The sequence below is a fragment of the Macaca nemestrina genome, chromosome 7, assembly GCF_043159975.1.
Source record: "Macaca nemestrina isolate mMacNem1 chromosome 7, mMacNem.hap1, whole genome shotgun sequence".
Taxonomy (NCBI): Eukaryota; Metazoa; Chordata; class Mammalia; order Primates; family Cercopithecidae; genus Macaca; species Macaca nemestrina.
In genome coordinates, this window is record NC_092131.1 from 13,835,081 (window position 1) to 13,961,085 (window position 126,005).

Here is a 126,005-nt window from a genome sequence, read left to right on the forward strand (position 1 = left end):
AGGGCTGGCACAATGCGTACTTAGCCTGGAGCTGGTAGAGTTCCTGCCACAGCCCTTGAAGATCCTCTTCCTTGTCACCAGGATTGCTTGGGCCAGCTCTCTGGCCTGTGTCCATGGCTGCCATCACCCCACTGCCACAAGCCACGCAGGAGGACAGGAGCCACGTGAGCCAGGCAGGATGAAGACAGACCAAAAAGGAACAGTCACAACTGCAGCTTCTTCTTCGGATCCTCGGAAGCCAGGGTTAGCATCCCCACCTCACAGAAAAGGAGACAGAGGTTCAGAGAGGGGCTATGACCAGTTCAAGGTCATCTGGCAGGACTGGATGAGGACCCAGGGCTCATTAAATCCCAAGTCCAAGGTCTTCGGGCTGCATCCCCAGCTCTGGAGAGGTTGAGGGTGCCATTCTGTAGGGGCCTTGTTTCCCTTGCAGCCCTATAACTGGTACAGCCCCATCACCCCCAAGTCTTCAGTTCCTGGCCACCAAGATGCCTGGGAACTTTCAATAAGTGCTGGCTTCCAACAAATTCTGGAAGGAGTCATAGGGTCAGAGCCTGAGCTGGTTCAGAAAACAGCCTGCTTAGGGAGGAGGCAGCTTCATTATCATCTCTGCCCACCCACCCCCATCCACGCATTTATTCACTTAACCAACATTACATGCTCTGAGCTCGTACAGTGCTTGCAGAACTACAGTGGAGACTAAGCAGAGATGCTTCGAACAAGCTCATGGTCAAGCTGGAAAGATGGTCTAGTTACAAGTAGCTTCAACACAGCCTTGCAAACAGTTCCTGGGCCACTCGCCCAAGGCTGGTACGAAAGCATGACCCTCATTGGTCAACTGCTGAACCAGCCCAGTGCGTTGAGGAGAGAAGGTGAGGGGCTACAAAGTCAACCTTTCTAGGCCTAAGCATCAAACACAGGTAGACAGGCACTATAGGAGGAAGGGGCCTAGCTGACTCACCTACAGCTCCAGGAGCACAAAGCCACAGCCAGGCTGTGACATCACAATGCTGGCTTCTGTCCTCATGATGTGTCCATTGCAGGTTCCACCTGTGGAGGGCCAGATTCTCCATGGTCCTAAAACCTCCCACCCCCACCGCCCAGTCCCGTTCCCAAGAAGATGGGGAGGAAGGGCATTGGCAAACCCATGGGAAACTTGGGCTATTTTTGTCCTTTCTATCCAGGCTGGTCTGCTTTATGGGCTGCCCAATTCCCATTGGCCTGTCCTGGGACTCTCCCTCGACCCCATCCCACCTGAGTTTGGTGGCTGCAGCTCAGGCATTTCCCCATCAGCCACCCAAGGCTCAGCCCCCCAAGGCTCAGCCCCACCCATGGCTCAGGACCAGGGCTGGCTCCGTGCAGGGGGTGGGAGCAAGCTGAAGGACCCACGTCTGGGAACTGCCCCTGCCTATGGCTTGGCCCTGAACCTCCTGTTGGAGCTACTGGACCTGTGCCACCAGGGACGGTGGGGTGGAGAGGGCTGGGCCTCATGCCCACCCTGACATCCCACCCCCACCACACTCACCACCATGCTGGCTGGCCTGGCCTTCCCTCTCAAAGGCTTCCATTGGCTCAGAGCTGGGTCACCTCAGATGACTCCTGGGAAGTCACAGCTCAGTGTGGGCTCCACTTGGGAGGAACGCTGTGGGTAGGAAAGGTCCCCAGAGAGGGTGAAGGAGGTAGGAGATAGGGCAGGGCCTGAGCTGGAGAAGGGGCCAGGAATGAGGGAGGGGCTGGGGTCCATTCGGGGGCAGAGCAAGGGCTGGGGTTTCAGGTCTGTGGCTGGAGTTGGGGCAAGGCTGGAGCAAGATCTGGATCAAAGGCTGGGGCTGGGGCCAGGGTCGGGGCTGGGCTGGGGGCAGGAGCAGGGATTTGGACTCATCCCCTTCACGACCCCTCACCAGCAGGCAGTGAGATCAGCCCCTGCCAGCTCAGGAGTCCCTGACAGGTGCCCGGGGCTACCTCCCCATGGTCCTAGAGCCCCTTGCTTATATGCTGAGCACCGACTGAGAATGAAGGTGAAGGGTCCTGGCTCTGGCCTTGGGTTCAGACTCAGAAGGGAGGTGGATGCAGGTGTGGGCGGCATGGATGCAGAGGGAGAGGAGCTCAGGGGCTGGGGTTGCCCAGAGAAGGAGTCGGCCCAGTTCGAGGAGGAGTGGGGGAGTCCCCCAGAATCGGCAGTGTCCGAGGTGTTTCACGAGGATAAGAATGAGAGGAGAAGGTGGGAAGGGCATTCTGGCAGAAGGAATGGCAGGGACAAAGGTTCGGAGGCACAGAATAGCTTACACAGCCTGTGCGAACCGTAGGCAGAGCCTTCAAAGCAGAAGGGGGCTATCAGGGTGGGAGTGGTTTGGACCGTGGCTGGTGAAGGTGTTGGCAGGAGCCAAAGGGTATCAGCCAGCAGCAGAGACTGCCCGGGTTACTCTGGGCAAGGAGGGATGCACAGGAGGCTGTAGGCAGGCACAGAATCGGAAGAAATGCTGAAAATCCAGCTGCAAATCCAGAGAGGACAGCGGCCCAGGGCAGCCCTGGAGATCCACGCAGCAGGAACTCAGGGAGGCGCTCCCAGAATGAATCCTTCCCAACCCCTTTTCATCATCTCCTCCGTTCTCAAGAATCAAGAGAGGGTGCCCAATTGGCTGAGCCTGGGCCATGTGCCCACCCCTTGGCTTGACTGACACTCATATCCTAAGAGCCTGCCGTGGGGCCCAGAAGTTTCCCAGTGCAAACCCTGGCGCTGTTCCCAGGGAATCAGGACAGCTGAGCAACAGAACCCACAGGTGCTCCTCCGTGGAGGCTCAGGGACAACTGGGCTGCATCCCCAGCTCTGGAGAGGTTGAGGGTACCGCTCTGTAGGGGCCTTGTTTTGCTTGCAGCCCTATAACTGGTACAGCCCCATCACCCCCAAGTCTTCAGTTCCCGCCACCAAGATGCCTGGGAACTTTCAACAAGTGCTGGCTTCTAACAAATTCTGGAAAGAGTCACAGGGTCAGAGCCGGAGCTGGTTCAGAAAGCAGCCTGCTTAAGGAGGAGGCAGCTTCATCACCATCTCTGCCCACTCAGAAATGTTCAGAGCATTTCTGAGCATGCTCTCTGGCTCAGAGTAGGGGTGAGGCCGGCTGCGTGGCAGCGGGAGTGACTCATGTTTGTGTGGCACAGGTCTAAGCACTTCCATGCAGGGGTTCATTCATCTTCATGACACACTGAGGTCAAAGCTATTATTTCACAGAGGGCAACACTGAGGCCCAGAGAGGCTAAGTAACTTGCCCAAAATCTCACTGTTAGAAAATAGTTCCGATATTAATCCAGAAAGTCAAGATCCAGAACCATCTGGGAGGTTGAGTTGTTAGGACCTTGAAGCTGATTGATAGGGGATCCTACAGCAGGAGGCTGTTCTTGGGAAAGACTCCATTAGCACCTCTGGGTATGGGACCTTCACTGGGGACAGGCAGACCACTGACCCTCCTCTGGCCAGAAGCAGATGCTGGAGAAGGCGTGCCAGACCCTCGTCCCTTCCCACGCTCAAACATTCCAGGACTTTACTTCCCAGAAGTTAAAGTCTGTAAACCACTTGACCCCATACAGCCATAGGTGGGGGAGGGAAGGTAGGTTTGGAGTGGGGATGGTGGCACTATTTGCTTTTCAGTGACAATTGCATTTTTGGCCTGAAGTGTCCCATAGGTGCTGAGAGAGCACAATAGACAAGGCTGGCAGAGGCTGCGGCTCCTTGGGAGACGTTTCTCCCGCTCAGGCCCCTAGAGAGTGACTGTCACAAGCACCAGGAATTGAGTCCTGTCACGGATTCACCACTGCCTGACTCTTTACTGGGAGTCTCTCGTTTCGTTCTCGGAACAGTCCTCTAGGGTGGTGGTAGCACTGCTCCGTTTTGCAGACGAGAAAACTGAGTCTATGAGGCGAAGTAACTTGCCCAAGGGTACACAGTTAACACAAGGTAACAGGGCTGGCTACACAGTTTGTGGGGCTCAGTACAAAATGAAAACGCTGGGCTTCTTGCTCAAAAATTATTAAGAATTTCAAGATGCAATAGCAGAAGATAAAGCCAAATGTGGACTCTTGTGAGTACAGATCCTGCATAACTGCATACGCCCCTCACTGGGATTTGGACCCAGGTCCAGGGTTTCTAGACCTAATTACTCTCCATTCTGCTCCTTAAAACCCACCAGCCTGCCTCAGACACCTCTTCACCACCCTGGTTCTTCCTCTTCTTCCTTGCCCTTCCCCAGCCTCACCCAACCAGCAGACCCCACCCTTCCCTAATTAGGGGAAGACTCAAGCACTTACATGGAGGTGAAAGGAACTTAAGAAAAGGAATGATCAAGGCAGAGAGACAGGAGCTGCCATGGTTACACAGCGGTGAGGGCACAGGTCTCCCAACTCCCAGACTAGCCTCTACCCAGGGCCTTGGGCAAGAGAAATCCAAGGCAAGTCTGTCTGTTACAGACAGCTGGGAATCTTGGGAGCTGGGAACCTGCTTCAAGGACAAAACTGCAATTAAATGGCAATAGAACCCCTTTTCTTTTCTTTTCTTTTTTTTTTTTTTTTGAGACGGAGTCTCGCTCTGTCACCCAGGCTGGAGTGCAGTGGCCGGATCTCAGCTCACTGCAAGCTCCACCTCCCGGGTTTATGCCATTCTCCTGCCTCAGCCTCCTGAGTAGCTGGGACTACAGGCGCCCGCCACCACACCCAGCTAGTTTTTTGTATTTTTTTGTAGAGATGGGGTTTCTCCGTGTTAGCCAGGATGGTCTCCATCTCCTGACCTCGTGATCTGCCCGTCTCGGCCCCTCAAAGTGCTGGGATTACAGGCTTGAGCCACCGCGCCCGGCCAGAACCCCTTTTCAAAAACCTTAACAAGGACTCCTGGGGCTGGAATCTGCCACCAGGCTTGGGTCACCAGGCACAGCAGAAGGAAGGGCCTGATCAGGCCTTCTGCAGAATTCATCCCATCTGGTCTACAACCCCAAATGCCCCCAGACAGGGCCAAGGCCAGCCCTTCCTCAGCCATTGACGCTCAGGATGCAGAGTGGGGCTGTGGGTTGAGGCAGGGCTACCAGCTGTGTGGCCTCAGGAAAAGCACTGACCTCTCTGAGCTTCAGTTTCCTGAAAGGTAAAGTATGGGTAATAGCACCTAGGGATTAAATGAGATAATCCATGTAGAACACTTAGCATCTTCTCGTTTTTATGAAATTAACCCAAGTGTGCATAGGAGGAAGTCTAGAAAGATATAAATGAACATTTTATGTCTTAGGGGCAGGGAAAAGGGGCAACTTTTAAACTAGCACAACTCTTTAAGAGAGTGTCTGTTCTGACCCTTTAGGAAAGCAAGCAGCCCAGAGCTGACCCGTCGTAGGGATTCGATGGACGTTAGTTTTGTTTCCTGCGCATCTCTTCTCTTTCCGTCCAGAGGATCACAATGGCCTGATCTCCTAACACAAGAGCACAGGAGCTTCGACAGAGGTTGCTGGGGTTGGCTGGCAAAGGTGGCTCTGGTGGGAAGGGGTGAGAGGGTGCAAGGAAGACAAACTTGGCCTGTTGATTAGGCCAGAATTTTACTAAGAGCTGGCACGACATAACTCCTCCCCCATTGAGACAGAATCTCAGCAGTCTACCTCTGTCCCCTCCTTCCATTTCTGGCACAAGAGGTAAACCCAGGGCATCCTGGGCCCAGGAAGCTGTGCTGGGGCCCCGCCTCCTCTGAGGCCCCCAGCCTGGCCCAGCACCCACTTCCCTGTGCCCCTAACCTCATCTTTGCTCTGCACCAGGAAAAGCTCCAGGTCCCAGAGCTGGGGAATCACCCAAGCAGGTCCTAGGACACTGCGAGGCTGTCTCCAGCTCAGTACTCCCAAGACAGGGCCTTCCCGTGGGAGAGGACGGAGGCTCTGGTCATGGTCCCAGGGGCCACAGTGGAGATCTGGGCCTTCCGGTGTCTATGATACTGACATCCTGCCACCCCTCACCTCCATAGAGTAGCTCTTAGGAGACGCCCTCCCAAGAGGCAGTGTGGGAAGGGGCTGCTCTGACCAGAGGGAGCCAGGGCTGAGGGGCAATCATCAGCTGTTTTCTCTCGTCCCAGAACCGCCACCTTCCTAGGAAGAATCACTGAGGTGTGACCACAGAATGAGTTTACGGACCCTGCAGGCCTGGGTTCAAGTCATGCCCCTCCATGCCACCTTGTCACCTCCTGCTATGAACCTCTTGGTTGAGGTTGGCCCGGCAAGGCTGTTAACTCTGCCTCCAAAATCTTTGGAATCTCCTCACTTCTCTTCACTGGCCCACTCTTGTTCCACCTGGAGCAAGCACTGGCTTTCCCTGCTGTTCTCTCTGCTCCTGTCCCCTGCAGGCTACTCTCCACCTGGCAGCCAGAGAGAGCTCGTCTTAAAGCAAAAACCAGATCTCCCCCATTTCCCTGCCAAAACCAGTGATGTTCAGGTCAACAGTGAGTGGGAGAAAAGCCAAGATTTATGGCATCCATCAATTTCTGTAGTGTCAATCCTCCCGCCATGGCCGATTTCAAGCTACTAATAATTTAACAACCGGTTTGCAAAATGCCTGAAGACTTAACAGTGGCTCTTATGAGCTGGTCTGAGCTGGCTGCAGCACACCACCACTTTAAAAAGTGACAGATGAAGTTCACGTCCTGGCTGACGAGGCTCCAAATGCTCTGGCTCCCCCTTGCCCATTCTTCTCCCAGTGGCTTTTCTGTTCTTCCTGGCCGAGGGCCGTTGCACCTGTGCTTCCCTCGGCCTGGAGCACAAGTCTCTAAACTCTTTATAGTACTCTCTCCCTCTGGTCTTCCAGATCCCAGCTCAGAACCCACCTCCTCAGAGTGGCCTTCCCTGACCATCTCAGGTCCCCCGACCCACCTTACTCCGGGTGACCTCACCCCTGTGTGGCTCTATTTTAGCACTCCTTACTGTGGATTTTCTCCCTCCTCACTGGAATGTGATCTCCATGAGGTCAAGGACTGGGACCAAATTGTCCCTGCTTGAGTATCAGTGTCTAGAAGGATAGTACTGGACACACAGCAGGCGCTCAATAGATGTATGCATAGAAACAGAGCTTTGGAGATGCACGGCTTTGGGTTTGAGTCACAACTCTCCCACCAACCACCTATGTAACTGTCATGAATCACTCAATCTCTTTGAGCCTCTGTTTCCTCATCTGTAAGTGGGGGACAACAACAGTGCCTGTGTGATGGAGCTGTGAGGGCCTGATGATGACACAGGTAAGGCACTCAGCACAGTGTCTGTCCTACCAGGACCTCAGTCAATGAGAACGGCCTCTTCACTTCCTATATTCAGTGATGGGCAGCTCATCCCCTCCCAAGGGAGCCTCCTCATCCACCTCTGGGTCACTGTGACCACTAGAACATCTGCCCTTTCTTGTGTTGAATGCAAATAAGTCTCTTCCAGTGTCCCCTGCCTCAGTCCTAGTTTAACAACTTCCCACACGGCAAGTGTCTTGCTAGTAAAACCACTTTCTTAATGTTGGCATGAAGGTTGATGGAATCGTGCTTCAGGATGAAAGGAACACTAAGGGCAGGTCAGGCATCCCTTGGCAGCTCTCATCAGTCATGAGCTATCTGGCCTTGGGCAAGTGCCTCACCCTCACCCAGCCTCAGTTTCTTCCTCCATGAAATGAGATTAGCAATAGTACCTACCTCCTTGGGCTGCTGTGGAGATGAAATTAGCTGGTGTACATAAAGCACTCAGCATCTAGCTCAAAGAAAGTGCTCAAAAGACGTCACTATTGTCACTATTACCACGCCTGGTGCAGGCCCACAGCCAGATCTAGTGTCTGTGGCCTTTTTCTGCCCCAAAGGCCAGGCCTCTCCTGAATGTTCTCCAGCCAAGCTGGAGAAAGAGCCAGTTCTGGCTCACCCACCTCAATCTGCACCCCGATCTGTCAGAGCTGCCCCCTCACAGTCCACAAGAGGGTGACTCGGAGCTTCCAAAATCTCCCATGGGACTACCTGACCCTGGGCAGTCATTCTATCTACTGGGCTTGGAAGGAGATGCCCCCAGCTCCTGGAAAATAAGCTGGCCTGGAGTGGGAACTAAGAGTGGCTCAGTCCACTCCGTGCTGGGGTGGCTTCTGCCAGCTCCCTGGGTGGCCTAGACCAGCCCTCTTTCTTATCTTTTTTTGATGGATTCCTGATGTTCTTAAAAATGCTGACAGTGGCCGGGCGCGGTGGCTCAAGCCTGTAATCCCAGCACTTTGGGAGGCCGAGATGGGTGGATCACGAGGTCAAGAGATCGAGACCATCCTGGCTAACACGGTGAAACCCCGTCTCTACTAAAATTTTTAGTAGAGACGGGGTTTCACCGTGTTAGCCAGCGATGGTCGCGGTCTCCTGACCTCGTAGTCCCACCCATCTCGAGGCCTCCCAAGTGATGGGATTACCCAGAGCCTTGAGCCACGCGCCCGGCCACTGCTCAGCATTTTAAGAACATCAGGAATCCATCAAAAAAAAGAAAAGAAAAAAAAATGCTGATGGTGGTAGGAGAACACGGCTGAGGAGATCACGTAGGAGCTGAAGTGAGGAAGGAGGAGGACCAGGAGAGTGGTATTCCGAAAGCCGAGAAGGAAACAGACCGGAGAGTGTCCAGGAAAGAAACAGATCTAAGATGCCACCAGGATTCCCCTGAGTCCCTGGGGCTGTGAATGTGGTGAACAGTCACATCTATGATCATGTCACCTTTCATGGCAATGGGGATTTTGTAGATGTTGTTTACCAATCAATTGACTTTGAACTAGGAAGATTGCCTATGGGTCTAACTGATTACACAAGCCCTTTAAAAGCAGAGTATTTTCTCTGTGGCTGGTAGAAGAGGAAGTCAGAGATTGGGTGGGTGGGAGGGATTCAATGGGAACAGAGAACAGAGGTTCTCATTGCTGAGATGGCAGGGGTCATAGGGCAAAGACCGGAGAAGCCACTAGGAGCTAAGAACAGGTCCCCACCAGCAGTCAGAAAGGAAACAGGGACCTCAGGCCCATTCCCATTCCCTCCTCCTATCCCATCTCCCACCCCCTCTCCCATCCCCTATCCCACCCCCTCTCCTATCCCCTCCTCCTAACCCCTCTCCCATCTCCTCCTCCCATCCCCTCCTCCCATCCTCTCCTCCCATCTCCTCCTCCCATCTACTCTCCTCATCCCCTCCTCCCATCCCCTCCTCCCTTTCCCTCCTTCCATCCTTTCCTCCAACCCTCTCCTCCTATCCCCTCTTCCCATTCCCTCCTCCCATCCCCTCCTTCCATCCTCTCCTCCCATCTCCTCCTCCCATCTACTCTTCTCATCCCCTTCTCCCATCCCCTCCTCCCTTTCCCTCCTCCCATCCCTTCCTCCCATCCTCTCCTCCCATCTCCTCCTCCCAACTACTCTTCTCATCCCCTCCTCCCATCCCCTCCTCCCTTTCCCTCCTCTCCTGTCGGGCCCCACCCCTCCTCTCACTCCTCCTTCCAGATGCCCCCACCCCCCTACTGTTTCTGCCTGGCCCCTCCCCTCCCCCACTCCCTCCTTTCCACCTCCCTCCCACTCTGTCCTCCCTGAGGCTGTACCTCCTGTGGGTAGGAAGTGTATATTGCAGGAGCTGACACTGCTTCTGGCACTTAGCAGGGTTCGTGGCATTTAATTTGTGCCTTGAAGATAAAAATAATAATAGTTCCACTTATTGGGCACTCGCCTCCTGCAGCCCCTGTCACGGACTTGCTGGAGTGTTACCTCTTTGAAGCCTCACTGCTGCCTGTGAGGAAGCTGCTGCTGTCCTGACTCCTGCATCACAGGTGAGGACCTGGGGCTGCCCGCATCACAGGTGGAGGGAAGAGGGAGGGAGCCAGGCTGCTGGACCAGCGCCCACACCAACCCCACGCCAGCCGCTCCCAGGGCCCACACGGCCCAAGGGAAAGGGCATTCCAAGCCCAAAAGGGTTCAACAGGCCAGCCACGGATGGACAGACGGTGGGGCAGAGGGAGAGCCATGAGGAAGAGGAGGCTGTGCAAGTCGTCTGGGGCTGACCACAGAGGCCACAGAGGCCCTACCAAGATCTGGCAAAATGCAGTCACCTGTAGCCTGCTTTCATTCTCTCCAGGCCAGCCTTTCCCAAAACGCGATGCAGCAGCCCTCGGGTTGAACAGAAAACAGACCTCTGGGCACTGCAGCCTGGAGATCATCTGAAGGCCTCTGCAGTCCTTTCCTGGGACATGTGGCACAGCAGACATTTGATCCCACTGGGCCAGGCAATGCTGTTAAATATAAAGCCAGAGCCCCTGAGGGCAGGGCAAAGACAGAGAGGCCAGCTGGACCGCCAGGAGGGCTATGGGCAGGCCATGCACCAGCATCCAGTCAGCACTCGTCCCAGGAGCCCGGGGCTGGCAAGTGCCCTGTGGGCTGCAGGGCACCCTTGGGGCACAGCCCTGGCTGTTGATGTGACTGCCCAGGTCACACGCTCTTCAGGAGCCAGGCCAAGAGCTATGACAGTGCAGTTTGGAGGGGATGTGGCCGGCTTCAGTGGCACCAGGAAAGGTAGGAAGTAAGGGAGAAAGGGCAAGGAAAGAGAAAAAAAATCTGGACCCTGCATTAACGGACTGAACCTAGAAACATGTTTTGAAGTCTCTGTGCTTCCATCTCCTTAGCTGTGAAGTGGAGATGGCCACTTTGGACCATGAGAAATATCAATATCAAATGCCCTTTCTTTTCATGCCCTCACCTTCTTCACCCAGTGTCAGCTCATACCAGGGGGCCCTGAGCTTCCTGGAAGGTCACCTTACCGGGTGTGTACAAGACCATGCGTGTGCACGAGTGTGTATGAGAGTACCTGTGTGCACAAAGATTGGCAGCAAACATGTATGTTAATTGAATTCTTTTTTTTTTTTTTGAGACAGGGTCTCGCTCTGTTGCCCAGGCTGGAGTGCAGTGGCACAATTTCAGCTCACTGCAACCTCCACCTCCTGAGCTCAAGTGATCCTCCCACCTCAGCCTCCTGAGTAGCTGGGACTACAGGTACACGCCACCATGCCTAGCTAATTTTTGTATTTTTTGTAGAGATGGAGTTTCACCAGGTTGCTCAGGCTGGTCTCAAACTCTGTCTGCCTCGGCCTCCCAAAGTGCTGGGATTATAGATGTGAGCCACCAGGCCCAGAGGCTGAATTTTATCCAACAACCAATTATTTTGAAATGATATGGGACAGGAAGTTGCATCCCAGGATTCACAAACTCTTCCAAAATAATTATCCCATTTTTTATTTCTGTTTTTGAAAATATTTAGGTACACTTGATTTAAATTACAACTGACTTATGATTAGAATTTTTGTTCTCAGAGAAAAAAGATTGGTAGATGCAGCAACTTCCAGTTGCTCATCTGGTGTCAGAGGCACTCAGAGGGTGGAAGGGCTTGTATTCCTACAAGCTCCACAGTGCACTCCTTCCTCCATTTCTCAGGGATCTGCAGAGGGGAAAGGTTTGCATAGGGTCAGAACTTTCCAGAAGGGTGAAGAGCAGCACACTGGTGGTTAGGCTCAAGTTCTTTCCAATGTGTGAGGTGCCTCACATGCCTGCAGAGTTGTTAGTTTACACATCTCACATGTGCTCATACGTGCACACACTGGGGCATCCACACACGCACCTGCACACATGTGCACCAAGAAAGAGATGGAGTGCTGTATTTGTAGAAAACAGGAGACTTCAACAGGTACTTAACATTTTTATAAGACTAGTTTGGCTGGGTGTGGTGGCTCACGTCTGTAATTTCAGCACTTTGGGAGGCTGAGGCGGGCAGATTACCTGAGGTCCGGTGTTTGAGACCACCCTGGCCAAGATGGTGAAATCCTGTCTCTACTAAAAATACAAAATTTAGCTGGGTGTGGTGGCAGATGTCTGTAATCCCAGATACTCAGGAGGCTGAGGCAGGAGAATCGCTTGGACCTGGGAGGCAGAGGTTGCATTGAGCCAAGATCGCACCACTGCACTTCAGCCTGGGCAACAGAGCAAGATTCTGTCTCAAAAAAAAGACTACTTCATTTGTCCACTGTTGTACTAACTCTTCACTTAAATAGTGTAAACTATGTGTGTGTGGTGTGCTGTCAGCTAAGCACCATCTGTGTGTGTGTATGTGTGTGTGTGTGTGTGTGTGTGTGTGTGTCTGAATGCACCAGCTACAAGCAGGGCTGAGACTTGCCTAGGACTCCCCTTTCCTGCTTGAAGGAGGACCCCAACCTGCACGTGGTCACTATGGCTGTTCTTTCTGTGCTGCTCAAACCACAGCCACATGTTCCCCTGCTGGTGGCCTTCAGAGCTGGTTTACGAGCCCCATTCAGTGAATCATCCCATTATATAACAGTCACAAGGCGCTGGAAATCCGCTCAGTTCTCCTGGTGGCAGCTATTCCCGAAATCCAAAGCTGCCTCTTTGTCAGCTTGGCCCAGGCCCCGTTCCACTCCCTAAGAGCCACTTCCCACTGCCCCTGCTCTTCAGCCAGGCTTCCTCCCCATGGCACTGTGGACGTTTGGGCCCTAATTCTATGGGGTGGTGGGGGGGGACAGGCATGGGTTCTGCCTGGTGCATTGCAGGATGTTTAGCAGCATCCCTGGCCTCTGCCCACTAGATGCCAAGAACATCCTCCCCTTTCCCCCAAGTTGTGGCAACCCAAAATGTCTTCAGGAATTGTCCCCATTTAAGAACCACTGTCTCCAGCTGACCACCATCCCCTCTGTCTCCGTCAGCAAGTTTAAGCTAATAACAACCTCTAACATTTATAAGTCTTTATTCTAAGGGATATATACATATACGAATATGAACATACATATATGGATGTATACATATATGAATACTATATATAAATTATATATAACTTGTATTGTATACTATGTATATATTATATTAATATATACACATATTGTATATATATGAGTGTATACATATACAATACACATACACATATATATACACAGAATGTTTGGGGGTACTATGTCATAAAATCTTTGCAAACTTCCTGTGAGCTATGGATATTATTCTCCTCCTCCCTGCAATGTGTATCAGGAAACCAAGGCAGAGAAGTTGAGTAGGCTCTCTAAGGTCACACAGCTAGCAAGCGGTTGCGCTGGCAGATGACTCCAGAGTCTAGGCTCTCAGCCACTGGGTTCTGAAGAGGGATCTGGGGCAGTCACATTACCAGCGAGTCTGTGCTGGGAGTGGCCCTCAGTCTGATCTCCTGTGGCTGGGAACAATGAGGCACAATGATATTGACACCCGAGTTGCCTGGGCTTGAAGCCCCTGGCTGCTTCCTGAGGTTTGTGATCCATTGCAAACCACAGCCTCCTCACCCCTAGGCATTTCTGGGAGTCTCCAGGAGGTAGCAGGCATCTTGAATGTGCCCATGAGGAAGTCCAGCCTGCCATCTGGGCTCAACCTTCTCCAGTGTGGTGAGGTTCCTGCCAATGTGCCCCACAACCTGAATTGAAGGTCTATGGCCTGATGAGATTATCATGGGAGGAAGCTATGGAAAAGCTTCCAGACTTCCAGAAACCCATGGCTCCTACAAAGGCTTGACAAGCCCCTCTTGTTCCCCAGACTCGCTTCCCTTTTCCTCAGGAAAACAATGTTGGAACATGAACTGCAAGGAGCTCCCAGATCTGACATTCCTGGCTGTTCTGATCTTTCAGTCCTCTGCAGGATGGAGGCTGCGTGGCTGGAGATCCCACCGTCACTGAGTTCAGGCAAGTCCCATGGGGCCTCAGCTCCTCATCCGTAACATCAGGATGATAAAGCCTCCCTCACAGGATGGCTGTGCAAGTGCCCAGATCCCAGGAGAGGGCTGGTAAATGGGCGTTCCCTGCCCCATCCCTTCCTACCTGCAGGGAAAAGGAGAAGTGGCCCAGCTGCAGGTCATCAGGACCCTTGACCCAACCCTGCATCCCAGCCCTGCCTCACACCCAGAATGCCAGCCTTCCTCACCAAGGGTCTGGCTGACACCTCTGCGATGCTCACCACTGGTCACTTGGGATTCCCCGGTGATATGGTTTGGCTGTGTCCCCACCCAACTCTCATCTTTAATTGTAGTTCCCATAATCCCCAGGTGTCTTGGGAGGGACGGCGTGGAGATAATTGACTCATGGAGCAGCTTCCTCTGTCCTGTTCTCGTGATAGTGAGTTAGTTCTCACGAGATTTGATTGTTTTATAAAGGGCTTCTTTCTTCACTGGGCACTCATTCTCTCTCCTGCCATCATGTGAAGAGGGTCTTTTCTTCTCCTTCACCTTCCATCATGATTGTAAGATTCCTGAGGTCTCCCCAGCCATGCAGAACTGTGAGTCAATTAAACCTCTTTCCTTTATAAATTACCCAGTCAGGTATTCCTTCACAGAAGCGTGAGAATACACTAGTACACCTGGGGACTAGTACACCAAGGGTGAAAGGCGAAGCTGAGAGCAGTTACCTTCCAGCTGGAGGCACCCCCCACCCCCAACACAGGTGCCAAATGGGTAACAGCTGCCTGTCTAGAGCAGGTGAATCATTTTGCTCCCTGCGAGCTCAGGCTCCAGAATGGCTGAGCCAGGGACTATGTCCATGAGGCACCCTCCTTCCCATCTGCCAATCACAGTTAGTGCTGGAGGAGACTGGTCTGACCTCAGCTCTGCCCACATGGCCCGGAGCTGTTGCATCCAGCAGGATGTGTAGGGTCCGACCCAGCCACAGAGCATCCCAGGAGGCTAGGCTGCTGCACTCTAGCCTCCTGTGGGAGAGGCCTTTCCCCCCAGCCAAAGGGCAGCAGAGAGCTCCAGCTCGTGGAAAACCTGTTCTCAGCAGCTAACTTGGGCCTGTGGGCCACTCAGGGTTTAATTTTGTCTGTGAGTTCCCAAGGGTGATTCAGGCAGGATGAGATTGAGCCCTGGAGGGGACCAAGTGACTTGGCTTGACAATAGAGCCAGTGGCCTCCAGGAAAGTGCAGCTCAAGTCCTGAAGACGGCAGGTGGGGAGGAAGAGGTATGATTAGTGGGTATCTACTGCTGAGTCCTGGGATCTCATTTAATCCCCTAACAACCATGGGAGACAGTCATCACTCCCCTAGTTTCAGAAGAGGAAGCTGAATCCGGAGAGTTGCAGGGCGGCAGCTGGGGACACACAGCATTCAAGGAACGGACTGGGATCATCTGACTCCGGTGCCTGGGCTGGAAACTGGATGGGGTGGTGCTAACGCGGATTGCACATGGGTGTCTTCAATAAGGAAGACAGCATCTGCACGGGGTTCGCCAAGTACATCCCCAAGCGGGAAGCCCAGGACCAGGTAGGCACTCCCACCAGGGGCAAGGTATTCATGAGAGACAGTCCTGGGCTTCGCAGGCCAGGGCTTCTGCTGTGGAGGGGTCCTTACCAAGGGCTGAAATGGGCAGGGATAGTGACTAAATCAGACAACTTACCAGTCAAGAATGGCTGGAGATTTGTACGAGCGGCTGGGGTTTACAGCAGAGGCTTGCAAGGAAGGCTGAGGTCATAGCTCTGCCCATTCTTTCTGTCCCACTCTTCTGTCTTGGCTACTCTCGTCTGAAGGAAACCCCCAGCCAGCTGCAAACAGCCCAATGTCCTGCAATGGACTTTGCTCCTCAGATCTGCTAACTTGGGTGACACCCTTATGAAATCCTGTTGGTGCCCCCCTCTACATGCATGTGGGTGTTGGAGAGAACAGGGCCAGGGTTAGGCCTGGTGGGGCCCGGGCACAGCAGGAGACACAGGAGGGGAGGCCTCCAATGCCACCCTGAGCCAACTGCAGGCAGCCCTTTGCCGGTCCCTAGGGGACATTGCTGGATAATGGAGCCTCACCCTAGTGGGTGTCTCCCTACATGTAGAGTGCCATAGGCTGGGAGGCTGCCCTGCCCCTTCTCTCCCATCAGAGGCATATGGGTTCTTCCCTTGCTCTGCTCTCGATAAATGGGGAACACTGTCTTCTCTCCCTGGGACCTGGCTTGGCTCTCTGGGACCTGGCTTGGCCCTCTGAACTGGGAGGTAAGCTGGGGGCTGGTTCCTGATTGCTCCAGAGCAAAGGCCCATTTTGAAGAAGGAAGAGAGGACGTCTCACTCTTTCCCTGGATCCTCTCCTCCCCTTCCATGGACACTCCTTTCTCCCTCCTAGGACTTGGGGCCTTTGTCTGGCTTTCCCCATGCCTTGCTGTCTGCCTCTGCCCATCCCCCTTCAGAACACTGCCCAGGGTGAGGATCAGACTCTTGTCTGTCCATCTTCATCTTGGTTATTTGAAACCCAAATAAACCGATAGCAAGAGGCAACCAGGGCTGGGAGCCAGGACGCCAGGACCGCAGGGGTGCTTATTTTAGCGGATGATGTTCCATTGCTGGGTTGGAGTCCGCCCAGGACTTGGCACTGACTCACAGCTCAGCTCCCAGGGGCTCTTGGCTGGCTCTTCCTCCACCACTGTTTCCTTCCCTCCTTCTGGAAGAGGTGTCACTGTCATAGAAACATATGCTGGTCTTGGTTCCCCCTAGACCCGACTGGGTATGGGGCCCTGCAAATGGCCCCTCCAATACATACACGCACCCCTTTATTCCTGGGCATTCAGGCTGAAATAAACAGAGAGGGATGTCTGGAAGGGAGAGACATAAAGTGTGTGTGTGTGTCTTTGTAGCCACCAGCCAGGCTCAGGCTGGCAGGCAGAACCAAGGCCCTTCCCAATTCTGCCCCAGGGGCCATGGGCTTGAGTGTGAGCACACATGTCCAACAGTTTAGGGAATGAGCATCTTTTATGTGCCAGGCACTGCTATAGGCACCGACACACAGCAGTGAACAGAAGGACCAAGTATTCTAGATGGGAGAAACAGGCAACACACATATGGGACATAAACATAGGATAGGTCAGCAGGGAGGATAATGCCGGGTGAGGGGGTAGAGTAAGGGAGGGCAGGTTCTATTTAGGCTTGGGAGAGTGAAACCCACATTGGTGCCAGGTGTGAGTCCTGGGGCTTTCCTGTGGTGGCCACATTCTTCTTCCCACTCCCTTGCAGGTTGATCAGTTGCATAGTTTCTGCCTTTGCATTTTTATTTCTATTCCCTTTTTTTCCCCACAAAAACCCTCCCTGGAGGGCTGTTCCCAGGGTGGCCTGTGAGGCTTGTGCAAAGTTAGGGACCCCAAAAAGGCTCCAGAGATCACTGAGGTCAGGGCTGCTCGAATGCTCACTGTAATTTGTCATCAGGGGCGTGCAGATTAAAACTGCAACAAGATGCCACGGATGCCCATCAAAATAGATAATATGAAAAAAGATGGAGGTTGGGTGTGGTGGCTCATGCCTGTAATCCCAGCACTTTGGGAGGCTGAGGTGTGCAGATCACCTGAGGTCAGGAGTTCAAGACCAGCCTCGCCAACATGGTGAAACCCTGTCTCTAATAAAAATACAAAAAAATTAGCCGGGTGTGGTGGTGGGCACCTGTAATCCTAGCTACTTGAGAGGTCGAGGCAAGAGAATCGCTTGAACCTGGAAGGCAGAGGTTGCAGTGAGCCAAGATCTCACCACTGCACTTCAGCCTGGGCCACAGAGCAGGACTCCATTTAAAAAAACAACAAAAAAGGAATCTACCAATTGTTGGTAAGGATATGGAGTGACCAGAACTCTTATGCATGGCTGATGGGAGTGCAAATTGACACAACTTTGGAAAGCCATGTGACAGTTTCACTCAAGTTGAACGAAGGCCTAAACTCTGACCCAGTGATCCCCATCCTAAGTGTATACCCAAGAGAAAGGAGTATGAATATTTACCAAAAGACATGTACTAGAATATTCATAGCTACACTCTTCATCATCGCCCAAAGCTGGGAACCACACAGATGTCCATCAACGGTAGAATGAATAAACTGTGATATACTCAGCATGGAATACTACATAGCAATTAAAATAACAATCTACAATTCCATGAAACAATATGGGCAGATCTCGCAATGTGTTGTTAAATGAAAGGAGACACAGTGATTTCATTCACATGAAGTTCAAAGGAACCTGTCCTGCTAGCAGTCAGGAGAGTGGTCACCCCTGGCAGGAGGTGGTGGGTGGTGGGGTAAAGGCTGGGGCTTGTGGGGAAGGGGAGCTCTTGGGGTGCTTGTAATATTCTACTTTTGATTCCGATGTTGGGTGTGTCCAGTCTGTGAAAATGTACTGGGCTGTACATTTGTGAAAGTTGTACTTTTTTGTGGGTATATTTAACTTTAATAAAAAGTTTTTAAAAATTAGTCCTGTTTGGGCCTCGACACAGATGATTTAAATCAGAATCTCTGGGGTGGGACAGGCATAGGTAAGTGTAATATGATTATAATGAGCAGCTAGGGCCAGATCCCAGCACAGTTCTCTTTCCGCTGGGTCACACTGCCTGCCCTCCACAGGCTCTAGTCAGAAGCTTGAACGCTGTCCCCACCTTTGCCAGGAGAGGGTCTCTGCTTTAGCACATCAGTGTCTGATCCCATGGGGCATGGTTCCCGCTGGCATGGTTTTCAATGTGTGAATTATTCTGCTCCCAAATTGCTGGGTGATGTCAGAGAAGTCACAGAACCTCTTGGGGCCTGAACTAGTAAACGAGGGCTCTGAACATCAGGATAGCCAAGAGTCCCTCCAGTTAGAGGGATCACAATACCCTCGTAAGACAGAATTTCAGCCAAAAGAAGCTTCTGGTCTGATAAACCCAAGAACTGGGAAATGACTTGGGAATATATTCTTTTGTAAAGAGTGAGGTTAAAAAAAAAAATCAGTTTGAATCTGTTTTTCTTTTTGTAAATGGAAACAAAGACAAGTGGAAAGTCAGAAAAAAGCTCATGGATAGCACACGAGAGCTGAGGAGCATGCAGCTGAGACCATAGTGAATATTTGGCGACTGTCTGGGTTGACTATTACTACGCATCAAACTACCTCAATCCCCAGTGGCACGAAACAACCGTTTTATCATCGCTTGTGGTTTGTGGGTCAGGAAGTTGTGGGTGGTTTGTCTCCGCTCCACGTGGCATTAGCTGTGGCAGCTTCAGGTGGAGGATCCACCTCCAAGAGGGCATCTTCACCCCTCTATCTGGTGCCGGATGCTCCAGGGGCCCTGGGTGTTGCTTGCTTGGGCTTCCTCACAACATGGCAGCTACAAAGCATCTCATGACCTAGCCTTGGAAGTCTCAGGACATCATTTCCACTGCATTCTATTGTTAAATCAATCACTAGACCACCCAATATTCAAGGGGAAGGAAGAAATACACTCACCTCTTGGGTGGAGTTTGGTGTGTACGTGTGTGTGTGTGTGTGTGTGCATGTGTGTATGCCCATGCACAGGCACACATGCATGCATGCATGTGAAGGGAAGGAATGGATGGCAGCCACCTTGGAGATAAGCTATTATGTTGGCGCACCAACCCAATACCAATGTAAGCTGATGAATATCTTTCTTTCCCCTGGTCTTCAACTCATCCCGGTCTTAGGAAGCTTGCTGCTGCCAGTAAGCGTCCACAAAACTCAAGACAAAGACAGGATTGGCCTGTCTATTGACAGTCACAGAGGGAATTATGAAATAGACTCTAGGAGGACACCCTTGTGAACGATGGTCCATCTTGGTAAGAGCTGGGCCCTACTGCCCAACCAGAAACTCAAATCCAATCAATTACCTAAATAATATTGCCATTTTTTTCCACACTGTAATTGCTGAAAATTTTGAAAACACAGAGGCGACTTATTAACATGAAGCATTTCCTTCTAGATATTTTTCTATGCACACTTGCACAAAAGAGGGAAGCTTTGTCTTTTCCACTTAACATATTGTGACTGTTTCCCTGTATATTTCATTTTAATTTGATAAACACTCTGCTGTTGCCCCACAGATTTTGTTCCAACTTCATCACTTTGGGAAAGCCACATGTACTTTTGGATACAGTTCAGATTTACCAGGGACTTGGAGGGGCAGTAAATGTGGGGAAAGGCTTGGTTGTGGTTGAGTAAGACAATAAACTCTATTCTCCCATTTAAGAGTGGGCATTGGGGTCCTTGATTGTGGTCACTTTTCTGATACCTCGCAGTGGCCTGTGGTTTGGCCCCTTCTGTGGAAAGGCTCGGATGGGAACGTGGCCCAGTGAAGGAGGCGGGGCCTTGGCTCATCCCCTGTGGCATACTTGGTCTCCTTATCTGGACACTGGGGATAGCACACCCAGCCTGTCCACCTGACAGCTGCCCTACGTCTCAGATGAGGAAAAGAATGGGCTAGGCGAGGTTTCCATCCCTACGTGATGCACCCCGGCAAAGGTCCTTCATGCTTGAATTGACAGCCCTGGCTGAAACCCCACTGCTGAATTATGAGCATGGGAGGAGCCCAGAGGAGAAGAGGACAGAGTGATGCTGGATTCCTTGGTATGGGGACAGGGGAGCAGAAGTCCTCAGCCCGAGGACATGTTGTCTGCTGGCCTACAGGACAGTATGTATCCAGGGCACTCTTCTAGCAGCTTCTTCCCAAAGGAACCACTATCAGCAACCTAGACTTTCGGGAATTTTTCCATCCTCCTTGCGGGGTTCCTTGTTCTGCCCCAACACTTGGATCGTAGGAGATACAGCTATGGCTAAAAGCAGTGGTCTTTGTGTCAGACATAACTGGGGCAGATAAACTAAGCCATCACTTACAAATTGTGGCACCATAGACAAACCATCCAACCTCTCTGAGCCTCAGTTTCCTCATCTGTCATATGCGGTGATGCTTGGAAGGTTGTTGTGAGTGCGGCAAGATAATGCCTTCATGTTGCAATCAAACTGTGTCCGGCAAGCCCCCATCGTCTGCTGTCCACCCCCACCCCCAAGTGCATTTTCTGTGCTCTGTGACTCTTATCCACAACTTGGGTCTTGATTTTCTAAAGCTGAGCCCAAGTATAAGACTCGGGATCTGGAGTCTGAGTTTCTCTAGCTCTGTTGACCACAAGAGCTTTGTCTGGACTGAGCAGGTAAGGCAGAGGGCGACCTAGGAAGGGCCTTGTGTGATTATGGCCCACCTTCCAGGTCGGACTGGGGAGGGGCAGGCGGTGGGCAGGAAGCAGAGGAACCTGTGTTTTGTCTCCAGCAAGGAGCCCAGGAAAGCAGCCCGGCCTCGGGGAGCTGTCTCACAGAGGCCACTGGAACGTTCTACCGGGGAGGAAACACCCCCAAAAGTAAAAAAAATCTGACAGCCCCTTCTCTGCCCTTCTCCTGCACTCCCTCCATAGCACATGGGTCTGGAAGGGACTGAACCTGAGCTAACTTTGAGGGGCCACCCAGCCACAGTGGCCTGGGAAGACTGTCCCAGCTGGGGTGATGAGCAACTTGGCAGGTACCAGGGAAGCTGGGGGACTGCCTGGGGACCACTAGTGTCCCTCCTGTCTTTAGCACCAGTCATACCTCCAGAACTTTGACCCAACCCCATGGCACCTTGTATACTGAGATGTATTTCCTTGTGGAATATTCGAAGTGCATGTAAAGGCATCCTGAGGTTTCCTGAGTTTTAATTGGTGAGAAATCATGCTGTGGCTGTCATAAATCCCACATCCTCCAAGGGGAATGGGCCACTGAAATGAAAATGATTCTCCACATAGAGGAACAGACCAAGTCATGTTTCTGGACCCCCAACCCTGAGGCGTGAGATGTGAATACACAGGTGGGAGTGTAGGTGCCTGGCTGAGTCCCATCACATCCCAGACGCTCAGTGCGTGTGGCTGTGTGTGTGTTGTCTTTGACATTCGACCTATTCCAGAAATGGGACATTCTTCCCTAGACCAGGAGGAAGGGCTCCCTTCTGCTGTGTATCTCTGCCCAGGACTTGCCCGCATGCCTCTCTGTTTGTTGGCTCATTTGTACCTTGGCCCTTTGTATCCCCAGCCCCACCCCACAGTATCCAGCAGCCAGACACCTGGTATCCCCAAATGCTGCCACAAGTTCAGCACCGAACCTTGATTTCTCCAAAGCCCTTTTACATCAACTCCTTCATCTCCTCTCTCCCCCACTTCCCTCCTCTTTCACTCCATCCTCTTCCTTTCTGCCGTCTTGCCTTCCCTCCTTTGTTGCCTTTTCTTCTCCTCTTCCCCTTTCTTTCTCCTCCCCTGCTCCTCACTCTTTGTCTCCCAACTCTGCGTCTCCTCATCCTCTTTCCCTGCCTCTGTCTCTGACCCACTGCATCTCTCTCCTGTTTGGCTCCCTCCTGGGTAGTTCCAGAAACATACCCATATATGGCCTCCATGTCAAGGATCACAAATGATGACATCACGTGAGGGCCAAAGCTCCGGGATCCTCTCTGAAGTGAGAGTCTGTATTCGATGCACCCAGAGGAACGGAAGGCAGGATCGCAGCTTCCTCAGTGCAACCTCCAAACAGGAAATCTGAGATGCATAACATCTTATAGTTTGGCTTGTCAACGTTGGTCATGCGGTGGCCCCAAAATAAACTCCCTGCTTCAAAGGAGAGCGTTTCAGAACTGCCTGGCAGAGCAGCCAGAAGCTTGGGGCCAGGGCAGAAGGAAAACTCGGGGAGCATGTTCTGAATTCAGACACTCTCAAGAAAATCCTTTGTATTACCCCTGAATTGTACCCTTGTTTCAGAGCCTAACAGGTAATGCATGCTTTCAACTTTCTTATATAGATCTTGCAAAAGATTGTTTGGCTGGCTGGGATTTTCAACTGCAGTACTTACTGGAAACCTCTTGTAGTCAAACTGCGATGTTGCTTTTCCCTCTCTCTCGTATTTTCTTGAGTTATACAGCATGCTGGTGACTTTCATTTTGGATGCAATGAACAGAGGCTCAGCAATTTGCACATACTTACCCATTCTTCTGGAGGACTCTCGCTCAGAATATCACTCTGCTGTGCACTTCTAAAAATGGAAATGCAAGAGGAGTTATCAATGATGCTATTGTTGGGTCCGTAGGTCTTGGGCAATATCTGTCAGACAAATGACTTTCAGAAATGCTTTCGGGTCAGGCGCACAGATAGAGGTTTTCATGAGTGGGAGTTAATTTAATGTAACTGTTGCAGAGTGCCTAGGCATGCACGGTATTGTGGGAGACCATAGCAACCAAGGTGCCATGGGCTCTGCTTTCAACTGCTTGGGGTTAGGAGAGGAAATGGAGGAATGTTATTTATGTGAGATTTAACAAAGCTGTGGAATGCAGGGATGCAAGAATACCATGCATGTGTGTGCACACGCATATGCATGATGCATTTAAGGAGGCCATGGCCTTTGAAAGGATAGGTGGGATGCCTCAGGGTGGAACCAGAGACCTCTAGTTGGAGGAGCAGCTTGGGCAAAGGCTGGGAAGTCAAGGGACCTGGGGTGATGGTAGAAAGTGAAATGTGGCTCTGGCAAAGGGTCCTGCACGTGAAAAATGGGGGTGAGGCTGGAAGGGGAGGCCAGAGGGAGAGGCAGATGCTTCCAGGCCAAGCAAGAAGTTGGAACACTTCCTGAGAGTTTTTGAGCAGAGGACAGCACACACATAGCCACACGCACTGAGCATCCGGGATATGACGGGACACAGCCAGGCACCTACACTGCCACCCGTGTGTTCACATCTCAGGCCCCAGAATTGGAAGCCCAGAAACATTACTTGGTTTCTGGTGCCTCTAGGTGGAGAATCATTTTCATTTCAGTGGCCCATTTCCCTTGGAGGATGTGAGATTTGACTTCGGTGGCTCTTCGGGAAGCCAGGGGTATGAACTGGAATGAGGAGGCAAGGAGGCTGGTGACTCCGAGGGAGGGCAGGTAAATGAGGAGGGCCTGAAGCAGGGCAGAAGCTGAGCCTCTGCACAGGACAGGAGTGCTCTTCTAAAGATAAGCTTGTTTCGTGAGGTGAGGGCTTGAGGGGGCTCCGAGGGGCACAGACAGATCCAGCTGGGGCCAGCTCCCCCGCCACAGCCCTGAACTCTGCCTGGGCAGAAGCACCATGAGGCAGCCAGTGGCAGATGCTGGAGGCACTTCCAAAACAGTTGGACGGGTCCTGACAGCTGATGGCAGGCCCATGTGCTGCACAGTGTCCCCAGAAGAAGCTGGCAGCGGCTCCACTGGGCGCCATGGTAGTTTGCATCATCTGTTCTTGCACAAACAGGCCGGGTCATGAGTGCCTTGTGGTGGTAGGGGTGGGGGACGCTGTATAATCCACCCACCATGACCTTACAGTGACAACACAGGCCATACCAGCAAGCATTCGTTGAACACTAACCCAAGCATGTGTGCAGGTTTCTCTCATTGACCTCTGTCAAGGCCGCCATGAGTTACAGGTGATTGTTACTCCCATTTTCAGGTCTGGAAACAGGTTATGAGAGCTTAAATGTCTTGGGTAAAGCTGGGCGGCCGTTAAGTGTTGGAGTCAGGAATCTGACCTCTTGGTCTGCAAGGTCCACATTCAAAGCCACAGTGTCCTGTGGCCTCTTGAGGTGCTGTGGCAGTGGTAAACAGGACCATCGTGCACCCAGGGGAAATGTCTCTGGCACAGTCAAGGCATCATAAGGTGCCCGTATATTGTGGACAGGCTAGATCCAAAGAGTCTTCCCAAAGGAGGCACAAAAATATCTCTGGGTCCGCCCAGTGTCCTTCCATTTCTGCGCTGCAGAGGGTCAGTCTGCCCACAGGAGGCGGCTGTCGCAGGAGTGGCTTGTGTCTGTGGTTCTCTTTCCTTAGCACCATCTTTTGGAATAATTAATGCCCAGGAATATGAATGAAGTTATTAAGAGCTTTGTGGTTGAGAGGAATGTTTTGGGGAGGTGGTGCTGAAATAAAAATAAATTGATTCCTAAACTGCCTGTTTTAAAGAATGGGACATAGAGGAGTAAAAAAGGAGAGAGGAAAGCAGAGACAAGAGAAGAGAAAGATTTAAATAAAGGCGGAGTCAGGGGAACTCAGAGGAGAGAGGATAAAAAAAGGAAAAAGCACCTCGCCGATTTGGGTGAGATCTAGCTTAAAAGATTTCCAGCCAGCCCTGCAGGTGAGGAGGGGACTATGGAGGATTCCCCCTGCCCTGCCCGAGCCTTCCCGCTCTGCTGCCTGGAGTTAGAGCCACAGAACCCCCATGTGTTGTGCCACTAAGGAACCAAGGTGAGGGTTCACCGTCTTTGGGTGCCCAAGGGACAGAACAGGGCTAGGTGGGCTGCACTAGGACTGGGGTGCTGGGGAGGCTCAGAGGTGGACTGACCAGCCCCATCCACCCCTGTCACCCCCACCTCCAGTCACTGGCACAGATGACAGAGCCTGGCATTTGTAGAGCCCAGGCAGAATATGGGTCAGGGACCTGGAGTCCTGTGTCCTGAGCTGTGAGTGTCTGAGCCACACAGATGCGGGGAGGGGCCAGCCTCTGGCAGGGCCAGGAGGCAGCAGAAGGGCCCTTCACTCAGGAGGTAGAGAAGAAGGTGACCCGTGAGCCTAGAGACTCAATAGCTCAGGGACCCAAAGAAGTAAACTGGAAGCTTGGCCTTTGTGGGTGCTTTTCTTAGCTGGTGGTGTTGGCACTGCCGCAGGTAGTGGGCATCTGGGCCTGTGCAGAATGGATGCTCATCATTGTAACAGGGCACTTTCCACATAAAAATGGGAGGTTTCTCCTGAATTTTTCCTTCTTCCCTCTCTTCCTCTCACCGTCATTCTTGCTTTCTTTATGTAGTGGCATCGTCAATGTACATCAATAAGTAAATAAACTACCAAGACTTTTCATTAGGGTCTTAGATTATTCGGGAGAGATTCACCCAGATTTGGGTCAGCAAGAGGCGCTCCATTTGAGATGGAGCCTCAGTCTCCTCCTCTATACAATGGGCACAGAGTGTCTGCTGGCGTGGGAGCAGAGCCAGCTTTGGACAGGTTCAAATCCCTGGTTGTCACCTCCTACGGGGTGATGTAGGGGCAGTCAAACCCCCACTCCGTACAGAGGGGAGAAGAGCCTTGTTTTGTGGAGTTAGCTGGGCCTGCAGCCCTGAACGCACCTCTTGAGTTCCCTCCAGCGGCCCCAGCCCAGCCTTGGAAGCCACAAGGCCCTGACTCGAGAGCCGGGAGCTTGAAATCAGCATCAAAAGGTCTGAGATGACAGAGCCAGTGGTGGTGGTGGCCAGGGGTAAACTGGAAGCTTGGCCTTCGTGGGTGCTTTCCTTAGCTGATGGTGTGGGTCCAAGCAAAGGCTCAAAGTCCTAGCAGCTGTGAGGCCCTAGACACCAGGCACCAGGGCAGCCGGAGGCTTGAGAGCACTGCCCCCACAGCCAAAGGCCCACCCTGGCTATGACTTGGCCACTCATGGGGGTCAAGGGCAAGGTGGCTGGGATTCCATTCCCCTTTCCTTACCAAGGTCAGACCATGTCTTAGCCAGAGCAGAGAGGAAATCTCCACAGGGATGAGGTTTAGGGTCACAGAGGAACTGACTCCTTGCCATGGCCCTTAATATTGTGTCAGAGGGCCTGATGAAGACGGGGCGGGCTGGCGTGGTCTCAACCTCTGTACCACATACATTCCAGGCCTTAGTCTCCTCCTCTGCACCGTGGGAAGGCCATTCTTCTCCCTGGTACTGAAAAAGTAAAATGAGGCAACCTGTGAAAGTGGCTTGGATGGAAGCAGGACAAGGACCCACAGGCACCAGCTCAAGTTTTATTGATTAGGTTTTAAAACAACAGGACCCGGGAAGGGGAGAGAACAATGTCCTACACCCCCGAGGCCCCCAGCTGGAAGCATTTCCTTAGGTTTCCTAGGACCACTCTGGATCCTGGGGGCAAAGGCAGATCAGAGAGATCAGTTTCGGCAGAAGGAGAGAGCATTGCAAGGAAGGAGGTCGAGTGCCCTGGGTGCCAAGTAACAGCCCGGTTAATTCCCAACTCCTCATGTGTCCCCAGGCTAGCCCAAGCAGCCAAGTTTTAGGATTGCCTCAGCTAAGGGTCATGTGATACTTGGGAGACCCTGAAGCTTTTGGAGTACATTTATAGAGAGTGTGTATATTATATGTATTTTATTATATAATATATGATTATATTAATCATATATTATATGATTATATATTAATAATTACATATAATTATATATAAATTATATCACATATATTATAATATATAATATATGATTATATTAAATATAATATGATTATATTAAATATATATTATATGATTATATATCAATATTATATATACTTATATATTATTAATATTATATGTAATTATATGTTATATATTAATATAATTCTATATTATATATTATATTAACATATAATAAATTATTATGTGTATATTATAATATATATAATACATGTAGCGTGTATATAGTCTTTTTGAATATGAATACACACACACACACACACACACACACACACAGTCTTCAGTTTGATTCTGGACTTCACTCAAATCTTGAAAAACATCCAGAGGTTGCTATTCGTTGTGTGGGATGAAAATTTGTTGTAAAATCAGATGTAGCCTCTAGTCTCTTCCTTGTCACTTTCTCCCTCAGCGTGCCTCAGTTTCCTCATCTATAGAATAGGAACAAGAATACCCTTATGATAGATTTATTATGTGGTTCAAACTAAAAACAAAGCTGAGAGAGAAATTCACTGCAAGGGAAGGTGTTGTGGTTCCGATTCTCCCCATACCTGCTGCAGTTGGATGTAGTGACCTGAGGTTGACACGTGGATCTGAACTGCAGGCTTTGCATAAGAGCCAAACCTAAAAGGTACAAGTGAACCCTAACCAAAATACTCACGCAGCACTTGCTCTGTGCCCAGCACTGTTAAATGAATTAAGTGCTCACGAAATGGCCACTCTTGTCATTTGTTGGCAGTCACCTCGTGCAGAAATTCAAGCTTCCAAAGTCTACGGCAGCAGATGATGTGAGCAGAGAGGGCAGGGGGACAGGAGGGTTCCTGGAGAGTGGGGAATTTGAAAGGAGTGGCAGAATCCATCCACCACCCAGGCTGGCTTCGGGGCAGGGTGTGGAGCTCCCCTTCCTCCCCAAGCTCCAGCCCCATGATTGACTCTTGGGGCCACTCAGCAGGCTCTGCGCACAGCCTGGGGAGCTGACAGTCACAGCGGCAGCTTTTGACCACAGCTGTCACGTGAAGGCTGGGCTCGGGACTCATTTTCACTTTCACTCTCAGTCTTGTTAAATGGAAGAGAGCTTGTGGGAGTCCCAATCCCTTGGATGGAGCCTCCTAGAGAACCGCCAGCTGGGCACGAGTTTCAGGTAGCATCCTCCCAGCAGGAAAGGTTTAGGCTGTCTCACTCACTTTCTGGGGTCATGGCAGAGAATCACAGCCTCTTGGGACCTGTGGAATAACACGAGCAGATTTTTAGGGGCCACCGGCTGTGTGCCTGCCAGGTGCTCCACATTTATCCTCATCACCTCAATTCTCCTGACAACACCTCCATAGACCGGATGCCATTATTATCTTCCTTTTATAGATGAGTAAAGTGAGGCACCGAGTAACCTGCTCCCCATCACACGGCCAGGAGGTGGCAGAGCTAGGGCTGAGTATAGACAGTGGGGCACTGGAGCCGTGCCACCGTCTACCACTGTGCAGTAAACTTCTCCATGACAGCTGTGCTTCCAAGGGTTTGAAACACTGTCATGATCCTATGGTTCATTCACCTGTCTGTCCAGCATTTATTCAATACCTATTGTGTACCTGGCTTTGGGTTAGTTCCTGGGGTTACAACATGAGTGCAACATAGTCCTGATCCTCAGAAGTTTCTGGACTTTCTAGAGAGACAGGCCCATAGCAGGCAGTCCAAGCAGTAGAATGCGAAGGGGGCCCTTGGAGGCAGCAGAGGACTCTCAGCCATCAGGGAGGCTTCCTGGTAGAGGAGATGCTCGAGGTGTTTCTGGAAGGGCACCTTCAGGGCAGGGTAGGCTGATGAGTAGTTCCATCCACAAACACAGCCAAGGATGCCAAGTGGCTTGTGCAGCCTCACACGCCTGACCCACGCCCCTGGCATGACCCAAGCCTCTGGTGGAGCTTGGTGTGGTGGAGGATGGCTGCCAGCCTCCTTCTTGGCCCCACCCTCCCAGCTGTGCCTCCTCTAGCCCCAGTTTTCTGCTAAGACATCTGGAGAGTGACCACCTTCCACCCCAGCCCCTCAAACAACCGCATAGACCCACCCCATCCACTGCCAGTTCCTGGCAGACCCTGGCTGCCTGCAAACCTGGGTTGGTGGAGAGGGGAAGGTACTAGGAAGAAAAGGACCACTTTTCAAATGTGATTTTGATCCTCACTATAGCCCTGCCAGGGTCCGTGCCTCTTTTCCCATTTCACAGATGTAGAGACTAAGGCCCAACTTAGAAGAGCACCGGCTCTGAATGAAGCAGGCACTGCTCTGAGTGGATTTACCCAAGTAATTTACGTGGATTAACCTAAGTAACCCTGTCACAGCCACTTTACAGTTGTCACCTGGGGAAAGGTGGGGCTCCTCAAGATCCAATGTTTGGGATGCTGCAAAGAGGGCAGAAGAGGCACTCTTGAAGGCCCTGGGGGGCCAGGCCTCCCCTGCTCCGCACAGGCCTTGGACTAGCCCCTCCCTCTGCAGGCCCCTGGCCTGGCTGGGCAGGGCCCATTAGACTCCTGCTTTCCTTGGGAAAGGGCTATTTTTGATTCCAGTCGGCCTCCCAGAGTGTCCCTTGAGGCTGCTGGCCTCCCTCCAAGACTTAGGCCCAGAAGGCCGCCCAACCCCCAGGCAGAGGCCTCAGAAATCAAGCTGGGCAGCATCTTCATGACAAGGGGAAACTGAGGTCTAAAGAGGGGCAAGGCATCACCCGAATCATTGCCCTCTCCCAAGAAATAGGTGCTCTGACTATGTCCATTTTACAGATGGAGAAACTACTATTCCGGGGGCTCTCCCGGCTAACAACCAGCAAAGCTGGGGTGTGAACTGAGTCAAGCTGGCTCCACCCACTGCTTCATAAGCTCCCCCTCACGCTAGGGCTGAGCAGCACCACCTGTCCCCCAGCAGATGCTGCCATAGCATCCCTGACAGTTGTCACCAGCCTACGATTGCATCAGTTCAGGGACGGGGAGTTTCCTGTCCTGAAGCAGCCCGTGCATTGCACACTTACTAACAGCCAGACCCATTGCACACTTAGAGCCAGACCCACAGCTGAGCCTGTACACATGTGAGCCCTTTTGACTCTACCACCAACCCCATAATAACACTTGCTAATATCTCCACTTTATGCATGAGGCAACTAAAGATGGGTAACTTACCCAAGAACCCTTGAAGGCTGGGGACCTCCGTGGGAAAAGCAAGAGATATATGTGGGTCCACAGTGGGGTGGGAAATTTGCCTCCTCAAAGGCAGAGGCCCTCTCTCTCAAGTAAACTCCATAACAGCTGTGCTTCCAAGGGTTTGAGCACTGTTGTGGTCCTGTCATTCATTCACCTGTCCATCTAGCATTTATTAAATATCTATTGTGTTCCCAGCCTTGAGTTAGGTCCTGGGGTTACAAGTGTGACATAGTCCTGCTCCTCAGAAGTTTCTGGAGTTTCTAGGGAGACAGGCCCATAGCAGGTAGTCCAAGGAGTAGACCTTCTCAAGGTCCTGTCAAGGTTAAGCCCTTCTCCTCCTTCTGCATGTACCTTCCATGCAGCAGGCAAAGAGGCTGGTGTGGTGCCCAGGGCACAGATATAGGCCAGGGGGTGCTGGGCAGCTGGGAGGATAGCTGGCTGCAGCTGGATGAGGGCGGGTCTGCTCCAAACCCATGTGTGTACCAGTTGCTTGGGTCAGTGTTCCTAGAATTGCCAGAAGGAGCATTGGATTTGAGGTTGGAAGATCAGCCTTTGAATCCCAGCTTTCTAACTGTCTGTCCTCCTATAAACCCCTCACCTCCCCCTCTAAACTTTACCTGCCTCATCTGTAAAATGGGACAAATAATGTAGGAACATCAAGGTCCTTTTGGAAGGAGAGGGGCTGTAGAGGAATTAATTCAGTGAAAAAGCTTCCTACTTTCCAGGACTGTGTGAGGGTAATGACATGGATAATTGGCCAATGTAAAGTCTCTGAGTGGTGTCAACCCATGGGAGAGGCTTGGGAAGGGCCTGGTGAGTCTGGAATGAGCTGCGAGATTGGTGATTCTGGGTGACCATTACCTGGGTGCCTTCGCCTCCAGGAAGCCACGTGGTCAGGGCAGGGCCTTCTCTGATGTGGTCAGGGAAGGGCCACTGCAGCCGCGTGCTGTCTATGAGTCTCTGGCCCACACCAGGCTGCAGGGCCAGCAGCTGCCTGGAGATGATGAGGGGTCCTCATTAAAAAATCATGTTACCCCTTACAAGCCGCCTACACATCTTAGCTCACATATGCTTCTATAGCATAGCGAAGAAGCTTGTCTCGTTCGCATTTTTATTGATAAAGGAACTGAGGCCCAGAAAAGGGGAAGTGACTTGCCTCAGGTCATACAGCTAGTAAGTTGCAGAACTGAAAGTAGACGTAGGGATCCTGACCTCCAGATTCGAGATCCCTCCACTCTCCCCGGTCTTCTGTTCCCCCTTGGCCAATGCTAAGGTGTTTTCATCGACATGGCCATAGGGGATCCCCAGGGACAGAGAGTTTAAGGTTTAACAGCACAGAGCCAAACCAAACATCTCACTGAGTTGCCGACTCTTCAGAACCGAAAAATCTGCGGAAACCTTCCAGCGCCAAATCCTCCTTTTGCAATGAGAAAACTGAGGCCCAGAGTGGGACAGGGACTTAGCCGAGGTCACAAAGCACTTTGGCATTAGCATGGCAATTATAGCTCAGCCTATGACTCTTAGTGCAGTGCTCTTCCCCCTTGTGCCCTGGCTTTGAGCAGACACCTTTAGATGGTGGCACCAGGATGCCAGGCCAGGTCCTGGGTACCAGCACTTCCTGCTAGTTTAGCACCATGTGCACTGAGCCCCTCCCTTGCACCAGGCGGTGGGGTATGTCAAGCCAAACCAGCTCTAGAGAAGAGGAGTGTGTCATACCTCATTGGGCAAAGCCCATTCCCCACCCCTCTGAAGGCAGACCTAGGCCAACTCAGACCTGGCAGGGACCCCAGCCACACAGATGCAGTGAAGGGGTGGGAAGACAGACCTGGGTCAGCTGGAGATGGGGCTCCACCCAGCTGCACAGGTACCTCCTGCCAGTACCAGAGTGCCAGAGGACAGGCTCTACTGTACCCTGCCATTTAACAGATGGAAAAAATGAGGACTCAAGAGAGGAAGAGAGGTGCTCACGGCTGACTTGGGACAGAAACCCAAGTCCCTCAGTTCCCTGTCCTGGGATCCTTTGACAATAAGTAAAACTGCTGCTGCTATAAATAACAGTACTCCAAGTATCAGGCATAAAATGATTATGAGGTCATGACCCTTTCCCTCCCTTAGTGTGGACCACAGAGTGGCCACCTGACATATTAATCTCATTGAGCAGTGTGGTTCTCAACCCTGGCCACACACTAATATCACCAGAGAAGCCTCTAGCATTGCAGTGCCTGGGTCCCAGCCCTGAGGCTTTGAGTTCATTGATACAGGGCTGAACCAGGGCCTTGATATGTTTTCAAGACTCTCAGCCAGGCCTGAGAGCCATCTGTTAAGACGATTTTAACTGTCTATAAGAGAAAACCCAACTGACATTGGCTAAACCACAAGGATCTTCAGTACCTAACAAGGAGGCTAGGGTGGGCAGAACCAGCATTGGTTCAGCAGTTCTGCAACGTAATGAGGGATCCAGAAAAACTATTACTCATTATGCCAAACTCATTGTATCAACCTGTCATTCACTGTCCCCCTCATGGTCACGAGATGGCTGCTGCCACTCCAGGCATCAAGTCCTCCAAGCACAAAGCAGAGGTTGGGGCAAGGAGTCATTTTGTTCACTACTCTCTCTTTTATTAGAAAGGAAAGTCTTCTGTAGCAGCACCCCAGCAGACTTTCTGTTTTAACTCTTTGGATAAAACTAGGCTATATTCCCACCCCTGGACTAATCACTGGCTGAGGCGGTGAGATTGTCCCACCTGGCTTGAAGCAGTCATAACTCATCCATGGGACAGGGCACCCTGTTGCCTAGACAAAGTCAGGTTCTGCTATCAGGGAAGATGGGGGAAATGGCCGTTGGGGAGGACCATCTGCAGGATCTGCCACACCCTATGAAAATGGAGCTGTTTGGCCAGCCATACAGTGAACTTTGACCTCCTCACATAAGGTGCTGGCCTTGGAAAGAGGATGCAGGGTCAAGTCCACCCATGAACTACTGACCACAGCTCAGGAGAAGTTCCTCTTCCCAGAAGGATCTGGGTAGGCTTCCCAGAAGAGGGCACTTTCCCTGGGCCTTGAAGAAGGAGAAGGCTCCTCTGAGGACGTTGGGCTCAGGTGCCCAGGTGGGTTCTCTCTGGGGCCGAGGCTGAGGGGCAGCAAGCTCCAGTGGGAAGCTCTTCTCTTGGTGATGGCAGAGGAGCAAGAGCAAACCCCAGTGCACACACTTGTCATGTGTCTCCTTGACGCGTGTCCATCAGCACTCATAGGCCAGGGCAAATCATGCAGACTTGAGGTCCATATCAGTAGGGAAGGGTGGGGAAAGATCTGCCTTTAGGGAAAGGGAGTGAATATTTGCTGAACAAATCAAAGTAATGCACTGGTATTCAGGGTATTTTGTAGAGGGCCATGTGATTCAACGTTCAGCCAGGACCAAGAACCGTTGACCCACACAGTGTGAGTCAGCCAGCCAGAACAAAAATCAAGCTTAGTTGATTCCACTTCATTTTCTTAGAGCAGTTGGCACCCGACTGGAGTCCATTACTCTTTGAGGCATTTTTAAGAAAAGAGTCACTAGAATTAACATGGAACATTATTTTAATGACTGATTTTAACTAGATCGTGTGATTTCAAGTAATGGGTCTGTGTCTGATTCATCTCTGGTATTCTCAGGCTGGCCACAGTGAAAAGAAATGGAGAAATGCCAGGATCTATGCTCTTGGTAACTGGTATGCAATCCTGTGTAAGCTCCATGAGGGCAAAGATTTTTGTCTGTTGGAATCATCGTTGTATCCTCAGTGCTTAGAAGAGTGCCTGACACAGAGTGGGTGCTCGACGAGTGACCTTTTAGTTAATGTATGTATAAATACATGGATAAATAGGTTATCTGGAATGGAAAAATAAACAATGGATGAGTGGATGATTGGCTAGATGAATGTATGGTGGGTGGATGGGATGATGCATGAATAAATGGATGGCTGGGTGGATAGACAGGATAATGGAGGGATGGGAGGACAGTTGGATGGATGGTTGGATGGATAGAAAGATGAATGGATGGATGAATGATGAGTAGTGATGATGAGAGAATGACAGATAAATGGTCAGATGAGTAGAGAGATGGACGGATAGGAGGATAGATGGAGGGCAGTTGAATGGGTGGTTGGACAGTTGAATATATGGATAGAGGGGTGGATGGATGGGAAGGTAGATAATATATAGGTCGGTGGGTAGATGGATGTGTGGGAGGATGAATAAATGGATGGATGGTGAGATGGGCTGGTGGGTAAATGAAGAGATGAGTGGATGGATGGATATATAGATGGATAAGTGGTTGGGTGGGTCATGTGACCAAATGAATGAATTTTTTTTTTTTTTTTTTGAGATGGAGTCTCGCTCTGTCCCCAGGCTGGAGTGCAGTGGCCGGATCTCAGCTCACTGCAAGCTCCGCCTCCCGGGTTTACGCCATTCTCCTGCCTCAGCCTCCCGAGTAGCTGGGACTACAGGCGCCCGCCACCTCGCCCGGCTAGTTTTTTTGTATTTTTTAGTAGAGACGGGGTTTCACCGTGTTCGCCAGGATGGTCTTGATCTCCTGACCTCATGATCCGCCTGTCTCAGCCTCCCAAAGTGCTGGGATTACAGGCTTGAGCCATCCCGCCCGGCCCCAAAACTGTTCATGACCAGGATGGTTTTGGTTTCCTCACAGGGTTTTCTGATTTGCTGTTCCCTCCTCCCCACTGGGTGTCTGTTCTGGAGGCCAGGGTGAGAGGTGGAGGAGGATGGCCACGCAGATCAGCACTCGGGGCAGCCAGTGCACCATTGGGCAGGAGGAGTACAGCCTGTACAGCAGCCTGAGCGAGGAGGAACTGGTGCAGATGGCCATCGAGCAGAGCCTAGCGGACAAGACAAGGGGTCCAACCACTGCTGAGGCCACCGTGTCTGCATGTGCCAACCGCCAACCTGCCCATTTCTACCCATGGACCAGGTGAGCAAGGCGAGGCTGATGAGGGGAGTGGGGCCATCCAGGACATCCACAGACTGCAGATCCCAAATGCTGTTAATCCAAAACAAAGGTATCCTGGTCTCTAGGTTGCCTTTTGCACCTTTCTGATTTACATTTGTTATCTGAACTTACTGAGCTCTGGCTGTGCCAGGTACTGCAGTGGGTGCTATACACACTCTGCCTCCTTTCATCCGCTTAGGAACCCTCTCAGCGGGCTCTGGGTTATAGACCCGTTTAGAGGAGGAAACTGAAGCTCAGGGCTGAAAAACAGGCCCAAGATCACACAGCCAGTAGATAATGCTGCAGAGATCGGAGCTGCCTGGCTCCCTATCTTGCAGCGCAGCCTCCCTCGAAAAACATGTCTGGTGAGCAAGGGATGTCTGCCCACAGGGCCATCCTGTCTCCTCTTCCGGCTCCCCCTTCTCAGCACCACCTCATCCTCTCAGTCACAGGACTTTCTAAAGCAGTGCCATCCAAATATGACACCAGCCACAACTGCAATGCACGGATGCAATTTTAAAGGTTCCAATAGTCACAGTTAAAAAGTAAAGAGAAACAGGTGAAATTAATTTTCATTGGTATTTCACATCTGAAATATCACCATTTCCATCAATATATTTGTATTTCCATCAATATAAAATTATGAATGAGATTGTTATCATTTCTTTTTGTCCAACAAGTCTTTGAAATCCAGTGTGTATTTTACACTCACAGCGCATCTTGATTCAGACCCACCACATTTCAAGCCCTCCCCAGCCACATATGGCCAGTGACTACCTTATTAGACGGTGCAGATCTAGAAGACACCTTCTTTGTAGGAGGTGGGAGCTAGAGAGATGATGAAGCAGAGTGGTAACTGATCTTAAACTGCATTTGGAAAAGACCTATATAAGCCATAAAATTGCTTTTGCTCCCCACCACCCCCAGCCAAGGTCAAGTGTGTTTGGGCATGAATGGCAGGGCATGGGAATTGCTGTGACAATTGTGTTGATGGGCCACAAATCTCATTGTGTACAGCAGCCAGCTAGCTCCCTGCGTGACCTCAGGCAAGTCACTTAACCTCTCAAAACCTCAGCTTCCTTCTCAAATAACAACAACAATAAACAGACTTTTTCCGATGCACAGTCACAGTTGACAGGGGATGAAGGTGGGTGATGGTGCATCTCAGCCCTGTCCCCTAAGGGACTTTGCCCTTACCAAGGCTGGACCATCTCTGTCAGGCTGGCTGGGCGGAGGCCCAGAGCTGAGGAGCCCCTTTTAAAAGGGAAGGCGGGCAGCTGGAATGAGTACGAAGACTCCAGGTTACTAAGCTCCCCCGAGGGCGTTCCATTCTGAAACCCAATCTGAAAAACAGAAACCTGAAGCCAAGGACTGGGTTCATCTTGGCTCGTGCTCAAAGTGGCCCTGGTTCCTGTTCTGGCTGGTTCAGCCAAAGACAGACCACAAGTTCCTCTTTCTCAGGAGGGGGTCAGATAAAGATAGGGCATCCTCCCTCTGAAGACGGCCTGCTGCATGAAGCCAGCACGTCCCCCCAGGTGTCTGCAGCCTTCTCCCCAGCATAGGATCCCCCTCAGGAGTCCCAGGGATGCTTGGAAACATTAGAACAAAGTGCGCCCTCGGCCTCCAGACCCTGACTCTGCCTTCATCCGGTGGGTAAGGAAATGGAGGCCCACACTGGGCCATGAACATTTATTTAACTTCCTGCGGAAAAAGCTCTCCTGGAGAACTGAGACCATTTCTCCCAGGTCAAGCAGCCCTCATCTGAGGTCCAGCCCCACAAGCAATATAGCAGAAGAGGGTCAACCTGCATTTTCTTACTCTACGAGTGACCTGAAACCTCCTAGGTTCGGTTCTGCACCTTCGCTTCTGGAAGGAGGCTGGGCTTGGGTCCTGCTGGGAAGAAAAAGCCCTTAGATAGAATGTTTAATGCAATTCTCCTCCCCCCAAATGCACATTGAGCACCTCCCATGTGCCTGCCACACATTCATTCAGTTAATGTTTACAAAAGCCACCCAAAGTGGATGCTTTTGTGTTCATTTTACAGACGACAAAACACGCCCACAGCAGGGCCAGGGCCGGGCATGGAACCAAAATCTGTCCCGCTCTGAAGTTCAGACACTTCGCCAGGCTCTGCTGATGCTGTGAAGGCCTCTGTTTCCTTCCCCTACCCCATCTTGAGGTGAGGTTTTGACCTCATTACGTCCGTCTCCTACTCACAGAGGCCCAGGGTCCCCAAATTCACCCAGCACACACGCACGTGTGCTGTCACACCCAGACACGCATTACAGTGAGTGCAGGACCCGAGACAGTCCTTGTTCACTTTTATCTGTCCAAATAAATCCACAGCAAGTTTAGCAACAGGATGTCACCCTTGTCCCCAGGCAATCCACATGGCAGCTTCTTCTCATCTTTGGGTCTGAGATTAAGCATCACCTCAGCCAGTCCTGCCCTGACCACTGTCCCAGGCCAACTGGTTTTTCACCTCTTACTTGCTCTCATGGTTGTTCCCTTGTGGCCTTGACCTTGACTTACAATTCTTATTTATTTGTCTGCTTCTGCCATTAACCTATGCTTCCAGTGAAGTGCTGTGTCTGACCTGTGGCAGGCACCACATGGCTATCTGTGAACGAGTGAATGGGTGAGTAAAGGAATAGATGAAAAGGCAGCAGAGTGGAAAGAGAAGTAGGTCTAGAGATTCAAATTCTTCCCCTATCACTGGCTGTGCAACCTTAGGTGAGTTGCTAGCCCTATCTGAGCCCCAATGGCCTCATCTCTACAATAGCAACAGCGAAAATGTGCTGTGCTCCCCTTGCAGTATTCCTGCGAAAAGCAAACACGATGAGGCGGGTGTTGGAGCTTCCCACATCTTGCAGCTGGTATGGACCTCCCTGGCCCTGTCGGAGTGCTCCAGCACCAACCTCATGACGGCCTCTGCTTCACAGACAAGCTTCTCGGGTCTTCCTGGGACGCCCTCCTGAGAGTGTTCCCAACTAGACTGTGACCTCCTTGGGGACAGAGAGCTGAGCTGATATTGTTTATTTATTTGTTTATTTTTTAATCTCCAGAGCCCAGCTTAGAGCCTGGATCATTGTAGCTACCTAATAAACGGTTTTAAACAAATAAATACCTTTGAAACCAATAAAATGCTCTGGCAATGTAATTGGTCATTATTATATTGTGACCAAAATGGAGTCCACTGAGTCTTTGGGATCTTAGAAATGAAAGTCAGATCAGTACCCCGGAGAAAACAGAATTCTGTTGAAAACCATTTCCCAATTTGCTTCTGTCCCACCTCAATGTAAGGGACAGAATGTGATGAGAATCAAATGAGGATCATTTGCCAAGCTTTGGTCCCCTGAGGGAGCCCAAAGAGACAGACCTAGCTTCCTGTTCCACGGAGAAGTGCGGTCCTCGAACCCATGAGGTGCAGAGCCCCAGGTTTCCATGAATGGAGCAGTCAGAATGAGTCCAGGAAGCTGGGTCTTCATAATCTTTAAACTTCTGCATTTTATTTAAGATACATTTCTGAGAAGACAAATGAGGAAAACATGAAGCAGGAACTGGCTGAGGCTGATGTGTGCACAGCTTCAAACAATTCAAATCAAGCCACCCACACTTACTGTGCACTTATGATATGCCAAGTTGTGAATCAGGGCTGGGCCCTGCTCTTCCTAAGATCACAGTCTAATGAGGGTGAAGGCCCAGAACTACCTGATGACACAGCAGGGAGAGCACAGCTTGCTGAGTTACAAAGGGACACTACAAAAGGTCAATTCACTTAGTCAAGGAAGTAGGCTTTGCAGGATGAATAGGAGTTCGTCAAGCAGACTAGAGGAAGCAGGCCTCTTTGAGCCTCAGTTCCCTCATTTGCAAAGGAAGCCAATTACATCTCCTTCACCAAGTGACTGGGGAATTAAATGAGATGCTTGGCGCAATGTGCCTGTTATAACAAGTGCTCAATGAATCGCAGCTATGGATAGGAAGGCAGAGTCACAGCAGCTTGGAATTCATGTTCTCCTCCACATGTGATTCTTCTCTGGTCAGCCCAGAAAGGATGGACTGGCTGGTGGGTGAGGGAGAAATAGAAACCTCATGGATGGGAGGCCGATTCCAGAGACCGTGCAGGAACCAGGGTGGGGGTTAGTTACATGCTATGAGCTCTTCTCTCTACCTAAGAGGGCAGGGGACTGGCTCTCCAGGAGTATGAGATCTTGGTCCACAAACACACAATACCAAGATTGCCATATGGGGTTTTAATCCTTCAAAGACTTTTGTTTGTTTTGTTTTATTTACTTAAATGTATCAAGTGCCTGTGTGCTACTACTCTTGACATCTGGGCTTGATGTGGGTTGCCGTGAGGCTCTGGTGAGAGAACAGAGGGCCTGGCACAGTGGCAGGCATGGGGTGGACTCTCATGGCACAGTGGCGGGCGTGGGGTGGACTCATGGCACAGTGGCGGGCGTGGGGTGGAATCTCGATTTTGTTAGCTTCCTCCTCTATTAAGGTGCTTACTTGCCCCTGCATTCAGCCAGGCCCAGCCCAATCGCTGCCTCCCTGGGGCTGACCTGGGCTTCTTACTAACTCAGACAGAGCAGCCATCCATTGACTCACCGAGCAACTAGGAGCACTGTCCTCCCAGTCCATTCTCTGCTCTCACTGAGCCTGACTGTGCCTGAATTTATGATAAGCTGGACTCCAGGGTCAGGTGATGGTGACACACTCTCCCCAGAACCTGCCCAGTGACACGCAAAGGACAGAGGCCCTACCTGGGGCTCTTCCAGGGCATGACCTGTACCCACATCCTGCCGAGGCCAGGCTCCTCTCGCCTCTGATGACTCAGCCCAGGAGTTTTGCTCTGTTGGTAATTCCCCTGCTTGGGGCCCGAGGCGAAATGGGGCCTCCAGCCTTGATTGGCAAGCGCACGAAACCCAGCCAGGGGCCCTGGCTCCCCAGCCAGCCCTGAGACTCACGGCTCAGTAACTCTGAGCAGTCGCCTTGCCCAGTCACCAGCTCCAAAGCCAGTGGACGCACCCCAATCTCAGTGCTCCCAGAATAAGCCCTTCTGCCTTGATCTCACCCTGTCCTCCGTGACTCTATGGCTGTGTGTGGCCTTGTCTCCCTCCCTGCTGGCTTCCAAACATCCTCAGGATCCACAGAAAGATACATCTTAATGAGCTGCATCGCTACACAGAGCTGGGCTCTGGGACCGAGCCAGAGCTGGGAAATCTTTGTTGAAGGCAACTCAGTTTGTCTGTTTCCTCATCTGCAAAATGGGAACAGCACACCCACTGCTTCCATCAATGGTGGCAGGAGGATGGAAATGAGGAGAGGCTCAGCATGCCTTCGTGAACATTTGCCCTGCACAGTTGTCAGAAATTGTCATCATCACCGTCTCCCTCCACGTCCATCAGCCTCAATATCCCGGCCATCACTGCTGCTGCTATTATTATGCAGAGACAGGTCCTCGTTTAGGACAGTGCAGTGGGCTTTTTCCCAGTGCTTTATTATCCTGCTAAAAACATTCTAACAATGGCAGGTAATCAGAGGCCACGGATGCACTAAGCATGAGGGTGGCTGCGACCCAAGGATCCTGGGAGGTGGAAGCCCAGGGCCTCATCAAGACAACAGGGCTGGAGACAACCGAGGTGAGCCTGGCCCCAGGCTGCCTCCACCTGCCCGGCTCTCTCTCCTTCTCAGGACCAGGCACTAATGCAGAGGACGCTGAACCCAGCAGCTGTTAGGGCTAAGGAGGGGCCTTGGCTCTGGGATCTGTTGGACACTGAATCTCTCCACAGCTACAGAAGCAGCGAGGACATCCCCAGTCTGGTCCTGGTCCCACTTCTCCATTTTGCAAATAAGGAAACTGAGGCACAGAGCGGGGATGGGGCTTGTTCAAAGTCACAGGGCCAGTCGGTGTGGAGGTCGGAGAGCTAGAGAAAGGATGAAAAGGCAGGAAGAGGCCAGGCCTTCAGAGGACAGGGTGTCATCAGGAGCTGGGCAGACAGTGGCGGTCTGAACCTCTGCTCCACTCGCTGCCCCACTGCAGGTGACCCTGTGCAGTTACGTCCCCTCTCACAGCCTCCATGTCTTCATCTGTAAAAGGCACCCCCATCTACGGTCGATGGATGCGGATAAATGAGGGCATGTGCCCCAATGTGGGTCAGTAGAAGACCAGGAGCAGGGGATGGGAGAAGGAAGGCGGGAGGGAGTGACGGCGGCGAGGATGAGGAAGGCAGCCAGGCCTGCAGCCAGCCCTGAGAGGTTGAAGCAGAGGAGTGAGCAGGTTCCCCTCCTCCCACTACCCTTGCTCCTCTCTACCAGACCCTGGCCTTGCGGGGGTACCCACAGAATCTGTAGGCTGTGGCCCGACCAGAAAGAGTGTGGGTGCTTCTCAGGGTCATAATTACCCCATGCCCCACAGGCTGTGAGTCACTAGTAGCAGAGTCCCCCCCAGTCCCCCCTAGAAGAGTGTAGTGAAAGGCCAGGGCCACTAGGGTGTCGAGAGCGCCAGGCCTGACCTACTGGGTGTGGGGTCAGTAGGGGCCACATACCCTGTTTTCACGACAACCTCAGGCCAACTCAGATTTGTGGAGTGGCCATCCCACCTCCTTCCAGCTCTTCCACTCTCACAAGAGCCTGGTGGGGTGGGAAAACTGAGGCCATAGAGGCAAAAGCATGATAAAATGAATAGTTAGCACGTGTGGAACACCCTCTGTGCTTTACACTCCACTAAACTCCTCACACAATTCGCTTACTCAGGCCTCACCGGCCATCGAGCACAGGCTCTTTTCATGCCACCTTGCAGATGGGGGGACTAAGGCACAGAGAAGGTCAACCCGTCCCATGTCACACGGCCAAGGAGTGCCAGAGCCTGGATATGAACCTGTGTCTGACTGCAGCCCTGGTTCTGACACCCTTCCTCGTGCATCCTATAGTAACACTGTAGAAGTTACTATAGCATCTGCTCCCACCCCTAGGACAAGATCCCCTAATGAGGGGCCGGCAGGTGGGCGTGGGGGCCACAGGCACAGCTTGGTTTCTCAGCTTTGCTCCCCTATCCTCTGCTTCCCCATGAATCTCTCATCCAGCCCTGCAGGGATCTGCCTGGCCAGCGGTGAGCCTGAGCCCCTTTCATCCAGGGACCTGCCGACCTGCCGTCCGTGGCTCACATCCTCCTGGGTGAAGAATGTCACCTTGCTTCCTATCTGCCTCTCTCGTGGTTGGCTGGGGAGGGGGACGAGGGGGTGGGGTGAGGTTAACCTCATTGTTGTCTTATATGGTCATTTAAATCTCCCAGGGCTTCCTCCAAGGGCCAAAAATAATCCGGAGACACAGCAGCTGTGTCCAGCACACAGAGAGGACCCAGCCATCTGCTTTGGTTCAGAGCCCTGTGTCTGTCTGTCAGTCAGTCCCTCCCCGGCTCTCCCTCCATCCTCGTTCCTGCCTGAAGCCATGACTCGCTTCTCCTATGCAGAGTACTTTTCCCTCTTTCACTCCTGCTCTGCACCCTCCAGGTCCACTGCACCTCCTGAGAGCTCACCGGCCCGGGCCCCGATGGGCTTGTTCCAAGGGGTCATGCAGAAATACAGCAGCAGCTTGTTCCAGACCTCCCAGCTGGCGTAAGTGACTCCTGTCTGGCCCCAGGACCATCCAAGTTCACTCCCCTAATTGGGATGGTAGGGAGGGTGGGAAGCAGGCCCCCAGCCCCCAGGAGGGCAGAGGGCACTATGGAGGCACCTGCCGTGCAAGCCCCTTCTAGGGGCGTCCCCTTGGGGCCCCGCTGCTCCTGCTGAGCTGGGCTTGGTGGCCACAGACTTTGGTCCTCAAGGAACTGCCAGCCAGGCATGCTGGTGATCCTCCCTCAGATGCCCCCAGCACGGGACCTGAGTGCTGGAGGAGCCCCACGGGGCTCTGAAACTGGGGACCCAGCACGAGGGAAATTGGGGAGATGGCCTTAGCACTCCTGAGGCCCAGAAGAGCTTGGAGTTGAACTTGATGAGTTGGCTGCACCCTTGTTTGTCCCAGTCTCACTTTCCTCCATGCCATCACTCTGGGTCCATCCAAAATGCCCACACCCACAGCCTTTGTTTTGTTTTGTTGTCCTTGTTTGTGAAGTGCCAGGTGCTAAAATCCAGAACTAATCTAAGCTGCAGGGGTTCTGTTTGCCTGGCACCAGGGGCAGGGCTAATGGGTTCCTTAGAAAATAATTCTGCCTCCCTCCCCTCTCTGTACCGCTGGAATAGTGACCCCGGAAGCAGCCAAAAGCAAAAGAGGGGCCCCATCACTGGAACCGCATTTCCTCACTCAGTTACGTTGTAGAGAAGGGAGGAGGCAATTGGTCAGTATTTTCTTTCTCCTTCCCAGCCTTTTTCAAATCCTGCCGCCCTCCACTTCCTTGGTGTGGTGGGTGTGTGGAGTGGTTGACAATCTGGAAAAGGGAAACCCAGTGCTGGTCTCAGCTACTGCTACCTCCCACGTGACTGCCTGAGAGTTGCTGGCTCCTCTGAGTCTCCCTTCTCTGTAGGACACGGCAACGTGACCTCTAGGGTCCCATCCAGCTTATTACTTTCTGATGGCCTGACCCCCCCAGCACCCTCCCCCACCCACAGGGCAGAGACTATGTCTGAGGTCACAGAGAAGCTGTGAATGTGTGGGCTAAGAGCTCCAGGGTCCTTGCATCACAGCTGGAGAGACCTAAGCTGGGCGGCAGGTCCTGAAAGTGTTCTCACGACACTGCACCGCGTCCTGCTCACCAAGGCCACGAGAAAAGCCAGCCCTCCTCCCTTCCACTTCAGCTGGGGTCCCATTGAAGACCCTCCAGGAAAAGGGGGGCACATACCCCCACTGGGCTTTTCCTGATGCTGGCAGGGGCTGCTCTGGCTGCTCCTAAGTGGAACTCGTGAAGGTGGCAGTGACGGTGTTGATGGGGACTTCAGGACTTATCTGGTCAGTTTCCCATCGTCCTTGCTGGGTCTGTTGCTTCACCGGCATCTGTGCTCTGATGCTATTAATAACCAGAGAGCCTGAGAGCAGGAAGAAGTGCTGCTCACGCTGGAGGAAGTGGCTGGGAGGGTGCAGGGGCTGGTGGCAGAGACCCCCAGAGCCCATCCTAGCCCAACATGGCGTGGGGGTCCTGGGAATGAGGCTTGCCTCCAGCCTCACCTTCTCCATCTGGGAAATGGGACTATTGATGCAGAACCCTCCCCAAAAGTGGATCAGAGAGCCACAGCCATCGTGGTTCTCATGGACTCTCCAAGGACGGGACAGGGAGCTCAGCGAATGAATGAAGGAAGGAAGGAAGCAATGAATGAACAAAGGGACTTTAACAAGCCAAGCAAGGAATGGCTTCACTTTAGCCCTGAAGTCTTTTTGACATTCAAAAGTTTTAAATTGTGAAAGCTTCAAATTTATTAATCCTTCCAGTAATTTTTTTTTCTGCAGCTGGATGTACTGGGAGTGGGAATAAGTGACGGGGCAAGGAGAGGAGTTGGAAGACCCCAGAGAGAGGCTCAGGGTTAAGAGGGGCCCTCGAGGTGGGCATGCCTGGTAAACGTTAGAGCGCTATACTCAGGGAAAGCATTTAATTCTCACAAGTGCCTGGCATGTGGGTGGTTAGCCACCCCTTAGGAGGCTGGCACTGTGTGCCTGAATCCTCTTGGTAAAAATGGTCTTGGTATAACATTCACTGCAGCCATAGAAAGCCACAGGGATTAAGGGGTCCCCCAATCCTCTTGCAGCCACTGGGCTGCAGGGGGCTGAGTGCTCATCCTAGAACCAGCGGGGATGAGGACCGAGTGACCCCACTGCCAGCACTCCCTGGGAGAAAGGACCCCTGGTCTGGCCTTGGCCTGACCTTGAGGACTGACCCACTCCTTGCTCTCACAGGCCTGTGGATCCCTTGATAAAGGCCATCAAGAATGGCGATGAAGAGGCCTTGAAGACCATGATCAAGGAAGGGAAGAATCTCGCAGAGCCCAACAAGGAGGGCTGGCTACCGCTGCACGAGGCCGCGTACTATGGCCAGCTAGGCTGCCTGAAGGTCCTGCAGCGAGGTGAGGGTTGGGCTCTGGATGTGGCAAGAGGTGGGAAAGGGACTGGGGGAAGGGCTGCTGCTCCTGGGGCTTCATGTTCTTTGCCCACAACCACCTTGGTGAGAAGGACAGGCAAGGCTGTCACCTTCGTTTGTCAGTTAGTCACAGAGTTAGGAGAGGGGAGATGAGTTGTCTCCACCCCCGACAGACACCCCCTGCTGCCACCTCTCCAGGCCTCTGAGGACAGGAGAGCCTCATTCCTAGAAAAGGAATGAGGGAGGGCTGACTTTTAGGAGAGCTGCTGCCAACTTGTTCCAGAATGTCCCAGGGGCTGATTTGGTATGAAAAATACTGCAGCTGTGCCTGTACCCGGCCAAGGCTATCCCCCACCTGCTGTGGGGCCCTGGGCCAGCCATGCCTCCTCTCTGAGCCCTGTCTTTGTGCTGAGCCAGGCTTAGAAGGACAACTCCTGCAGGCAGGTGTCACCTCTGCCCTGAAGCAGCACAGACCCCAAACGGTCCCCCACACTCCAAGAAACCACAGCATGTAACAGCGGGTTTCCAGCAATGGCTGGTGTGAGTTCGAGGGAAGGACAGGAGTATTAGAAGAGGGAGGGGCTCAATTAGGGAAGGCTTCTCAGAGGACGTGGCATCTGAGCATGGACTTGTACAACCAGGAAGCTAAAATGGCCCTGTGAAAGGGCCAGATGAATACAGTCTGTAGTTGGTAAATTTCAGAGGATGTCATAGATTGTTCCTGAAATTGGGAGGCAATCTGGAAAGCCTCTGTGTTGCGGGATCGAGTATCTTCTTCCTACATGAATTTCCCGGTCGGCCCTCCCTAGCGTACCCAGGGACCATCGACCAGCGCACCCTGCAGGAGGAAACAGCCGTTTACTTGGCAACGTGCAGGGGCCACCTGGACTGTCTCCTGTCACTTCTCCAGGCAGGAGCAGAGCCGGACATCTCTAACAAATCCCGAGAGACACCGCTCTACAAAGGTGAGGTCCCCACCCCGGAGTGGGCTTTCCTGAGGAAGAATCCAGAAGGTGGGTGGGCAACAGGGAATGTTGCTCCCATAAGTGCATAACCCCCAATGTGGCCCTGCTCAAATTCACAATTTATGTAACTGAATCATTCATTCCTGCATGCATTTTTTTTTTTTTTTGAGACGGAGCCTCGCTCTGTCACCCAGGCTGGAGTGCAGTGGCCGGATCTCAGCTCACTGCAAGCTCCTCCTCTTGGATTCACGCCATTCTCCCGCCTCAGCCTCCCAAGTAACTGGGACTATAGGCGCCCGCCACCTCGCCCGGCTAGTTTTTTTTTTGTATTTTTTAGTAGAGACGGGGTTTCACCGTGTTAGCCAGGATGGTCTCGATCTCCTGACCTCATGATCCGCCCGTCTCGGCCTCCCAAAGTGCTGGGATTACAGGCTTGAGCCACCGCGCCCGGCCTCCTGCATGCATTTTACCAACATTTTCCAACTGCCTCCCATGGGCCAGGATGCTGAGGGACACTGAGGGCTCGGAGCTGAAAAACTATAGTCCAACCTGTGCACCCTCCCAGCCCTGTAGGCACCCACACACAGACAGCAGTGAAGAGCTTGGCAGGGGATATTGTGGGAGCATGGGGGAGGGGCACCCAGAGGAGGGGTGCCTGAGCTGAACCGCAGAGGAGGAATTACCCACTGGCCAAGCAGGGGGAACCACACAGGCAAAGGCATGAAGGAGTGCGAGAGCATGTACCTCTGGGACATTTGTTTAAGAAAAGCAAGGCCTCCTGGCTTACTCAGTACATCATCCATGGACATTTGTTGGCTGCCCTAGCAGTACCAGAGTCAAAATCTAAATAATCACAATAGCATTGATCGAGTGTTTAGTATATGCCAGGCACTGTTCTTTTACGGAACCCTCATGTCTATCTACACATGAGGTAGGCACTGCCAGTGTCCCCTTTCACAGATGAGGACCTAAGGCACCGAGACATGAAATGGGTTGCCCAGGATCACACAGCTAGCAAGGGGTACCCCAGTGGTTCAAACTCAGGGAGGTGGATGTCACACTGCACTCAACCACTTCATTCTAAACATCCTGTCCATGCCTACATGCTGAAGCAATCAGCTGGGGTCTTGCAAAAATGACCAGGCCTTTGTACTTGGAAAAATTACAGATATCCTTGATTTCCCATGTGTCTGCTATCCAGTACTTGGAACAGCTTGGGCAGCAGGAACTGTGTAGTAGGTCTTTGGATCCACTGCAGACCCACTGTGGAAGTGTCTTCCCTGGAATCCGTGTCTGCCAGGGCGCCATGGTTATCACCTGGAACCTCAGCTGTCCAGAGGGAGTGCCCAGGAAGCTGGACAGCCCACAGCCAGAGCTTGGCCCTGGTCTAGCAAGCACACCTACTATGTGTCAAGCACCATGCTCATGCCTTACACACAGTCTCACTCCCATAGCATCCGCTCGAGAAGGTTTTATTCTCTCCATTTTACAGGTGAGAAAATCAAGGCTTAGAGAGGTAGAAGGCTTGGGCTATGGTCCTGTTTGAAACAGTACACAGGCAGCCCACCTCCTGCTGTTGCCAGTCTCCCTGACCCATTCCTCACTCCTCCTCCCACTGACACACAGAGAAGCTTCCAGGGCTGGTTAATTTGGACAAGTGCCCAGGTGACTCCAATACCACCTGCAGCTCCTGGTGAGAACTCTAGGGCCAGAGCCAAGGGCACGTTTGGGGTCTAGAGAGAGATGAGGCTTATAAAGGAGGTTAGAGTGGGTCAGGAAAGACTTGCAGAGCTGTACTCACAACCTGCATTTTACCCTGAACTAAATTAGTAGCCTTTGCTGGAGCAGGGGGAGTTTCAGTCGGATGATGACACTGTCCACTCCTCATCTAGAAAGAATCTCCCAGCGTTGGTAATGTGGAAGACTGAAGCAGGTACCATTGGAAGGGGAAATCATAGGGACATCCTGGGACATCCCAGGGGACAGAGACCTTCAGCCTGACTACCTGGGTTTGAATTCCAGTTCTGCCACTTAGTATCTGTGTGACTTTGGGCAAATCACTTACCCTCTCTGTGCCTCACCTTCCTTATCTGTGAAAGGGGATAACATCACTACATCCTTTAAGGGAATTTGGGAGGATTATATTAGTTAATCCTGTAAAATGTGCTTAGAACAGAGAGCCTGGGATAGAACCAGTACTAAATATATGAATCAACAAGTATTCTTGCTAATATTAGTATCAGTATTACTTTTAGTCGTCTATCAGGTTCAATGCACAGATTGGAACTTAATACACATGCAGTGGAAAGCTGAATGAGTGGATGAGTGAATGGACAGGTGAATGAAAGCAGTCTCTGCTGGCCAGTTCCTGCCAGGCCCTGCTGACCATCCCTGCTTCCCCCTGAGCACAGCCTGTGAGCGCAAGAACGCGGAGGCAGTGAAGATTCTGGTGCAGCACAACGCAGACACCAACCACCGCTGCAACCGCGGCTGGACCGCTCTGCATGAGTCTGTGTCTCGCAATGACCTGGAGGTCATGGAGATCCTGGTGAACGGAGGAGCCAAGGTGGAATCCAAGAATGCCTACGGCATCACCCCCTTGTTCGTGGCTGCCCAGAGTGGGCAGCTGGAGGCCCTAAGGTTCTTAGCCAAGTACGGTGAGTGGCCAAGTGTCCCTAGGTCATAGAGTCCCCAAAGGGCACACGGGAAGGATGTCAGAGGTCAGCTCTAAGGGAAGGCGAGTTAGGGGTCATCTTGTGGGCACACTGACGGAGTGAGTTTCCTTCTAGAGTACTGTGTTGAGAAAGATCCTGAGGCTGTGTCCAGGCTCAGTGGGAAGAGCGTCGGGATCCACTAGTGACATCTGCCATTAGCACAAATATGGGGGTGTGGCCCATGAACCACCTATTTGCCATTTATAATCTAGTCCAACATTTTCATTTTACAAACAAGGAGTCTGAGGCACAGAGAGAGGAAGTGACTCATCTACAGTCCTATAGCAAATTAGTTGTAGAACTAGCTAGACTCTTGGTCTCCTGACACCCCAACCGCTTCTCTTTCCACCACATCACACTTCAGGGCCAGAAGGAACCTCAGGCAACATTTAGATCACCTCCTCCTCCTTTTATGGTGATGAACTCAAGGACCAGGATGGGAAAGTGATTTGTCCAAGGTCACACAGCAAATTAGTGGCAGAGCTGGGACTTGAACCCAGGTCTTTGCCCTCTTTGCCTGTGAAATATCTTAATGGGAGAAGATAACACAATACGGCCTACATTATGATGGCCCAGTAGCAGAAGACCCCTAGACATGGCAGACTTGCTTTTGGTTTCAGAATATTATATCCTCATCTTCCCCAAGAACGCCTTTGATTTCTTTTCTCTCTCCATGGGAAGTAACCCTCTCTCTCTAGCAACAGAGAAGCCAGAGGTAATCCAGACACGGAGGCTGAACTGTAGTAATCTGTTGAGGACTTGCTAAGTGTGAACACAGACTGGGTCCATGGAGCTTTCCCCATAGCCCCATATGGTAGGTAGTGTGCTCGTCCCATTTTATAGATGAAGAGACTGAGGTTCAGAGAGGTTAACTAATCGGTCACAGTCCGAGCCTGGATGCTGGTCCACTGCCATCTGACTCCAAACTGCATGTGCTTTGTGCTCTACCAGCCACCCTAGCCTGTGAGAGTCAGCAGCATGGGACTCTGCCCAGGTAAGCATCCATGCACTCAGCACATGCCCAAGCAGTGAGGAACATAGAGGCAGGCCCTTCCCTGCAGCCAGGAACAAATCTGGGCTGCCCAGCGTAAGAACAAAGGGGCACAGGCAGGGTCCTGGGAGCCCAGGCCGGGAGTCCTGGTGAAGGACAGCACGCTCAGCGGGCAAGGGTGACCTCACTAACTCCAAACATCTGTCCGGGTCTCCCGCCGACACTCTGAGTCAGGGTCTGTTCACTTTGTGGGCTGAGTCTATTTTCCAACCCAAATATTTGTCTTGTGTGAGCACGTGGCTTTGCTGGTGGGGTCCAGGCTCTCCAGGGCACCTGCCTCTGAGAGCCCGACAGAGGGTGAGGGCGGCTCACTGGCTTTCCCTCAGGCTGGAGGCAGAACGAAGCCCTCTGCCCAGCTCCTTCCATCCCGAGCAACTGGCATTTGCTGAGCAGCTTCCCTGTGGCGGGCACAGAGCTGAGAAATGTGCTTACATTATTCTGTTCATTCCCTGCAGTAATCCTGAGGGGTAGGTACTATTATTCCTGGTCAACAGATGAGAAAACTGAGGCTCCTAAAGGCTTTCTGAGACTGCAGAGCTTGTGAGCCATGAAACAGACGCCTCAAGTGATTCTCATCTGATGCCAAAGCCTGTGCTCTTTCCACTAGACCAGAAACTGATCACACCATCGTCAAAAATAAGAAACTACCAGAAAGCCTGGGATCAGCAACATGCTTAGAGAGATGACCTGTGGTTAGCAGACGCTTTTGATTTTAGCCCCACTGACATCTTCCAGCATCTTAGTTCCATGTCCTTCCAGAGCAAGGAAGGACTGCTGAACTCTCTTTGTGCAGAGAAAGCTGTGTGCACATCGGTTCTCTCCCTCACCCACCAGGAGATGAAGCAGGTGTAGAAGATTAAGCTGAAGGCAGATTGTCACCAGACCTGATTACTCCTCCTAACAGCATGGATTAATGTTTTCTGGGTTTTGTTTGTTTTTGTTTTTGTTTTGGGGACAGGGTCTCACTTTGTTGCCTAGGCTGGAGTGCAGTGGTGTGATCCTGGCTCACTGCAGCCTAGATCAACCTTCCAGGCTCAAGTAATCCTCGCACGTCAGCCTTCCAAGTAGCTGGAACTACAGGCATGTGCCACCATGCCTGGTCAGGGGCTACTCAGTAGGTGTAGAGAACAAACAGAGTCTCATTAGGTTACCCAGGCTAGTCTTGAACTCCCGGGCTCAAGTGATCCTCCCGCCTTGGCCTCCCAAAGTGCTGGGATTACAAGTGTGAGCCACTGTACCTGGTCTAGTATTTTCTTGGGAGGAGACAGAAAGTAATTATCTTATTCCTTGAAGTGAAAGGCAGAGAATTAGCAGTTAGCAAGCATTCAGGGAATACTTCGCACAAAGAGCACTAATGATAAGAGCTAGAAGTTATTGATAGCAATAACGATCAATATTAATAGATGGCAATATTAGCAATAATAATAGCAATATTAATAGCAAATTGCAATTAGTAACATTTTTGGGATTTTCCTTTATTAGGGGTTCTGTGCTGTCCTAGACCTGTGAGGCCTCTGTCAGGGCAGAACCCAGGCCCTCTTACATGGAGTGAGGGTTAAGAGCATGGCCTCTACCATCAGAACATCCACCATGGCCTCTGCCATCAGACCATCTGGGTTCAAGTTTGGCTCCATCTTTATGAGCTGGGAGGTCTGAGGCAAGTGGTCTAGGTGTTCTGTGCTTCACTGCCCCCGTCTGTAATCTGGAGATAAGAGCAGTACTGACCTCACAGGGTGACTACCCACTGTGAATTCAGATATAGCCTGTGGAAAGCACGATGCTCAGCACGGAGTAGGTGCTCAGAAAATGCCAGCATCATCGTGGCTGCTTGTATCCTCTCAGAGGTCTCTGTTCGGGCTGGCAGGCCCCTGGGTTTTTTTTTCTCCCCCAGATGGAGTTTCACTCTTGTTGCCCAGGCTGGAGTGCAATGGCATAGTCTCGGCTCACTGCAGCCTCCACCTCCCGGGTTCAAGAGATTCTCCTGCCTCAGCCTCCTGAGTAGCTGGGATTATAGGTGCCCACTACCATGCCCAGCTAATTTTTGTATTTTTAATAAAGACAGGGTTTCACCATGTTGGCCAGGCTGGTCTTGAACTCCTGACTTCAGGTGATCTGCCTGCCTCGGTCTCCCAAAGTGCTGGGATTACAGGCATGAACCACTGCGCCTGGCCAGGCCCCTGGGTCTTGATGTTGTTGAAAGAAGCTGGGGGTGGCCCCGGGTAGACTCCTCCTTCCTAAGGGTCGTTGTTAAAGATCCGACGAACTACCATGGTTAGCACTGCAGGCCCACCACGCGGTGGCGCTACACTGAGTACAGCAAATTCCTGGTCACTTGGTCACTTGGTGATCTGCTTCTCCTTCCCCAGGTGCTGACATCAACACACAGGCCAGCGACAGCGCGTCTGCCCTCTACGAGGCCTGCAAGAACGAGCATGAGGAGGTAGTGGAGTTTCTGCTGTTACAGGGTGCCGACGCCAACAAGACCAACAAGGATGGCTTGCTCCCACTGCACATCGCCTCCAAGAAGGGCAACTACAGGTCAGCCCAGGCTCTGCCAGCACCCAGGCAGCTCTCCAGAGACCCACACTGGGAGTAGTGGATGGGAGGGGTGGGCCTGCCCTGAATGTCCCACCCAAGTAGCTGGAGAGGTCAGAATGGACATCACCTTTCTCATGGAAAAGAGGGAAACCCTTTAGCAAGTTAGCAAGCATGGAGTGAATGCCTATAACAACAGCAGCAGCAATAATAATAGCAAACCCTTATGCAGCACTTACCAGAACTTCACATCAGAAACTTATTTAATCTGCTTAACAGCTCATGGAGGTGGATATTATTATCTCTGTCTTTTAGATGAGGAAGTAAGACACAGAGAGGTTGAGTGACTTGCCCAAGGTCACACAGCTCATAGGTGGGAAGTACTCATCTGCTCCAAAGGTCACATCTACAGGAATTCTATCCAGGGGGCAGATGTGAGTCTGAGCTAATGAATATTTTCGGGAGTACAGGAATGCAAAGATAACCTCCCACGCAATTAGCAAGCATGCAAGGAAAACCTACAATAACACAAACAGCACCAATGATAAGAACTAGCAGTTATTGAGCAATTACTATGTGCTACATACTCTGAGTAAGATGAGAGAGGCTTGAGTTCCCAAGGAGCAATCTGGAGGAAGGGAAGAAGCACAGATATGTGAATTAGTGACATCATGCAAGAGCATGCCGAAGAGCTGCATGGCTGCTGTGGAGAGAGATGAGCCGGGGCTAGAGGCAGAGGTGTGCTAGAGCCAGCTCGTGCCAGTTCTCATGAACCTACTGCACACCTCTTCCCAACTCTGTGTTTGTTGACCTCACATTGGTAGCTTAAATTTGGCCATGGAATATTTACAGCATGGAAATTGGCAAATGCTACAAACCAGAGCCCTTTCCCCCTTCTCTGCCCGTGCTTGAGCCAGTTTTTAAACATTCCCAGCAACACTGCTACATGGGGAAGCCTGGGCCACAGACGTGGAGCTCCAGCTGCCCTTGAAGGATGGACAGGGCTTGGTCATTTCCAGAGTGTGACTCATCTGCCTGTCATGTGGGCCGCACGCTGTGCTGTGGGTATGCGGGTCAACCGGATTTTCATTTTACAGGGCAGGAAGCTAAGTCAAGAGACTTGCCCCTTGAAAGCCCTGTCCCCAGGGCTGGGACTTAAACCCCAGCACCTGGCCCTTTCTGATGGACAGTGCTTCCCAAACTTTGTCCATTCACAGATTTTCTTCTTGATTTTAAATATCTATATTCTCATTGTTTAGTATTTTTTCCTTTAAATAATGTTTTTACTTACAATGAATTTATTTTGAAGAGGAAACATTTATCACACTAGTATGTTATCCATTTACAATCAATTTTAAAAACATTTCACTTAAAATCCCATCTCATGTACCCTGATGACACCTGGGAAAACACACCCCAGTCTTCCAGACAGGGAGGAGAGTGAGAAGCACAGATTGTGTGTGTTGGGGTGTGTTTGTTGTCTTCACTAAGGCAGAGGGAAATGGGGTGAAAGAGACATTCCAAAGACTGAAATGAAGACTCAAGGCTTCAGAGGTGGCCCTTAAAGCTCCGGCCCCTTCTGCGCAGGCTGCCAGCACCAGACCAACCAAAGATGCCCTCCCCACTCCCCACCCTCAAGGACATACACAGAGGAGACCCGGCCTTTTCTGGACAGCATAGCTGTCCACAAGGCTGACAGATCTGGGTGTGAATCCCTGCTGAGGCCATTGGGAAAGTTGTTCAACTTTGCTGAGCCTCATTTTCCTCATTTATAAAATGGGAAATGGTTACAGCTGGCTCATGGGGTTGTCAGAGGACCAGTAAAATGGATATAATGGACATGCATGGATATAGAATGGAAATAAAGCACCTAGCAGAGCGCCTGCACCTAGTGTGTGCCCAGGCATTCTATGCTCACCCACTCTTACTTAGGGAGAGTGTATTCCATGGTTGTGCAGTTACAGCTCAAGCCAGGCAGTGGGCACGGGCAAGATGGCTCCTTTCTCTTCAGTTCCACAAATCATCGGGCATCAGTCAGAGTTGGGCAAACACAGTTTACCTTGAGCCTGACCCCAGACAGATCCAGAGTGAACATGCGGGAAATGTGTGCACTTTGGAAATCTCCTGGGCCACTACCCCCCAATTCTAGCCTGCACATCCATGTCCCTCTGGGCTATTTTTAAAATGCCATGTCAGATCCAGTGAACCAGAATCTCCAGGAGAGAAGGAGCCCCACTGTCTCTTTGAAAAGCTCCCGGAGAAAATCAGATACAGCCTGTCCATAGCTGCAGGGGCCATTGATCTAACTCAGGCCCTGGTTTTACAGAGAAGGAAGCCAAGGCCAGATATGGAAGTGATTTTCGAGATAGCAGCAGGGCTGGGACGTTCATCTGGGCTGCCTTCAAGTGAACCCAGAGGTGTTGGCAGTCTGACCCCAGCTGGAGGAGAAGCTGAATGGGCCCTAGGCGGCCTTGGGGATGATCCAGGAACACTGTATACATGGTTGATGTTCCCCTAAACTCACCTACCCTGGATTCATGCAGATTCCCAGGGTGAATTCCCTGGTTATTCAACCTCCCCTCTCAGGCCCCATTTCCCTCTGTCCCCCAAGGCTCAGAGGGCCTGGGCCACTTTTTAGGGCTACCCAACAAAGGGTTAAAGCCTGGTTCCCAGCAGCCTCTGCCACGGGGCAGGGCCCATGGCCAGCAAGCCCCGAGCTCATCACTCCCTCCCTGGGCATACAGCATTAAAGGCCCTCTGCTCGGGGATTTGATGTGACATTCCATAGGCATTCCGCATTCTGCCACCTGTCAACACACCCTAGCCGTCCCAGGCATAGAAGGCAGCACCAGGAGCCGAGGGCTGTTTGCCACATGGTGTCTTCTCGTCAGCACACTTAACCACAGCGGGTGACATGTGGGTGTGCTGAGAAAGGAGCCCTAAAGTCCTGATGTCCCAGTCACCTCCAAGACACACATTTTCCTGTTATTCATTTCCAGTTTAGCAAAGCCACTGTATGAAATAAAAGATCAACACCAAAGATAGATTTATTCAGAAACTGTATGAGTTAGCCCAGAGCAGATGGCCCAAGAATAGCTCCCCAAACAGTAGTTTCCAACCTTGGCTGCTCTAGGAACCCTGATGCCTGGGCCCCACCTGACAAGATGGTGCTGCCACTGGCCTGGGCTGTGCCTGAGGCTTCAGGGTGTCTAAGAGCTGCCCAGGAGATTTTACTGTGCAGCCTGAGTAGAGAATCAGGATCTCAGAGCCTCTTCTGTGGCCAAGAGAAAACACAGACTTGTGTTCTGGGCCTTACTTCTGACTCCCTCGTTTTAAAATATTCCTTCTCCTTTAACTCCAATATATAATACTTTTGCTGTATTTTATCAATCTTTGCAAGCCGGTTGAAATTCTTTCTGGAACAAGGCAAAATACAGAACACTTAATATATTAAATTAAAAAGCAGTTTATAAAGTACATTGACAAGCAAGTTAATATCCCCATTAGTTAAAAGAGAAACTGAGGCTCAGAACTCAAGACTTCATAGGAAACAAGTCAGAGTGGCACAGTGAAGCTCAGAAGTGTTGGCAATGGAGCCGTCTGTGGGCAACCAGTTCCCATGTCAATCCTCCAGCCAATTTGTTGTTGTTGTTGTTGTTTGTCTGTCTTTGAGACCAAGTCTCTCTCTTCCCCCAGGCTGGAGTGCAGTGGCACGATCTTGGCTCACTTCAACCTCTTCCTCCTGGTTCAAGTGATTCTCCTTCCTCAGCCTCCCAAGTAGCTGGGATTACAGGTGTCCACCACCACACCTGGCTAATTTTTGTATTTTAGTAGAGACGGGGTTTCATCATGTTGTCCAGGCTGGTCTCGAACTCCTGAGCTCAAGTGATCCACCCGCCTCAGCCTCCCAAAGTGCTGGGATTACAGGCGTGAGCCACCGCACCGGGCCCTCCATCCAAATTTACACTGAACACTGACAAAGGTCACACCACAGTGACCTGGTGACTCAGAATACCTCTGTGTTTAGGGTCGCAGGGTCAGTAGGCTGCAGTCATTGTGGTGGTCAAGATACCAAGAGCACTGTTTATTCACTGCCGACTACAAGCCGATCAGATTCATGCGTAAGATCTCATTTTATACTCAAAAGCAGCCTTGGTGAAAGATTATTACATTGTGCTTTGTAACCTGGACCTGGGATTGTAAGCAGTCCTACCTTGCTGGACTGTTATGAGTAAATGAGTAAATGAGATTAAGTTCTTAGCTCTGAGGGTCATGCTAGGATTAAATAAAGTAAACACATGTGAGCACCCCTTTAAATGGTACCTGGCACATAGTAAGCGCTCAGCAATATTAGCACAACTATGACTTAGGAAGGTAAGGGGTAAAGTGCTCACAGCAACCCATTGGAGCTCAATAAAGGGTAGCTATAGCCATCGTCATCATCATCATCATCATCACTATTATTACAATTAATTACCCCTCTGCTTTAGGTGTGGTTCAGAGAGGTTAAGTGACTTGCCTGTGCTGGCCCAGTGCTGAAAAGCAGAGCTGGTGTGTAACCCATGTACCCCTGACTCTGAGCCTCCTGGTTTCCCCAGTGCCCGTGCTGGGCCCCTCTCTAGCTAAGGACAGCTTGCGTTGGCTCAAAGCTCTCTGCCCGTTCCCCTGCTGTTGGGCTAGATTCAGAAAGGACATCAGAGCCAGGGCCAGGTGGTATGGCAAGGCTGCTGCTTTGAGGAAACTAGAATCCTGGCATGGGAGCCCGGGCCTGGGGCAAGGATGTCAGGCTTCAGACACTGATGAGTCCCGGGAACAAGACAGGAGCCCAGTGATTCGGAATGTGGTCCAAGGTCAGAGACAGCTCAGCACCTGCCACGCTGCTGCACTGGGCCTTTCTGGAATGACCCTGAGCTGGATCTGCTCTGGTCTCAGGGCCTAGACAGGCAAAGCTAAGCTGGTAGGTGTGGCCTCTGCATTGGGGAGGGGACAAGGAAGGGGTAGGGAGCCATCCTTCCAGACACCTACGGCTCTGTCAGGCAATGGTCACCTTTGATCCTCTTCATAAGGTGCCGCTTGAGCAATTGTACTCTGAGATCCCAAAACATGCCTGTGGGAGAAGTGGGGAGTCAGACTGTTTGGTGGGGTCACCCCCTTGTCCTCCTGTCCTCTGCCCCACAAAATGGGCTGGGGAGAGGAGTGATGATGTGCAGTGGGGCTACCAACATGGCCGCTCCCATGGTTGGGAGGAGTGGGGCATCGTAGAAGGCGTGACCCTGGGCATCCAGAGACCTGCATTTTGCTCTTGTGCACCACCCACCTTCTGTCCAACCTCACTCTATTCCTCACCCCAAGTCTGGGCTTCAGTTTTACCCTCTGTAAAATGGGAGAGCTGGACACACTGATCTCCAGAGCCTGTCCGGCATTACACATTTACTTTCTGATTGGCAGAGTCCTGCCACAATAATATGATTCACTGCATTACTGAGACAATGCTCAAGTTCCCACATTTCTGCCACTTTCCCTTGGTTCGTGAATTGCCAGAGACCAGCTGTGACCTGCCAGAGATACCAGCCCCATCTGGCCAGTGGCCCCAGGGCAGCCCCTCTCACTGTTCTTTTCCGTGCTTGGGCACGTTACAGCTGTTAGCGGAGCATTTCTTGGCTGTGGCTGCCATCCAGGGTGAGGCCCAGGCCTGCTTTTGACCAGCACCTCTGCAGAGCAAAGTCAGGCCTCCTGTGCCTACACAAATAGAAATTAGGAGGCAATTAGCCCCCCTGGGTGTGTGAATTTCCTTTTGAGGTTTTAGAGTCAGATTTTAGCCAAACACAGCATCACTAACAATAATAATAGTTTCCACTGAGATCCCAGCAGGAGGTCACTGGCATCAGATTTCCAGGAAGCCAGCGTGCCAGGAGGCGAGAGGCGTGGGAATGGGCCTGGTGGCACCTGCTTCTCTCCCCTTCACACCCCCCGCCCCACCCCCTGCAATGGCCACCTCCTTGGAGCCCCACAGGAGGCTGTGAGGTCACCTGTCAGCAGGGATTGGGCGGATTAGGGTCTGGAATCATATTGGTGGCAGGAGCTTGTTCTTGCAGGTGGCAGGGGTCTAGGAGAAGAGAGCCAAGAGAAGGGGTCAAGAATCCTGGGGTTGAGTCCCCAGAGTTGTCTTATGACTCCTGATTAGTCACCTCAGCTCTCTGAGCCACATCTGTTAAAAAGAAGGCCACAGGCCTGCTCCGGCCACTCCCACCCAGGGCTGCAGTGAAAGTAAAATGGGCAGGCAAGTTAACACATTGTGAAGACTGCAAAACCCCATGATATGTTAACTGTCACCCTGACTGCTACACAAGAGGTAGGGGAGTTGTTAAGAGTGTAGCTTTGGGGTCAGACTGCCTGGGTTTAAATCCTGGCTCCATCACTTACTGGCTGTGTATCCTTGGAGGAGTCACATACCTTCTCTGGGCTACTGTCTCCTCACCTCTGAAGTGAGGATATTATAGTACTCACTTCAGAGGGCTACTGGGAGGATTTCATAGATTAATAGAGGGAAAGTGCTGAGATCAGTGCTCGAGTTTTAGGACAGAGAGGAACTGGTGGTTGCAGGGAGCTCAGGCTTCAGCAGTGGCTGACCAAGTTCTCCACATCCAGAAGGTGAGGCAGAGAGACTGGGAGAAGCTAGCATCAGCCTTCAGGACAGGAGGCAGTGAGACACACAGGAGAGGAGTGTAAGTAACCTCATGGTCACAGTGGGCTGGTTGGGGCCTGGGGCAGTAGTAGTTGGGGCCAAACACATTTGTCCCCTTTTGTCCTCAGGATCTCGTGGCTCCACTGGGGTCCCAGGACAGCAAGATAGGGATGTAGGACAGCTCAGCCCTGGAGTCAGAGGAGGGCACACACCCTGGTTCCCCTCTTCTAACTGTATGGCTGGGCAAGCCCCTTAGTCTCTCAAAGCCCTGAATCTTCTCATCTGCAAAATGGGAATGATGAGCCTTGCTTTAGGAGTTATTGTAAAGATTGAACCCAATAGCACTTGTAAAGCCTTTAGGAGCCTTCTGGCACATAGTGGGCTCTGGGATCTGGCTGTCCCTGTCCATCCTCCCCCAGAGAGAGCAGGGTCTGGTTCCAAACTTCGCCACATTGGATTTGGGGGCCTTCCAGTCAATTCCTCCAGATAACTGAGCTGGCAATGGGCAACAGCGCTTAGCCTGAAATAAATCAGTGGCAGCTTCTTGAAACCCTGGTGCAGTATGGCAGATTTTTAAGAACTCAGACTTCCGAGGCCAAGGGTTCTGGGTCTGAAGCCCAGCTCTGCCCCTTACTGGCTATGTGACTTTGGGAGGGTGGCTGAAGCTCTCTGAGCCTCCGTTTCCTTATCTGTAAAGCGAGGACGGCAGCCGACCCCATCTTCCCCAATGGGGTGAGAATGGTTGACCCGCGGCGCCCCCTGCCGGTGGGACCCGCGCCGCAGCCCGCGGTAAGGGCGAGCAGCCAGGCCTGGCTCCCGAGCGCTCCCTGCTGGCGAGGCCTGCCCCACTCCGCCCCTCCCCTCACCCGCGCCCGCCCCTCCCCTCACCCGCGCCCGCCCCTCAACCTGGCAGGATCGTGCAGATGCTGCTGCCGGTGACCAGTCGCACGCGCGTACGCCGTAGCGGCGTCAGTCCGCTGCACCTGGCGGCCGAGCGCAACAACGACGCGGTGCTGGAGGCGCTGCTGAGCGCCCGCTTCGACGTGAACGCGCCGCTGGCGCCCGAGCGCGCGCGCCTCTACGAGGACCGGCGCAGCTCCGCGCTGTACTTCGCCGTGGTCAACAACAACGTGTACGCCACCGAGCTGCTGCTGGAACACGGCGCCGACCCCAACCGTGACGTCATCAGCCCCCTGCTCGTGGCCATCCGCCACGGCTGCCTGCGCACCATGCAGCTGCTGCTAGACCACGGCGCGAACATCGACGCCTATATCGCCACGCATCCCACCGCCTTCCCCGCCACCATCATGTTCGCCATGAAGTGCCTGTCGCTGCTCAAGTTCCTCATGGACCTGGGCTGCGACGGCGAGCCCTGCTTCTCATGCCTCTACGGCAATGGCCCGCACCCGCCGGCGCCGCAGCCCTCCAGCAGGTTCAACGATGCGCCCGTGTCCGACAAGGAGCCCAGCGTGGTGCAGGTGGGCGGCGCGCGCCGCTGGTGGGGAGTGCTGCTTTTGGATGTGGCCTGGGGACAAGCGCGCATGGGCGGTGGTGGGGCCGGGTGGTTCGCGCTCCTCGGGAGCAGCGTGGACTAGTGATTAACACCTTTGGGGGGAAGTGTGGACAGCTTTGGAGGCAGCAGAGCACAGTGGTTAACCCGCGTCCTGGGTAGTGTGGCTTAGCGGTTAGGGCGCTTTGGAGGGAGCTTTGGAAGGAACTAGAAGTTAGCACACTTTAGAGGCCGCAGAACTTAGTGGTGCATTGGAACAGTGAAATCCTTATTGTGGTCCGCTGAGTTGGGGAATTGAAGGAACCAATAGCGGAGCGGAGAACTCTGCCAAACTAAGAGGCTTGTCACCTCCAGCAAACCTACACCTGGACTGCGATGTGAAATAAGCACGATCCGGAAAGGGATGTCGAGAGCAGGCTGGTGTAGGGTCAGGTCAGAGCAGAAACCAGCGACCCAGAGGCAGGACATGTCCATGTTGTTACTTTAAAAGTCAGAATTGGGCCGGGCGCGGTGACTCACGCCTGTAATCCCAATACTTTGGGAGGCCCAGGCGGGCGGATGACGAGGTCAGGAGATCGAGACCATCCTGGCTAACACGGTGAAACCCCGTCTCTACTAAAAATATAAAAAAATTAGCCGGGCGTGTTGGCGGGCGCCTGTAGTCCCAGCTACTCGGGAAGCTGAGGCAGGAGAATGGCGTGAACCCGGGAGGCGGAGCTTGCAGTGAGCCGAGATCTTGCCACTGCACTTCAGCCTGGGCAACAGAGCGAGACTCCATCTCAAAAAAAAGAAAAAGCAAAAAAAAAAAAAGAGTCAGAACTTAAAAGGAATTTAGACACACGCCTCTCCTGGAGATCATTATTTTAATGGTTAATGGGGATCATTCATGAGCTGCCTACTGTGTGCAAAGTTTATGCTCATGTTACCTAATTCTCATGTTAAATCCCCTTGGAATTGGTTTCATGTACCTGTTTTATAGACAGGGAAACTGAGGCTCAGAGGTGATGTGACTTGCTCAAGTTGTCCATCTTCCACTTGGGGCAGCAGAAGCCTGTGTTGAGGTGACATGGTTCAGGGGATCCTAGCCTGGGTATGCACAGTGTCTGTGCTTGGACACATCCCCTGTCCTCCCTGGCCGCAGGCTCCTGCTGGTCGAATGAACTCACTTCTTGGTCCCGGCGTGTTCTCTTTCAGTTCTGTGAGTTCGTATCTGCCCCGGAGGTGAGCCGCTGGGCAGGGCCCATCATCGATGTCCTCCTGGACTATGTGGGCAATGTGCAGCTCTGCTCGCGGCTGAAGGAGCACATCGACAGCTTTGAGGACTGGGCCGTCATCAAGGAGAAGGCAGGTAGGAACTTGCTGCTGCTGCCGAGGCTGGCAGATCTCCCTGCCTGACTCAGAGTCCCAGGCCTCAGGGAATGCGACTGTTCCTAACCCCGTGACCATCTGCTCCGTGCCAGGCTCTGTGCCTCCTTGGATGAAACATGAGGAATCTGCCCCTCACAGAGTTGTGCCACCTGGGCCAAAGTCACAGTTAGTTAGTGGCAGAGCTGGGATTGAAACCCAGGTTTGACCAACCCCAGAGTCTCTCCACTACATCTTTCCATGATGTTTAAAACAGCTACAGCTCCCTGAGGGGTACCGGGACCTTCAGAGTAGGTTGTGAACGATTTGGGGCCACCAAGAGGCATTGTAGGAGGGGAGAGGGGAGGATGGTGGTCTAGAGTGTCTGAGACTAAAGTGCACATGAAGCACCTGGGTGTCCTGTTAAAAATGCAGCTTCTGATTCTGCAGGTCTGGGGCGGGGCCGGGGAGTCTGTATTTCAGCAGGCTCCCAGGTGGCGCCAAGGCTGTTGGTACACAGAACACCCTGGTGTGGGAGACAGGCCCCTGAACCCTGGAGCCAGCCTTGCCAGGGCCTTGCTGGGTGAGGCCTCTCCCCACCTGAACAGACATGCCTGGGCAGGATCATTGTCCAGCCCCTTTCAGCTCTACCGGCCTGAACTGTGCCAGGCACAGTGAAGTGGGGTTCGGCCACTGTCCCTCTGATGTGTGCAGAGTAGATGGGGCTGCCTGGCTAAGTCAGGCTGAGGAAGCCAGAATCCCTCTTAGGCATTGATGGAGCTCACCTGGGCAAACAGGATTTCTGCCACCGGTGACAGAAATGGGTATCTGTGCAGTGGCATTCCAGCTACCCTAGGGCTTTCTCTGGCTCTGAGGGCACAGTCCTACCCTGGCCAAGTGTTTGTCAAAGGAGGCTGACCTGCAGCAGGTCATTGTCATTCCACCACTACTGTTCCTGTCCCCAGGTGAGACTGTGCAGCCTCGGGGGCCCACCCCTGTGCCCTAACTCTGACTCACCACGTTCCTCCTTGATCCTCACACCCCTGTGATCCCAAATGTGCTGTAGGATTTTTCATTGGCACAGGTGCATGGAAGGCACTTGAACTGAAGCCTTTGATAAAGTTTCTGGGGCAGTAACGGGGAGGGAGGTGTCAACTTGCGCATTCACTCAGGGCTTAACTCTAGATGCATGATAAACCTTCAGGGAATTAATGAATAATTGGTTGCTGTCACCACGATCCTTGGGCACTAGAGGGTGGAGCAGTCTATGCCTAGATATCAGTCCCACCCATTCTGTTACCTTCTCCTGCCTTCCTTAGAGAAGGGTGATCCCTCACAACTAAAGCATGCCCCAGGGAAATCCCTGCAGAGACCTTAGTGTGCAGTACACATTTGTTAGCCAGTAAAACAAGTCGTTCTTAAGCAATACCTGTTTGGGTTACTTTAAAGCCCACTTTCCACCTGCAAGATGGTCCCCACGCGCTTGTTTGTTTAATGCTACAACATCGACATCCTTATTCTGGGAAGGACACCCAGAGCCCATGGATTGGCCAGCCCAGCCCTCATGCTTCCATGTCCTCTGCTCACCAACAGCCTGTGCTGAGTTTCCCAGAGGGGAGGTTATATTCTAAGCTTATTACCTAAGGGTTTTCCCCATCTATTTTCTGGACTGTTAAAAAAGTGTCCTAACTGGCCTCAATGCCTATAATTAATTATTCCAATTCAGCCATTAAATGAATATATGTTCAAGACCTTCTATGTACAAGGTAACCACGTTATTTTTTTATCCAGACCACAGCGTTTAAGAGATAGAAATAGGAACTAACCAGACAAGATGCCTGGACAACAGGAATGATGCTTCCCTGCTCTTTGCGGTACTATGTAGTAGAAACATCTGAGCTCAGAAGGCAGTGAACTCAGAGGGCAGCTCGGAGGGCAGTGGAAGTGTCAGAAACAGTGATGGGTGTGTGGATGCTTCGCTAGGCAACACTGCCGCTGCCTGGCCCTCCGCCTTCGCTGCACATCCCACCTGCCCCTCCAGCCCCGGTCTTGCATGACTTCCTGGCCTTGCCACTTGCTGTTTTCCCTGCTTAGAATGTCCCTGTCTCCTGTCCTTACCTGGAAATTCCTGCCCTCAGCCCTCAGGACCCACTCAAAGGGCACCGTCTCTTGTGGAAGCCTCCCCTGGAGCCTCTGGGCAGGCACCTCTGCATATCTGGCCCAAGCACAGAGTCAGGTGCAGCAGAGGGGCTCAGCATGTGCCTGGGGAATGAATGAATGAATGAGTGAATGAATGAATGAATGAATGAATGAGTGAATGAATGACATTCTGTGATTCTACAAGCCCTTTCTTTGTATCCGACCCTTTGCTGAGGATTGAAATAAATTACTCCATTACTGGGTGCATTCATCCCCTGCTCTTACCTCTACCCACTCCCCAGCTCAGAAAACTTCACTACATGGCTCCTGGGGGAGGCAGCCAGGTGGGATTCTGGGGCCTGAGGGGAGCTGCCAGTCTCTGCCCCCTTACCCTGGCCTCTCAGCACCACCAGGAGCTCCAAGTTGAATTCCACATGTGGGAGCACTTAAGAGGTCAAACCTCTGACCCCATTGCTAAGGCTGTGTTTGGGGGCCCAGCTTGTGTGTGAAGAGGAAGAGGCTCAAGAGGAGGGAGACACCACCACTAGTCCCAGGAGGGATCCTGGGCAAGGCTCAGAACCTTGCTAAGCCTCGGTTTCCTCACCTGTGAAATGGGTGTGCTAACCATGCTGTCAACTGCTTGAGCTGTGCAGATCAATGAGGGGTGAACAGTGGGAAGGTGCCTTGCTGGGTCTCTTTAGTTGGCAGGGACTGGGGTGACCAGCAGCGGGCACCCCCTCTCTTACCCATCCACATCAGCTGGGCTCCTCCCATAGGCTGGGGTCACAGATGCAATCCCTTTGCTTATTGCAAATGATAAATCAGCCTCTGCCTTTCCCTCCTTTTTTCAGAACCTCCAAGACCTCTGGCTCACCTTTGCCGGCTGCGGGTTCGAAAGGCCATTGGGAAATACCGTATAAAACTCCTAGACACCTTGCCGCTCCCAGGCAGGCTGATTAGATACCTGAAATACGAGAACACCCAGTAACTGGGGCCACGGGGAGAGAGGAGTAGCCCCTCAGACTCTTCTTACTAAGTTTCAGGACGTTTCAGGACGTCGGTGTCCCCAACTCCAAGGGGGACCTGGTGACAGAGGGCTGCCTCCCTCTCATCCTGGACAGCTACCAGGATCTCACTGGGTCTCAGGGCCAGAGCTTTGGCCAGAGCAGAGAACAGAATGTGTCAAGGAGGAGAAGAATCATTTGTTTACAAACTGACGAGCAGATCCCAGACCTCCTCTGCCTTCGGGAATGGCAGAAACCTCCATTCCTGGGGCCAGGGCAGAGCTTGAGGTGTTCTGGGGAAGGCGGGCTCAGAGCCTTCCCTGCGCCCCTGCACTCGCTCTGGAAAACTCACCACTTGACTTCAGAGCTTTCTCCCCAAAGACTAAGATGAAGACGTGGCCCAAGGTAGGGGGTAGGGGGAGCCTGGGTCTTGGAGGGCTTTGTTAAGTATTAATACAATAAATGTTACACACGTGACACCTGCCCAGTGATGTCCCTCTCATCAGACTTCCTGATGCCTGAGGTCCTCAGCCTTGCTCCTGGCAGTAGTGGGAGCAGGGCAGGTGTGGGGATGGGGCACAAGGACCCCTGAATGTGTCACCTTTGTTTGGGCTCCTGAAAGACCCCAGAGGCTGTGTTCTTCACTCCCCAGGCGAGGCCCAATGATGGCCCAGTGGGTTTTCCTCTCCTCGTTCAATCACCATGGAAACAGGCACACCATCACAAACAGCCTCAGGGCCCACATGTCTCCCGACACCTGGGGATGTCTTACACGTTTCCTGGCACTCTGTGTTCACACCCTGCTCACCCCTGTTTTGCTGGCTGTTGAGAAACTGGGGAAAAACATTAAATACTGCCTACCGTGAGCAGCAGTGCTAGAGTGATGGCCATGGTCAGCCCTTGCAAAGGCACCAAGCCTAAGAGTGCATGGAGCTCTGGCCCCGGCGTGCCTCCCTCTGTCCTCATGTGGCCCTGTGGGATGAGCAGGACAGGAATTGTCATCCTGTTTTCAGGCGGTGCAGGGCAGAGCTAAGGCTTGCCACCATGTGGCACTCTCTGGGGGTCTCTCCAGGCCCCGAGGGCTGAGATGCAGCAGGCCCTATTTCCATGGAAGCTGTAGTGACTCATTGGCACTCCCTTTACCAGTGTGAGTGAAGCCACCGAGTCCAGGCTACTCTGCAGCAACACTGGAGCAGGCCACCTGGCCCAGAGCCTGTACCAGGCCAGTCCCAGGATCTAGTAGAGTCTCAAGCAAGGTCAAAGGTAGTTTCTGGCCTTTGGAAATTAAGCAGCTAGAGTGATGGAGGGGAGCACTGGTTCCAGGCTCCGCCTGCCATTGGCTGGCATCTCTGGGGCCTCAGTTTCCTCATCTGTATGGTGAAACATGATGGCCCCTTGCTGGCTCTGACACACTGGGTTTCTTTTCCTTTTTTTTTTTTTTTTTCGAGGCAGAGTCTCACTTTGCTGCCCAGGCTGTTGTGCAGTGGCATGATCTCGGCTCATTGCAACCTCCGCCTCCTGGGCTTAGGTGATCCTCCCGCCTCAGCCTCCCAAGTAGCTGGGACTATAGGGGCATGCCACCATGCCTGGCTAAAGACACACTGGGCTTCTATGGAATCAGTAACTCCCAGAGAAAACGTCTTCCAAGCAGCACTTTCTGGCCACGGGTCAAAGGGGGCTCAACCTGGTCTTGCCCGCTCCTTCATGATACAAATGAGAAACTGGCCCAGAGAGGGGAAGGGACTTGCCTGGGCACACACAGCAAGTCCCTGGGGTTCCAGCTTAACGGTGCTTGGCCACAGTCCTATGCGGCCTTGCTGTTCACCAGGCAGAACCTGCAGGGACCCTGAAGAAGCCCCAAAGGAAACCCGCATGCTCCCCCACTGGGGATGCTCAAACCCAAGAGCCCAGGGTAAGTTGCCAAGGCGGGTTCAGCTCCCAGGGGAGAATCCGATGGAAGAACGCCTTTGCTGACCCGGAAGCCAAAGGGAGGGCATTTGCATCTTGGGTGACGGCTGGTCAAACTGACCCCAGGGGTGGCAGGTGGTGATGGGATGAGGCATGCAGGGCCAGTGTGCGAGTTGTTTGGTGTGTGTGGACTGAGATGGGTATTGGGCAGACTCTTAACCTACAGCATCTCGTGGACCACATTATGTCCTAGAGAGTCCTAAGGCAGCAGCCACAAATCTCCCAGCCCAGAGACGCAGGCACTGAGCAGGGCAGTGTGCCAGTCTGAGGGAGGTGCCACCCTGGGGGAGATGGGGCTGAAGGGGTGAGTGGGAGGTATAGGGGAGGGGTTTGGCCACTGTTTTCTCTATAGTCGCCATTTGCAGGATGTGGCACCTCCTTGGCCTGGGACGCACCAGTGCTACATTTGGGTTCTTAGAATATTAATGTACAAGCGTCCATGCCACTTAGTCAAACACTGCTCGGGACCCCTCCCTGCAAGCGCCATGCCTCCTTAGGTCCCTGCCCCCACCTCCCCACAACCCAGCAACTAAGGGGTTCATTCCTGGCCTGGGACTGCTCCGGTGGGTTGGTTCCAGTTGGTCAGTGCTCACATTGTGCCATTCGTTTTGCATTTTGACCATCACTCCTGTGTGGAGCACTTTACAGCCACCTCCCTCTGCAGAAGCAGGCCCTCCTGCAGCCGCACCTGCCCAGTCCCAAGAGGTTTGCAGCCTCGCCTCAGGGACGTCTCACAGCATTGCAGACACAGCCCTGAAAGTCTGGCAGAGATTCCCCTTCGTGAACTTGACCCAGTGGTGGGTGTCGGGGATGACGAAGGGGTGCGGGGGGTGGGTGCCTGGACTGGCTCCGGGTTTTACTTTGAACCAGTGCCGTTCACTTTGTGATTAGGGGAGTATCTGCTGTTGTTACTGCAGCAGCATTTAAAACTGATTTTTTAATACCAAAGCTTTCCTAAATGCATGCTTTCTGCCTACCTCGCTTCCACGTGGAGGCATCATGTTGCCAGGGGCTTCTCTCAGGCCATGTCTTGGTAGAGGTTTCTGCTTCCAAACGTTTGAATGAATGAATCGTCAGGTACCCCCGGGGGCTGTGAGCAGGGACAGGCCAGTCTTACCAGAGAGACCTGAGCTTTCTCCCCAAAGACTAAGATATCTTAGTCTAAGACTGGAGCTCAGGTCCTCTTCTAGCGGATGTGGTTGGTTGTGTGGTCCAGGCACATCATCCCCTGGGCAGCACAGCCCATAAACGGTATTAAAATGTCAGCATGACAGAACCTACAGACACCACCAGATAACTACAAGAGGTGACTTGTGGTTGGTGGAGCTTTTGAGCATCTGGGTAGCACAGTGGGCCAGGCACTCATATTGGCCTCACAACAACCTATACAGCAGGTCTATTATCAATCACATTCTTCAAATGAGGAAATTTCAGTACAGAGAGGTTAAGTAACTTGCCCAAGATTGCCCAGCTGATAGATGGCAGGCTAGGATGCAGGCATTTAAACCCCTCTTATGCAGTTTGCAGGGAGCTGAGGCTCATCGACATGGATCCAGAGGGCCTGTGTGATGCCACACAGAGGGCAGAGGAGGGTACCCCACCCCCCAGCCCCTTGCTGCTCTTTAAGACCAGAGCAGTCAGAGGCTGAGGGTCCAGGTTGAGGACTGTCCCCATCCCATGGGCCAGATAATGACTCTGAACAGCTCTGCCCAGGCCATTCCTGTTTCTGTGGCTCTGAAGTCTTCAGAGGCCATTGGACAGAAACCACTGGCTGGCTTCCTGGTGAGGGGGCTGCCCCTCCAGGGGACTCCCCACGCCAGGGGAATCCTGGAGTAAAACAAGGCAAGTAGGAGGGGCCCTTGGTGACCACCGATTCTGCAGCCTGTATTAGTGAGAAAGAAACAGAGGCCATATCCGGGCTCCAAAGGAGGGAGCCTGTGACCAGCCAACACTTGCCTGGGGTGCAGAAGAGGTAGATGTACCTGTTTCCTAGTCCTCCGTTGTACAGATGAGGAGACTGAGGCACAGAGTGAGGATTAACTTGTCCAACGTCACACTACTGATGAGAACACCATAGTCCCCAGCCAGGACTGGCCCGCCGCACCCTTCTTAGTTGTGAAAACTGTGTTCTGATAAAATAAGCAGCTCGGCAGGCCAGCAGGCCCACCCTCTCTCAGCCATGGAGCCACGTCCACAGCAGCAGAGAAAACCTGGGCCTGTGTGCAGGTGGAGGCCTCTCAGGTAGCTTTGCTAGTAGGACACTAAGAGCAAAATCCAGGGCCACTTCCTGCTACCGGTACTCCCCTCTGCACTGTCACAGGCAAAAGCCCTCAGCATTCCATTGATGGGGCACCTGGTATGTAACAGGCCCAGGGAGAGACCCGTCGGCGGGTAACCCGGAAGCTGAATTAGCTAGAGAGGATCCTTTTGTATGTGCCAGAGAGAACGAGGTTTAGGGGAATTTGCTATTATTTTTAAAATTGATTTATTTTGCCCGTGGACATAGACTCCAAGACCATGATTTGGAGAAACAATTTGGTCAAACCACCTGTTTTGTCCACAAGGGACCAAACTCCTGTTTGGCCTGATTTTCCCTCTGACCAGAGTTGGGCACAATCACCTTGGCACAGAGGCTGCCCTGAGGCTGTGCACAGAGCAGAAGGCACTGCAGAGAGACTCATTCTCCTCTCATTGTCCTGCAGGTGGGTCAAGGAGACCCCCAGAGGAAGTGTCCGGCCCCACAGCACAGGGCGGCGCTGGACTGCAGCCCTACCTCCCCTGGTTCCAGCGCCTGTTCCCCGGAGCATGTTGGACGCCCTGGGGGGTCCACGCCAGCATGTCTTTCCCTAGTGGCTCCTCTCCTCCCCTCCTCACCTTCCTTCCGTTGAACCAAGCTCTTGGCCCCCAGCGCCCATTCCCAGATATCTCAGAGGTTTCAACCACTCCTGGCCTCACTGAAACCAACCACATCTGCCAACAGCCCTCAGCCTGGGGCTCATTCAGCTTCATGATACCCAAGATATGGAAACTCCAAAAGAAATGTCTTTATTCGTTTAACTTTCTCAATATTTACAAAGAACAAGAACAACAACAACTGAGATTGGCTTGCAGAGCGGGTGGCAGGTGAACAGATGTGTCACTCTGGCTTCCGGGGTGTCTGCAAGCAAGGGCAACATCCTAGCACCCATGGTCTGCACAGGGACAGCGGGACAAGCTGCTGGGCCCTGGCCTGCTTGGGGAGGGGCCAACCAGCCCCCCAGCTTCCAAGGCTGCAAGACTGAAGGGTGACTGCTTGAGGAGCCCCGCCCCAATCCTGCCCTCCACTCCCATACGCACAGAAATGGAAGAGGCCACACTGTGGCCCAGCCACCTCCTCACAGGAGAGCACCTCGGGGACCTTGACACTCCTGCAGGCCAGAGGTGGGGGCCGAGGCCCTCTCAGCCCAGCTAGAGGTAGCCAAAGACATTGAAGATGGGTGGGGGCACGGCCGGCTTGGTCGGAATGGGTTTCAGCACCACAGGCCTGCACACCTTCTGCCCCAGGCCGTCCGCATCCTTGCAGAGGTGCGCCAGCTCCCCGGGAAAGGCTGGACTCTTCTTCCACAGGCCCAGGCTGGGGACAGGACTCTGAGGCAGAGCCCCCAGCGGGCCCGGGTAGATGGGCTGTCCATGGTACTGGAAGGGGCAGCAACTCCAGGCATTGACGCGGCCCACCAGGGAGACCCCAGGCATCTTGAGTGGCTCCTTTTCAGCCAGGGCCCTCGGGGACATGGGCACTGGGACAATCTCAGGCCCCAGGGGCTCCAAGCCCTTGCAATTTTTCTTACCCTCGTAGGGAGGTCCCTCCCTGGGGCCCAGTCCCCCCTCCAGCCCCACATGGTAGCTGTGGGTGGGCCTCGGCTCTTCCCAGAAGGAAGCAGGCAGCTGTCTTTTCCTCATGGGCACCTGGCCAGGCTGGGCAGCTTCTGGATGCTGCCCCTGTGGGAGCTGCTCCTTAGCAAGACATTCCTCCCTGTAGGGGTTCCTCAGCGCCTTCTCCTTGCAGCCCCCACCCCCGCCGGGGCTGGAATCAGGGCCCAAATCGAGAAGCAGCCTCCCGGGCCGGTCCTCAGACCCCCTTTTCAGGTAGGGCTCAGCGGCTCTGCCCGGAAGTCCCCGCGGGAGCCGGGAATACTTCTGGGAGAAGCGCTTGAGCTGCTTCTGCAGGTACTTGCGATGGTCCACGGAGCGGCGGCAGGGCGCCGACTTGTCCAGGGCTGCCTTGATGTCACTGGACGCCAGGTTCACGAAGTTCAGCAGCATCTTCACATCACTGTCGGATGCCATCACCAGGGGGCCACTGCACGAGGCTTTCCATGAAGAGGGTGGGCTCTGCTGGTGGCCGGCAGCTCCAAGGAAGGGCACCAAGCTGACCTGGGGGACAAAACAGGCCATTGGAGTCTCTCCGAGCAACCACACCCAACACTGCCAAAAGACCACAGCACCTGTCTGCAAACGGTGTCCCCACCCCAGCACCCCTCAGCCTTAAACAGAGTCCTGGGTAGAGGGATGTGGGTGCAAGTGGCTGAGCACTTCCTGCACACCTGGGATGCAGCAGGCGCCAGCAGAGCCTCACCCAGCCTGCTTGCGTCTGGTGCCCTCTTCTTGCAGCCAAGGCTCAGAAAGGTCAAGCAACTTGCCCAAGGTGACCCAGCTACAGGTGGCATTACTGGGGCTGGCACACATTCCCAGCCTGCCCCGTCTCCCACACACCGCGCTGCCAACTTGCCAGCGAGGTGTTTATTCTCTGAGCTGAGGCAACTGCTCCACTTTAAAGCAAGGCCAAGCCCCCTTCCTCCCTGGTGGTAGCCTCCCCCTCCCACCACTCCCGTCCCCGGCATGAGGAGCGCCAGCCCCCCCTCCTCAGTCCCCACGCTCCACCCCCAGCTCTCACGCAGGACCAGGCAGGACCCCTGTCTGGCACTTAATCGAGACCTGCCTTGCAGGCTGATCTCAGGCTGCGGGCAGCAGGGACTCCCCCGAAGAAGCATCTGCAGCAATTTCATGCCTCCTCGGCCGCCACCCACAGCACCTCGCCCCTCCCCCAGGCCCCAGCCTGCTCCACACCCGCCACCCAGTCGGGCCAGAGCCACTGGGCCTCCACACTGACCGAAGGTGCGGCCAGGGCCCAGCCAACGTGGCCCGGCAGGTTCCCCACTGCAGACCTGGGACAGGCCCCGGCGCAGCCGGCTGAGCTCCGTCCGGCTGGAAGCAGTTGTGCAACCCTCGAGTGGGCTGAATGGAGGACAACTCCCCGGAGCTGGGGGGCCCCTCAGGCCAATCAGGAGCGCCTCTCCAGATACAAAGCATCCCAATCAGGCAGCGGCGCCCCGTTCCCACATTCTTTGCCGTCACAAATTGTCACCATGGGGACCATCACAAAAAAGACAGCTCCCAAATGCAATCATTTCCCGGTAAATTTTTACCCTTCAGCCCCACTCTCCTGGGCCTCCACGCTCCTCCTCCCCTTGACCTCGGTTCCCTGGTTTCTCAAGGGGGTGGGGTGTGTGTGTGTGTGTGTGTGTGTGTGTGTGTGTGTGTGTTTAAAATGTCCAGGATCGAGAAGGGGCTGGGCCTAGTAGAGACAGGCTTGCAAACCTCCCCCAAAGACTCCAGGCCTACAGCTGCCATGCTCCAGTGCGGACAGACAATCGGACGGGGTAAGCTGGGGCGGGCTGCTTTTCCCGCTGTCCTTGAGTGTTGAGTGTCTCTCTCTCTCTCACTCTCTCTTCTCCTCTCTCTCTGTCTCTCCATCTCTCTCTCTCTCTCTCTCTCTCTCTCTCTCTCTCCCCCACCTGCCATCCCCACCACCCTCCCTGCCAGGATCCCCAGGGATCGGGGATGGAGGGCCTTCGTGGTCGGGAGGTGCGCTGATGCCTGTCGGAAAAGGTGGCCGAGGAAGGACTCTGTAACGAGGTGCTGGGATATCCATGGGAAGGGAGCTGGAGCTCTCAGGAATCTTGTCTTTATGTTTGCTTCCTCAATTGAGCTGCACAAAGCCTGAATTGCCCATTCAGCGCAGCCGGACAAAAGGTTGGCGTTGCACGGTCCCCTTGCATTTGTAGTCAAACAGTTAGGGACTTAAATCGAGTCGTCATGATGGAGAAAGAGGTGGACAAAGCCCATAGAATTGCCATCAGCAAACATTTTCCTGTGTCATATTAGCCAGTTTCCATGGCTCCCCCTGGCCTGCGGACAATGGCACAAGTTTGCACACTTGGCTACTGTCACCGTGCCAACGCCGGCGGGGCTGCAAGCAGGGCCGCTCTGAGCAAGCAAGGGAGCCCAGAGCCGGCGTTGGCCCTGCCCACCAACTGGCCAGAGGGAAGGTGAGGCTGAAGGCGAGGGCGGCTGCCTGGGAAATGCTAATGGTCGTGCCTCCGTGCCAGCCCAACTCATGGGCCCCTTTCAAGCCTCATCGTTTTTCTGTCCAGGCTCAGCCTCCTCTTCCCTCCTCCTCTCCTTCCCCTTCCTTTCCTCTTCCCCTTCTACTGCCTTGTCCTCCTGTCTCCCTCATCAGCCAGATGGCTGACGGTCTATGCGCCAACCCACGCCTCTGTACTGCAACCTAAGATTTGGCATCTTAGGTTGCAGGACTCCTCTCTGGAGTCTCCCTACCCAGACTGGGGGCATTGGCAGGGCAGGGCCAGGGCCTCCATCCAGGAGGGATGGCCCCAACTCCTTCCCACTGGCCAATAGACAGCTGCTGTGGTCTGCCTCCAAGCCATCTCCCCTACCCCCAGCCTGAGGGTCCCTACAGGCAAAATGAAGGGTTTGGAGGAGATGGCCTGTGCTGACAAGCTGTAACTCAATTTAGGCCTTGAAAGCCAGCACTGTATTCTCCATGCTCCTATCCTGCTGCGGGGTCGGGGAAGTGTGGACTGAGACGGAAGCGCCGCTGGACTGACGCATCCTAGATTGTCGGCCACTACGTGCCCTGGAGAGTTGCTCCTGCCTGTGGCAACCTTTGCACGGGTGAGAGCCAAACCATCATCATTTTAAGTGCCAGAGATTCGAGGGCTATGTGTTTCTGCAGTAACTCCCAGCCCATCCTGACTGGTACAAGCAGGAAATATCCTTTCTGCTCCAAAACACCTGGCACACGTGGCTGGAGAGAGTGTCCTGAGGGCCTGTGGCCACCAGGGCCAGCTCCCTGCTGCCTACTGCATGAAGCCGGTGTGCACAGCCAAGAGTTCGAACCTCTCTGGCAGCCAGCACCTGACCACATAACAGCCTGCTTTGCTGTGCCCTGCCTTTTTCTCCCCGGGCCTTCTGTGCTTTCTGTAGGCTGCATCATTCCTCTCTCCAGAAGATCTTTTCTCTTCTAAGGGCGTCAAGACATTTTAAAGCCACTCAGCTCAGCTCCCAGAGTCCTCGAGATCCCACGGCACCTGCAGCCCTGCCGGCCCATTCCACACTGCCAGATCATGAAGATGACTCTCATTTCTTAGCTAGTAGTGAGTCCCCACCAGGCCCGTGGACTCCATGGGAGGTGAGTCGGTGTCTTATGAAAGTCTTTCCAAGGCTCTGAATGTGGGCTGTTCTTCCACCAAACACTTTTTGAGGAAAGAGAGAAGGAAGAAAAGAGGGAAGCGAGAAAGGAAGGGGAGAGAAAAGTGGAAGAAAATGGATTCTTTGCAGACACTCAGCATGTGCCAAGAGCCATATTCGAGCCACATGAAGACCTCACGTGACCCTCGGGGCAGCTCCGTGAGGATAGTGTTTCGGTTGCCCTGACAAGTGAAGTGAGGTTGAGTTACTTTCCCAAGGCCTCACAGCTGTTAACCAGCAGAGCTCGAACTTGAAGCCAGGCCTGTCTGCGTCCAAAGGCTGAGGTGGATCTGCCTGGCCACATTGCCTCCTGGCGCTCCCATGAGCACCAGACACTGCCTAAATGCTGCTGGCCAAGACCAGATTTTTTCCACGCGTCCTGGGTTCCACTCTTCTAGCCCAACGTTGGACCTTCCTGACTCAGGAATACGGGAGCTGCAGCTTTGGGAAGTGAGGAGCGGGGAGAGGAGGCAGCTATGGCTTGAGGCCAGGCCTCTCGGTGCCTCTGACCCACACAAGGGAAGGCTCTCTGTGTTTTTGTGATTGGCCATATAGGCAGGTGGAAAGACAGCAGTAATCATACGAGTCTGAAGGTTCTCCCAGTGTTCTCTCATTATTGTCCTGTGTCTGGGCAGAGGGGATTATTTTTCCCATTTACAGTTGGTGACACACTCACAGAAGCCTCAAACCTGATTCTTGGGCCCAACTCAGCCAACCCTGTCCTCTCGGCCATTCTTCAAGGCCCAGCTCAAACATCCCCTCCTCCAGGATGCCTCCTGCCAACTCCTAGCATTGTTAATAATGCCCTCTCACATCCCTGTGTTCCTAGAGTCAAAGATGAAGTCTAACCTCCTTAGCTAAATGCAGAAGACCCTTAGTAATCTGACTCCTACTACAGTCTGGCACAGAGTAGCTTCTTACTAAATGTGTTATGAATTAAATACTTTGCCCATTCCACTGAGCAGGATTTTTCCTGTGGACCGTAAACAGCTGCTTCCTGTTTGTTTGTTTTTTTTTTAATTTTGTCTGTTTATTGTTTGCCCCACCCAGGTGAGCTCCAGGGGGGAAGGGAGGTCATCCACAGGTTTCTCTCTGTACCTCCTGTGACTCGAATGGACTCAGCACACAGCAGGCCTGAGTGAAGGATGCTTGTGGTTGCTATAGCTTACGTGACAACGAATTGTCTGTGATCCTACAGGACTATGGCGCATGAAGCTGGAAGCGCTTCTTCCCGACTGCATCGCCCAGCACCCGAGCCTGGGTTCTGTAAAGCTCTGCTAAAGGCACATGAGCTGTGCTGGCTTCAACTGCCGTGAAATCGGATAAGCTGGGCCACTGACGGCCCCTTTTCAACCAGTCGTTGCTGCCTTGGTTTTCCGACAATCCACTGTGCTGACCCTGCTGCAGGGACTCCCAGCTTTGCATCAACTCCATTCAACACCTACTGTGTGCGGGGAACAGAGGGTGTGGAGGTGACATTCCCTGCTTTATCTTGATAAGTAAACAGCTGTCTCCCGCCCACTCATCAGTGAAGCAGAGCAACTCCCCAGCAGTATCCTGGGAGCCACTCCTCCAGAACCTCTGATGTCAACAGACATCATCTACTTCTAGGATTCAGCCAGCACATGTGTAGACTGGAGCTGCAAGTGAGAAGAGACAACTGGCAGGGCATGCACAGGCCAAGCCCGAGGGAGCCAAGGAACTCATCTGGGGCAGTGGGTTTTCAAATTGCTTTGAAGCAGAGATGCCCACTTAAAAATATGTGGAGATTCAGCCAGGCACAGTGGCTCAGGCCTGTAATCCCAGCACTTTGAGAGGCCAAGGTGGGCCGATCACCTGAGGTCAGGAGCTCGAGACCAGCCTGGCCAACATGGTGAAACCTCATCTCTATTAAAAATACAAAAATTAGCTGGGAGTGGTGGCGGGCACCTGTAATCCCAGCTACTCAGGAGGCTGAGGCAGGAGAATCGCTTGAACCCAGGAGGCGGAGGTTGCAGTCAGGTGAGATTGTGCCATTGCACTCCAGCCTGGGGGACAGAGGGAGACTCCATCTCAAAAAAAAAAAAAAAATGTGGAGATTGAACGTGTAAAACCACGACAGCCATGAGCTATGAGTACAAATTTATTTTACATGCTCAAATGCATACCTTCTACTTATTTACAAACAATGCATTAGAACAAGGAATCTGTTCTGATGACATAAAACTTTGAAATCAGGAGATATGGATTATGGTCTCACATCAGCCATACTTTGTTTTAGTTGCAGAACATTTACAAAATCTCAGTTTATAGAGTGAAGCAGTTGAGATGTCAATTTTTTTTAAAGTTTACCTTTTAATTCATTTATTTTTTGAGATGGAGTCTCGCTCTGTCACCCAGGCTGTAGTGCAGTGACGCGATCTCGGCTCACTGCAACCTCTGCCTCCCGGGTTCCAGTGATTCTCCCGCCTCAGCCTCCTGAGTAGCTGGCATTGCAGATGCGTGCCACCACCCCTGGATAATTTTTATATTTTTAGTACAGACGGGGTTTCACCATGTTGGCCAGGCTGGTCTCAAACTCCTGACCTCAGGTGATCCGGCTGCCTCAGCCTCCCAAAGTGCTGGGATTACAGCTGTCAGCCACCACGCCCGACCTAAAAAAGCTTCTCTTATGATCTTAGGATGGTCATCAAATGAGAGGAGTCCCTGGAGAAACTACTACCTGGTCCCCAGAGGAGTTAACCTGACTGCCCAAGTTCTCCAGTCGGCAGCCTAGCGTGTCACTTTGTGGGTTAAAATGCATTTGAATGTATTTGTTTGTTGGTACATGTTTGGTAATGTTTTAAATTGCCAAAAATACATGTTAAAGGAGATTGTACATTTTCACATCTCTACAGAAAATTCAGTTCCAAAAGATGGGCCGACTTCTCATTTTAGAGATGAAGACAGAGGGGCCCAGAGAGCGGCAGTGATTCATCCAAGGCAGAGCCAGGCAGAGCCAGGTAGGAGGAGCGTCCGGGAGGGAGCTCTGCTCTGCCCGCCACCCTGTGCTCTTTCTCACACCTGATCATATGAGTGTAAAGTCCTACTTGATGGAAGTGTGTGACATATATTGTCATTTGTTCTTCCCAGTTGCCATGATTACTCTCTTTAATGGGTGAGGAAGTTGAGGCACTAATTGGGCAGGAAACTTGCTGAAGGTCCCATGGGCAGTAAATCACAAGGCTGGGGTGGGACTGATCCTAGGATGCTGCTCCCACAGACAGTTGTGAACCAACGCGAGGGCCCCGTCTCCCTCCCAGGGGCCTTGCTAGCCCAGGGCTGCAGACTCTTCCCAGCCACCCCTGCCCTGGAGAGTTAGGCCCGACCGACCACGCCAGCTCGGGGAACATACAAAGGCCACGCGGAGGACAGAGTGGCCCGGCAGCGCCTCTGTGGACGTGCGACGCAGACATCACAAGATGATTTATGTAACTTCTTACATAATGGCAGTGTTTCTATCAAAGACCAGCCCGCGGCAGGCTGTCAGCCGTAATCAGAGCGGACGTGCTTCTTGCTTCCTGGGAACAGGAGGCATCAGGTCAAAGCCAACCCCTTTGGCTGGAGGCCGAGGGCTTCCTGCGCTGATGAAGTTGCCTGGCATGGCTGTGCCCTCAGAGGAGGCAGAGACCTTGTAATGCCCCAGAGTAGTCACAGCCCGGCTCAGCCAGCCCCAGCACCCCTGGCTGCAGTCCACCTCCAGTGACAGAGACCACTGTCAGTGTGATCAAGTCCCACATTGGAAGTGGTTTCAACCATATTATTGTACCATGAAAGGGAGACTGGCTTTGGAGATGAGATCTTTGAACTTCGCCCCTACCTGGCTGTGTGATCTTGAGGTAGTCACTCACCTTCTCTGGGCCTCAGTTTCCTGGTTGAATTACATCATCAATTCTTGACCTCTACGCTGCACACATGGATATTGATATGGTGCTATCATGTGATATGGTGCTATATGATAGCGTGCCACAAGTCAGTGCTACTTATATTTGGCAAATGATTTGCTTTTTCCTAATATAAATCAGAGCAGATTCAACATCATAAAATCAGGTAAGCCCACTTGCACTCCCCTGTGCATTCTTGAAAGGAATATGAATGAGTGGGGTTAGAGCTGGTGAGTCTGAGGACTCAAGCTCCAGGAAAAGAGGAGCGCTCAGCCCATCTTCACCATGTGGAGTCTCGAGAGGGGTGGGGTTCAGGCAAAGAGCTCTATGTTGAAGAAGAGTGGTGCAAGCAGACCTCTGTGTCTTGTTCCTGATTTTAGGGGAAAAGCTTTTGGTCTTTCACCGTGGGATATGATGCAGCTGTGGGAATTTTGTAGATCCTCTTTATCAAGTTGAGGATACTTTCTTCTATTCCTAATTTTCTGGGAGTTCTTGTCATGAATGGATGTTAAATTTTGTTAAATGAATTTTTTGATCAATTTATATGATCATGTGTTTTTTTCTTTAGCCTATTTACAATTTTTATTATGCTAAGATATAACATCATAACATTTACTATTTTGCCCTGCCTTTCTGTCTTTTCCTCCCTCCCTTCCTTCCTTCCTTTATTCCTTCCTTCCTTCCTTCCTTCCTTCCTTCCTTCCTTCCTTCCTTCCTTTCTCTCTCTCTCTTTCTTTCTTTCTTCTTTTTTTGAGACAAGGTCTTGCTTTGTCACTGCAGTGCAGTGGCACAATTGTGGCACACTGCAGTGTCTTGACCTCCTGGACTCAAGCAATTCTCCCACCTCAGTGTCCTGAGTAGCTGAGACTACAGGTTCATGCCAACACACCCAGCTAATTTTTAAAAATGTTTTGTAGAGAGGAGGTCTCACTATTTTTCCCAGGCTGGTCTCAAACCCCTGAGCTCAAGCTATCCTCCCGTCTCAGCCTCCCACTGTGCTGGGATTACAGGTGTGAGCCACCACACCTGGCTGCATTTCACTTCTGATATCATAATCTATGTCTTCTCTCTGTTGGTCAGTCTTGCTAGAAGCTTGTTAATTTGATTGATCTGTTTAAAGAACCAGCTCTTTTTTTATTTTTTTTTTTCTATTTCTTTTTCTGTTTTCAATGTCATTGACTTCTGCTTTTATCTTTATTATTTCCTTTCTTCTTCTTGCTTTGGGCTTATTTCACTTTTCTTTTTCTGAAGGCATGGCTTTGATCATTGATTGAGATCTTTCTTGTTTTCTAATGTAGGCCTCTTAGTGCTATAAAATTTCCTCTCAGCACTGCTTTGGCTGCATCTCACACATTTTGATATGTTGTGCTTGCATTTTTGTTTGGCTCAGTATATTTTCGTTATTTTCTTTGAGATGTCCTCTTTGGCAACAAGAAAGACCTATGTGGGACTTTCTCAGCAACAAGAAGACCTATGTGGGACTTTTCTGGGGAGTTGATAATGCTCAACAAGTGGGTGCAAAGCATTTAATGAGCACCTACTATGTACAGGACATTCTCTGAGATGCTGGGGATAGCAAAATCAATATGAAATCCATGCCAACAGCCTTGAAAATGGTTTACTGACCTCTTATTAAATGCTAATAATGTTTCAAAAACTTCCTCTGTATTAACTCCTTCATAATGAGGTGGATATTGCTATTATGCCTACTCTACAAATGAGGACACTGAGGCACAGGTTGACTAAGTGACTTGCCCAAGACCCCACAGCCAAAAGGGGTGAAGCTGGAGTGCAACCCAAGCCAATTACTGTGATTAATTTTATGATTAATCATCATGATCAGTAAGCTGTGAGCCTGCTATTCCTCATCCTTGAAGTGGAGCTAAGACCAGTTCCCTGGCAGGGTTGATAATGAGGATTAAGATATCAGCCATGAAAACTCAACAAGCACATCACCTGGTTCATAAATCGGTGCCCTTCCCTTGCCTTCACCTCTCCCCTGGGCTGGATATAATGGCTGCCCAGGTGAAGCCATAAGGAAGGGCTAGTGGGACAAAAGTGACATGATAGTGGTGTCTGTGCCCTGCGGAGCATCCCCAATGGACCACCGCCCCACATTCACACCCCTGCTCTGTACGCTCCCCCACCCCCCCATGTCCGTCACCTTGACTGTGTCCTCCAGCACTGGTAGGCCTCGTCACTCACCCAGGCACCAACTAGGAATGAAAAGTCTGTTTGATCTCAACCGTCATCTCGGGTTTGATTGGTGATGACTGGCAGGTGCCCTGTGGAGAGATTCCGAGGGCTCAGCAGATAGAACACTCTGATCAACTAGCGATGCCTTCCCCGAGGGAAGATGGAGATGAAGCCGGCTGTGTGCCAAGTGTCCCTGGATCCAGTTCAGAATCACAGGATGGGAAGCCAGGGATGTCAATACTTGGCATTCTGGTGATCCAACCCTGCAATTTTAATCAAGGGATTGGAGCCCCTTGAGAAAAGCAGTGACTTATTCAAGCACATATTCCTGTGACTAAGATTCAAGTTTCCCACCTCTCAGGCCAGAATTCATCAGGTCCTTTCAACAGACATTTGTTACTAAGTTTCAACTCCAGGCTGGGCACTGACTTAGCCATAATAGATATCTTACACATCTCATAGTATTTATTCTCACAACAGCCTTCTGTGATAGATCCTAATGTCATTCCTATCTGGCAGATGTGGAAACTGGGGCTCACGTAGACTAAAGAACTTAACAGCTAGTGAGAGTTAGAGCCAAGATTCGAATGCTTACCTCCTGACTCTGAACCTGGGATCTTTCTAACATGCTACTTTGTTTCATGGATGAGAGGCAGCAGTGATGGCAACAACCATAGCTTGAGTCAAGGCACTGAGGCGGAGAGTGTTAGGCATTTTGGAGAGCGGAGACAGTGAGAAGCTCAGTGCAGTGGGGAGGAGAGGTCACTGCAGGGAGTGAGGTGAGATAAGGTTAAGTAGAAAGGTTGAATCCCCCATGTATCTTTGCATGCAGCAGGCACGTAACACATGCTTAATGACTGACTGAATGCATGAATGAATGAATGAATGAATGAATGAATGAATGAATGAATAAACAAACCAGAACATAGACTAAAATGGTTGGTTGGCTCCTGAGCCATTTTAGGAGCTCCAATAGCCAGTCGTAAAACAACCTGTAAACAGCAAGTGCATCGTCAGTGCCTGACTCCCACCCCTCCAGCCACACTGTCCCTCAGGTATGTGGCACAAACAGCACACCCTCATTGTCAGAGAGGATCCCTTGCCTCCTGGGATGGGGATTTCCAAGGGAAAAGTGATGGGGGCAGGGGTCTAACTCACATTGAATACTGCAGTGCCCCATAAGTTAGATATTTGCCATCTCATTGAATCCTCACTAAACAAATCAATGAGTCAATAAAACCTGAGATGGGCATTGTTCTTCCCATTTGACAGATTCAGAAACGAGGATCAGGGAGACAGAACTCTCCCCTAGTCACTGAGATAGGTGGCAGAGGAGCTGGGTTTGAGCTCAGCCAGTGTCTACAGTGCCCTTAGGGGAAGGTGGGGTCGGGGGTGGGCATTGTGTTTTCTTGCCTTACAAATTCCCAGCCCCCACCCCAGCCACCTGGAGCACCTGTCCTACTTGAGTAATAGAGACTCTTCATCGGCATTTATCATTTAGTTCCTGGCCTCTGATCACAACTCTGTCTGTAGCCCAAATCTAGCCCGTAACAAACTTTTCCAAAATTCTCTGAATACGCCGTCATCTCTCAGGAAAGGGGCATTTGCATCATCAGCAAAAGGGCCATTTTCACCTGCCTCAGCATTGCTTTCCTGCGCTCCCTGACTCGGTCCTTTTGGGGCATGCTGGGACTATGAAGAGTTACTGCTGTAAATGCTGTGGCCCCCTTACCTCCACCCTAGCATCAAGGTGAGCTCTCCTAGACCAACGTTAGCTCCCTGGATGGCATTCCAATGCCTGGCACATGGCAAACCCCTTGGAGCATGTTGGACACCCACAGAGATCATTCACACACCTTAGGAGTCAGACAATTGCATTTTGTTCCTGCCTCGCTCATCTGGGCAGTGATTTCATCTGTGTGGGCCTCACACTTCGCATCTGATAAACTTGGTGGAAACGGTGCCCAGCTCCTGGACTGGGGTCCCTTCCAGCAGGCTAAAGGATGAGTAGGGGTTGTTTTAGCTCTGCTGGTCTGGGGTGGAGGGGAGACTGGGAGGAAGAGTGTGAGGCAGAATTATGTCTAGAGGCAGGGACCCTAAGGCAATTCACACTGACTTCCTAGAACTGAATCAAAAGGAAAACACCATCTTTCCACACCCAAGTAATAAGGATTAGAGGCTGCTTCCTTTGCAAACCCTACCCCTTTTCCCACTGTGTTGCAGATGCAGCTGGAAACCATCATTCTCAGCAAACTATCGCAAGAACAGAAAACCAAACAAACACCGAATGTTCTCATTCATAGGTGGGAATTGAACAATGACATCACTTGGACACAGGAAGGGGAACATCACACACTGGGGCCTGTTGTGGAGTGGGGGGAGGGGGGAGGCATAGGGTTAGGAGATATACCTAATGTAAATGACGAGTTAATGGGTGCAGCACACCAACATGGCACATGTATACATGTGTAACAAACCTGCACGTTGTGCACATGTACCCTAGAACATAAAGTATAATAAAAATAAATAAAAACATAAGAAAAAAATGTAAAGTACCTCTGATCAGTCACCTCCTGCCACAATCAGACTGGTCGTGGGCCAAGGCTTCATTTACGTAGGGTGTAACTCTACACAACCAATGGGAAACCTCTAGAGGGTACTTAAACCCTAGAAGATTTGCAACCAGTGCTCTTGAGCCACTTGTTCAAGCCTGCTCCCACTCTGTGGAGAGTACTTTCATTTCAGTAAATCATTGCTTCATTCTTTTGTTGCTTTGTTTGTGCATTTTGTCCAATTCTTAGTTCAAAATGCTAAGAACCTGGATGACTTGTAGTCAAGACCCTCTGCTGGTAACAAGCATGTAGATAAAGGAGAAGATGGGGAAGACTTGGGCTGGAGGGCTGCAGTCCACTCCCAGGGTGAGAACTCTTGTTGATGTTTCAACAGACCTCAGCCAGTCCTTCCCAGGGCAAGAAGCATGGCAGTGGATGTGAGTTCAGGTAGGTTCAGTGGAGCTTAGAGTTGGGTCTGTAACCACATCCCCAGGGTGAGGGTCCCCGGACAAGCCCTGAACAGGGCCAAGTCAAACAAGAGCCTCTTCTGTCCCCCTTCCCTGTTCCATTGCCAGTTATTTCTCTAACCTTATCCACTGGTCATCCTTCGCCAGTCACATCCTTTTTCTTGCTGTTCCTCAGGCACCAGGCTCACTCCCACCCAAGGACCTTTGCACTTGCTATTCCCTCTTCCTGGAATTATTTTCCCTTAGCTCAGTGGTTGCACACATAGGCTTGCCACCTGTTTGTGTAAATAAAGTTTTATTGGAACACAGCCGGGCCACCCATTGACATATCGTCTATGGTGCTTTTGCCCTACGACAGTGGAGTTGAGGGTTGTGACTGACCCCAGAGTACACACAAAACCTCAAGTATTTATAGTCTGGTCCTTTATGGAAAAATGTTGCCAGCTCCTGCCTTGGATACTTGCATGGCTCACCCTCCTCTTCTTTTCTCTTTACTCAACTGACTCTCTAGTGCGGGCTTCCCACTCTCCATCCTCACCTCTTTCTCTGCTTTCTTCCTCTCCCCGGCGCTGGGCACATGAGATCTCTGGGTATTGACTGCACTTCATTGCCTGTCTGCCCACCACAGCACAGGTCCTACAGGGTCAGGGAATTGGGTTCTTGCTTCTTGCTGTATCCCTATGCCTAGAACAGGGCCTCACACACAGACCTGCACAGGAAATACACTGTCAGTGAATGGGAACTTCCTATACTCCTGGGCACTGGCCCAGCCCACGCCTCTGGGCCCCTGTCTCAGTTTCTCTTGTCATGGAGCCAGGGTCTTGCCAGGTCCCTTGCCAGGTCTCTCCCCGAGGAGGTTGAGTCCTATCGTGAATGGTCACAGTCCCCAGAAACACCCAACCTGGGTTCAGGAGAGCCCTGTACCACATCCGTTTTCTGAGGCTCTCATTATATTAAAAAAATAAAATGTTTGAGGTGATGCATATCGCAAGTACCCAATGATCATTACACATCATATACATGTAGCCAAATAACACATGTTCTCCCAAAATATGTACAACTATTATATATCAATAAGAAAATTTTAAAGACAAGCTAAACCAGGGCCACAGAAATGATGGTATTTTCAGTGTTGACATGGAACAGAATAAACACTTTTAATGCACAAATTCACTGTTACATTTCACTGTTACAGCTCATGAGATAGTTACAGAGTGTATTTTCAATATTTATTAAATTTTGTTAACAATATTAAAGTTTACTGGAATATTAAGACAATTAATTTTAAAGTAATTAAAATCTATGTTAATTTCAATATTAATTGACAGTGACCAGAGAGACACAAAGTAGGAGCTGGAGAGTCACTGTCTTTCTTTTTCTCAATCCTGTCACATGGTGATCTCATTTGAAAGGAATATATGGAGCATGATCTCCCCAAAAAAGTCTAAAAGCTCCACGCTGGGATCCCGGCTTCTGACTCCCGCACAGAGCTCCCTGGCACAGTGCAGGAGAGCATTCTGCTCAGGACCTCTGACCTCGCCTGAATCTCCCCTTCCCACGTAGCCCTGCCCTGGGGCCTGTGACCCTCCCATTGAACACTGGCCCATCCTGAGCTGATGCTCTGAGACTTTTAAGCCCCAGTAAGAGCTTTGATAACATTCATTTCACGGAGGCACACAGGGCCTCAGTCTCACACACAGAGTCCTCCAACAGGCTATCGGGTACTTCTTGGTAACCCCGCTGTACAGAGGAGGAAGCTGAGGCACAGAGAGACCCGCTCAAGTTCATGCAGCTAGACGTTGGCAGACCTGAGATCAGAATCCACCCCCATCTGAGCTCAGGGAGCTCCTTGACACTTCCCATCTGTCTCTTCCTAGGGGCCAACCCTACACAGATGTGCCAGCCCATGGAGCAGCTGGGAGTGTTATTTATGAACCTCCTAGGCTTGGCTGAATCACCCCTCAAGGGCCCCATCACCTCAGGCAGTGCATCTGAAGTGCAGATGTTCCAGGTAAACTGAGGCAGTGGAGAAGAGATGGGTTCTGGGGTCAGCAGGACCTGCTTTACAGCCATGGCCCCACTGCTCTCGGTTGTGTGCCCCTGTCACTATTGCTGTAGCAACCTCCCTGAACTCGGTGGCACTCATGGGTCAGGAATTCAGAAAGGGCAGTGGGAGCCACTTATCTGCATCTGCAATGTCTGCGGCTGGAAAGACTCAAAGACTGGGGGTGACTTGACAGCCAGGACCAGAGCCATCTCAAAGTCTTCCTCACTCATGTCTGGGCCTTGATGCTGGCTGTTGGCTGTGGCCTGAGCTGGACTGTTGCAGGCACAGCTGCAACCGCCTCTCCCTGTGGCATCCTGGCTTCCTCACAGCATGGCGGCTGGGTTCCAAATGTAAACATCTCAAGACACAGGAAGTGGAGCCTGCTAGTTTCTTATGACTGGGGCCTAGAAACCAAAACCAGCACCACATCACTTCCATAGTATTCTCTTAGTCAAGCAGTCACAGAGCCCAGATTCACGAGGAAGGGATGTAGACCCCACCTCTCAATGGGAAGAGGGTCAAAGAACTTTGGGGCTATGTTTTTTTCTTTTGTTTTTTTTTTTTAAATTCTTTTTCTTTGTTTCTTTTAAAAATGTTTTTGGAGGGGCCATGTTTTAAGACTGCCACATTCTGTGACCCTGGGCAAGTGGCTTGATCTTTTGAGGTCGCAGTTTCCTTGTCTGTAAAATGGGGATAGTGGTGTCTACCTCAGAGGGCTCTTGTATACGGTGAACTGAACTCTCAGTTAATAGCAAAGTCAGGCCTTGCACCTGGGTCCTCAGGCCCCACAGCCAGTGCTCCTGATACCACCTGCCCTTCAAGTTGGGGCACACTTATTGCTTCTTCCAGGCCTGGGGCAGCTGGGAGGACAGTTTGCCTACGAAGCCCAGTTAGGATGTGGGCAAGCTTTTCCACACATTCATTCAAAACTATGCCTTGAGCACCTACTATGTGCCAGCACTTTCTGGGCTTACAGCTTTGATCAAAGCAAGATCTCTGCCTGGGGAAGTTAGTTGTACATTCGAACCCTTTATTTGGAGGGTGATGAAGCCCCTGCACAGAGCAGCCTCTGGGCCCTTGATTCTGACAGCAGCAGCTCTGCCTCATCTCGGTCCATTCCCTGCTCCTAGCTGACCCTGGTCCTGTCCAGCTAGGCAAGACTGTGGGACAGTATCCTTGCAGCTCCAAGTCTGGTCCTCTCCCTTCCTGTCTATGTTCTCTCTCTCTCTCTCTCTCTCTCTCTCTCTCTATATATATATATATATATATATATATATTATATTATATATATATTATATATATATAATATATATATAAATATAATATATATATATATAAAATAAGATAGTAATATTTGCTAATACTCATTGAGTGCCTACTATGTGACAGCCATTATTCTAAGCATGCGGTGTATTAATCAGGGTTCTCCAGAGAAATAGAACCAACAGTTCACACACACAAAAGGAGGTTTATTAGAATATATATATATAGAATACATATAGAATTTGTATATAGAGAGAATATATAGAGACTATATATAGAGATAATATATACAGAATATATATGTATAATCTATTCATCCATCCATCCATCCATCCAATCCCCGTATCTATCTACTTACCTACCTATCAGGTTTCTGTTGTTTTCATGGCTTATTTCCCACCAACCACTTTATAAGATGAATATCCTAGGAACTCCAGAGGCCTTGGGAGGACACAGAAGAGATCTATCTGTTCCCAGGGTATTTCCACGTTGCTCAGACCCCATGGGACCTTAACACAGGGCCGGACTTCTGAACCAGCTTCCTTTGGTCACCAATTCTTTGTGGCAATAATAGATGTGATGTGTGCATGTTGGGAGGTGAAGGTACTTATCACGTCTTTCTTGTTGATTGTTTAAGTTATAATTCTAATTATAAATGGTTGAGCCATGTCCATGTGGCCATGAATTATGACAGCCCCAAGCCCTCCCTGTTAGCCCAACTCTGCCCAGTGAGCCTGCTCCAACACCGGGGAGCCATGCTAACTCAAGCCCAGCAACTGGAGTCCGTCTTGGCCACACCCAGCATGAAACCTGCTTGGAAGTCTGCCTCCCTTCAAGTAGCCTCTGGCAGTAGAAAGCGGTGTGTGCTGGAAATCTCCCAGCTGGGCGTAATTCCCAAGTCTATGCCCTGACCTTTACTTTGCCTCTGAGCCTCATCTGTCAATGAGGATAATAGCATCCTCTTTGCAGGACTCTCATGAGAGCTGAATATCTGGGTGCTCACTCACACTCGGCTCTGGGCAAATCTTCAATAAATGCCCCTCTTTCCCCTCTGAGAAGCACACAGCCGCACCTTTGCTTAAGCTGTGTCCTCTACCTGGAATGCCTTCTCTCCTTTCACTCCCTCATTCACTGTCAGAATCAAAGGCCATGTTTAATATGAGCCCTATTTCCAAGGCTGTTCAAAAAAAAAAAAAGAAAGAAAAAGAAATAAAGAAGCAAAATGTTCTTTTAAGCAACTGTCTCACTGAAGACCAAAATGTGAGATGAGTTGGAGGGATCAGCTGTGGTTGTGACTTGGGTGGGCTGGGGCAGCAGGCTCCCTCTTAAACCCCCGAAGCCCATCTGCAGAAAGATCCAGGCCCTGCAAAATATCTTCAAAATAGGGACTGGGCCTGGCTTATTTCTGGGGCTCTGGCAGTCCAACTGGCTCAGAGTAGGGGCTCAGAAGTGCTTTGGGGATTAACTGAATTAAACTGAGTCATGTAGAGTTGGGAGGCAGACCCTACCAGACAAGCAGACATCTTTTTCCCTGATCCCAACCTCATCCCCAAAACTGGTGTGCACCCAGAGCTTCCCACACCTCCTGGCCAGCAGGTGGCAGCCCTCAGAGGGACCTTCGCACACTCAGCACTAAGAGGCCAGTTCTCTCAGCATCCCACAGGCCTGGCCTTGGAGTCCCTGGTGCAACTGAGCTCATAGACACCAGATGGGACCAGAGAGGCCCCCTGGAGAAACATGCAAGGATTGCTTCTGGTGGCCCTGTCACTTCCAAGGTGAGACACAAAGGAACACCTTTTCAGTGGGAGGGTATTTATGGAACCAGGTAAGGTAGTAATATTTGCTAATACTCACTGAGTACCTACTATGTGCCAGCCACTATTCTAAGCATGTGGTGTGTTAATCAGAGTTCTCTAGAGAAACAGAGCCAACGGTGCACACACACACACGAGGAGATTTATTAGAAGGAATTGGCTCACATGATTGTGAAGCTGGAGAAGTCCCACAGTGCACCATCCTCAAGCTGGAGACCCAGTAAAGCCCACTGTGGAGATTCCAGTTCAGATCTGAAGGTCTGAGAGCCAGAAGCACTGAGGGCAGAAGATCGATGTACCAGCTCAAGCAGACACAGGCAGAGAGCAAACTCACTTTCCCTCTATCTTTCTGTTCTATGCAGGCCCTGAATAGAATGGATGATGCCCACCCACAGTGGGAAGGGCCATCTGTCATACAACATGTGAGTAGATACCATTAGCAGCCCATCTTAAGATGAGGAAGCTAAGGCACAGAATGACGAAGTGACTTGTTGAAGGTCACAGCTAGTAAATGGCAGAGCCAGATACAAACCCCAGCAGCCCACCTACAGGGCTACTGCCTCCATCTATCCGCATGTGACTTTAATTCCATGCAGAATGGACCTGTATCATCGGGCTGTTTGGTGTATTTATTCACCAAGCCCCCACCCCTCTATCTCCTTCAAGAAGAGTTAGGCTAAAGAGTCCTCTGCTCCCCGACCTCTGTGTGGGCTGCTGGGTTCGACAGAACCTGGAGGATAGGCTGACAGGGCAGAGGCTGGAACAGAGGAAAGGAGGGTGGGCTGGGCTTCAGGAACAGAGGAAGGGAGGGTGGGCTGGGCTTCAGGAACAGAGGAAGGGAGGGTGGGCTGGGCTTCAGGAACAGAGGAAGGGAGGGTGGGCTGGGCTTCAGGAACAGAGGAAGGGAGGGTGGGCTGGGCTTCAGGAACAGAGGAAGGGAGGGTGGGCTGGGCTTCAGGAACAGAGGAAGGGAGGGTGGGCTGGGCTTCAGGAACAGAGGAAGGGAGGGTGGGCTGGGCTTCAGGAACAGAGGAAGGGAGGGTAGGCTGGGCTTCATCCTGCTGGATGGTGGGGAAGGGACGCTGTAAGGATGAGAGATGGGCTTAACAAGGCGGGATCGGGCACCAGAGGCCTCACAACTTGTGCATGTCAGTGCCAGGATTTTAGCCCAGGTTGTTGGACCTCAGCCTCTGGGCATGACTATTGCACTACAGTGGCAGGGGAGGGACAAGAAGGATGGGTTCCTGTGCCCATTAGGAAACAGACTTTATAGGGTCAGATATGGGGGCACAAAGGAGAAGAAAAGTTCAGGGAGACTTGCAGGCTTGGGCAAGCAGGCAGGTGGTGGAGTCACACCCTAAGAGGGGACACCTGGGAGGAGGGGCCCTGCCTTGCCCTTCAGGGTGATGGTGACCGTCAGATGAGATGGGAACACTGGGAGGTCTGTGCTGTCATAACAATGACATCACAGTTGAAGAGCACTTACAGGTTTTTCCTCATCTCCGTTTCCATGTCAAAATTTACCAGTCCTGTGTCCCGTTTCCTCTTGACCATTGCTCATCTGATAAAAAGGCTTCCCTATGGAGGTGGCGTTGGAAAAAGGCTGGGTTCCCGTCTAACCTTCCCCTCTCTTTTTGCCAGGGGCCTTCCTGAGGCAAATCCTCAGTCACTGTTGCACGAGGGAAGAGGGAAGGGCAGGGTCAGCCTGGGGAGGATGTGGTGGGATGGGTGTTCAGGGGCTGAGCATGCCGCACCTGTACCAACCTTCTCGGAAGCCACCTCATGTGCCAGACCAGATGGGTCACACCCCGTCTCCACTGAGAGTAAGCTTCTTGTCTCCAGAGGCAATCAAGCAAGAATAAGACTGCCAGCTGGGGAGAAGATAGTAATGCAGATTTAAGCATCAGTGTGTGCACTTGGGAAGTCGCCTGAGGTGATCTGTAACCTTCAAGGTCCAGAGTCAAAGATGCTGGGATGCTGTGGGTTGCTGAGAATTGGAAACTCCTGGGAGTGCCCACAGGAAGGAGGGTCCATTCGAGGCATCTCCCTGTCTTTCATCTCTAGCTTGTCCACAAGGCCTCACCTCTGGCATGGCAACCCCTCAGACAGGCCAGTCCTTTTTCCATCCAGTACATCTCCATCTCTGGACACCTCATTTCCAGGTAAAGAAGCCAGATCCTCAGAATGTGAGGGCTGTGAAGGACCTCAGAGCTCAGCCAACCAACCTTTGATTTTCAGAGGAGCACCCCAAATGGACAAACAGACAATGGCCTGCCTGTGTAGGAAAAGAGAACCCTGGCCCCCAATCTCTGCAGCAAGCAGCACAGGAAGCCAAACCAAACCTCTGTGGCAATGTGCCCAGAATGGTCAGGGCTCGGTCAATCCTGGTCAGCTTCCCTATTGTTGACTACTGCTTCCAACTCAACACCAATGAGAGAAAGCCAAATATGCTCCTAATGAAATCACAGGATGTCCGGCTTCCAGCTAGCCACCTCCCGCTTCGCCACGCCAACAACCTCTAATCAGGGCACACCTGAGGCCTCTCCCTTTCCACTATGATGCTTCCCCTCATCCTGCCTGCCTGGGAGTCTCTGTCAAATGCAAGTGACAGAGGCCAATTCCCTTGCCATACCAAGCACGCAATGAATGGCCTCTGTTTGATCTCCTTTGGGTGGTCCCAATTTATTTCCACAACACAGAGACCCAGAAAGGGATGGTGGGTTGTTTAACGTCACATTCCAGGTCTAGGATAGAACTCAGCTCATTCATTATCACTTCGTTAGAGCTTTACTTCTCTGACTCCCTCTATTATTCTAGGTAGAACTGACCACGTTCTCCCTCTTGCCTCTCAGTATCCTTCACACTCTATCTCAGCACCTTCCACACATGCAGTGGTTTTAAAGTATGTCCAAAGCTCTGTGATACTCATCCCTTTAACAAGTGGAGCCTAATACTCCTCCCCTTAGTGTGGTCTGGATTTAGTGACTCTCCTAGTGGACAGATTGATATGAAGTGACCATCTGTGACTTTAGAGATGAAGTCATAAGAGGCTCAGCAGCTTCCTCCTTGCTCTCTCTTGGATCAGCTCTAGGGGAAGCCAGCTGCCATGTTGTGGGGATGCTCAAGCAGCCCCAAGGAAAGGCCCATGTAATGAGGAGCTGAGAGGAATTGAACCAAAAGCCAGTAGAGAATTGAGGTCTCCTGTCAGTAGCCATGTAAGCGAGCTATTCTGGAAGCACATCCTTCATTCCCAGTCAACATCTTAAGTTCAACCTCATGAGGGACCTTGAGCCTAGCTCAGCCACTCCCAGACTCCTGACCCACAGATACTGTGTGAGGTAATCCACGCTTGTTGTTTCAAGCTGCTAAGCAATCTGTTGCAATAGATAATTAATGCAACACATTTCTGTGCTTTTTTGGCCTACATGTCTGAGACACATAATATCTAATTAGCAGCTCTTGAGAATAAGGCACCAGTGGCTCAGGGCTCAGCAATGTTTGATGGACAGACAGATGGATGAATGGATGGGTAGATGAGGGTGCACAAAGTAAGCGAGGAGGCGCCCTTGCTTACTTTGGCTTTAGGGTTGGATGGATGGGTAAATGGATGGATGGATGGATGGATGGATGGATGGATGGATGGATAGATGGATAGATGAGGAAATGGGTGGGTGGATGGATGGATGGGGAAGTGGATGACTGGATGAACAGGTTGGATGGATAAGTAGATAAGTGGCAATTGAATGGATGGGTGGATGGATGGAGGCATGGGGAGATGGGTGGGCAGATAGATGGATGTGTGGATGGATGGATGGATGGATGGAAGGATGGATGGATGGATGGTTGGACAGATGGATAAATGGATGGATGTTCAAGAACTTCCAGGCTGCTCAGAGGCAGCAAGCTTAGTGTGGGCAGTTGCAAAGTTTATTTAACAAGTCTGATATTTTAGTTCACTGTGTTTTCAGACAGTGGTGCCCTTTCTCATGCTCCTTAGTGGCCCAGAAAACAGTTTTGATGGCTAATTGAGTGGTGGTCACAATTTCTTCTCCTGTAAAGACCGTGCTTTTTGTCTGTGAGGTTGCTCTAGGCCTGACTGTCCTGTCAACTGTCTCTTTGGTTTCTATCTTATCTACCTGCCAAGACGATACTCTCTCCTGTGAATGTCTTTTCTTCATCAGACACCTTGAATCACAGATAGTTGGAGATGAAAAGGACCTTAGAAACCATGAGAAACACCATGGGTGAGGAGAGTGGGCACCTCTGGAGCCATAAACCTAGCTTCAGGTCCCGTTCTGCCACTCACCAGCTGGGTGACTAAGGGTAAGTCATGTAACCTCTCTGACCCCCAGCCTCTTCCTCTGTGTGTGGCACCTGCCTGCCATCACATGTGGAGTGCTCAGCGCAGAGCTGGCCTGTGCTATGGAGCTAAGCACAGGAACAACCCATCAGTGTCACTGTCATCCCAAAGCCAAAGTCCTGCCATGTCATTGGGAGAGGCTAAAGTAACACGTGCAGAATGTTTATCCCAGCACTCCCAATTGTGAGAGCCATTCATCTCATCCAACCCTCTTAGGTTGTTGTTTTTAGACAGTGTCTTGCTCTGTCACCCAGGTTGGAGTGCTGTAGCATGATCATGGCTCACTGTAACCTCGAACTCATGGGCTCAGGCAATTCTCCCACCTCAGTCTCCTGAGTAGGTGGGATTACAGGTGCGCCCCACCATGCTGGCTAATTCTAATTTTGTTTTGTTTTGTTTTGGAGATGGAGTCTCACTCTGTTGCCCAGGCTGGAGTGCAGTGGCGTGATCTTGGCTCACTGCAACCTCCGCCTCCTGGGTTCAAGTGATTCTTGTGCCTCAGCCTCCTAAGTAGCTGGGACTACAGGCATGCGCCACCATACCTAGCTATTTTTTTTTTTTTTGTATTTTTTAGTAGAGATGGGGTTTCACCATAATGGCCAGGCTGGTCTTAAACGCCTGACCTCGTGATCCACCCACCTTGGCCTCCCAAAGTGCTGGGATTACGTAAACATGTTTTTTTTTTGTTTTTTTTTTTTTGTTTTTTTTTGTTTTTTGTTTTTTTTTGTAGAGACAGGATCTTGATATGTTGCCCAGGCTGATCTCAACCTCCTGGCCTCAAGTGATCCTTCTGCCTTGGCCTCAAAATCTTTGGGACTACAGGCGTGAACCATGGTGCCAGGCAGACCACTTCACTAACCAGATGAGGAAACCGAGGCTGAGAGGTAGAGTGGTTTGCCCAAAGCAAGCTGGTGAATTAGTGGCATGGTCAGGACACAAATCCTGACTCCAAGACCAGTGCTCCTCCTCTCTCTTCTGAACCCGTTTTCTGCACCCTTGGCTAAGAGGAAAATGCAAGATTCACCTCTGAACACTCCGCCTTGGCCTCAAATGGCCACAAGAGGGAGCCCTTGGAATTACTCGGGGCCTCCGTGCTTCCGATGTAAGGAGCCCTTCCATCCGTTCTTGAAGGCGCCTAGGCCGGTAGCCCCTGCCCTGCCCCTTCCCTCCCTGTGGCAGCACCTCTGAGGCATTCCAGACCCCGGTTCCTTTTCCCTCTCCACCTCCACCCTCCTCCTGGATCCCAGGATTGTCTTTCTCCTTTTGCTGAGTAGAACTGGGATCCTCAGAACCCCATGGTGGTTTTGCCAGGCAGGTGGTGCACATTTGAGGCACCCTGGCTTACTTTGGGTTCAGGGTTGCAGTGACATTGTCCAGTTGTCCTGTAGCATCTACTGACACTCCCATCCAGCTATTCCACAAACTTCTGCTCAGCCACACTGGGTGGGAGAGGCCAGGCCAAGGGAGGTGGAGGAGGTGGGAGAGGAGTTTACCTACTGTGTAGCTAGAAGATGACAGAGTTACAGCACACAATGACAGGACATGGCTCAGAGTGGTAGTTGGACACAAGCAGAAGGGCTGATAGTAGGGGCCTTGGGGACAGCTCTAGGCTGATTTGAGCCCTAAAGGATGCCAAATAGTTGGCTAGGCAAATAAGGCCCACAAGTTCCTAAGAAACTGAGAGGAGGACCCTTGCTTCTGGGTCAGGGGTGCTACCTGGGAGGACACCTCTTCTCTGGGCATCTGTAAATATGAATAATAAAACCTACTCCGCCTTCGTCATTGGAGGAAAGAACGTCTGAGTGCATAGAAATGGAAGCAGGTTGGAAATTAAATACCATGCCCATTTCAGGGATGTATTTTAGCACCAGTGTTTTTCTCTTTCCCAGGGTGTTCTCCAGTAAGCGTTCATTCTGTGTCCCCCAGCACCCACTTTCCTTGTCCTGACCTTCCTGCGGATGCATTTTTGAGACCACTCAGGTTCCTGGGTCACTGATGAGCGTCCCTGTGGGCCTCCCACTGTCTTCCACTTGGCGGCTGACTCCAGCCCTCTTCCCTAGCTTGGCTTTTTCCATGAGTCATTTTAAAGTCTTTGTATAAGGCCTATTAGGATAAAAACAGGAAGGCAGGCAAGCCAGCAAGCCCTGGAGGCCATCCCTGGGCTCTTAGGAGATTAAAGTCTGCAAACACAGTCCCAGGTGTCTGTGGGCCATCTGCCCCCGCACCCACCTTGTGCTGACCAGAAGACCTCAGAATCTGGGATGAATGGACGCTGTTTGAATGTTGGAAATGCCCCGTTGTCCCTTTCTGTAGATCTTTTTAGGCAACACAAATGGCAAGCTCTTTCCAAGTGTCATTCTCCAAATAGATTCCTTCTAGTCTAGGGTTCGGGGGAGGGAGTGGAATAAGAGGTGAGCCCCTCCTGATGCTCCAGCAGTCCCCTCTGTGGGCCCAGCAGGCCACTCTTAACACCTCCAAAACCTGTGGTTCTTGCAGGACATACACTTTGTTTCCTACTCTCCTGGTCTCACTGTGCATAACTGAGTTTGCAATTCTCCAGTTCTCCCAAATGCATATCCTCCCTTGCAGACAGCATTTTTCAGAGAACAGGAGGGAGCTGCTTCCTTAAGTGTTGCCTGGGATCACATTCAAACTGGAGACGTTGCCAGAAGCAAATCCACCTCAGTGGGGATCCTGGTTGACCCGGGAGACCCTCTGCTCCTGAGGGAACTGCTGAGGGGCTTGGGCTGTGACTCCAGGACCAAGGGTTTTGGGAGGGACTTTCCTTCCCTGGAAAAGGAAAAGGAAGTGGAGCTACCAGCTGCTGTTCTGGGAGGCTAGAGGCTCATCTCTCTACCATGCACCCTTTCCAAAGCTCTGTTCTCTAAGGGCTTCTCGAAATACCCACTTTAATCAGAGTTAACCTGGATTTGAAGGTTGAGATGATTAGATGTGTCAAAAAACTTTTAAAGTCTAATAACACCCAGTGCTGTCAAGAATGTGGAAAAAAAGAGACATGTAGGCATTGTTGATGTGAGTGTCAATTGGTATCCATTTTTTGAAGGGAGTTTGCTAGTATCATTAGAATATGAAATAGAAACACTCTCAGACTCCACATTTCCACTTCTAAGAGTCAGTTCTAGAGAAATATGTGCACATGGACACAAAGAGTCGGGCAGGAAGATGGTTGCAGAAATGTTGTTCGTAACTGCAAAAAAATAAAATAAAATAAAAAGCCACCAAATCAAAAAACCAAACACCTAGCATTTGTCCCCAGTTTTACCAAGATATAATTGACAAGCCTCGGGTTTAGACACTGTGGAGGAACTGGGGTACTGTATGCTTTGCAGTCACTAAAAAGAATGACATAAACCTACAGTTGCTGACTTAGAAGGACCTCAAGATGGATCTTTTCATGAAAAAAAAGAAATACAATTATATGTACTGTGTTACCCCATTTATGTTAAAAACAAAAAAGAAGAAAGTTAAAATAAAGTCAAAGGAATGCTTGGGAAGGTTTGGGATGAACACACCCCACGTTGAGAATAGCAGTGATCTATGAAAGGTTGTAGGCTGGGAAACAATTGAAAAGGGTTTCATTTTTTAGTTTGTAAACATATCTGTTGTTTGAAATGTTTCTTAATGAGCACATATTTATGTGTATTGTTTTCGTTCCCCAATATGTATATTGGATTTTGCTCCAGGGCACTCACCTCAGAACAGTCCTGCTCAGAACCTCTGAAGTTAGTTGACTTCATTCAGCGAACATTTTCCGTGTGAGCCTCTGCCCTGCGCAGCTCTGCGTTGGGTGCTGAGGACATCAGGGCCATTGTCCCCAGTCCCAGGGAGTGCAGTCGCCTGCAAGGAGAGGCAGATGGACAGATGAGGACTGCGCAGTGTGGCAGAAGCTGTGAGGAGTGTCCTCGTAAGGACGGCAAGGAGGCCAGTTCCTCTGGATGAAGTCAGGGGAGGCTTCTTGGAGGAAGTGACACTAACTTGAGTCTTAAAGATGATGGGGGTGTGGATGGGGTATAGATTGGGTGTGGATGAACCAGTGGAAGAAGAAGAGATTTGAAGATTTGAAGAGGAGGGTTCCAGGAGGGGAGACGTGCATTTGGGGGAACACAAGGTGGGCGATGGGTGGGATTGGGGAGCACGAGAAGAGTTAGGGGCAAGGGCTGAGCGTGGCTTCTCATCTCTCAAGTCCTGATTGTTGCTCTGGGGTGCAGGGAGCCAGCCAGTGGCCAGCAGAGGGCACTTCTGCCTCTTCCAACTGCAGAGTCTGGAGCCCCCGGGGTGGAGCTGGTCAATGGTTTCATGTTGACAGGGGTGGGGAAGCTGGGCTCTCAGGACCTCAGGGAGGATGTGCCCCAGGGGCGAGTGAGACCCAGACACAGATGATTACCCTGCGGCATGAGGAGGCGGGGCGAAGGACTTTAGCCAGTCCACACGTGCAGAGAGGTCATCTGCTTTCAGAGATGGTGAAGAGAGGGGCTTCAGTCAGAATGTGAGTACGTGGTGGCACAGGAGGCTTGTGGCCACGGTGAAAGCAAAGGCTGGAGTCGAAGACGGCATTCCAAGAGGGTGTTCCGAGGGCCGCAGCAGCATCAGCCCAGGGGTCTGGCATGTGGCCTCTCCCGCCAGTCCCCTCCACCGCCCACCCTCATTCTCTCTCCCTGAGCTCTTTTCCCTGCTCCTCCAAAGCAGCGTCCCTTTCCCAGTCCTGAGCACTCCTGGGCCCTCCACCTGCTCCCCAGCAAACCCACCTGGAGCAGCTGCTCAGTGCCGGGTCTTCTTCTGGAGGCGGGGACATGGCAGGACCCCAGGAAGGCCCCAGATCATTCCACTGGGAGGGAGACACGGACACTAACTAAAGAAACCAGAGCTTCCAGCAGCGATGGGCCCCATGCAAAGGATTCAACAGTGCCACCGACAGGTCAGAGAGGCCCCTGGGGGCACTTTAGATGAGACCTGAATGTCAAACTGGAGTGTGGCATGAGGGTGAGGCCCTTACAGGTAGAACTCCTTGGACAAAGGTGAGCATGAGGCTTTCAAGAGAGGGAGAAATCAAAGGTAACCCCTTGATTTTGATCCGAGCCACTGGGTAAACAGGAGGGCTGTTTTCTAAGGGAAGGGGGACTGTGGGAGAAGCCAGCTTTGGGGAGCGAATCCAAAGTTCCATTCTGGTCACCAGAAATCAGAGGTGCTGATAAGCAGTGCACGTGCAGTGTCACGTAGGCAGTTAGAAATCTGAGTGCGGGCCAGGCGCTGCGGCTCACACCTGTCATCCCAGCACTTTGGGAGGCCAAGGTGGGAGGATTGCTCGAGCTCAGGAGTTCAAGACCAGCCTGGGCAAAACTCTGTCTCTACAAAATATACAAAAATTAGCTGGGCGTGATGGCGCGTGCCTATAATCCCAGCTACTTGGGAGGCTGAGGTGGGAGGATTGGTTGAACCCGGGAGGCAGAGATTGCAGTGAGCCAAGATCGCACCACTGCACTCCAACCTGGGCGGCATAGCAAAACCCCATCTCAAATAAATAAATAAACAGAAAAGAAAAAGAAATTTGAGTTTGGATCCTCAGAGAGAGGTCAGGTGTGGGAGTCCGCAGTGGGGAGGCATCTAAGGCCAGGATGAGAGTCTAGCTGAATCCAAGCTCACACCAGTCATCGCTCAACAGCCAGTAAGTCTAGTAAGTTGAGAGGCAAGGTGTTGGGGTAAGGAAAGCAACTTCATTCGGAGAGCCAGCAAACCGAGAAGATGGTGGACTAGTGTCCTAAAGAACCTTCTTAAGTTAGTAGGAGCTTCAGGCTCCCTTTAATGTCAAGGGAAGAGGGAAGAGGAGAGGGCTGAGGTCAAGAAGGGACTGATGACCACAGCCATGTGGGTGTGAGCAAGGGTCTGAGGAGGTTGTGAAACATCTTTGTTCTTGGTCTGTTGACTTCGGTTCAGATGAAGTAGGTCAGGCCACAGTGTTCCTATAAATCTTTAATGAAATACTGTTCCTCATGTGTACAAGTCCTTATCTCCTTAGGAGTTAGTTTTGAGAAATGGGCTGTTATCATTCTTAAAGTTGAACTGCAAGTAATTAGCTAGCCTACATGCAAAGCTAAGCAGAAGCTTTTTTTTTTTTTTTTTTTTTGAGACAGAGTCTGGCTCTGTTGCCCAGGCTGGAGTGCAGTGGCAGGATCTCCACTCACTGCAAGCTCCGCCTCCTGGGTTCACGCCATTCTCCTGCCTCAGCTTCCCAAGTAGCTGGGACTACAGGCACCTGCCACCACACCTGGCTAATTTTTTTGTATTTTTTTTAGTAGAAATGGGGTTTCACCATGTTAGCCAGGATGTTCTCAATCTCTCGACCTCATGATCTGCCTGCCTCGGCCTCCCCAAGTGCTGGGATTACAGGCGGGAGCCACCGCGCCCTGCCAGCAGAAGCTTTTAACCTAAAGCAGGGGTGTCCAATCTTTTGGCTTCCCTGAGCCACACTGGAAGAAGAAGAATTGTCTTGGGCCACACACAAAATACACGAACACAAATGATAGCTGATGGTCTTTAAAAAGATCACACAAAAAATCTAACAATGTTTTAAGAAAGTTTATGAATTTGTGTTGGGCTTCGTTCAAAGCTTCCTAGGCCACATGGGGCCCACGGGCCATGGGTTTCATTAGTTTTACCTGAAAGGTTTTACTATGAGGGCAGAGGCAAAATGGAGTCAGTTAGGCGAAGCCTCCCTCCACTGTTAGAAGATTGCCCCAGGGATGAGGGACAAGAAGGGGCTGGGCCTCATTCCTGCTGCAGAGAACATTTGGATGCGTTTGGATGGAGGAAGTGAAGGTGAACAAGGAGTGAAACCAGGAGTGATCCCTGTGTTCAGCAGTCAAGTGGAGAAGCAGCCTCAGGAGCAGTGCGGGATCAAGCTTGGCTGATGCTGCTGTGGGGTCAGGTGCAGCCACGGCCTGGGATCCGGCATCACGGCGGTCCTAGGTGCCCTTGACTTGAACTGTCCCTGTCTCCTGGAGCATCAGGGTCTGGTCCCATCTGCCACCCCTCCTGCCTGTGAGTGCATCCATCACATCCTGAAGGTGGTCTCGCCTCCTTGAGGGGCTCTTCACAAGTGAAGGACGCCACGAGGAAGGTCGCCCAGGGCCACGTGGAGGGTGGGGTTTGGTTGAAGATGGGAACCAGTGCAGGGTTGCCACAGGAATCTGGCGAGATGGGGCAGAGCCTGGAAGTGAGGCAGCAGAAGGAGATGGTGTTAGGGGAGTGGGTGGCGGCTCCTTCATTATGGCAGACAGATTCCTGAGCAAGGTGACCTTTGGGCCTCAGGCCTAGTATGGGGCTGGTCTGCAGCTGGGGGCAGGTGGCCCACCCTGGGAAGAGAAGGAAGACAGTGCTCCTGCCGCCTCCAGCCTCACCTCCCTCCACCACCCCCACTCCCAGCCCATATGCCAGTTTTCTGAAGTTGTCCGGAGAGCAGGGACAGAAATACATGGCCAGAGAGTTCACTTTAGGTCCCGGGAGTCCCCATGCTGTCCTTTATTTTTCCACCTTTGTAAGTGTCCTGCCCTCCACCTACAGCTGCACCCCTACTTCTTTTCTGGCAAACTCCTACTCATCCTTCAAGACCCAGGCTAAGTACTGCTCACTCCAGAAAACACTCTAGACCACCCGCTGCCCCATCCAGGATTGATGAACCCCTCGGGGCTCCCACAGCGCCAAGGCCTTCGGTCTGGATTTTCACCATTCTGTAGTAGTCCCCTCCTCCCTCTCCCTCCCCAGAAGCTGGGGATGCCTCTTCCTACAGTGGCCCTAAGATCACAATCCCTGCCCTGATGTCATCACCACCCTCGGACCCCCTTGAGAAGCAAGTTAAGCAAACAGCAAGTTAAGCTGACCCAGCTTCACCTTGGGACCACAGTGTGTTTGTACATATTTCAGGCAGGCAGAGGCTGTTGCCGTTTCGGGAGAGGAGCTTGGCAATCAGAGACAGCAGGCACCCAAATTCTCGTGGACTCAGGGTGGAGAGCCTTTCCCTAGCAAACGCTCAGGTGTGGGGCAGGTCAGTACCGCAGCGGCGGCTAAAGAATGCCTTTTCATGACTGTGCATCTTAGGACAATCTTCCTGACTTCTTAGGACAATCTTCCTGACGCATTGTTTTCCACATGGGGGACTGTGGTGCAGAGATGGAGGCCTGGTCCAGGGTCACCCAGCCAGCGGGGCGGAGTCCTTCCTCCTGGGTACTTTGCGGGACTTGGGCTTGGCTCAAAGCTCAGAGGTCAGCTCACTGTGGCCCACGCGGAAGGCCACACCATGGTTCCGGCCTCAGTAAGCGCTCAGTTGATGCCAGCCAGTAGTTTATTAACAGTAGCTCAAACTGAGCACCTACTGTGTGCCCTGGTACTTAATGTGGCGGGAGTGGAAGGTGGGCAGTGTAGTGTCAGCTAGTCACTCCTGATGTCAGCTGGTCCAGTCCCACCTGACATCCTGTTGGGGTGCGCCTGGGGAAGCTGCTTCTCCTGCCAGAGGAGCAGACAGGGATGGGGGGCTAGTCCCAGGGAGTGAGGATGGCGATGGCTTTTCATGCTCAAGCCTGCAGAGGATTTTGAGTTCGAGGGCAGGCAAAGGTATGAGTCATCCTTGGAAGAGACTTCGTTAGTCTCTTCCACACCCTGGGCAGAGAAGCGAGGCCCAGCCCAGTGAGGGGGGATTGAATTGGTGTGCTCTGAGATGGGGCAAGAAGCAGTCCCGGGTGGAAGAGGACCCATTGGAGATTGAAGGAAATGCCTGTGGGGGACACAGCACCCAGGGGCCCTCAGATGGGAGAGGAGCTGAGGCAGGCACGAAGGCCCCACCCTCTTTCCTTGTGAACCCTGCTTCTGCACAAGGCCTGGCCTGGACATTGGCCTTTTCTTGTGGCCCTGTTATGGTCTGTAAGGAACCCAGCACTCACCTGCTAGTCTACGCTCCTCGCCTCCACCGCTTCCAAAGAGCCAGGCCTCCTGTTCTCAAAAGGCTGAGCCTCAGAGCCAGAGCTTGTCTCACATGTGGACTGAACGGGCCACACAGCAGCTCAGCCTCTGTCTCCAGAAGATGCAGGAAACTGAGAGCCCATGGGCAGCTGCCTCCCCTGCGGAGGACGGAGGCACCTCTTCTACAACAGCATCCGAGGAGGAGCTCCCGCCTGGAGGACGGCGCCCGGGGCAGCCCCGAGGTGAAGGCGCAGGACAGACTGTCCTCTGGCTCTGCCCCCTGTCACTCCTCAGCCTCCTGAACGGGGGCCACATCCCAGAGGCCCTGCTGGGGCCACAGGACATGTCCATCATGTGTGATGAGTCATAGCAACTATTTTCAGCTTCTTGATCAAGGACATTTTGGTCTTTCTGGGTCGCGTGTGACTTAGTGAGAAGCCCTGGCCTCTCAGACCCCAGCAGTGACTTGTCCATGAGCTGAGATGCCTGAGAGGCAGCCTGCGCTGGTTCCTTTCCGGGCGATCATTCATGGTCATGGGTTACACACAAGTCTCAGATCCCAAAACCTGGGCTTCCTCTTGCCTCTGGGGCCTCCATCTGCCCCCATGGCCGGGGAGAGTTACAACATGCATTAACCCCAGCTGCATTCTGTCAAGATGCAAAAGAATGTATAGTAAAAAGAGTCTCACTCCCTTCCCGGCCCCAGCCTCCAGGGACCCTCCTGGAAGCAGCCACTGTTTCCAGTTCCTGGTGTCTCCTTCCAAAGATGGGTAGCTCCAAGCAGTGATATAGACATTCCCTGACGCTTCCCATCTTAAGGACGCTTGTTTGTACACAAATGGGAGCACACGCCGTCGTCTGATCACAGCTCCACCCTTGCTTTTCCCCCTTCATTTGTTTTAGCCATCAGCCCACATTAGGCTGTGAATGAGCTTGTCACTTTTACCAGCTGCATGGGGAGTTGGGGTGGGGAGGGATAGCATTAGGAGATATACCTAATGTAAATGACGACTGAATGGGTGCAGCACACCAACATGGCACATGTACACATATGTAACAAACCCGTACGTTGTGCACATGTACCCTAGAACTTAAAGTATAATAAAAAAGAAAAAGAAAAAAAGACAGAGTCTTAAGTGGTATCTCCTACTCTCATCTCCTGCTCCTGAAGTCAGTATTGTGGTTCCAGAGCAGCTGTGCCAAGCCATAGCCTTAAGCACACCCTGTGAATTTCTATTTATTAGGAGATGTGTCTCATCTTATCTCATTCATTGTATGAATAAGTGCTAGCACTTAAAACACCGAAGTCTGTGAATGATGTATTCCTTTTCTGAATGAATGACAGCAGATGTAAAGTTATTGCTCTCATAATACCAAACTAGGTTAGGAATATTGTTGTTTGAATGTAACAAACAGTTTCAAACTGTCTTAAGTAAAAGAGAGAAGTCAGTGGCCCTTGTAAGCTGAGAAGGCAGGGTCAGCTGCAGGTACAGCTGGCTCCAGGGTTCACGCAATGTCATCGGAATCAGGTTGCTCTCTAATTCTTCCACACGCCCTCCCTCAGCAGGCTTGTGTCCCAGGGTTCACTCATAGCGGGATGGGGAACCAGTTTTGTGCCTGCTTGGTTTCAGGGTGTACATGTAGGTGGCAAAAATAATCTCTTTCCCAGAAGTCTAAGTGAAAATCTTACCTTGTCTCTGTACGAGGTAGGCAAGGCTAAGTTGCAATGGCAAAGAGACCTCAAATTCTGTTGTAACAGCTCAGACTGTAACACTGCATTTCACTGTCATATAATATCTGTGGTGGGCCTTCCTGGTCATTTCTCCATGTGGTTGCTCAAGGACCTAACTCATTCCATCTTGTGGTTCACCGTCCCCTAGGGCAGGAGTCTGCAGACTTTTCCTGGAAAGGGCCAGAGAGTCAACATTTTAGGCTTTGAGGGTCTCTGTCACATAGTCTTTCTCTTTCTTTCTTTCTTTCTTTTCTTTCTTCTTTCTTTTTCTTTCTTTCTCTCTTTCTCTCTTTCTTTCTTCTTTCTTTTCTTCCTTTCTCTTTTTTCTTTCTCCTTCCTTCCTTCCTTCCTTCCTTCCTTCCTTTCTTTCTTTCTTTCTTTCTTTCTTTCTTTCTTTCTTTCTTTCTTTCTTTCTTTCTTTCTTTCTTTCTTTCTTTCTTTCTTTCCCTCCCTCACTTCCTTCCTTCCTTCCTTCCTTTTTTCTATCTTCCTCTCTTTCTCTTTCTCTCTTTCCTTCCTTCTTCTTTCACAATACTTTAAAAGTGTAAAAACCATTCTTGGCCAGGTATGGTGGCTCACACTGTAATCCGAGCACTTTGGAAGGCCACGGTGGGTGGATCACTCGAGGTTAGGAGTTCGAGACCAGCCTGGCCAACATGGTGAAACTCTGTCTCTACTAAAAATACAAAAATTAGCTGGACATGGTGGTGGGCACCTGTAATCCCAGCTACTTGGGAGGCTGAGGCAGGAGAATCACTTGAACCCAGGGGCGAAGGTTGCAGTGAGCCAAGATCTCACCACTTCACTCGAGCCTGGGCAGAAGAGTGAAACTACATTTCAAACAACAAACAAACAAACGAAACAACCAAACAAAACGAAATAACTGTTCTTAACTTGTGGGTTGGACAAAAACAGGACCACAGACCACACTTGTCCTGCAGGCCTCAGTTTGCTGCTCCTGCCCCAGGCCATGGCACACGCATCCAGCCTGTGGAAGGGAAAAGAAAAACAGACAGGTGACTTGCTGCCCCTCCACCTCCTACGGGATTAAGTTGGCCCCAGTCACATGGCCATGCTGAGCTTGGCCATCTGCTCAGGAAGAAGAGGAAGTGGCTTTTGGGGAGCAGCTGGCTGTCCTGCACAGTCTCATTGGCGCTGGTCAGGTAGCATGTAACCCATCAGTGGCTGCGTCAGTTTTTGCAGCATAACAAGCTGAATTCGTTTCCTAGGTCCGCCATAACCAGGTATGACAAATTTATTCTTTCCCAGTTTTGGAAGCCAGAAGACCAAAATCAAGGTGTGAGCAGGGCTGAGCTCTCTCTGGAGGCTCTAGAGGAAAATTTTTCCTTGCTTCTCTCCTAGCCTCTGATGGTTGCCAGCAATTCTCTGCCTTCCTTGGCTTAGAGCTGCAGTGACTCCACTCTCTGCCTGCATCGAGGCATAGTCTGTGTCTTTCTATCCAAATCTCTTTCCTTTCTCTTGTAAAGAATGTAAGGCCCACCCAAATCCTTTATGACCTCACCTTAACTTCACTGCATTTATTTTCAAGTAAAGTCACATTCACAGTACTGGCCTTAGGGCTTCAGCTTATCTTTCTGGGGCACACAAGTCAGCCCCTACACAAGTCTCACTCCAGTATGAGCACCACTGGGCTAGGCGCCAAGAACAGAGAGGTGGTGATTGTAACCCCAAGAGGAGAAGAACAGATACTTGGTTTATAATATGATAGCGGAAGCAGATAAGCACCAAAGGAGAACGCAGGCCGGGGGCGGAGCAGCTGGGAGGCGGAGCAGCTGGGGGGCGGAGCAGCTGGGAGGTGGGCCTCCGTGGCAGCAGGCATGCTCTCCACCCAGGGCCATGAGGGAAGGACAGGAGAGGAGGGAGCCTTGATGAGGAGGGGAGGGAGAAGGGAGGAGAGTGGGAGAATTCAGTATGTAGGGAGCAATGAAAACAGAGTTCAGAACGGGTTAAGAGGACAAAGCAAGCGGAAAATGATAGGGACAGCACGATAGAAACAAAGCACAAAATGACGCTGAGTGTTTTCTCTGGATTCATAATTGTGTGTAAAGGTGCCTACAATGGGCTCCAAGGGCCGCCACAGGCTGAGAGCCGTGGCTTCCTCAGGGGAATAAAGTGGGTGGACAAAGGGGCTTCTAACTGTCTTGTAGAATTCTAATTTTTTAAAGAGAATAGACGTATATGGTATTTGTCTCATTTCTTTAATTTGCACATAGCAAAATGACTACCAGCAAAGACACCAAAATAGCAGCGGCAAATTCGGGGTGGTGGGAATCGGTGACAGTGGTTGGTTCCCTTTACTTTCCTGATCATTTGACTTCCTTAAAATGTGCACGTATCCTGTTTAATAACAAAGAGGAGAGTGGTTTTTCCTTAAAAAAATGTCTAGAAGCGAAAATGCCACATTCCAAGTGCATATTAATGTCTCATATTAACGGTGGTTAATTCAGAGCAGTGGAGATATGGGGTGTTGTCGTTTTCCTTTTAGGATTTTTCTGTATTTGTCAAATTTTCCAAAATGAAAAGGAGGCAAAGGATGGGCTGGAGCCCAGAGGACCCCAGCATCTGGGGGAGGGCGGAGCCCAGAGCAGCTCTGCAGTCTTTGCTTTTCTGGTCTAGATGGTGCCACTGTCCAGTGGGTTTTTGGTCAAAAGGAAGGGAAGGGAGAGAAGGGGATGACTGAGGAGAAAGAAGGGGATAAGAGAGCATTTCCTTGAAAGTGATGAGAGAAACAGGAGAGAGAGAAAGGGGCGCCTCCCCGAGGTGAGCTCCAGGTCTCCTGTCTCCCAGCCTGGGAGGGGAAAGGACTGGTTTCTGGGTCTTGCTGATGGGAGGGGAAGGGCTGGTCTCCGGGACTTTGCTGAGCACTGGCCATCTCTTGCCCCAGGATACAGCCCTGCACATCTTTTTCCTGCTCAAGAGTTTCAGAAAGAAGAAGAAAACGTCCATTTGCACCCATATGTTTACCTCACTCCGGGGAATTCTCTGGGATGGAGAAAGAGGCATTTGTTTGCAGTGAAACGCAGAAGAAGAAGAAAAGCCCTGTTGGCTGGAAAGTGTCCAAGCCACAGTGAAGGGCTCCCTCCCCGCGGCCGCCCCCCCCCCCCCCCCCCCGTTATTAACACAGAGGTAATGACATTAGGCGGCCTGATTAAGTCAGCGGCCCTGGGCCTGCCACCCCTTCTCCCGGAGTTACAGCCTCATTTTTCAATTATGCTTTCATTTGAGCATCTTTGAAAAACGCCTGGCGAGCACGAGAGTCCAGGAGGAGAACTGGGCTCATTTCAGCCCATCTTTTTTCTTTCCCCAGGAAGTGGGGGAAGCACATTTCCAAGCCAGAGGTGTGCAGGATCCCTCCCCAAATCCTCAAACTCAGACTTGAACAAGAATTTCCTGTGTTGAATTGTCAACAGTTGTCCCTACTCATGCCATCGAAGACTTTCAGAGCCAAGCAGGCTCCCCAGAGATTTAATCCAACCTCTTCACCAACAGATGGGAAACAGGTCCAGAAGAGCCCCAACTTGCCTGGAGCCCAGCCAGGCCTGACTCGGAGCCTTTAGATTTCTAAACCTGAATCAAAAGGAGCCAGCTCCTCAAATGGGCATTGGTGCCTCTGTGCAGCTGTTCGGTCATCATAATAAGTAGACGGGTCTTTGCCTCCCGTGCAGATTGGCGGTCTGTTGTGGCCTCCTGGGTACCTGCCTGCAGTTCCCAGAGCAGCCACCAGGTGGCCCAGGCGTTGCCAACTCTGGCTTCATAATCCCAACAGCCCGGCTCCACTTGGGGCTGCAACACAATGGAGAGAACTCAGAGTCGGCTCCGCACCTCCCGCCCCTGCTCCCCATTGTAAATGTAGTGCGTGCAATAGTGAACATTCAGGTCTTCACATTTCAGGGGTGCGGGCGCAGAAACGCAGGGGTACTGGGAGGAGACGCTTGGATGTGTCTTTTCAGATGCCACATTTCCTAACTGTGCTGCCTCTAGCAAGAGCCCCATCTCTGAGCCTCCTTGATCTGTGAACAGGTGTATCCATAGCCGCCTGCCCTGCCGCAGAGTTATGCCGTGATGGATGTGAAGCCCTGTGGGAATGGCGACCCAAAAGTTCCCAAATGCCAGAATGCCAGATCCCAACTCCCCTGGAATTTTTTTTTTTTTTTTTTTTTTTGAGACGGAGTCTCCCTCTGCCGCCCAGGCTGGAGTGCAGTGGCCGGATCTCAGCTCACTGCAGGCTCCGCCTCCCGGGTTCACGCAATTCTCCTGCCTCAGCCTCCCCAGTAGCTGGGACTACAGGCGCCCGCCACCTCGCCCGGCTAGTTTTTTGTATTTTTTAGTAGAGACGGGGTTTCACCGTGTCAGCCAGGATGGTCTCGATCTCCTGACCTCGTGATCCACCCGCCTCGGCCTCCCAAAGTGCTGGGATTACAGGCTTGAGCCACCGCGCCCGGCCTTTTTTTTTTTTTTTTTTTTTTTTTTTTTTTTGAGACAGGGTCTTACTCTGTTGCTCAGGCTGAAGTACAGTAGTGCAATGCAATCATGGCTCACTGCAGCCTTGACCTCTGGGGTTCAAGGCATCCTCCCACCTCAGCCTCCCGCGTAGCTGGGACCACAGGCACACCCGGCTGGTTTTTACATTTTTTGTAGAGACGGGATCTCCCTGTGTTGTCCAGTCTTGTCTTGAACTCCTAGATTCAAGCGCTCCTTCTGCCCTGGACTCCCAAGGTGCTGAGATTACAGGGGTGAGCCACCGTGCCCAGCCCCCTGTGAGCTTGTTAACAAGCACAGCCCTGGGCCCATCCCTGCAGAGTCAGAGAAGTGAGTGGGTCCCTGAGCGGGCCTCTCCCTCCCTCTGCCATCCCAAGGGGAGAAGCCATGGGAAGCCCTTGGCCCTAGCCCAGTGTGATCCCCACCCCACCACAGCTGCCTCCACCAAAAGAGCAGAAGGAACCTCACCAGGACACCTCACACACCGGGGCTAACAGCCCAGCAGGAGGCCGACATGTAATCAGTTACAACCCTGCCTGGAAAGTGATGGCAGAACAGTGGGGCATGGCACCCCCTGAGGGCTGCAATCCACCGTGAGGTTCCCAGCAAAGCAGGTGCGCCTGGGCACTGCTCAAAGACTGACGTCCATGATTCACTCTACAAATCAAAGTGGATGTCAGGTTATTCCTATACATACATCAGTCTCACTTACACAACAGGCTTCCTAGAATGTTCTAGGTGAGGAGTTAGAGCAACCATACCAAAAACCAGGCCCAGCCCATGGACGTGTGTCCTCTTGTGACTGCCTTGGGACAATGGAAAAGGTTGAGATTCTTGGAGCTTCAGGTATTACAATTGCCCAGGGCGTTTTGGGAATGCCTTTTGGAGAAGGGGGCATTTGAACTGGGTGTTTCGGGGTAAAGAGCAGGTGAAGGAGAGGAGAGGGGGCTCTGGGAAATGTGAGCAGAGTGTGGAAAGGACAGAGCCTGCAGAAGCTTGATAAGAATGACACACGTTTGGATACAGCTGGAGAGAAGGGAGCAGCGACGGGCGACAGGGTGGCAGAGTTCAGCAGGGCCTGGCCCTGGACCTGAACAAGCCTCTTCAGCCACGCAGAGGTTTGGATTTCTTTTTTTTTTCTTTTTTTTTTTTTTTTTTGAGACGGAGTCTCACGCTGTTGCCCAGGCTGGAGTGCAGTGGCGCGATCTCGGCTCACTGCAAGCTCCGCCTCCCGGGTTCCCGCCATTCTCCTGCCTCAGCCTCCTGAGTAGCTGGGACTACAGGCGCCCGCCACCGCGCCCGGCTAATTTTTTGTATTTTTAGTAGAGACGGGGTTTCACTGTGGTCTCGATCTCCTGACCTTGTGATCCGCCCGCCTCGGCCTCCCAAAGTGCTGGGATTACAGGCTTGAGCCACCGCGCCCGGCCTAGGTTTGGATTTCATATAAAAACCCACAAGGGTCTTTGAAGGCTTTCCAACTCCACAGGGGCAGAGACTGGGGACACAGAGGCCAGACAGTGACCATTGCTATCCCCTGGGTGAAGCTCAGGGGCCGGGGCAGAGGAAGAGGGAGTAGAAGTGGAAGGCAATGCCTGGGGACTATGGTATTCAGGATTCAGGATCTGTGGGACACAGGTTCACATCAGGAGTAGATGGGCCATAGGTCGTATGGCAACCAGGCTGGCTGGAAGGGCTGGGGTACCAGGAGGAATGGGGGAGAGGGAAGCCTGCAAGACAGCAAAGGTGTCAGGGCGTGAGAGGCTCTGACGGCTTGTGCAGGGGTGACTGGAGCTTCCAGATGGCCCTTAGAAGAGGAATCTGGAGCAACAGGAAGGAGAATGGACTGGCAAGAGGAGCCGGAGAAATGTTAGGATGTTTTGGGGAAAGTTTTCTCAGCAAGGGCTTGCAGAAAGGATGGAAGAGGAGGGGTGCAGACGTGGACAGGCGGCCAGGAGTGTGGGTGAAAAGTGGCCCCAGTGTGAGTGAGACCACAGGCAGTGGGGTCCTCAGCAGAGCTGGTGAAGAGAAGGTGGGACCAACTCAATGTGTGATTGTGGATACGACCCTGCTCTTTTCTCAGCCCTAGTTTTCTTATTTATGTCGTAAAAACAGTCCAGATGAGGAGGCCTCCAAAGGCCCTTCCACTATGGACTTTCTGAAGTTGACTAACTGGGGAATATCCCCATTCCTGAAGGAAAACGCCAGCTAACAAGGACCTGGGACATCTCTACTGCATGTAGGTCACGTCTGGACATGCCCTTGACACTGTCAGCAGCATCTCTTTTATGTGGATTCCAACTAGGGCTGCTACGTACAGTTGCACAGGCTACATACTGCGTTATTTGAGGCACAGCCAGCTCTTTAGACTAGATGGAGCCTTGCAGAGCAGCGTCTGTGCTGAGAACATCCTCTCTGCTCCACGACAGCATCTGGAGTGCCTACCTCCTGGAACCTGGGCCCTCTCCCCGGAATGTGACTGGGGAGAACAGGAGGACCTGAGTTCTAGGCTGGCCTGCGGTGTTACACGGCCAGCCCCTCCGCTCACTGGGTCTCTGTCTCTTTCTCCATAAAGCGGCCAGGATGAGCCATTCTGAGGCCTTGTCCACCTTCTGAGTTCTTATTGCCAGAATCACTCGTCTCTGGAAATTGCAGCAGCACCGACGTGGCCTCTCTGGGCTCCTCCCAGATCCACCCCGGGAGCTGAGAATTTTCCCTGTGCCTCTGTGCTGTAGAGCAGAGATGCTGCTTGGCTCATCCACTCCCCATCCTCCCCGAAGCCCCAGGGGCCTCATTCCTACGGGAGCTGATTCTCTCCACCGTGGTGGAGATCCAGGGCTTCGCGACTGCCTCAGCCGCCAGACCGACATTAAGCGTCCAGGGTGGGTCGGCTGCACACCACAGCACCTGACAGCTGGGCGGTTCTTGCTCAAACCGTCATTCTCTCCTTTAAATCCCATGAGTAGAAAGTCTGGATTTGTCACTAAGGAAAGCCGACAGGACATTCTTCATCAAGGAAGCCCTCCAGCCCGTGGACAGGGTTGGTGGGATTCATTGTTTTGAAGGGACCCAGCCCTGTCACAGAGCACTAATTAACATAACCAGTAGCATGTCCACACGTGACAGTCCATGAAGCCCTTCACACTAATGAAGTCACTCAACAAACACTGAGGGCATACTCTGGGCTAGCTCACTGTGGTCATGGACATGAACCAGCTCCAGGTACTGCTCAAAGTTGCTCACCGCCCCTCTGGCTCATAGCTGATTTGATTCTCACAATCACCCTGTGAAGCAGGTGTTATTATCACCCACATTTTGCAGACCAGGAAACTGAGGACAAGATTTAGGTCCTTTGCCTAAGGATCTAAGGCCAAGCTGAGCCCTGAACACAGGCAACAGACCACAGCGCCCAGGGTTTTCGTTCTCCCTCATGTGCTGTGACCTGGGGCCAGCACCTTCCCTTTCTCAGTCTGTAAGTTCTGGTCGGAGGGCTAGAATGGTGACCTAGCCTCCACCGTGCACAGATCCCGTGAGCCCAGACCTGCTGCAGATTTGGCAAACCCAAGAGTTAGCTTCAGAAATCAAATGGGCAGATCCAGAGCTCTAAATCAGAAGAGATGCCGCCCAACAAGTGGATTGGGCAAGTAGGCGTCAGGGCCAAGTTCGAAATACGCACAACTCACCCTCGTAAGCTGTAAACACGCCGCACCGCGAGGTCCCGCTGTCCATCATCGGGTGTGTGAGTTGATGTCTGCTTTCCTGGAGCCAAGTTTTGGCTGTAGCAGACATTTCATTTCTCCCCACACAGGGTTCCACATTGTAAATCAGGTGCTAAGGGGATGGGGGAGAGGTGGGGACAGCTGCCAAAGGCTCGACCTGGCCACGTGGGTGGGATTGGGGCACATGAGTCCACTGATTGTGGAGAACCAGTGGCTTTCTCAAATCGGCCTGGAGCTCAGGACACCCTGTCCACCTGGTCAGCTGCCTTTCCCTGGGGGCCTGAGTGTACAGTACTGTGGTTAGGTGCACAGAAGCAGCACACCAGGATCCCAGTTCCGTGCTCCCGGGCGGTTTCCATTTTCCCCCTAGGCCCACCCCGACCCTCCACGCTGTTCTCTGGTCTCTGTGGACGCCATTCAAGTACTCCTTGACCCCTGGCTCCTGCTGAGTTCCCACAACGGTAGGGCACAAGTTCAGAGGGTACCTTGAGACTGAGGTTGGGTATTTATTCCCCTAGACCTTTTCCTACCAGTGACTGCAGCTTCTGACAGCCTACCCTCTCCTGCAGCCTCTCTCCAGTTTTGGTAACCCCTCTCTCTCCTTGCCCTTCAGGATGTCACCAGCCCTGTGACACTGCACCTTCCCTTGTTGGCTTCCCTTCACTGACTCACACCTCTGTAAATATTCCCGTTTTAAACTCATGACCTCTTTCATGTATGCCATGGGATTTCTCCCAGGAGGCTGACTGATGCAGCTGTTTACTGTACATCAGTTTCAAGATGCACAGTTATTTTAAGTCTCACTAAGAAAGAATAAACAGACCAGATGCAGTGGCTCACACCTGTAATCCCAGCACTTGGGGAGGCCGATGCAGAAGGATCGCTTGAGCCCAGGGGTTTGAGACCAGCCTGGGCAATGAAGTGAGACCCCCATCTCTACAAAAAAAAAAAAAAAAAAAAATCAAAAAATTAGCCAGACATGGTGGCATGAGCCTGTGGTCCCAGCTACACAGGAGGCTGAGGCAGGAGGATCAGAAGATCACTTGAGCCCAGGAGGTCGAGGCTGCCATGAGCCGTGTTCACGACACCACTGCACTCCAGCCTAAGTGACACAGCAAGATCCTGGAAAGAAAAGAAAGACAGGAAGAAAGGAAGGGAGAGAGGGAGGGACTGAGGGAGGGAGGGAAACAGGGAGGAAGGGAGGGAGAATAAACCACTGCCTTAAGTGATGACACAAACTAGACCTGTAAACCATGACACAGGGCTTCCTATCACTTTGCATTTTTATTTTATATTTAGCAAAAGAGCTGTTTTTAGACTTGCTTCAATTTAGGATTTTGAGGGTTTTAAAAAATCCTCTATCACTTTTGTGCATACACAAAGAGGGAGATACCAGCTGATAAATCAGCTCAGGTGCTCCCAAAACTCCATACTCGAGAGTCCTTCTCTTCTACGTTGTTTAGCTTCCATGGCATCAGTGTCCACATTTGCCCACATGGAACTGGCTCTGGGCCATCAAGAGCATGGGTGGTGCACCGTTTCTTAAAGGGCTGCCACACTTTTGTCTCTGGGATTTTCTTTCCAAAGCCACTGCCCACATTCTGCAAATTTTAATATGCATATATGGCAATGACAACTTTGTTATGACTGTCACCTGTCCACATCAACCGTACTATGTAGCTCCAGTTTAGAGGCCATAAAATGTGTGTGTTAGAATCAAGGAAATATGGGTGTTAATTATGCTGACCTTAGGCAAGTCAATTTGCCTCTCTGAGTCTTAATGTTTTCATTTGTAAAAAGATACATTTACCCAACCTGATATATAGATTCAATGCAATCCCAGTAGAAATCTCAGTAAGTTATTTTCTGGATGTCAACAAACTGGATCTAAAGTTTATAGGGAAAGACCCCGAATAGTCAACACAATATTGAAGAAGAACAAAGTCAGAGGACTGACACTACCCGACTTTAAGACTTACTATAAAGCTACAATTATCAAGACAGCGTAGTGTTAGTTGAAAGAATAGACAGATCAGTGGAATGAATACAGAGCCCAGTAGTAGACCCATGTAAATATAGTCAACTGATCTTTGACAAAGGAGCAAAGGCAATTCAATGAAGAAAGAAGTATCTTTTCAACAAAAATGGTGCTGAAACAACTGGACATCCACATGCAAAAAAAATTTAATCTAGACACTGGCTTCTCACCTTTCATAAAAATTAACTCTGACTTTACACCTCTCATAAAAAGTTACTCGAAATGGGCTGGGTGCAGTGGTTCATGCCTGTAACCCCAGCACTTTGGGAGGCCAAGGCGGGCAGATCATCAGGAGTTCAAGACCAGCCTGGCCAACGTGGTGAAATCCCGTCTCTACTAAAAAAAAAAAAAAAAAAAAAAAAAAAAAAATTAGCTGGGTGTGGTGGCACACACCTGCGGTCCCAGCTACTCAGGAGGCTGAGGCAGGAGAATCGTTTGAACCTGGGAGGCAGAGGTTGCAGTGAGCCGAGATCGTACCACTGCACTCCAGCCTGGGCAACAAAGCGAGACTCTGTCTCAAAAAAAAAAAAAAAAAAAAAAAAAAGAGTAACTCAAAATGGAGTGTGCAAGTAATGTAAAACACAAAACAATGAAACTTCTAGACAATAACATAGGGGACACTGGGTTTGATGATGAGTTTTTAGATACAATACCAAAAGCATAATCCATCAAAAGGAAAAAATGATAAGTTGAACTTCATTAAAATTTTCCTATTTGCAAAAAACAGTATTAAGAGAATAAAAAGACAAGCTACAGATTGGGAGAAAACATTTGTAAAACACATATCAGATAAAGGACTTACATGCAAAATATACAAAGACCTCTTAAAAGTCAACAATAAGAAAACAACTCAATTAAAAGATGGGCAAAAGATCTGAACAGACACCTCACCAAAGAAGATGCACCAATTGCAAATAAGCGTATGTCATCAAGAAACTGAAAATTAAAACAACAAGGAAATGGCACTACTATTAGAATGGCCAAAATCTGGAACATTGACATAACCAAATGCTGGCAAGAAAATAGAGCAACAGAAACTCTCATTCATTTCTGCTGGAAATGCAAAATGGTACAGTCATGGAAGACAGTTTCGTTTGTTGTCTCTCTTGCAAAACTAAACGTCGTCTTTGTTTATGTTTAGCTGAAACACATGATCCAGCAATTGTATTCCTAGGTGTTTAGCCAAATAAGGTAAAAATATGTCCATGCAAAACCCTGCACATAAATATTTATAGCAGTTTTATACATAATTTCCCAAAACTAGAGGCAATCAAGATAGCCTTCAAAAGGTGAATGAATAAATTGTGGTACATCTGTACAACGGAATATTATTCAGCAATAAAAAAAAATGAGCTATCAAGCCAAGAAAAGACATGGAGGGATCTTAAATGCATATTACATGGTGCATAAGCCAGTCTGAAAAGGCTACAGACTGTGCGATTCCAACTATATGACAAAACTATAAAGATATTGTCAAGGCTAGTGGTTGCCAGGAGTTTGGGGGTGACAGAAGGGAGGAAGGACGATTCGTGGAATGCAGGATTTTCAGGGCAATGAAACTATTCTTTATGCCACTGTGATGCAGATACATGACATTAAGCATTCATCAAAGCCCCCAGCATCTGTTCCCTGACATAAACTATGGATTTTAGTTAATAATAATGCATCAAGATGATTTCATCAATCTTAACAAATGGAGTCCACTAATGCAAGATGTTAATAATAGGGAAAACTGAGAGTGGGAGGGAGGGGGCCTATAGGAACTCTATCTACTGTCTCCTCAATTTTCTGTAAGTCTAAAACTTTTCTGAAAAATAGAAGTCTGCCTTTAAAAAATAAAAAATAAATTAAAAAAAAATAAAGCATGTGCATATATCTGTCTACCTCCTGGGCCTTCTGGAAGGCTACGTGAGATAATATGTGACAAGCACTTGGTGCAGGACCTGGCTCATAAAAGCTGATCAACAAACGCCTGCTGCTGTGGGTGTTGCAGTGGTTATTGGAGCTGTTGTGGTTATGATTGTGGTTGTTGTTAAAATTGTGTCAGGTTGCTGTGGTCTGTGATTGTTTGGGGAGCTGTAGCTGTGGTTGTTGGAGTTGATGTGGTTACTGGGTTTGTTGTGATAATCACTGGTGGTGTGATCACTGCTGTGGTTGTAGAGTTGGGGTTGTATTTGCAGCTGTGGGGATGAGTTGGCTGTTGTGGGTTTTGTTACAGTTGCTGGATTGTGTTTCTCGTGGTGGTGGCAGTGCTTGACCTGTGTTGGTGGAATCATTGTGGAAGTTGGCATGGTGGTGGCTTGAGCTTCAACAGCCTGCAGGTGGCTGAGTCTGCAGTTTCTTTCCCAGGTAAAGGCCTTGGTTAAACACTTTGGGGTTCGCAGAGTCTTCATAGAAGCTGAATTTCAAAGAGCTTCAGTTCTGTAAGATGATAAGATTTTGGGCAAAAATTAAGTGAGACAAAGACAGATGTGAATGGAAAAAGCAGGAAATGAGGGAATGTGTCAGGAGTGAGGGTGGCTCCAGTGAGCCACCTCCACTGATCACTCGGCATTCGTGGAAATGGCACTCCAGAGTGTGACTCACCATTCATAGAATTCTCTAGAAATTGATCCTCTTTTTTATAAGAAAGAACATAAATATTTTTAAATTAAGTGGAGAGAAGAACCAGCCATCCGTGCCTCTGGAATGAGTTGGCCTCTGAAGAATCATTATCGCCTTCAGGGAACGGCGCTGGAGTTCTTTGCGACACATTTGCCGGAGAATCGCTTGAACCTGGGAGGTGGAAGTTGCGGTGAGCCAAGATCGCACCATTGCACTCCAGCCTGGGCAACAAGAGCAAAACTCTGTTTCAAAAAAAAAAAAAAAGGGAGACATTTTCTTTCTTTCATATTTGTCTATGCCTAGGGATTTTCATTGCATGGTTATGATTTTATACAATTGGGTACCTGCTATTCACTTAATTTTATATTTTAAGTGTACTTTCATGTAGGTACTTTTTTAAAATAATCATCATTTTCATAATAATTTAATGGTTATAACCAGGAGTTGGCAAATCATGGCTTTTTGGGCAACAAATAAAACTTTATAAATAAAGCTTTCTTGGAACATAGCTACACTCATTCACTTACACATTGCCTATGACTGTTTCTTGCCACAACAGCAGATTGAGTACATATTGCACATAGGCAATGTGGTTCAACAAGCTGAACATATTTACTATCTGGCCCTTTTCAGAAAACATTTGCCAACCCCTGTTTTAAATATGTTTTTGCCAAATAGCTTTTCAAAAGCATTGTATTGGCCAGGGTGTGATGGCTGGTGCCTGTACTCCCAGCACTTCGGGAGGCCAAGGCAGGAGGATCACTTGAAATCAGGAGTTCAAGACCAGCCCAGGCAACATAGCAAGGCCACGTCTCTACAAAAAAAAACAAAAAGAATTGCATCAATTTACATTACTATCAATATTATGAAAGGGTATCAATTGTTCTGCATCCAGGCCAGCATTCGGTGTTTGTTTTAATCTTTGCACATCATTTTTAAAATGAGAAAAATAGTATTTTTTTTTTCAATTTGAATTTCTTGGATTATTGGTGAGTAATTTTTTTCCATTTATTATTTACTTCTTGAATGACTTCTTTTCTGAATTTTCTGTTCATATTCCTTACTCATTAATTACAGAGAGATTGCTTTGTATTTTTTTTTTTTTTTTTTTTTAAGACGGAGTCTCGCTCTGTCACCCAGGCTGGAGTGCAGTGGCCGGATCTCAGCTCACTGCAAGCTCCGCCTCCCGGGTTTACGCCATTCTCCGGCCTCAGCCTCCCGAGTAGCTGGGACTACAGGCGCCTGCCACCTCGCCCGGCTAGTTTTTTGTATTTCTTAATAGAGACGGGGTTTCACCGTGTTAGCCAGGATGGTCTCGATCTACTGACCTCGTGATCCGCCCGTCTCGGCCTCCCAAAGTGCTGGGATTACAGGCTTGAGCCACCGCGCCCGGCCGCTTTGTATTTTTTTTATTGTTTTGTCTAGCAATTTATGTAAGTTCTTTGTACAATTAAGATATTAATCCATTTCTATCATATTTGCCATAAATTCCAGAAAAGTCTTCCCATATTTATTAATACAGTGACTTTGGGCAGATCCCTCAACCTCACTTTCCTTCAGTTTACTCAACTACAGGACAGAAGTAGAGTTATTTTTCATGATATTATGCTGAAAATTTGATGAAAGCTTTTCATCAAATCTTTTACTAAACAAATGAAAGTTTTAACTATTATGATCATTATCATTATTATTACCTGTGAAAACAAGCTAGCAGAAACAAAAGCATCAAATGCATTCTGCCCAACTTTTGGATGATATATGGCAGTGACTTTCAAACCATGTTCTATGTATCTTAGTGTCACAGTAAGGATTCTTTCAGTTAGAAGTGAGAGAGAGCCCAGCTCAAACAGGCTTAAGCAAAGTAAGCACAACTTTTGGCTCAGGTCACTGTAAAGTTCAGGATTTGGGATACGGCCAGATCCAGGGGTCCTGGCAATGTCACCAGGACTGCCTGCCTTCTCTCCATCTCTTGAGTCAGCCATGCTCAGTTTTGGCTGTGCTCTCAGGATGCTGCAGATCTGGCTGCAGTGGCTTGAAACTTTGTCCCTCCCAAAACTCACATAGAAGTTTGATCTCCAATGTGACAAAATTGAGAAGTGGGGCCTTTTAGAGGTGATTGGGTCCTGAGGTCTCTGCCCTGATGAATGGATTAGCCTATTCATGGATTAATGGATTATTGGATTATTGAGGGAGTGGAACTGGCAGCTCTGTAAAGAAATGAGGAGAGGCCTGAGCTAGCATGTGCAGCCCCCTCATCATGTGATGCCGTGCCCCACCTTGGGACTCTGCAAAGATTCCCCCACCCACCCACCAGCAAGAAAGCCCTCACCAGATGTGGCCCCTCCACCTGGAACTCCTCAGCCTCCATAATTGTAAGAAATAAATTCCTTGATATGGTTTGGCTGTGTCCCCACCCAAATCTCATCTTGAATTGTAGCTACCACAATTCCCATGTGTTGTGGGAGGGACCTGGCAGGAGGTAATTGAATCATGGGGTGGGTCTTTCCCACGTTATTCTCAGGATGGTGAATAAGTCTCACAAGATCTGATGGTTTTATAAATGGGAGTTCCCCTGCACAAACTCTCCCTTTGCTGGCAGCCATGTAAGACGTCCCTTTGCTCTTCTTCATCTTCCACTATGATTGTGAGGCCTCCCCAGCCATGTGGAACTGTGAGTGCATTAAACCTCTTTCCTTTATAAATTACCCAGTCTTGGGTATGTCTTTATCAGCAGTGTGAAAATGGACTAATACATTCCTTTTTAAAAATAAATTACCCAGTTTCAAGTATTCTGTTACAAGGTACAAAAAACAAAGACACTGGCTTAAGCCCAATCAGTCCGGCAAGCTTCTGCTTCAGTGCATCCAGGACAGTTTCCAAGGCCAGACTCTGGACCATCCTGTGTCCCAGGCCCTTCCTGAATCAATCATTATGGCCAGGATGTGGCACTGGCAGACTGGTTGGGCCTGGTGGATGAAGTCCCCATCTGAGAATGGGTGAGGGTGAGTCCCCAGAGGAAAATCGGGCACTGTCTCCAGACAAAGGGGCCATGAGCCAGGCAGTCAGGAAACCGACATCTCTGCAGGTGCCTCAGGGACTACACTGAGAGCCAGGGGGCTGAGGGATCAGGAGACCTTTCTTTCCTTCCCCTCATTCAGTCACATCACCTTCAGCTGTTTTATATATTGGTCCTCTGGGTAAGAATTGTTTAAGAAACAGCTTCTGCTGTTAAGTGAGTCTGCACATGCTTGATGTGGACTAAGGGGAAGTGTCCAGAGAGAAAGCCATGAGTGAGAGACAGGAACCTGTATTTTACACAGAATCATGGCAAGGAGACTCTGAGAGGGTAGGCATCACATTCCTAGAAAGTGAATTTATTGGTCCTGGGATTACAGCAGGAAGCAAGGCTGACACCGTTTGGGTCTGTGTCCCCACTCAAATCTCATGTCAAATTGTAATTCCTAATGTTGGAGGTGGGGCCTGGTGGGAGGTGATTGGATCATGGGGGCAGATTTCCCCCTTTGGTGCTGTTTTCATGATAGAGTTCTTGAGAGATCTGGTTGTTTAAAAATGTGTAGGACCTCCCCTCTCTCTTCCTCCGGCTCCCAGCCATGTTTCCTGAGGCCTCCTCAGAAACCAAGCAGATGCCAACGTCATGCTTCCTGTACAGCCTGCAGAACCATGAGTCAATTAAACCTCTTTTCTTTATAAATTACACAGTCTCAGGTATTTCTTCACAGCAATGTGAAAACAGACTAATCCAAAGAAAAAGACCCATCTTCAAGGCACTTACATTCTAATTATCCAGACAGCAGAATGTAAGTCAGTAAATATTATATTGTGTTGTATTAGAATCAAATAGTGTCACAGGCTCTGAAGGAACATAAGGCACTGTGATCAAGAGGGATGAGGCTGGGGGGCCCTTTACCTAGGAGGGCCAGGGAGGGCCTCTCTAAGGAAGTGACATTTGAGCTGGGATCCTCAAGAAGGAACCCTGGAGAAGGAGCATCCTGCCAGAGGCCCCAGAGGAAACCCTGCTAGGTATACCTGAGGGACACAACAGTCAATGGGTTGGAGCATGGTAAGTAAAGGTGTGAGCAGCTGAGGACGCAGAAGGGCCAGGGCCAGGAGATGGAGGATGTTGCAAGCTTTGGCAAAGGAGATGGAAGTCCTGGTCCAATACACAGAGTATGGCAGAGAGAAGAGAGAACAAGTGTGTTCTGCAGGGCCAGCGCAAGGTGTGGCTCTTGATGCAGCAAGGAAAGCTACAGGAAAAGAGTTCCAGTTCCAGCTCACTCAGAAAGAAGCCGTTTCTAGCAGTCCCTGGTGCTTCCAACCACAGAATGGGCAGCCTGGAGGAGGTGAGCTCTCTGTCCACAGAGGTATGCAAACAGGGTAAAATGGCAGGACATGCTAGAGTCCCAGGAGTTGGTGATTCAGTGAAATCAGTGGGGGGAAAAAAAAACCAAACTCGATAATAATCCTTAACAAAGTTTACAGTGGCAAAAGACCCACTTAAAACATTTTAGCAGCAGCCTGCTGCGATCAGAGCAATCTCTGGAAATGATTTATTTACATATAAAAATGAGACATTTCCCAACAGCCTCGCGACAGCCCCTGGGGTGAGGCTCTCATTGGACGGCGCCTCCCCTGGGGCCAGGAGGCTCTGCCCCTCCTTGGCTCCTGCCTCGGTTGGGGGCTGATTGCCTCTCCCAAGGGAGGCGGAGGCACACGCCCTGCCAGCATTCCAGAGAGTTGCTTCTCCAAAATAAACCTTGCATAAGCATTTAAATGTGCGGCTGGGCATGAAGTACAGTCAACATTTTTATTCCAAGAATGCAAATGAGCCCCTGAGGGGCCTGGAAGAGGCAAAAATGCCCTGGCCCAGAAGTACATTTTTGAAAGGCTTGAGTTGGGCACAGCTAGTTTCACTTTCTCAAACCAGTCTTGGGGAAACTGAGGCCCAGATGTCGACTCAAGGTCACAGGGAGTGGAAAGGGCAGAACGGCTAGAGGCTTTCTATCCTGCTGGAATTTCCCCCAATCAGAGCTTTATTTGTTTGCATTGAGCAAGTTCCCAGATGCAGCCAAGTAGTGGGCCGACAGGTAACTGGATCATTTCACGGAAGGGGACCTCTCGGCAAGCGTCTGCTGAGTCTGCGCTGGGCACCAGTGATTCCTGAGGCTTGGGAATCTGGACTTTGAAGGGCAAGAAGAAGCCTGCCCTTATCTTGAGGGTACTTCCAGCCCCCATCCCAGGCAGCATTAGGGCCCCTCCCTCCTCTGGGCTCCATCCACAGCACCTGAGGTTCTTTTCACCTCGAGCCTTGTCCACTCCAAGGGTCTAGCATATATCAGGTGCCCAAAACCTGTTGCCACAACCTGAGCCGAGTGGCCTTCCCATAGAGGACCTTCCTCACCACAGAAAGAGGGACAAGCAACTAGATGGGATATGTCCTGTGCAGGGGCCACAGAAGCCCTGGGGGCTGTCCTGGGCTTTCCCTGAGACTTTGGACCTCAAGTACGGGCCAGACCCTGGGAATAGATGTTTCTAAGTCTTCCAGAGATACTCAGAAGTTTCAGGGGCCATGAGAGGGAGCTCTGGGCTTTAAGATCTCAGAGGCCGGCCGGGCGCGGTGGCTCAAGCCTGTAATCCCAGCACTTTGGGAGGCCGAGATGGGTGGATCACGAGGTCAGGAGATCAAGACCATCCTGGCTAACACGGTGAAACCCCGTCTCTACTAAAAAATACAAAATATTAGCCGGGCGTGGTGGTGGACGCCTGTAGTCCCAGCTACTCGGGAGGCTGAGGGAGGAGAATGGCATGAACCCGGGAGTCGGAGCTTGCAGTGAGCTGAGATCCGGCCACTGCACTCCAGCCTGGGCGACAGAGTGAGACTCCGTCTCAAAAAAAAAAAAAAAAAAAGATCTCAGAGGCCTCCTTCAGTGTAGATACCCCACATTTGTCCTGGCCCGGGGGCGGGGGGCCTAGCAGGGCAGACTCATCTGGAGTCGAGCACCCACCCTGACCAGGTGCTGCTCGACTCTCCTGCTAACCCAGGCGGCTCAGGGGCTTGCTCTCAGCATCCCATGAGCAGAAGGGTCCTGGTCTATTGGCCCCTGCAGCGTCATGCAGGCTCCTGGGGGTGGGTGGAGGACCCAGGCCAGGCATGAGTACAAATGAGGTCCCCTAGGCAAGGCTGGTCCCACCAGGGAAGCCCTCCTGTTCAAAGACAGATCTTGAGTTTAGTTTAATTCTTCAGAGAAAAGACTGTTTCCCATTCTTAGGAAGGATCACGCCTCCCCTCACTCACTACCCCCACATCCATATTGTGCTGCAAAGTGGTTAACCTTTTCCCATCACGCCTCATGCCCAAACGCATTTTCAAAATTGCACTAGCTTCTAGGATCCTCATTCTTTACTGCTGGGGAGAGAAGGGCACCTCTAGACGGAATTCTGTTCATCTCTGATCATTTTCTGATAGAATTGGAGTGGAGGGGGCTGGTCCATGTGTCCCCCTCACAGCTCCAAGAGTAGAGGTTCCTGTTTTTCTCTAGGGACCCAGCACTGTGTCAGGCTCCCAGCAGCAACTCCTGGACCCCCAGGGTCCTGTCCACCTCCCTCATAGGTATTGATTAGCTGATGGACACCAATTAGGCAGGGGTGTTCAGCTGGCCCGGCTCCACCAACCCATGTGCCTGTTTCCCTGCTAGAATGAAGTGCCTGGTTTCTCATCCCCGGAGAATTACAACTCACTTTAAACAAGAAGGCGGATGACTTCGTGCCTGCCTCCCCCAAGCCTAGCAGCTTAGCACCATCTGAATTCCAATTAGCATCATCAAGTTTTCTCAGGGAGGAAAAAGCTTCCCCTGACACCCACCTCCTTCCAGCTGCAAGAAGTTTGCTCAAGGCTAAGACACATCTGCAGAGTCATGAGTCCATCCGCTGACTATGCCTTTATCACCACCTACTCGGAGCCCCAGTTCCCGACAACAGTCATAGTTACTGCTGATGGCCTGTGATCTGTATGCCAGGCACCTCATCTCAGCCCTCACAGTGCCTAGGAAGTGGGCACATATGTTGCCCCACCAAAGATGAGGAGACTCAGGCTCTGCGACCAGTGCAAGGCCACCTGCCCTTGCCCATCCACCTGGAGATGAGGCTTACCCAGGACTCTGATTTCAGAGCCTGGGATCTGAAAGGTGCACAATATCTCCACATCTGCAAAAGGGACAGAGCTCGGGGCATTAAAGATGATCTTTGGAGAGCAGCTGGTCAAGTGCCACATAGAAGCTCAACAAAGGTCCACTCCAATAAAGAATTGGAGGTACAGCTGGAGGAGCTGAATCACACAGAGAACCTCCCTCCAGAATTGGCTTAGAGACCTGTAGAGAGGCAATGCCGTGCAGGCTGGAGTTCAAGCCTTAAGAGGCACAAATGGCCTGCCCTAGGAACTGGAAGAAGGGCGGGTCTTGCCAGCAGGGAACCTGGGAATGCTGCATGAGGGAATGTCAACAAGCAACAAATGGTCTGGTTTGCCTCTGTGCAAGGGAAAGCCCAACACTGAAGCATTGGATTTGGATCTTGTGATGAGGTGATGCTGGGAGGAATGACATGACTGGATCCTGCCATGGGGTGACATGAGGGCTTGATGTCACTAGATCCTGGATCCTGCCATATGGTGTCCACTGCTTAATTCAGTCCTATTCCTTGGCCTGAGCCCTTAGCTTCCACCCTTGGTTCATCTGGACATTCTCAGGTCGTGTGACCTTCAACCTGGGGGTCCACAGCAATTTTAAAACAACTCACTGTTTCATTACACAAAGTTGAACCAGATTGAGCTGGTGCCATTATAGGAGGAGGCATTGGCAGACTTTGAGGGATGGGGAAGATTTCAGTGGAGACAGCTCCCACCTAAAAGCCTAAAGAGGAAAGGAAGCATTCTGGGCTGTAGTTCTGCCTTCCACCTGAATGTCCCTGAGATAGACTGGGCCCAAGTGTGTGTACCTGCTGTGCCAGCCATTGTCATCTATGGACGTTCCTGCTTCTTTCCCAGAAAGTACCAATGCCCTTCAGGGGCCAGGCCTTGGCTCTGTGGGCCTGACGACACCCAGGTTCCTGCCTTTCCCCTGGGGGCCTTAGTTTCTTCTCTCCTTTCTGTCTCCTCACACTCTCTGCCTGTGACTGAGCCTCTTGAGGGCAAGGATACGTTTTGTCCAGCAGGCAGGCCCAGGCCCTGGCACTTGTCCCAGCACTGAGCAAAACAGCTTAGTAGGCATTTGTGTTACTGGTAGAGGGTCTTGACTGCAAGTTGACCAGGTTCTTGGCGTTTTGAACAAAGAATCGGACAAAAGACACAGAAAAGCAAGAAAAGAATAAGCAACAAAAGCAGAAATGTATTGAAAGTGAAAGTACACTCCACAATGAGGGAAGGGGCCAAGCAGAGGCTCAAGAAACCCAGTCACAGAATCTTCTTGGGTCCACATACCCCCTAGAGGTCTCCCACTGGCCACTTGGTGTTCACCTCAGGTAAATGCAATGGTGGCCCACAATCAGTGAAGTTACGCAGGTCATACTCCCATGCAAACGTCTGATTGGTTGTGGAAAGCCACCAATCAGAGGCTAAAGTGAAGTTACAAAGTTGCACTTCTAGGCAAATGAAGACGTGGACTGCAATCTGTCTGTCTGCAACTAATCAGAGGCTGAAGTGAAGTTACAAAGTTACACTCCTTTGCAAACGTCTGATTGGTTGCAAAAAGCAACCAATCAGAGGTACTTTCAATTTTCCATCTGCCACACAGAAAAGGTGGGGGTTTGCAAAGGGAGTAGCCTCTGGTCCTTTTGTTACTTAGGAGTGGAAAGTTAGGGTTTTCCTTTCAATTTAGTTCTAGGAAGTCAGTGCGAAATGACCTTGGGTTCCCTGTCTCCAGACCCTATTCTCCTGCCTCATTTGTAGGTTAGAACATGATAGAACAGAGTGGTACCCCAAGGTTACTCCCCCTTTCTCCATCACTACCCACAAGGATGCCATGTGAACTGAATCCAAGCCAACGGGCTTGGACTCCACCTCTGGGTCTAAAGCTGGAG

At 51.2% G+C, this 126,005-nt stretch overlaps 3 protein-coding genes and 2 long non-coding RNA genes across 12 annotated transcripts in view; 3 read left to right on the plus strand and 2 right to left on the minus strand.

Annotated features, from left to right (window-relative positions):
• Positions 1 to 10,257, minus strand: part of LOC105467512 (coiled-coil domain containing 197) — a 21,158-nt gene extending 10,901 nt beyond the window's left edge. For 3 of the 7 annotated variants that reach the window (XR_011625597.1, XM_011717139.3, XM_071099665.1), the window contains exons 1-4: positions 10,081 to 10,257; positions 1,526 to 1,642; positions 962 to 1,050; positions 21 to 257 (exon numbers count right to left, since the gene is read on the minus strand). Coding sequence is in view for 6 of the 7 variants with exons in the window: in XM_011717139.3 (XP_011715441.3) it covers positions 21 to 124 (104 nt within the window). In the remaining variant the exon portion in view is untranslated. The other 4 variants (XM_071099661.1, XM_071099662.1, XM_071099663.1 and 1 more) reach the window with 4 other exon arrangements.
• Positions 10,258 to 22,456: 12,199 nt separating this feature from the next.
• LOC105467513 (ankyrin repeat and SOCS box containing 2) lies at positions 22,457 to 65,682 on the plus strand. Its single transcript, XM_011717145.2, has 10 exons — positions 22,457 to 22,593; positions 34,890 to 35,168; positions 42,701 to 42,805; positions 45,072 to 45,238; positions 46,062 to 46,217; positions 48,629 to 48,874; positions 52,349 to 52,520; positions 60,116 to 60,680; positions 61,907 to 62,060; positions 65,047 to 65,682. Exons 2-10 carry the CDS (start codon positions 34,963 to 34,965, stop codon positions 65,181 to 65,183), a joined length of 1,908 nt encoding a protein of 635 aa, XP_011715447.1. The 5' UTR covers positions 22,457 to 22,593; positions 34,890 to 34,962; the 3' UTR covers positions 65,184 to 65,682.
• Positions 65,683 to 70,196: 4,514 nt separating this feature from the next.
• Positions 70,197 to 71,493, minus strand: LOC105467514 (family with sequence similarity 181 member A). The gene has a single exon (XM_011717148.2). It carries the CDS (start codon positions 71,491 to 71,493, stop codon positions 70,615 to 70,617), a length of 879 nt encoding a protein of 292 aa, XP_011715450.2. The 3' UTR covers positions 70,197 to 70,614.
• Positions 71,494 to 71,573: 80 nt separating this feature from the next.
• Positions 71,574 to 80,905, plus strand: LOC139364202 (uncharacterized). Of its 2 annotated transcripts, none has more exons than XR_011625598.1 (3): positions 71,574 to 73,535; positions 74,024 to 74,698; positions 75,956 to 80,905. It is a non-coding gene; the product is annotated as an uncharacterized lncRNA (long non-coding RNA). The 2 variants fall into 2 exon arrangements; XR_011625599.1 differs by having other exon boundaries at positions 71,574 to 72,866.
• Positions 80,906 to 92,116: 11,211 nt separating this feature from the next.
• LOC105467515 (uncharacterized) lies at positions 92,117 to 94,459 on the plus strand. The gene is made up of 3 exons (XR_978933.2): positions 92,117 to 92,336; positions 93,180 to 93,321; positions 94,089 to 94,459. It is a non-coding gene; the product is annotated as an uncharacterized lncRNA (long non-coding RNA).
• The last annotated feature ends 31,546 nt before the right edge of the window (positions 94,460 to 126,005 follow it).

Bases quoted from the DNA above. Each gene is read 5' to 3' on its own strand.
- LOC105467513 (XM_011717145.2), top strand. From the start codon at position 34,963: ATGGCCACGCAGATCAGCACTCGGGGCAGCCAGTGCACCATTGGGCAG. The intron at 35,169-42,700 runs GTGAGCAAGGCG...TGCACCCTCCAG, and splicing joins CATTTCTACCCATGGACCAG to GTCCACTGCACCTCCTGAGA. The intron at 46,218-48,628 runs GTGAGGTCCCCA...CCCTGAGCACAG, and splicing joins AGAGACACCGCTCTACAAAG to CCTGTGAGCGCAAGAACGCG.
- LOC105467514 (XM_011717148.2), bottom strand. From the start codon at position 71,493: ATGGCATCCGACAGTGATGTGAAGATGCTGCTGAACTTCGTGAACCTG.